Source organism: Eriocheir sinensis, chromosome 27 (genome assembly GCF_024679095.1).
Source record: "Eriocheir sinensis breed Jianghai 21 chromosome 27, ASM2467909v1, whole genome shotgun sequence".
Lineage (NCBI taxonomy): Eukaryota > Metazoa > Arthropoda > Malacostraca > Decapoda > Varunidae > Eriocheir > Eriocheir sinensis.
This window is the reverse complement of record NC_066535.1, coordinates 9,797,944-9,918,404: the sequence shown is the minus strand read 5'-3', so window position 1 is coordinate 9,918,404 and position 120,461 is coordinate 9,797,944. Positions and strand designations below refer to the sequence as shown.

The 120,461-nt window shown below is 39.5% G+C and overlaps 9 protein-coding genes and 2 long non-coding RNA genes across 26 annotated transcripts; 7 read left to right on the top strand and 4 right to left on the bottom strand.

The window, feature by feature from the left end:
• The first annotated feature begins 13,721 nt into the window (after positions 1 to 13,721).
• On the top strand, positions 13,722 to 16,660 carry LOC127004111 (hexosaminidase D-like). Its single transcript, XM_050871480.1, has one exon. It carries the CDS (start codon positions 14,510 to 14,512, stop codon positions 16,238 to 16,240), a length of 1,731 nt encoding a protein of 576 aa, XP_050727437.1. The 5' UTR covers positions 13,722 to 14,509; the 3' UTR covers positions 16,241 to 16,660.
• Positions 16,661 to 17,089: 429 nt separating this feature from the next.
• On the bottom strand, positions 17,090 to 18,410 carry LOC127004113 (uncharacterized). Of its 2 annotated transcripts, none has more exons than XR_007757630.1 (3): positions 18,254 to 18,410; positions 17,837 to 18,092; positions 17,090 to 17,775 (listed from the first exon to the last, which is right to left on the bottom strand). It is a non-coding gene; the product is annotated as an uncharacterized LOC127004113 (long non-coding RNA). The 2 variants fall into 2 exon arrangements; XR_007757631.1 differs by lacking the exon at positions 18,254 to 18,410 and having other exon boundaries at positions 17,837 to 17,964; positions 18,029 to 18,193.
• A 3,441-nt stretch (positions 18,411 to 21,851) lies between these two features.
• Positions 21,852 to 35,778, bottom strand: LOC127004112 (microtubule-associated protein RP/EB family member 1-like). 4 transcript variants are annotated; one of them, XM_050871483.1, is made up of 9 exons: positions 35,645 to 35,778; positions 30,224 to 30,392; positions 29,939 to 30,045; positions 29,782 to 29,841; positions 29,459 to 29,618; positions 29,087 to 29,184; positions 28,767 to 28,922; positions 26,710 to 26,766; positions 21,852 to 24,536 (listed from the first exon to the last, which is right to left on the bottom strand). In XM_050871483.1, exons 2-9 carry the CDS (start codon positions 30,381 to 30,383, stop codon positions 24,468 to 24,470), a joined length of 867 nt encoding a protein of 288 aa, XP_050727440.1. In that variant the 5' UTR covers positions 30,384 to 30,392; positions 35,645 to 35,778; the 3' UTR covers positions 21,852 to 24,467. The 4 variants fall into 4 exon arrangements, with proteins under 4 accessions (XP_050727440.1, XP_050727441.1, XP_050727442.1 ...); XM_050871484.1 differs by lacking the exon at positions 35,645 to 35,778 and adding an exon at positions 35,009 to 35,171; XM_050871485.1 differs by lacking the exon at positions 26,710 to 26,766.
• A 635-nt stretch (positions 35,779 to 36,413) lies between these two features.
• Positions 36,414 to 41,169, top strand: LOC127004110 (proteasome subunit beta type-2-like). Its single transcript, XM_050871479.1, has 5 exons — positions 36,414 to 36,558; positions 38,424 to 38,498; positions 38,645 to 38,838; positions 39,502 to 39,667; positions 40,833 to 41,169. Exons 1-5 carry the CDS (start codon positions 36,537 to 36,539, stop codon positions 40,988 to 40,990), a joined length of 615 nt encoding a protein of 204 aa, XP_050727436.1. The 5' UTR covers positions 36,414 to 36,536; the 3' UTR covers positions 40,991 to 41,169.
• Positions 41,170 to 41,673: 504 nt separating this feature from the next.
• Positions 41,674 to 47,707, top strand: LOC127004107 (biogenesis of lysosome-related organelles complex 1 subunit 1-like). Its single transcript, XM_050871475.1, has 5 exons — positions 41,674 to 41,818; positions 42,391 to 42,497; positions 44,532 to 44,604; positions 45,345 to 45,562; positions 45,847 to 47,707. The coding sequence occupies exons 2-5, from the start codon at positions 42,437 to 42,439 to the stop codon at positions 45,885 to 45,887; spliced, it is 393 nt and encodes a 130-aa protein (XP_050727432.1). The 5' UTR covers positions 41,674 to 41,818; positions 42,391 to 42,436; the 3' UTR covers positions 45,888 to 47,707.
• On the bottom strand, positions 47,399 to 61,731 carry LOC127004104 (major facilitator superfamily domain-containing protein 1-like). Of its 2 annotated transcripts, none has more exons than XM_050871462.1 (11): positions 61,240 to 61,731; positions 60,635 to 60,734; positions 59,577 to 59,727; positions 59,291 to 59,416; positions 58,501 to 58,706; positions 57,557 to 57,767; positions 56,530 to 56,743; positions 55,767 to 55,864; positions 54,618 to 54,730; positions 53,290 to 53,447; positions 47,399 to 50,747 (listed from the first exon to the last, which is right to left on the bottom strand). In XM_050871462.1, exons 1-10 carry the CDS (start codon positions 61,348 to 61,350, stop codon positions 53,302 to 53,304), a joined length of 1,476 nt encoding a protein of 491 aa, XP_050727419.1. In that variant the 5' UTR covers positions 61,351 to 61,731; the 3' UTR covers positions 47,399 to 50,747; positions 53,290 to 53,301. The 2 variants fall into 2 exon arrangements, with proteins under 2 accessions (XP_050727419.1, XP_050727421.1); XM_050871464.1 differs by lacking the exon at positions 53,290 to 53,447 and adding an exon at positions 52,785 to 52,887 and having other exon boundaries at positions 61,240 to 61,729.
• A 215-nt stretch (positions 61,732 to 61,946) lies between these two features.
• LOC127004108 (glutaredoxin-2, mitochondrial-like) lies at positions 61,947 to 66,117 on the top strand. Of its 3 annotated transcripts, none has more exons than XM_050871476.1 (4): positions 61,947 to 62,161; positions 64,043 to 64,197; positions 64,495 to 64,599; positions 65,284 to 66,117. In XM_050871476.1, exons 1-4 carry the CDS (start codon positions 62,146 to 62,148, stop codon positions 65,395 to 65,397), a joined length of 390 nt encoding a protein of 129 aa, XP_050727433.1. In that variant the 5' UTR covers positions 61,947 to 62,145; the 3' UTR covers positions 65,398 to 66,117. The 3 variants fall into 3 exon arrangements, with proteins under 3 accessions (XP_050727433.1, XP_050727434.1, XP_050727435.1); XM_050871477.1 differs by having other exon boundaries at positions 61,948 to 62,118; XM_050871478.1 differs by lacking the exon at positions 61,947 to 62,161 and adding an exon at positions 62,546 to 62,802.
• Positions 66,118 to 67,087: 970 nt separating this feature from the next.
• On the top strand, positions 67,088 to 77,524 carry LOC127004106 (chromatin complexes subunit BAP18-like). Its single transcript, XM_050871474.1, has 4 exons — positions 67,088 to 67,252; positions 70,387 to 70,481; positions 73,119 to 73,220; positions 76,588 to 77,524. The coding sequence occupies exons 1-4, from the start codon at positions 67,235 to 67,237 to the stop codon at positions 76,838 to 76,840; spliced, it is 468 nt and encodes a 155-aa protein (XP_050727431.1). The 5' UTR covers positions 67,088 to 67,234; the 3' UTR covers positions 76,841 to 77,524.
• On the bottom strand, positions 77,169 to 88,246 carry LOC127004103 (uncharacterized). 2 transcript variants are annotated; one of them, XM_050871460.1, is made up of 2 exons: positions 87,171 to 88,246; positions 77,169 to 86,975 (listed from the first exon to the last, which is right to left on the bottom strand). In XM_050871460.1, exons 1-2 carry the CDS (start codon positions 88,099 to 88,101, stop codon positions 86,305 to 86,307), a joined length of 1,602 nt encoding a protein of 533 aa, XP_050727417.1. In that variant the 5' UTR covers positions 88,102 to 88,246; the 3' UTR covers positions 77,169 to 86,304. The 2 variants fall into 2 exon arrangements, with proteins under 2 accessions (XP_050727417.1, XP_050727418.1); XM_050871461.1 differs by having other exon boundaries at positions 77,169 to 86,972.
• A 53-nt stretch (positions 88,247 to 88,299) lies between these two features.
• Positions 88,300 to 113,766, top strand: LOC127004105 (L-2-hydroxyglutarate dehydrogenase, mitochondrial-like). Of its 8 annotated transcripts, XM_050871472.1 has the most exons (11): positions 88,419 to 88,453; positions 96,182 to 96,304; positions 97,090 to 97,305; positions 100,045 to 100,169; positions 100,987 to 101,112; positions 102,032 to 102,189; positions 102,434 to 102,616; positions 104,522 to 104,683; positions 107,109 to 107,218; positions 110,813 to 110,939; positions 111,942 to 113,766. In XM_050871472.1, the coding sequence occupies exons 3-11, from the start codon at positions 97,187 to 97,189 to the stop codon at positions 112,191 to 112,193; spliced, it is 1,362 nt and encodes a 453-aa protein (XP_050727429.1). In that variant the 5' UTR covers positions 88,419 to 88,453; positions 96,182 to 96,304; positions 97,090 to 97,186; the 3' UTR covers positions 112,194 to 113,766. The 8 variants fall into 8 exon arrangements, with proteins under 8 accessions (XP_050727423.1, XP_050727424.1, XP_050727426.1 ...); XM_050871465.1 differs by lacking the exon at positions 88,419 to 88,453 and having other exon boundaries at positions 96,259 to 96,287; XM_050871471.1 differs by lacking the exons at positions 88,419 to 88,453; positions 96,182 to 96,304; positions 97,090 to 97,305 and adding an exon at positions 97,361 to 97,508.
• Positions 102,623 to 103,345, top strand: LOC127004109 (uncharacterized). Its single transcript, XR_007757629.1, has 2 exons — positions 102,623 to 103,196; positions 103,238 to 103,345. It is a non-coding gene; the product is annotated as an uncharacterized LOC127004109 (long non-coding RNA).
• Positions 113,767 to 120,461: the final 6,695 nt, after the last annotated feature.

Genomic DNA, 120,461 nt, shown 5'->3' with positions numbered 1-120,461 from the left:
CTCTCCCTACACACAACCCCGCCCACTACACAACCTCCCTTCCCCCCAACATAACCCCCATACATAACCTCCCTCCCCTCTCCTCACCTTCCCCCTCCCTTAAACAAACCCCACACAAGCCTTCTCCTCTTACCCTAACCCTCCCCTCCCTCATCCGACACTCCACGACACACCATCTTTCCTTCTCACTAACATTTCCTTTTTCCGTAAGTAAATATGAGGTGAATTGAAAGACGGTGTTCGGTTCCCGCAGACTTTAATCCCCATGCGTCCGCTTCCATTATACACATTGCCACCACCACCATCACCACCCCTGTTACCATTGCATCTATATGGGCCTCACTGCAGCCCCGAGGAGGAGAGAAACATGCAGGAGGCGAGGGTGAACGTGTAATGCGAGGAGGTGATGAAGGGGGCGACGGGGCGAGGGAAAGGATAAGTCAGTGATAGCTGATATGAAGACGAACACACACACACACACACACACACACACACGCACACACAGACAAAGGTAAATAGTTAGATAAAAAGGAAAAAACTAAGAGGAAAGGAGAAGAAAGACAAAAAGCAAGATATAAAACGAAAAACACTAATTAAAAAAAATCCTGCCGTACAAACAAGGACTCACAGCTAAAAACACATACACACACACACACACACACACACACACACACACAAAACACGAACCCTTAACCATTTCGTCCCTCCAACAATTAAAACCATATCAGCAAAAAAAAAAAAAAAATAATCCGCCCTTAACATTACTCCTCCCAACACCTTGCTCTCCTAGGCACCAAGTCATTGAAAGACGGTGTTCGGTTCCCGCAGACTTTAACCCCATCCAAGCCAACTTCCTCCCACCCCTCTCCAAGCCCATACGTCCGCTCCACCACACACACCACCACCACTCCTGTTACCATTGCATCTGTGTGTGTGTGTGTGTGTGTGTGTGTGTGTGTGTGTGGAAAGGTGATTAATTAAAGAGGGGAAATGATCGCAAAGAGGTAGAAGGCAACAGGTGTTTGAAGTACCTGAGGGTAGTGGAAAGGTGATACGCGACTGGTGATTAGCATGCAGATTGACGCGCGCATGATGAGATTAATAGCACAAAGTGGCGCGCGAGTAAGTCATGCAAAGTGATAGCGTATGGGTTACACTGCATGGGGAGTGTTAAACCCGTATTCTTAAACATCTCGGCGCCCAAGCACACACATTTGACAAGGTGTTCGTAGTTGTGGGCATTTCCAGGAATAGTTTTATGACCCTGGTGGTAGTTTGATCATTCTCTTGTGCCATGAACCTAAAGAAACACTTATATGAATGCGATTGATCTCCTTTTATGCCTTTGAAAATAGCTGAAGTTTGATCATTCTCTTGTGTTATGAACCTAAAGAAACACTTATATGAATGCGATTGATCTCCTTTTATGCCTTTGAAAATAGCTGATGTGAGAGGCGGAAGTGTCTGAAAATACCGAACTATATAAGGAGCAGGTCGTTAGTTAAGGGACGTCCCGCAGAAGTGATCCTCCCGCCGAGTTAGCGCCGCCCAGGATCAGCCCAGCTATGTATACCCCGTTCACGTTAACTTGACGAATAAGCTCCTCCCCCTTCCCCAGTAAGCACATGTCACTGGCTGATCCACACGCAAGCCACTCCCCTTCCACAAATCAGGCTACATGTGATTGGTGGATGCTGGGAACGGTTAGCTCTTATTGGTGGATGCGGGGGTGGGTTGGGCGGGAATCATTTGCCAGGTTAGCGCCTCAACAACATATACAACGGACTTTTCAATGTTTTCATCGCAGAGGAGAGGACGCGTGCGGCTTTTCCGTGGTGTGTGGTGGGCGTCGGGGCGGGGCGGGGCATGCGGGCCTAGGCGGAGTGGTCGGAGTTGCAGGGTCGCGGCCACAGGTGTCCCCCCTTGTCCCTCCCTTCCCCCCCTCCCTATCCTTTGTTCCAGGTGTTAAAACGACCTCGGGCACAGCTTCTGGTCACCTGTTACTTGCTGTGTGTGTGTGTGTGTGTGTGTGTGTGTGTGTGTAAAACTTCGAACCATTCATCAGTCACCCATTCATTAACCCATTCTTCCACTCATCCACCAATCAGCCAGTACATTCATCCACTCACTGACATGTTCAACCATCTAGTTATCGATCAATTCACCCGTCTACTCACCCATCGCTATCTATCCCTCAATGGGTCTACCCTTGTATTCATCCATTCATCCATCCAATTACAAATAAATCTACCAACGTATCCACCTACCTATTCAACTATCCACTCATCCACAGTCACCCATCTATCCACCATTGTTGCCAGTCACTCCGCTGAAGTCTACGGGAACAGACAGCCAAGACCAAGCGTTTAGGAAGAGACAAAATCGCATACAAGTTGATATCAAATAGTTGGCTCAAGTATAGTATTATTATTATTATTATTATTATTATTATTATTATTATTATTATTATTAGTAGTAGTAGTAGTTAGTAGTAGTAGTAGTAGTAGAAGGAAGAGGAGGAGGTTGAGAAAGACACAGAGGAGGACGAGAACTATAGAGAGGAAGAAGATGAAGATAAGACAAGAAAAATGATAAAAGAGATTAAAAAAAGGAGGAGGTAGAGGGGAATGAGGAGGACAAAGAGAAGGACGAGGACTATAAAGAGGAAGAAAACTCATAACAAAGATTAAAAAAAGGAGGAGGAAGAGGAAAATGAGGAGGACAAAGAGAAAACCGATAACTATAAAGAAGAAGAGGAGAAGAAAAAGAAGAAAAGTGATAACAAACATAGATTAAAACCAGCCATTGAAACGCACGTTAGACCGGATGCAAGTGACCCAACAAACGACACAAAAGAACATAACAATAAAAAAAAAACTTCCCATCATGCGAGTGAAAGACGATGATAATAAGGATAATAACGAAGACGATAATGATACTAATTGTTACAGAACGGGCGACATTAGAGGCAGAAGAAAGAGTGCTAATGAAATTGGACTCACGTAGGGAAGGGAACAGAAGGAAAGGCGGGGAAGGGAAAATGGATGGAAGGGAGAGAGACAGACAGAGAGAGGAGAGGAGAGAAAGAGGAAGATGAGATGAGAGGGGAAAGAAGACGAAATTACTGATGATCCGGGATAAATAACAAAGTGATGAGAAGCATGAAGGTAAATTGAAAAGGAGGGAGGCGAGGAAGCGCAGTGAAAGGACCAATTATGCAAAATATAATGGAACCTGAGAAGAGAGAGAGAGAGAGAGAGAGAGAGAGAGAGAGAGAGAGAGAGAGAGAGAGAGAGAGAGAGAGAGAGAGAGAGAGAGAGAGAGAGAGAGAGAGAGAGAGAGAGAGAGAGAGAGAGAGAGAGAGAGAGAGAGAGAGAGAGAGAGAGAGAGAGAGAGAGAGAGAGAGAGAGAGAGAGAGAGAGAGAGAGAGAGAGAGAGAGAGAGAGAGAGAGAGACGGCCATAACGAATAAACGGCCCGATTAGTTGATTAGTTTCCTCTTGAACAACAACAACAACAACAACAACATCAACACAACAACAACAGCAACAACAACAAAAACAGCAACAAGAACAACAACAATAGCAACAGGAAGAACAGCAACGAGAACAACAGCAACAACAACAGCAACAACAACAACAAGAACAACAACAGCAAGAACAAGAACAACAACAACAACAACAGCAACAAGAACAACAACAACAGCAAAAAAAAAAAGGCATGGGGTGTGACTGACCTGCACCTGCTAAACAGGGTAGCATTTTAAACTACCTGAGTTCACTTGTTCTTCTGTTTTTATTTACGTGTATGTTCGTTTGTTTTTACCTGCTTCTTACCTGTGTTTTCTACCTGCTTGTGTCTACCTGTCTTCTAATTAGCTTCTCTATACCTGGCTTTTACACCTGTACTGTCTTTAAATTACCTGAGTTCACCTGTTCTATTCTTTTATTTGTTACGAAATTGATATCTCTTTTGGCCACTCATCCTTACTTGCTTTTATAGGAGCAGTGATTAGCGGGATTTTTTTTTCTCTTATTTATTTTTGCCCTCGAGCTGGTTCCTGTACTGTAAAAAAAAAGTTCGGTAAATTATGTATATACGGTTCTCTACCAAATCACTGTTCCTTTCTACTTTCTTCTGATATGTTCGGGAAATTATGTATATACGGATCTCTACCAAATCAGTGTTCCTTTCTACTTCTTCTGATGTGTTCGGGAAATTATGTATATACGGATCTATACCAAATCAGTGTTCCTTTCTACTTCTTCTGATGTGTTCGGGAAATTATGTATATACGGATCTATACCAAATCAGTGTTCCTTTCTACTTTCTTTCGATATGTTCGGTAATCTATGCATGATCTACCTGAGTCTACCAAATAATAATCAGTCAACCATATACAAATAGCATCAGTCAATCAATCATTTACGAATAGCGTTGTCAATTAAACATACACCAATAACGTTCTATCTATCAGTCATATACAAATAGCGTTTATGATCAGTGTTCAAAAAGTGGAAATAACTCATTCAGCGTCGTTACAATCCAGTGCGGAAGACAAAACAATCACACTTACATTTTTTTTTTAATTTTTGCTCTAAACCATACTTCTCACAGCCTCGGTAATCTTATCCAACTTAGGGACACTAGAACTTGATATTAAGCAATACTGACACCCGCATCGTCTTTCTGGGGAAACTCTGTGGTGAAATTGTCTACATGTCACATAATTATAATTCCCGACACAACCTTGGACGATGAGATGAAATAGTTCGACAATCCCAGAATGATCCTCGTCGCTCTTGCACTAAAATAAGACAATCCTCATAGCTTCATAGTTATTGCAGACAACATAAGTAGGCATCGATAACGTGCATCACTGTTCTTAAAGTTTGTCTTAAGGGGATATTACATTGGGCATATTTTCCGTGGATCTTCAGTCAAACCACGATTTCCGCTAACGTGGTTCTCAATTGTTTCTTGTTATTGCTGCTGATGAAGATGATGAGTAATACCGTCGTCCTTCAGTGAAATCTACCGTAGCTTTGGAAGATCGTGGACACCTCAGAAAACCACGCAAATCTGAGAACCACGCCAGCGGAAATCGTGGTTTGACTGAAGATCCACGGAAAATTTGCCCAGTGTAATAGCCCTTTTATATTCCTGGAACATGTGGAACTAGAGAAGGGACCCCTGAAAGCCGCTCATGCTATAGAAAACGAGTCCACAACTCCTACTTTTCAGGGAGCACTGCACTGAAGCTCTCCGGCAGGCAGACAAGCGGGGCTCCGAGTGTCTCCTGCACAACGGGAGCCAAAGTCTTCCCAGTGGTGCCTCAGCTGATGTGTGTGTGTGTGTGTGTGTGTGTGTGTGTTGGGGGGGGGGGGGGTGGAGGTGTGTATGAGAGAGAGATTCAGACCTATATTCTTAAAGGCTTTCGGCTCACAACAAATATATCTTGAGGCCACAAGCGAGATTAGTCAGGACCTCAAAAGTTTTTTTTTTTTTTCACGTTCATGGTGCAGAAGCATTGTCAAACTATCACTAGGCTCATACAACCACCCATGCAAATACCCACAATACCGCTACGTTAAAGCCTTATCAAATGCGGGTGTGCAAGCCCCGAGATGTTAATTTAAGAATGTGGGTTTGAAGCCCATGCATGATACGTAGTAGTGCATGAAGCCATCCACAAGCCCAGACCTCATATTTTCAGTCTCTTTACGTAGACGCCACGGATAGAGTATATTCATATTCTGTATTCGTATTCGGGTATATTCGAATACCGTATTTGGATGTATTCGTATTTGAATAATTATTGATAAATATCAAAGTATTCTCATTTGTATTCGAAAAGAAGGGAAAAGTATCCGTATTCTGCGAATAATCTGACGAATACTTCCAAATTTATCATCAGAAATAACAGCCGTTAATTGTTCCTTACAACTACAGCCTCCTGGATGGACGTGTAATGGTCCTGTATAGTTCAGGTTCATGAGCTCATTTTACTGTTGCATAACTTTAGAACAGTGCTATACCCAGTTTCGTCGATAAGGTATTTTTCAATGGAAAGTACTCATGAATGTATTCATGAATGCTTCCAAGAAATATTCGTATTTGTATTCGAATTATAACCATTCCAGTGTATTCGAATTCGTATTCGTTGGAATTTGAAGTATTTGTATTCTTATTCGAATACACAACTCTTGTATTCACTCCATCCCTAAACTTAACCTAACCTAACAAAACCCCGAACAATTACCATCCGTCTTGACTCAGAAAAATCATCTATTCTTCCTTACTAAATGAGACTTTCTATATAATATAATGAGTGCTTCCTTTGTTAATTAATGTTATAATTTGCCGCCTATCATGTGTTTAAAAATTCTCTAAACTTAACCTAACCTAACAAAACCGTTACGTTACAAAACAGTTAATATACGTCTTTACTCAGAAAAAAATCATATATGCTTCCTCAGAAATGAAACTTTTTATCCAACAAGGGAAAGTCTTTCTTGGTTAATTTATGCTATAAGTTTCTGGCTATCTTGTGTTTGAAGATACCCTAAACTTAACCTAACCTAATAATACCCCGACAAGTTTACATATATACGTCTTGACTAAAAAAATCATATGTGCTTCCTTAGTAATGAGACTTTCTATATAACAAAGTGACCTCTTTGTTGATTTATACCGTAAGTCGCTGGCTGTCGTGTGCTTGAATAGACCCTTAATCTTACCTAGCTATAACCCAAACAGTCACTATATATATGCACTCAGTAAATTCACAAATGCTTTCTTACTAAACAGACTTATTATCTGACACAGTGAGCCCTTCCTTTGTTAATTTGTGCCATAAGTTCCTGCCTATCATGTGTTTGAAAATTTCCTAAACTTAACCTAACCTAACCTAACAAAACCTCAAATAGTTACTATAGGTCTTGACTCAGAAAATTCATATATGCTTCCTTACTAATGAGACTTTCTAAACAACAAAGTGAGGTCATTCCTTGTTGATTTATGCCATAAGTTGCTGGCTATCATGTGTTTGAAAATTTCCTAAACTTAACCTAACCTAACAAAACCCCAAACAGTTACTATAGGTCTTTACTCAGAAAATTCATATATGCTTCCTTACTAATGAGACTTTCTAAGCAACAAAGTGAGGTCATTCCTTGTTGATTTATGCCATAAGTTGCTGGCTATCATGTGTTTGAAAATTTCCTAAACTTAACCTAACCTAACAAAACCTCAAATAGTTACTATAGGTCTTGACTCAGAAAATTCATATATGCTTCCTTACTAATGAGTTTCTAAACAACAAAGTGAGGTCATTCCTTGTTGATTTATGCCATAAGTTGCTGGCTATCATGTGTTTGAAAATTTCCTAAACTTAACCTAACCTAACCGAACAAAACCCCAAACAGTTACTATAGGTCTTGACTCAGAAAATTCATATATGCTCCCTTACTAATGAGACTTTCTAAACAACAAAGTGAGGTCATTCCTTGTTGATTTATGCCATAAGTTGCTGGCTATCATGTGTTTGAAAATTTCCTAAACTTAACCTAACCTAACAACAAAGTGAGGTCATTCCTTTTAATTTATGCTATAGGTTTCTGGATATCATGTGTTTGAAAATTCCCTAAACTTAACCTAACCTAACAAAACCCCAAACAGTTACTATAGGTCTTGACTCAGAAAATTCATATATGCTTCCTTACTAATGAGACTTTCTAAACAACAAAGTGAGGTCATTCCTTGTTGATTTATGCCATAAGTTGCTGGCTATCATGTGTTTGAAAATTTCCTAAACTTAACCTAACCTAACCTAACCTAACAAAACCCCAAACAGTTACTATAGGTCTTGACTCAGAAAATTCATATATGCTTCCTTACTAATGAGACTTTCTAAACAACAAAGTGAGGTCATTCCTTGTTGATTTATGCCATAAGTTGCTGGCTATCATGTGTTTGAAAATTTCCTAAACTTAACCTAACCTAACCTAACCTAACAAAACCCCCAACAGTTACTATAGGTCTTGACTCGGAAAATTCATATATGCTTCCTTACTAATGAGACTTTCTAAACAACAAAGTGAGGTCATTCCTTGTTGATTTATGCCATAAGTTGCTGACTATCATGTGTTTGAAGCTACCCTGAACTTAACCTAACCTAACAAAAACACAAACAGTTAATATGTCTTTACTCCGAAAAATCATATATGCTTCCTTACGAATGAGACTTATTATCTGACTGAGTGAGGTCGTTCTTTGTTGATTCTTGCCATAATCTGTCGCCTATCATGTGTTTGAAAACGCCCTAAACTTAACCTAACCTAACAAAATTCGGAACAATTACCATACGTCAATCAGAAAAATCATATATGCTTACTTACTCATGAGACTTTCAATATAACAAAGTGATATATTTCTTTGTTGATTTATGCTACAAGTTGTTGGCTGTCATGTGTTTGAAGATGCCCTAAACTTAATCTGACCTAACAAAACCACAAAAACTTACCATACGTCTTTACTCAGAAAAACTCATCTATGCTTCCTTACTAATCCAGACTTTCAATATGACAAAGTGAAGTCTTTCTTTGTTAATTTATGCTATAGGTTTCTGGATATCATGTGTTTGAAAATCCCCTAAACTTAACCAAACCTAACCTAACCTAACAAAACCCCGAACAGTTACCTTACGTCTTGACTCAGCATAATCATTTATTTTTCCTTACTAAATGAGACTTTCTACATAACATAATGAGTTCTTCCCTTGTTAATATATGCCATGATTTGCCGCCTATCATATGTTTGAAAATTCTCTTAACTTAACCTAGCTTAGACGCTAGGGTGTAGCTTCGAATCTAACCATGGGGTGTACAGGAGATACTTTCGTTGTAATTCACACTCAATATTACCCTCTTGGACGAGAACCTTTATCTTATCTATCCTAACCTAACCTTACCCAACCTAACGCTCGGCTGTAGCTTCGAATCTAACCATGGGGTGTTCAGGAAAATATTCTCGCTGTGCTAATCCCACTCAGTCTTACCCTCCTTGACGAATACCTAAATCTTACCTATCCTAACCTAACCTGTTCAAGAGTAGAGATTTGGGGTCGGGATTCTTTCAGACGCTTCCATCTCTCACATAAACTCTTTCCTAGGGCCAAAAAGGAGATCAATTGGGTCTTCATGAGTGTTTTATTTTTAGGTTCATGGTACAGAAGAAGGGTCAGAGTACTACCAGGAGCAGCGAGTAGCGGGCTTTTTTTATTATTGTTTCCTTTTTTTGTGCCCTTGAGCTGTCTCCTTTGTTGTAATTAAAAAAGGGCCGTTGAACTACCTCTGGATATGCCCCAAACTCCTATGAAAGCCTTGTTACAAATGTGAGCTTGGGGGCCGAGAGTACGCAGCCGGATCCTCCCTTCCCCCCTTCCCGTTACCGCTTCCATCCGTTCCGTATAGTCAGTCCGTCCGTCCGTCCGTCCCACCCTCTTTTGTCATCCCATGCACACAGCTCTTCCCTTTCTAACACATACACATCCCACCTCACCGCCTCACCTTGCACACTTTTATTATTATCACCATTACAAGAGATGCAACAGGTAGAGTGGGAGGAGTGCGGACACGATAAGCTGCCTGTTCAGTGGACCCAAAACTTTACCTGAGACGCCGAGAAAGAGAAAATGAAAGTGCAAGCGATGAGAGAGAGAGAGGGCTAAGGAGGACAAGAGGAGAATATAGATTATCGAAATGAATGGACAGAAGGGTAGAACAGTAAACATCTTAAAATGCATAACAAAGAGAGGACGAGAGGAGAATATAGAAGATTATCGCAATGAAGGGACAGAAGGGTAGGGTAGTAAACATTAATACACACAACAGAGGGCGAAAGAGGACGAGAGGAGAATTTAGAAGATTATCGCAATGAAGGGACAGAAGGCTAGAACAGTAAACATCTTAAAATACACAACAAAGAGAGAGCGAAAGAGGACGAGAGGAGAATATAGAAGATTATCGCAATGAAGGGACAGAAGGGTAGGGTAGTAAACATATTAATATACACAACAAAGAGAGGGCGAAAGAGGACGAGAGGAGAATATAGAAGATTATCGCAATGAAGGGACAGAAGGGCAGGGTAGTAAACATCTTAAAATACACAACAAAGAGAGGGCGAAAGAGGACGAGAGGAGAATATAGAAGATTATTGAAATGAAGGGACAGAAGGGCAGGGTAGTAAACATCTTAAAATACACAACAAAGAGAGGGCGAAAGAGGACGAGAGGAGAATATAGATTATCGAAATGAAGGGACAGAAGGGTAGGCTATAGTAAACATCTTAAAATACACAACAAAGAGAGGGCGAAAGAGGACGAGAGGAGAATATAGATTATCGAAATGAATGGACAGAAGGGCAGGTTAGTAAACATCTTAAAATACACAACAAAGAGAGAGCGAAAGAGGACGAGAGGAGAATATAGAAGATTATTGAAATGAAGGGACAGAAGGGCAGGGTAGTAAACATCTTAAAATACACAACAAAGAGAGGGCGAAAGAGGACGAGAGGAGAATATAGATTATCGAAATGAAGGGACAGAAAGGTAGAATAGTAAACATCTTAAAATACACAGCAAAGAGAGAGCGAAAGAGGAGGAGAGGAGAATATAGAAGATTATTGAAATGAAGGGACAGAAGGGCAGGGTAGTAAACATCTTAAAATACACAACAAAGAGGAGAATATAGAAGATTATACAAATGGAGGAACAGAAGGGTATGCTCTTATCTTAAAATACACAACAAACAAACATAAAACACAAGGAAAATATATATAAAAACACCCTCACTATGAACCCTTTTGCCCTTTGAAAATACAAGTCCAAGTTCAAGTCCACCAGTTAATCCTCACTTCAGTTTTCCACTTCAGTTCCACTCACGCTACACCCCGTAAACACCACGCCCCGCCCCGCCCCGCACCGCCCCTGATTCTACGCCTGTCAATTGGTAACACTGTCCCGCCCACTATAGTTCCCCGTAAGGCTCTGACCTCTCACGTAAGCCCCGCCCGCCCCGCCCCGCCTCCGCACACCTGAGTTCACACCTGTTGCTCTATATAACTGCCCCGCCCACGATTAATTTAGTTCCCCCACAATGACTCCCCCCCTCCCCCCCTGCCCCACTCCGTCACCGTTCATTTCGCCCCTATATATTAATTTTCTGTAAAGGGAACTGGCATAACGGCAAAGCAATATAAGAAAACACAACAACGAAAAACGCCAATCCGAAAAAGGAAGACAGGTGGTACTGAGGGAAAAGAGGGTGGTACTGAGGGAAAAAAAGAAAAGGAAGGAAAAGAAGAAGAGAAGTACGGGATTAGAGAATGGATGGGGGATGGGGAAGGAAGATGGAGGAGGGAGGAGGGAGGAGGAATGCGAGAGGAAGAGAGGAAATTTGAGAAAGGTAAGGAAGGAAGATATGAAATGAACGAGGAAGAGGAGGGGATGATGGGGAGAGATGGAAGAACTGTCACAACTATCTACCACCCAAAACTAACCCCTCTTCTGGACTCGTTTTTTTTTTAACGTTCGGAGCAGCGTCTAACGTTTTTTTTTTTGTGTGTGTTGTTGCTGTTGATGTTGCTGTTGTTATTGTTGTTGTTATTGTTTATTCGCCCTTGAGCTGCCTCCCTTGCCGTAAAAAAAAAAAATAATAATAATAAATGTTCGCGACAGTCCTCCACCCGCCCTGCCGACACCCCTACATGTCACCCTCCCTGCCACGCTCCTCCCTCTAATACGGTCCAATAGGTAGTAAATGTAAGCCCAGTGGAAGGTTGTAATTACTGGTGGTGGTGTGGGGGGGGGTTGACGAAGGAGACGGAGGAGGAGAAGGAGGAGGAGGAGGAGGAAACATAGAAGAGCAAGCAACATGAAGTCTCCTGCAGGCTTTTAATGTAACAGTGGGTAATGATGATGATGATGATGATGAGGAGGAGGAGGAGGAGGATGTGGTAGTGAAATTAATGGTGACAAAGTGGTGATGTTGCTGTTGGTGGTAGTGGTGGTGGTGGTGATGGTGGTGATGATAGTGGCGGTTGTGATGATGGTGGTGGTGGTGCAGGTGATGGTTATGAAGTGAGTGGAGAAGACAACGAAGAAAAGAGGGAGAGAAAAAGAGAGAAACATGGAGAGAGGAGATAAAGGAAGGGGAGGAGAGAGGGGAGGAATGCGAGGGGAAGGAAGCCAAAGAGAGAGAGAGAGAGAGAGAGAGAGAGAGAGAGAGAGAGAGAGAGAGAGATTTCCTTCCTCTTGTTGTTATTGTTCTATTGTAGTTGTTGTTTACGGTGGTGGTAGTGGTGGTGGTGGTGGTGTGGTGGTGGTGGTGGTGCTTCAACGATGAGCTTCCTGTGGTATTATCTAAGAGAGAGAGAGAGAGAGAGAGAGAGAGAGAGAGAGAGAGAGAGAGAGAGAGAGAGAGAGAGAGAGAGAGAGAGAGAGAGAGAGAGAGAGAGAGAGAGGAGAAAAAAAGAGAGAAAGGGAAAAGAAAGAAGAGAATGGATGTGGAAGGAAAGAGGAATGTGGGTAGATGTGGAGGTGGAGGTAAAGAGAAGGAAAAGAGGAAGAGGAGGGGAAGAGGAAGAGAAAGCAGTGGGTGAGGAAACTAAAGAGGAAGAGGATGGGGAAGAGAAAAAGGAAGAGATAGAGGGCAGAGAAAGAAGAAGAGGGGAATGAACAGGAAGAGGAGTACGGGAATAGAAAAAGGAAGAGAAAAGTTAAAGGAAGAAGAGGGAGGAAGGAAGAGAAGGAATAGACGAAGAAGACGAAAAGGGAGAGAAAGAAGAGGGAGAGGAGAGGAAGGGGAAGATGAGGATGCAAGGGAGTGTGAGAGGAAGAGGAGGAAAAGAGGAAGAGGGAGAGGAAGAGGAGGGGAAGTGAGGGGGAAGGGAGAGGGAAGAGGCGATGACCCTTTCCTGCTGACAAAGAGAGAGAGAGAGAGAGAGAGAGAGAGAGAGAGAGAGAGAGATTTTCTAGCCATGACCTCTCTCTCTCTCTCTCTCTCTCTCTCACACACACACACACACGAGGAAGCCATATAGTCTCTCTCTCTCTCTCTCTCTCTCTCTCTCTCTCAGTGAATATAAACCCTCGTTACTTTCACACACACACAAACACACACAGAGAGAGAGAGAGAGAGAGAGAGAGAGAGAGAGAGAGAGAGAGAGAGAGAGAGAGAGAGAGAGAGAGAGAGAATCTGTACATCCACCCACAGTTCCCTTTAATTTCACACACTCCCACGCACTCTTCCCCCGTGACACTGTGACAAACTTTTTGCTCCCTTGCTGTTTTTAGTCCTGTTGTAGTCATGCTTCCTATCTGTGTTGCGAAAGAAACAGTCGGTAATAAAAATAATTTCATATGCAAAATAACGTTGTTCGACCTAAGGGAAAAAATAAAATGACAGTGTGTGTGTGTGTGTGTGTGTGTGTGTGTGTGTGTGTGTGTGTGTCAAATTATATATTGTCCCTCTCTTCTATGTACTACCACCACTACCACCACCACCCCGAGACCCTCCTGTCCCCACCACAACATCGCCACATAGCGCTTCCATGGTGCAGCGGTTAGCACGCCTAGCTATCAATCCGCGGACCTGAATTCGATCCCGCCTCGGTGCAATCAGCGCACAGTTTACCCAGCACAGCTCACCCTGTGCTGGTCCATATATGGGTACCTGAGGAAGGTAAACTGTCTTAATTTGGATGCCACACTGCCCCTGTGTCCCTGGGTTCTTACCGACCACAGGCTCAAGGCCCAATGAGGCGGATATGGCCACGTAAGCCATGCGCTGCTATAAGCCGCCAACTTGACCTTTACTGCTTACATCACCACCCTATCACCAAGTGCCACCAATACCAGCCTGTCATCACCATTACAACATCATCATTAGTTCATCACCCCTACATCTCCATGCACCTCCAGCATCCTGTCATCACAACCACTACCTCGTCACAAGGCCAACACCAGGCCAGCAGCACTCACGCCGCGGCACAGGAAGCCATTAGTTGTCAGTCATCGCTTCATCTGCAGCACGTCGAGGACGATTTACTGTGACGGGGTGTTGTTGCCGGGATGGTGAGGGGAGAGGCGGGGCCGCGGTGACTGATGGTGCTGGAGGAGACTGTAGTGTCGCCAGTCTGCCCAGTCGGTCGTTGAATCACACCGTAAGCTGACGCTTCACGCTGGGCAGCGGTGGTTGTGTGTGCGCGTGTGTCCACGGGTGTGCATGTCTGTGTGTGTGCGTGTGCGTGTGTGTTTATGTGTGTGTCCGTGCGTGCCAGTGCCACCGTGCAGCCCAGGGTCTTCCGCGACACTCCTCATGATAAGCAACTGCGGTGTGTCTTGTGCCCATTAATTAAATCGTTGTGTCTCGTGGTTCTGTGTGACGGACTCAGTGGCCCCGGAACCCCCTGGCGGTGCCTGAGGGTTGGTGGGGCGGCACGTGGCCGCGATGGCAATACTGAGGTGGCGCGGAACACGCATCCACCTGCTGGCGGTGGGGTTCACGTTAGCGGCCCTGCTGGTGTTCGGGTGGCGATGGGGACTACTGGGGGCGCTACCCCAGCCCCGTACCAGGGTGCCAGCCATGGTGGGGGCCGCGGGCAGCCCCCAAGCCCCGTGGGTGTCACACAGCTTGGCGCCACGGCAAACACATCAGGAGGAGGCGGTGCTGCATGGTGAGGTTGAAGAGGCGCTACCCGGTGAGCGGTTCTGGCACCTGGACCTTAAGGGCGGCGCGCCGCGCGTGGGCGTACTGGAGAGGCTGATGGGCATGGCGGCGAGGGCAGGGGCCACGGGCGTGCTGGTGGAGTGGGAGGACGCCTTTCCCTATACAGGCCACCTCGCCAACCTGTCCTCCCGCGCCGCCTACACGCCGGCGGAGGTGCGGCGCATTGCGGCGGCAGCGCACGATGCGGGGCTGAAAATGGTACCGTTGATGCAGAGCCTCGGCCACCTGGAGTACGCGCTGAAGCAGCCGCAGTGGGCGGCGCTGCGGGAGGCGGGCAGCGTGGCTGAGGCGTGCCCGTCACTGCCCGCTGCGGCGCGCCTCGTCACGGACGCCCTCGACCAGCTATTGACTGCCATACCCGCGCCCCTCGTGCACATCGGCGCCGACGAGGTGTTCACGCTAGGTCACTGTGCGCGCTGTCGCGCCCGCCGCATCACTCCACTCAACCTGTACCTGCACCACGTCCTGACTATCGCCAGGCACGTCAAGAGCCGTTGGGGAGCGCGCGTCCTAGTGTGGGACGACATGGTGCGTCGCGCTCCGCTGCAGGCGCTGCGCTCCCTGGCGGAGGTGGCCGAGCCCGTGGTGTGGGCGTACGGCCCTGACGTAGACCGGCTGGTGCCTCCCCATGTGCTGCGGACGTACGCCGCCGTGTTCCCCCGCGTATGGCTGGCGCCGGCCTTCAAAGGCGCATCGGGGCCGCGTGCCTTCATGCCCGACGCGGCGCGGCACGCCGCTAACACGCTGGCATGGATGACGACGGGTCGTCGCGTCCAGCGGCAGGCTGGCCTGGGCGTGGGGGGCCTGGTCATCACGGGCTGGTCGCGCTATGATCACTTCGCGGTGCTGTGCGAGCTGCTGCCACCTGCCACGCCGTCGCTGGTGCTCACGCTGCTCACCGCCGCCCACGGCAGCCTGACGCCAGCCGCGCTACGTGACGCCCACGCGCTGCTGGAGTGCCCACCGCACGTAACCCTGGAACCGGCGGTAGATCCCCACCTGTGGGCGGCGCGGGACTGTGCCTTTACCGGCGCCAATGCCGCCGCGATGCTGCACAGGTACGCGCGGCTGCGGGAGGAGGTGGAGGCGGTGAGGCACGAGTCGCAGGAGCACGGCGGCTGGCTTACGGCCTACAACCGGCGCCACAACTTTTCCTCGCCCGCCAGAGTGCGCCAGGCCACGGCCAGCCTCGGTTCCCTCAGCGCCAGCCTCCGCGGCCTGTACAAAGAGGCCCGAGCGGTCCTGCGGCAGTACCACGACCACCACACCACCGCGGAGTGGCTGGAGCAACACCTCGACCCCCTCAACACCACCCTCACCACGCTCAACGCCGCTGCCGCCACCCTCACCGCCATCAATACCTGGCCACGACGACCACTAGACTACCACCAACACCAACACGACGACTACAACGACTACACCAACGACGACGCCACGATTGCCACCCACTAGCAAGCACACTCACCACCATCACCCACCACCTGGCCACAACGATCACCACGACTCATCACCACCGAAGGAAGGGAACCAACAGTATTAAAATGACAATAAACAGTCTACAGTGACAAACAGCAGTATTAAAGTCACACAGCACAGTAGTGATAACCAACAGTATTACCCATCACAGTGCACGGCAGAACAGTATTGCCGTCACAGTGACAACCAATGGTGTTTTCATTACAGCGCGCGTTAAATTGGAACACCAAGCATTCAAGGTCACAGAGCACAGTATTGACAACTAGCAATATTATTATAGTGATGTGTACAATGTTGCTCCTTGAGACCTTCCCACGGACCCATACACACCAAAATATGTATTTTTCTTAAAGTAACGTGTTGTAATAAATTATTGTATATATTTTAAGTGTATGTATCCCTTGGGCATCGTTTTATGAATTGTGTTTACATAGTACATAAGCTATATGAGGAGAAGTTATTTTTCTTTTTTTTCGGGGGGGGGGGGGGGATCATGGAGCAGTTATTTGTGTGGGGTGGGGGAGGGAGGGGTCAACAAAGCATAATTTTTTTTCAAGTAAATCCCCGCATTCTTTTTTTTTTTTTCCTTCTCAGAGTTCAAGGTGAGGGAGAACGATACCGAGCAAAACGCTTCAACAAGTGGTGTGACGGCTCAGACAGCTGGGCTAGCGTCACACCTCGTCCTGGCACGCTGAGTTACACCACGCACCTAACAAGCCACACACTAACAAGTTATTCACGTCATATATGTATTATTTAGCATTGTGTATTCCTATTACTTTTATTCCTTGGTACAAACACAAACACCTATAAGTATTATCAAGCATTGTGTATTCCTCCTCCTTTTATTCCTTAGTATAAACACAAACACCTATATGTATCATCTAGCATTGTGTATTCCTCCTCCTTTTATTCCTTAGTACAAACACAAACACCTATATGTATTATCAAGCATTGTGTATTCTTCCTACTTTTATTCCTTAGTACAAACACAAACACCTATATGTATCATCTAGCATTGTGTATTCCTCCTCCTTTTATTCCTTAGTACAAACACAAACACCTATATGTATTATCAAGCATTGTGTATTCCTCCTCCTTTTATTCCTTAGTACAAACACAAACACCTATATGTATCATCTAGCATTGTGTATTCCTCCTCCTTTTATTCCTTAGTACAAACACAAACACCTATATGTATTATCAAGCATTGTGTATTCCTCCTACTTTTATTCCTTAGTACAAACACAAACACCTATATGTATTATCAAGCATTGTGTATTCTTCCTACTTTTATTCCTTAGTACAAACACAAACACCTATATGTATCATCTAGCATTGTGTATTCCTCCTTCTTTTATTCCTTAGTACAAACACAAACACCTATATGTATCATCTAGCATTGTGTATTCCTCCTCCTTTTATTCCTTAGTACAAACACAAACACCTATATGTATCATCTAGCATTGTGTATTCCTCCTCCTTTTATTCCTTAGTACAAACACAAACACCTATATGTATCATCTAGCATTGTGTATTCCTCCTTTTATTCCTTAGTACAAACACAAACACCTATATGTATCATCTAGCATTGTGTATTCCTCCTCCTTTTATTCCTTAGTACAAACACAAACACCTATATGTATCATCTAGCATTGTGTATTCCTCCTCCTTTTATTCCTTAGTACAAACACAAACACCTATATGTATCATCTAGCATTGTGTATTCTTCCTACTTTTATTCCTTAGTACAAACACAAACACCTATATGTATCATCTAGCATTGTGTATTCCTCCTCCTTTTATTCCTTAGTACAAACACAAACACCTATATGTATTATCAAGCATTGTGTATTCTTCCTACTTTTATTCCTTAGTACAAACACAAACACCTATATGTATCATCTAGCATTGTGTATTCCTCCTTCTTTTATTCCTTAGTACTGTTACACCACCCCCCCTACCACACACCAGTACAAACACAAACACCTATATGTATCATCTAGCATTGTGTATTCCTCCTCCTTTTATTCCTTAGTACAAACACAAACACCTATATGTATCATCTAGCATTGTGTATTCCTCCTCCTTTTATTCCTTAGTACAAACACAAACACCTATATGTATCATCTAGCATTGTGTATTCCTCCTTTTATTCCTTAGTACAAACACAAACACCTATATGTATCATCTAGCATTGTGTATTCCTCCTCCTTTTATTCCTTAGTACAAACACAAACACCTATATGTATCATCTAGCATTGTGTATTCCTCCTTCTTTTATTCCTAAGTACGGACACAACTTGAACACTTAAAGAGTCGCATTGCAAGACATATCGCCGCCCAAGAACACACATTTGACAAGGCTTTCGTAGGAGTTGTGAGCATTTCCAGGGGTAGTTTAGTGACCCTGGTGGTTGTGTGAGTCTACTTCTGTACCATGAACCTGAAGAAACACCCATTGGAACCCGACTGACCCCCTCTTTGACCTTTATAAATGGCTGATGTGAGAAGCGAGTGTGTCATAATACCAACCTTAAAGCCCTAAGAAAACTGCCTCGGGGTTAAAATAGCCAGTACCTTCCTTCACATCCGTTATTTTTTTTCTTCAATACTCGACGAGGCAGTAAAAAAAATGCGAACAGAAAAAAAGTTGCTTCCCAAGAATGGAAAAAATGACAGATCCAAATAGAAAAATCAGAAACAGTTTACGGAGGTGTCTTAATTCATACTCCCCAAGCAAGTGGTAAAGTCATAAGAGGGTGGAAATACTAACAAAAGAACGAAAGAAAAGGAATGAAAGACTGATAATGGCTAACTCTTGCATAGGGAATTTGAACAGCTCAGTGGAGGGGCAGCGGGGACACGGTAAGGATGGAGGCATGTATCAGCATTTCAGAAGAGCAGTCAGCATGAAAATATTGATAGAAGATAGAAAGATATGCAACATTAGTGGGATTAAGATGTGGAGAGCCAGTGGAAGGAGGGAAGGTGATGAGGCGAAAAGCAAGCGTTAATCAAAACCAACACTCACCAGTCACCCAAACGAGCTAGTCTTCTTGAAATCTTGATGTTCCCGTCGCCCACACACAATACGCACACTCACACGAGATTCACAAGCCTATTCCCGCCTTGCCAGAGTCAGAGTAAGAGTCTCTGAGCCGGAAAACGTAAAATAAAGCGGTAAATAGCGAAGCACTCACGTCTGACTGTCCCCATCACGCCGGTCGTTCTTCATACTCTTGCCAGGGAATGTTTACTTTACGGGCTATTTTGCAAGCTTTACCCGATTGTTTGTATATGAAAATGTTTATGTTGTTGATTGATAATGCATTTGTCTTACCTTCACCGTGTTAGAAAAGCGAATCGGTTATCTGAGTACGTTCATGACGTTGCGCAACTATGAACCAACGGTGCCAGATTGTCGTACTCAGCCTCCTACATTTCCCGATTTCCTACCCAAAAACTGTCTTCTCCACCCCGATAACTGGATTCATTTATAGTTATCGCTGAAATGGTAAATTATTGCTGCTGTTTTGCAATAGTTGTGTCAAAAATCGGTAAATACGATGCTCTGAGTACGATAATCTGGCAACGTTGCTATGAACAGTCATGGCTCTTCACTAAAGTTTTATTATGGCGCCCACGTTTCCCTGGCGGCCCGTGGAGACTCGAGGACAGTCGCCGTGAGGGAGGGCAAGTTGGAGTACAGGAACAGGACAGAGGCCGGATTCATCAAACCTCTTACGAGACCTGTTGTTCTTAAGTCTTCTGGTAACTCCATTATCAAGGAACGCTATTGATCTTAAGGCGACTCCAATGGCAATGAAAGATGTGTCGACCAGGCCAGTACTTCATTCACCGTCATCGGAGCAGCCTAAACAAAAAGATCATTCGTAGAGGACAGATTTACTTAAAGACTTATACCAACGACCGGTCTTGTAGTGGCTTGGTGAATCCGGCCCTAGGTCTATAATAATACAAGTCAGTCGTCACTCGATCGGAGGGTATGCTATTCTTGTAACATAATCAAGTATGGTAGAAAAGGAAGATTGTAGAAAAAAAGCCGATTAAACCTGAACACTACGAACAACATAGGCAACTGTATCAATGTATGTATTCAAAAATGTATAAAAGTCATCTACCACATACCATTACATAAATAAAAGCTACCAAGCCAGCCAATATAGTTGTTCATCCCGAGTCGTAAGGTAATGAAGGAAGATGTAGGTTAATTTCAGTGTCTGTGTAGGGCGAAGAGTCTGTAGAGGTTAGCATCACGTACTGAGGGCAACACGGAAATCAAATAATGAGGGTCGATGTTCTCAGGATGCTTTCGCCTCGTACAACTATTTCCAAAGGCCGAAAAGGGATATGATGGGGTTCTAATGAGTGTTTTTTTAGGCTCTTGGTATGGACGAAGGGCCAAATTGCCACCAGGGTCAGAAGACTACCCTTAGAAATGCCCAAAACTCTTACAAAAGCCTTGTCAAATACGTGTCCTTGGGCGCCAAAATGTTGAAGAATCTGATCCGAGGAGTTCCGCCCCTGAACAGCACCCAACAAACATATTTCCCTTAGATTTAACTTTTCTTTGCAAATAAAACAGCATATAATCAATGAATGTAATGTATAATGTACTGCCATACATCAAGGAAATACTTGCAGATCTAATCAAACAGATCTAGGAATTAAGCTAGATTTAAAACTATTATCACCATGAAAGGTTATTACTTTCATCATAAGTTACAAAGTCTGTAACCCTGACACACCTCAGATTTAGGGAATCAAGGATAAATGAAACAGTGGAATATAGATAATTAGAATAATAAGGCCGGGGTAAATGCGAATAAAGTAACAAAAAATCAAAGGGGCATTCAGTTTGATTTTGATTATTATAAGAGAGCAATACAGACTGAGGGTTAATCATATATCATTTCAGTACCGCTACAGTAAAAAGCAATCACTTTTGACGTTAAATTTCTTGACATTCTCTGCATTGCTGATGTCATGAGAAGAGCTCCAGGACCAACTCATGGGAAAACACCTGGTAGTGGACAGGGCTGCTCTTCAATAAATCATTCAATTGAAGTTTGCTGTTGTGCCTTTGGCTGTAGCAACAGGCTGAGGAAGGGTTACAAAGTGATCAAATTTCCTGCATACCAAGGACTGTGGAAATCAGTGAAAGAAAAGCTACAAAGATTGACACAAACCTTCACCTCAGGTTCATTAGAGGTCCAACCCAAGATGATGATGAGGGAAACTATCTCCCACATGGCAATATTATTTATTGTGACCTGTCCTGCAAGGCTCAGTGTTGAGTGTCACGGTCTATGAATACAGTATGTAGTGACTTGTTCCTCTCTATACTTTTCTATCATTTGAAGTAGACAGAATATTCCATCCATTAATCCTCTTCCTGTAATGAATCTTGACTATTCTTTCTCTAAATCAACTTCCTCTTGGCCACCCATTTATTTTTCCTAATATATTCATTGATCATCATTAATTTTCTACATTAAATCCTATCCCTAGTGACCTCCTTGCTCTTCTCTCACAGTCCCTTTATGTTAAGTAATATAAAACAAACTTTTCAGTTTTATTGTTATAAATCAACTTCTCTTATGAACTGCTTATACTGCACAGGAAATTGAACCAGTGAGGTGTCACATAGACTGTTTCCATCTCTGCATAACAATGGGTATTAGATCTGGTCGCAAACAAACTAGTAACACATACTAGAACACAATATCGACCACCGGAGTTCTGAGGAGTCAAATACTGTCTAGGAAATAGATTTAAAGCTATAGATAGATAAGACAGCAATATGCTTATCTTTATAATATTTTAAATACAGTATGAAACACTAATGTACCTTATTAAAAGTAAACAAATATTGATGTTTAAGTAGAGATACTTTGATGTTCCATTAACTTATCAATATCAAACATAAATAAGTACATGAAAATAATATACTTTAATCTGACAGTTTACTGCAGCAACAACATTTTGATACCTGGCTTCCTAACTTATAATGCAATACCACATATTTTGTCAAACCATAAACAGCAACAGTTGAGGCCTAATGCTGCACACACAGAGAAGCCAAGAGTCCTGCCACAACTTCAGCAGTTTCTCACATGCATGAGACTCAAGATGAGAAACAGCTAGTAATATCAAGCTTGGTAAAAATATCTTAGAAACAATATAATATTTTCAATTTAATTTCATAAGGGTAAAAAATTAATTGGTAAGAACTGAGACCTATGCAGCCACAAGCCTGTCTGCTCATTGTTAATTTGTTAAAGCCTATTACATACCATCATTACCACTTCTGATTTTTTGAAGTCATGAGGCAAAGTTGCAGGAAATCTGTCTGTCATGTCATGGGCAATGAGCTCTGGAATGCATAGTGGATGAAAGTGCGTATAGTACAGACAGCTAAACCAACACCTTGTTACGCAACATTGAAGAAATGTACAATAAGAAATCCAGTCATTAGAAAAAATATACACAGTAATGTGATCTATATCTACAGGACTCATGACATTTTCTATTCTAAAACTGGTGTCAGGAGAAAACCAAACCAACTGCCACAACACTGGGACTGTGGTAATTTAAGGCAAAATATCCCAGATTCCAGCTCACACCTCATTATCTTATAATGTATAGATTTGCTCCTGAGGTTCAAAACAATCCCTCTATTGATTGAGTATGCAAATAAGGAGTAAGGGTTGAGTTTCATTTGAGAATAACTTTACTTCTGGTGGGCAATGGGTCCCCTGTTCTGTGCCCTTAGCAGTTACTCTCCAATACTGCATATAACAGCTTACCTGTTCACAGTTTTTGCCATTTTAAATTTGGTCTTTGTGATGTGTTGAGTAAATAAGGTGAACTTATTCATTTCTCATGGTATTCCATCATCACTAACTTGGGTCAAGAGACGTCCCACAATGCATTACATAATCCTTTTCTCCTGAGAAATTACTGCCCTAATAAAGACTGAACCTTCTTTTATTTCATCACTAATGGAGAACAAGAGCACACTTCCATCCCCTTAATAGTATGATAATGTGTGACCGATTGCATCGTGAAACAACTGATGGGTTCACATCACTGCAAGCCTCATGCCTCCAGGACTAGATTAGAACCCAGCCACCCACAAACTCGAGGCTGTTAGAGAACCATAAACCAACCTGATCATAATATCCGGCCTTTCCCTCTTTGGCAGTGAAAATTGCTCACTGAAAGTACACTTTTTATGTACATTTTTCACCAATGTGTTAATAAAAAAAAGGCTTTAAAATATATTCAGAGGTTATATTATATTGCAAGATTCTTTGACTTTCAGAGGGTAGTATAACAAGCAAGTGATATAGAAATCATCAATAATCATGGTAAAACTTTCTTCACATTCAGTGAAAAAGTACCGAGAAAAAATACTCATAATGAACAAAAAAGTTAGATATAGTATACAACATTAAAATCGAACCTACATTATCCTGCACAAGATCATCCTCTTCATCATTATTAAGGTGGGTTCTGTAACAAGAGTGTCCTATTAAAGCATAAATGGATTAAGAGCATTGTGACAGAACCACATGCAGGCAAAGGGAATGCTTCAGGGAGTGGTGAGTGACTAATACAGGCTATGCACTTAACATTCAATCAGCCATACAGATAAAGCATTCACACCTGAAGCTGGAGATAGTTGTACAACACTTTATACATGGACTTCACCTTACATGAATCAGTTACCAAATATAATTTCGTTAAGACCTTTACATACTCCAAACATTATCACTTCCACTGCATTTGATATGCCACTATCAAGAAAAATACATATTATGTCCAGCATGTTTTTATATTACGGCTTCCTCCATGGTATCAACATGGTTAGGAACACAGTTATATGTTGTACAATTTTTTCCTGAAATAAAACTTCATAACTGTTTACTTATTGTCAATAGAAGTGCATTTCCTCAGCCTCTTATCTTGATGCATTATTTAAAGCACTATTACTTTATAATAAAGTATAATACAAATGAATAGCATGATTGTGAACTTGAGAATAACTGTATAAATCACCCTGTAACAAGGTTACCTCTGTCCCCAAAGAGCGTTACACCTGATATTATCAGAGCCAAGCGTGAAGGACCACCAGCAGGAGTGTGTGTTTGTGAGGGTGCAGTGGAGGCTGTGCCTAATACTCCTCCTCTTCCTCAGGGGGCGGGGGCACATCCTCCGCGTCCTCAGGGGCAGCAAAGCCATCCTGCAAAACAATAGAAGTAAACTTAACCATAGCATGAGAAAGTGGCACTCAAAAGGCATTTTACTACTACCCGTGCTGGAGACCTGCATGATCACACACTGGTGCAAATCACTCTACTTACTGACCCCTGCAGCAGGTGCCACCCTCACAAGTTTGGCTTTACAGAAACCTTAATCTGAGGTTAATTTCAACCTACATTCACACAAATGGTGACACAGCAAGAAATCTATATACTTGTCATATTCTACTAAAATTACTTAAAGCAGTTAGAAGGTTGTTAGTATCTTTCACAGATCAGCTTCTTTAAAAGGAAATTCACTTTGAGGAAAATGCTTCTTGACTGTGTGTGTGTGTGTGTGCACACTTGTATAATGATAATTGTATACAGAAGAAATAGGCAAAAAAAAATTATCACCATGATAAACACAAAGTCTATGTAGTGTAAAAGTCAAAGGTCAACTTTTTCCTAATTATCAGTTTCTTTAGATACTGTAAACTGCACATACTTCTAAAACAATTGTTGTAACTCAGCTTAGTCTCCATACACATTCATACTTCACATGTTGCGAGTGTTGCTGGTCTGCTGCAGACTCAAATAATGGAAGCAGTCAAGCAGGGTGAAGCAGCTTTAAGGCTAACGATAGGCAGGGCTATCATGAGGAGAGATTACTTCCTGAGTATCTACAATGAGAATTCTCCTTGTTGAAGGACAGACTGTACTTAACATAGTGACCCTCAATAGCTACTAGTATTTGCCAAAGTAAATTTTTGACACATTGTTAATATTTTTCACTTTCCTAGTCATGTCTTCCACTGCAGTGTACTACATCTCCCCCACACAAGTATTGTTCCCAAAAAAGGTTATCACAACAGACCACCTCCCTTCCATCTCTCCCACAATGTCTCAAAATAACATACATCCAAGAGTGATGCTGCAGAGAAGATAACATACTCCTCACAGTTTGTCTTCAGCCAGGTATTCAGGCCTTGTATGAAATCAGTCTTAAGACATGCCATGTTTTGTCCAAAATTTCATGTAACCCACCCAAACATCCCTCCCAGTGTAGGCTACATGTACTGATAAGGAAAATTTATACAATCTTTACTGGTATTCTTGACAGTTCTCTGATGAATAATGCAACAATGCAGTATTGGGGAGATGATGATGTATGTGGTGCACTAAATAACAGGAAAAAGAAGGTAGAAGTGGAGAGAGAGTAGATAACATTTCTACATAGTAAACCACCACCATATTTTCATGTCATATACAACTCTGACAGGAGGTACAGAGACATTCCAATACATAATATCTTCTATGTTAATATAAAGAAGTTTCAAAATGCACTAGATGAAATCCTTGTTACTACTACATGAGGTACCAGTTTTCAATTAACTTATGCCTAAATCAGAGGGTAAAGATCTTTAGTGAGTGGGTTATTTACAGTGGAATAATTAAGAATTTAAATATTAATAATGATCCATATCCATTTTGAGAGGGTTTAAATAATAAGACATTCTGTGTGTGTGTGTGTGTGTGTGTGTGTGTGTGTGTGTGTGTGTGTGTGAGAGAGAGAGAGAGAGAGAGAGAGAGAGAGAGAGAGAGAGAGAGAGAGAGAGAGAGAGAGAGAGAGAGAGAGAGAGAGAGAGAGAGAGAGAGAGAGAGAGAGAGAGAGAGAGAATCTGTATAATACTTTTTGAAGTAGTGTTAGATAAAACACAGTTACCGAAGTAGTCTTACATTATATTATTTTCTGGTGTCTTGAAATGAGTAGTAACCACAATCTCCTTTGGCTAGTAAGTAATTTGTTAAGCAAAATCACAAAAGGCAAAGATATTAAATAGGTAACAATTAACTTTAACACACTATGGGAAAAATGAGAAGGCAGTTTAAAGGGGAGCATAGGCTGATAGCCTCCATACCACAAGAAAATTGCAATATTAATACTAATTAAGTCTACTCTATGTTTAAAATGAAATGGAAGGAAAAGTCAGAATCCCTTTAGAAGGCAATTAGGAAGCAGTTAGGAGCACGGATTTCATTGGTTATTAATTACAGCAAAACTTGAAAGCATGTGGTAAAGTTCTGGACAGGAATATGCATGATATGAAAAACATATTTGTAGATGACTGGCAAGACCATCCAATATATTCTGCAAATGCAAGTTTAACATGCCTGTGATCGGTCTGGAAGGTTCTCAGTAAAGGCGTCTGGATTCTCAGCAGAACTATCCTGAGGGAAGAATTTTTGGGACATTCATTGTGATTCTTTCACTGTGGAGGGAACATCCCTGCTCCTACACCCTCTGCCCTTCTTGAGGGGTAAACACTTTGCTGTCTAAGGTCAGTAAACATTCTAAGCACTTGGTCTTTACATAAACACTCAAGTCACATTTCATTAAGATTGGGTCTATGAAAGCCTAGTCCAAAAATTAATAAAGTAATTCTAATGAAAATATAAAGTTTACAGTACCGTAACAAGTCAGCATCAATTCTTCTACTGCACTGGCAAATGTCACACTCTACAATGTAACTTACGTTCTTGCCTAATACTTCCTAAACTAAAACTGCCTCGACCTTAATAGATAAAGAGGAAGGCTCATGTGGCTGAATGAAAGAAAAATGCTGCATTTGCACAATAATAAACCAAGATGTATGTAATCAATTTGAAATTTAAGACAATGACAATCTTCATAATTATGACAATGTTTATGTACACAAAGACTGGAACAAAGTTAATCAGGGAGTCAAAGAAGTGTGCAAGAAAAAGCATCAATTCTGCACTTTTTTCAATGATGAATCCACTGTCAGAATCTTGACCTCTTACTGGTTAGTACGCCTCATTCACCTTCCGTGGCAATGCTATGATCATCACTAAACTTACAAGGCCTGTAGCAAATGAAATTAAATTTGAAATAACAACTTATGCTGGAAATAAATGCTAGTGAGCCTACAGGACAATGAAAGGTGTGACCAATGATCACCTTCCTATCTGAAAAACTAACTAAATAAGTAAAGTAATAGTAAATAAATAATAATAATAATAATAATAATAGTGCAAGGATGATTGTTCCACTGTCCAGGTGTGGGTGAATGGCAGCAATGTTAATGACAGGTACAAGCTGCAGCTGGTAGTAAATTTCCTTTTAATGGAGCTCCCTTTTTAAGGTACGAGAGAATGGCTAAGAATTGTGCAAATGCAGAAATTGACTATGTTGTGTGAAGTAGGGTTATTCTTAGTTACTAAAGACATAATAAAAATTCTAATTTGCAGCAGACTGTAACCTCTATTAACTAAAAGCATTCCAAAACTTTAACGGAAAACTAAACAGAGTAAAGAGCAATTCCCAAACTTCTAGGCTGCATAAGTACAAGCCTCACCAAGCCAAAGATGTGTGTAGAGGAGCCTATTTGTAGAGCTGGTGTGTGCTGCATGGTCAAGAATCATCTTCCAAAGTGAAATCCCCTTCAAAAACTGTATAGGACTGATGACTAATAATTCAACTCATCAAATCAGTTAATTTGGCTTATGACAAACTATGAAATGCCTCTTTCCAACGTGGGGAACATGAAATGCTTATTGGCAGGGAAACATTGTGCTGACTCATTATTTCACATGATGTAGCTGAAAATAGAGGATTGGCACTTTCTCCATTTATTCTATCATGTTGAATAAAAAGAAGCAAATGGGAATTCATGGAAAAGGGCATTGTTTAATTTAATTTAATAATCTAATAATGAGCTTTATGTATGGTTTATCTCATAACTTTAAAATTACTTGCTTGTTATCAGCATTTCTAAATCTGCTGATAAGATTAAGCTTAGAAGAGATTTAAACTGCCAAACCTTCTCGTACATCACTGTCTGTCTTTACCTATTTCATCTAATGTGTTTATTCACCAGTGCCCTTTTCATCATCTATCAATATGACACTTTGAATTTTGACTCAACTGCCTTCAAGAAGTTTATTTATATTTATCAATGTCTATCAGTCTTTCACCTTTTCTATGATTTAAAATGTTAACAGTCATACAAAATCTCCCAAGGTGTTGATTTATTTTGAAACTATAAATGACTCAAATCAATCAATCACTCAATCAATTAATCAATCAATCTCTCTCTTTCTAAATTTTGTTACTTGATGCTTTAGTATGCCACATCCTTGTCAGGATGTACATGGCACAGGAAACCATCAAACAGCAGGATGCTGTGGACTAACAAATAAGGACTTACCTCTGTGGCATACAAGATGTCCAACACCTTTGCTTTTGCTACAAAGTCGTCATTCTCACCCTCATCCTGACACAAAACTTCAATTTCTCTTAGCTTGCCGAAGTAAAAATCTCTCTCCTTTTCTAATCCAGTTACTGTGAGTCTCAAGTCCATGAGCTGGAAAGATGAGTGTTTTCTGAGTGCAGTGAAGCTTTATACACAAAAGGTTTTTATGATAACAAACAGTCACTGTATATAAATCTTACATTCTCCCTTGCCCTGCTACTTAAGGCAATATAGAGCAGAGATATGTACACTTGGTTCCTACACTAAAGACATACCTGATTAGAGAGCTCTTCAACCTGTGCATTGCTACCGGCAGGTGACCGGTTGTTAACAACAGGCCGGGAGGCAATGCGGGTGGGGGTCTGCCGAGCGCCTGCCATGGAGAGATTCACTTTCATTCAAAACTTATTCTAAAAACAATTATAAGCCAAAAAATTTTTTTTTTTAACTTAGCTAAATTTGCAGAGAATATAAATCACTAGAGTAAGAGAGGCAGACATGGGTGGTCAAAGGATATAGTGGAAAGGATAGGAAAATAGGAAACTATAAAACTTAGCAGTGAAAGCCAGAGATGAAAAGAGGAGCATGAATAGGTAGGATGTGGAGGAATTTAGTGGCTGGGAGACCCCATGGCCATCAGCACTCACCCACAGCTGGAGCAGGGCGGCTCATTGCAGGCCGCATGCTGGTGGGAGGGGCTGGTTTTCGCATGCCTCCTCCCTTGCCTCCCATTGACTCCCCTAGTCGTGCTCCGAGGGCATCGTATTCTTGCCCTCCATAGTTGGCATCAAAGAATTTCTTGAACCACTGTTTGAAAACATAAATAAATAAAATAAATAATAATAATAAATTACAAGTAGTCACAATAACAGATGATTTGTACTCCAATATTTTCTATTAATACAATTTCTAAGCTCACCGATTTTATCAAAATTTCATAAAAAAAGTAGGCAGCAGACATTCACTTCACCTGCAGAAACTCAAAATTGTCCTGGAATTTTCCTTTTATCAACTTATCAACAGGAACAATCTGAAATAAGGAAGGAAAGAACCTATCAGTTACTTGTTCAGCCATTATAATTCCAATATTATACACAAGTGGTGCACACTGAGCAATGCCAACTTACCTTGTCAACTTGCAGTCTCTTGAAAGCATACTGCAAGATCTTGAAGTTATTGATGTATTCATGCTCAAGGTTTGTGTTGAATTTTACCTTTTTCAGCATGACAGTGCCTGCCAATAAAGTACATAATTAGTGTCTTTTACACATCTATGCGGCTAGTGCATAAAAGAGATTTTTATTTCTCATATGATCATTGTGAAGTGGAAAAGAGATCCTCTAACAGATAGAGAATAACTACTAATGACTAGAGTTTAATACTTCTCAACCTTTCTCATCCCACTTCCTCACCTGGGAAGAGCATGTCAATGAACTGACAGTAGGCCGCCCCTGTACACAACTCCTCCACCTTGACAAAGTTTGACTGTAGGCAATCGTTGACCCAGTTGAGCATGTCATGGCGACTCAGGTTCTCGGTCGTCGCACTCGTGGAAAATACGTTCACGGCCATCGTTATTTTCTGTCAAGGACAATTTTAGATAAGTATATGAAACAGTGCTTGGATTAAGATGCCACGAGCATGATAAAAGTTATATAATTCCTTTACAGAACACACACACAAATATACACTCAACTTTCAAACCTCTATTGCGACCACCAGGTGATCGACTAAAGAGATGGTGAGAAGGGCCTGACAGATAATTTGATCCACTACAATCTGAGCCACTTTGGGAAGTAGGGCTCGACTATACCAAGGGTGTGGAGTCGGAGTTAAAATTTTCCGACCCCGACTCCAGCCCCCATGCCCTTCCCCCTCTATTGCATTTTTATTATTATTTTTTTTATTTAGAGGTCCTTTATCTTACATGTATTTACATCCAAATTATGTGTACTCTATATAGACAACATCTAGATAATGTAAAAGAAAAAAACTTCACAACTACATTATACGATAAATGATTACGTTAAGCAGTCGGAGTCGGGGGTATTTTTACCGACTCCGACTCAGCTGGACTATACCATGTGGATGTACATCTCCCTCAGTTTTGACGTTCCTGTCCGATGTCTATACTATGTGGGGTGCACGTCACTTCCTCACTTTTGGAATGCCTGTCAAATGTCTCTTCAATCTCTGGACACTGCCCTCCAGTCCTCCATCCTTCTGCTACTGATTAATGTTAGTGTAATGTTAATATTCCTTCACTTCAGCATTAGAAATTAAACTCTTTACTAATACATTTTTTGATGCTTTATGTAGCTTAGTTGCACTTTCTCTCACATACTACTAGTTGTTGTATGATGATGGTGTGGTAAAAAATACTGAAGAGTTGTGTTTTTTTTTTTTTTTCAACAAAGAAGGCAGCTCAAGGGCACACAAAAAAAGGAAACAATAATAAAAAAAAAAGCCCGCTACTCGCTGCTCCTAAAAAAAGAATCATAAGAGGTGGCCGAAAGAGAGGTCAATTTCAGGAGAGGTGTCCTGACACCCTTCTCTTGAAAGAATTCAAGTTGTAGGCAGGAGGAAATACAGATGAAGGAAGATTGTTCCAGAGTTTACCAGCGTGAGGGATGAAAGAGTGAAGATGCTGGTTAACTCTTGCATAAGGGGTTTGGACAATATAGGGATGAGCATGAGTAGAAAGTAGTGTGCAGCAGGGCCGCGGGAGGGGGGGGAGGCAAGCAGTTAGCAAGTTCAGAAGAGCAGTCAGCGTGGAGATATCGATAGAAGATAGAAAGAGAGGCAAAATCGCGATGGAATTTAAGAGGTAGAAGACTATCAGTAGGAGGAGGAGAGCTGATGAGACAAAGAGCCTTAGACTCCACTCTGTCCAGAAGAGCTGTGTGAGTGGAGCCTCCCCACACGTGAGATGCATACTCCATACAAGGGCGGACAAGGTCCCTGTATATGGATAGCAACTGCGCGGGGGAGAAGAACTGGCGGAGACGATACAGAACGCCCAACCTCGAGGAAGCTGATTTAGCGAGAGAGATGTGGTTTATAAATGAGATGAGATGAGAGAAGAGATGAGGTTTATAAATGGATGAAGGGCTATAATAAGGGAGACATTCATAAGGTTTTGTTGGTAAGAGAACCGGGTAGGACACGAAGTAATGGGTTTAAACTGGATAAATTCAGATTCAACTGGGACATAGGCAAAAATTGGTTTACTAACAGGGTGGTGGATGAGTGGAATAGGCTTAGCAGTTATGTGGTGAGTGCCAATACAATCGTCACATTCAAAAACAGACTAGATAAATTCATGGACAGCGATATTAGGTGGGGTTAGATACACAGGAGCTTAGGGTCAAAGGAGCTGTCTCGTACAGGCCTACCGACCTCTTGTAGACTCCTGCGCTCTTATGTTCTTACGTGAAGTTTCCAGTTGAGATTTTGAGTTAAGGATAGACCGATGATGTTTAGTGTTGAAGATGGTGATAGCTGAATGTTGTCGAAGAATAGGGGATAGGTGTTTGGAAGACTGTGTCGAGTTGATAGGTGGAGAAATTGAGTTTTTGAGGCATTGAAGGACACAAGGTTTCTTCTGCCCCAATCGGAAATGATAGCAAGGTCTGAGGTTAAGCGTTCTGCAGCCTCCAGTCTGGAGTCATGTACTTCCTGTTGAGAGGGCCTTCTATCGAAAGAAGTTGAATAATGCAGAGTGGAGTCGTCGGCGTGTGAGTGGACATGACAGTTTGTTATGGAAAGAAGATCATTGATGAATAACAGGAAGAGAGTGGGTGATAGGACAGAGCCCTGTGGAACACCACTGTTGATAGGTTTAGGGGAAGAACAGTGACCGTCTACCACCGCAGAGATAGAACGGCCGGAAAGGAAACCGGAGATAAAGGAACAGAGAGAGGGATAGAATCCGAAAGAGGGCAGTTTAGAAAGCAAAGACTTGTGCCAGACTCTATCGAAGGCTTTCGATATGTCTAGTGCAACGGAGAAAGTTTCACCGAAATGGCTAAGAGAGGATGACCAAGAATCAGTTAAGAGAGCAAGAAGATCGCCAGTAGAACGCCCCTTGCGGAACCCATACTGGCAATCAGATAGAAGGTTAGAAGTGGAAAGGTGCTTTTGAATCTTCTGGTTAAGGATTGATTCAAAAGCTTTAGATAGACAAGAAAGTAAAGCTATAGGGCGGTAGTTTGAGGGATTGGAACGGTCACCCTTCTTAGGCACAGGCTGTACAAAGGCATACTTCCAGCAGGAAGGAAAGGTAGATGTTGATAGGCAGAGACGAAAGAGTTTGACCAGGCAGGGTGTCAGCACGGAAGCACAATTTTTAAGGACAATAGGAGGCACCCCATCAGGTCCATAAGCCTTCTGAGAGTTGAGGCCAGAGAGGGCATAGAAAACATCATTTGGAAGAATCTTAATAACAGGCATAAAGGAGTCAGAGGGGGTATGAGTAGGAGGAATATGCCCAGAATCGTACAGGGTGGAGTTCTTACAGAAAGTTTGAGCAAAGAGTTCAGCCTTAGAGATAGATGAGACGGTAGTGCTGCCGTCAAAGAGGAAGAAGTGAAATTAGAGGAAATATTTTTGGCTAGGTGCCGGAAGTCACGGGAAGAATTAGGAAAAGCAAGGTGTTGACATTTTCTGCTTATGAAAGAGGTTTTGGTAAGTCGGAGAATAGAGTAAACATAACAAATGGTATTTTCCTTTAATTAGAATTTTTTTTACCAAATATATGGTAATTCTCTATCCATATTCCTTGTACTTACATACTACAACACTTAATGGTATACCTCCAGAGAGTTTTTAAAGACAAACTGATCCCTCTGGCTCATAAATGGCTGCTCAACCTTGTTAATTATGGATGGTTTGTCAACAAAACTAATGTCTGTGTGATTCGCAGTAAATTTGCGATTACCACTCCCAGCTACTACCCGATAGTACATTATTTTATAAAAAAAAATTATAATTTTATAATTTTTGATACTCTCGCCCACACGCCCCTTTTATATGTTTGTCTGGCATGCTTTAGGCAGGATGCAATATGCTAACACTCACAGATCATGCAAATCTCATGCAGATCTCTTGAAATGGATATAAAACAGGCATTAAAGCCTATATTTGAAGATTTTAACATATACAGGTACACTTTTAGAACATTTTTTCAAGGTGGTCAACTTAGACCCATGGTTTTGGACAACTTTTTCCCCAAACTTTGGATCCCTGCTGTATGTTAATTATGAAAGATACTTCATTTTGGAAAGTCTTCAAAAATAGATTTTATCAAATACAATTTTCTGTAGTGGCATGTGGCATGATATAAAATTTGTATTTTTTGGTCAGTTTTTTATGCACTTTTACTCATCATATATATTTGAACCTCATGTGTAAAATTTGAACTCTGAACCTTTGACATATTTTTTTTTTCTCATTTTTCAATGTATTTTGAAAATGTTTTGCTTTATACTTAACACTTCAATTTTTTCATAATAACACTGTAAATAATTATTAAAAGCTCCCACCAACAACAAAAAAGTTTTGGTCAACTTTCCACCACCAGTCAAATTAACCCCAGATGACGGTAGTGACCCACCTGGCACGGAAAGTCTCCCAAACTGTCTCAGCGAGGGGGTTACCTCTTTGGCTGACTGGGTAGATAAGTGGCTTTCTATATTGCTTGTTGTGGGTTCAAGCCTTGGCGTCGGTAAAACCCTCTCCGGGTCAGGATTAATTTCTCGTGTATTTCGTGACACACAGAGGTCGTGTGGTTGTCTGGGAATGTGGAGTTGGACAATACAGTGATAGGTTACTATTTTGTGGAGGTACATTTCTATTATAGTAGCAATAGGTTACCAACAGTTAGTTCATGGTGGAGCTTTTGTGGCTGGTTTCTGGTGATACCAACTATCCCAATGTCAAAAATGCATTATGTCTAAGAGAGAAATTAATAGAAAGTGTCTCTGAAATGGACTGTTCCGCAATGATAAATATAGTGAAGCTAAATCAGATAGAAGACGCAGACCCAGAACACAAGACCACAATATAAAGACCACATCAGGAAGTGCTGATTCAAAGGCAAGACTTCCACAATCTACCTGAACCTGATAATCCCCACGGTCTCAGCTGATCACTTGACTCATGACTTCCGGAAGGTTTGGGGTTAGTAGGATACATACATGACAGCAGGAGAGCAGTTGGTCAAGTAGGAAACGAGATATCGGCGCCTTAGCACTGCCAATCTTTACCCTTGACTCATTTCCGTGTGAGCAGCAAAGGCGGCGATACCTCACCGCCCACACAGCCTTGAGGAGGGCGGTGCAGGGCGGGGGAAAAACTGCAAGGCCGCATCCGCTATCCCGACCCCTCCCTGTCCCGACCTTTCCACTAACACTAATTCTAGACTAATAATAATTCCCCAGGGCGCCCTCCACCGACACCTGCCACGCCTCAAAACCCTGCACGCGGTTGGGGGGGGAAAAGAACTCGGCAATAAAAGAGAAGTATAGCGAAAAATGCAATAGCGGAAACAAGCATACAGGCAGGAAAGAGAAATGCCAAGTCGAATGTAAGATAAAATGATGATAACAAAGGAAAAGAAAACAGAAAGGCAAAGGCAGGGGAAGCAAAGGAGTCAACAGAAAAAGAAGAAAAAGAAGAAGGCGAGCAGTGACAGCTTCGAGGGAGCCACACTGCCGGTAATACTTTCGCCGCTCCCGGTCTTCTCCAGGCACTCAAAGGAGGGATTCTTACCACCAACGGAGAACCACAATGAAATGTTACTAAGGCACCGTTTAAATCGCGTGTGGACTTACAATCTTGGGGTGAGGGGATGAATAACGCCTTGGAGGGGTCGCTGCACCGCCCTGGCTGCGGGAATGACAGAGGACAACAACGGTGCGCACTCCCTACCAACGTTGCCAGATTGTCGTACTCAGCCTCATGTTTACCGATTTCCGACCCCAAAACTGCCTCCTCGACCCCAGTAACTGCCTTCATATATAATTATCGTTAAAATGGTTAGTTATTGCTGTTTCTTGGCAATTGTTATGGGTCAGAAACCGGTATATAGGAGGCGCTGAGTACGATAATCTGGTAACGTTTCTCTCGACCACCCGACCAACGTTGTCAGATTCTCGTACTCTGCCGCCTATGTTTGCCTATTTCACACCCAAGATCTGCCTCCTCGACACGAACAACTACCTTCATACATAGTTATCGTTAAAATGGTTAATTATTGGTGTTTTTTGGCAATATTTATGGCTCAGAAACCTTTAAATATGAGACTCTGAGTACGACAATCTTGTCTTTGATTTTATTTTTCATTGGAGAATATGTTGCAGAAAATATAGCTGTCTTCATATCCGTTTACCGCTTACCATGTATTATTCCTCCTGGGCATCATTAGCCATGTTTCGGTTCGCGCTCTTTTCTGGCAGGTTTGCAAAAAAAAATATTACATCTTGAATTTCATTGATATTTTACAGTATATTGATTTATTGATTATATATGAATTAGAACACATAATCAAGTAAAACACTATATAATTAACAATTTTTGACACATATAAAGGGTTTGTGACAAAATATTTGGTCGCCGTATGAACGTGAGGTTGTTTACGTTCCTGCAAGTCACCGGAGCCGCCGCCGCCGCACCGCAGACAAGTTCCTCCCCTGCCCGAAGTGCTCGCCGCTGTACCTCGCCACGATGGAGCTGGAGTGTCTCATTGGTAGGCCCATGCCATTATCGCCTCTAGCTGTTCCTAAGTCACGTAGGGAATATTTGGTCGCCGCAGCTTTGAACACGCCGCACGGGTGCATCCCTTGGCCCAGGGAGGAAGGAGCTGGTGTTCTGTCTTTATTAAAGGCTTCAGCAAACTATGCCAACATGTTTTTGTTGAGTTTTGTGCCTTAAATTATGCAAGGGCACCAACCGATGTGCCATGGTGATTATCCAGAATTACCTGCAATTTTGTGGAAGTTGACACTTCTTAAGGATTTCATTGTACTCACCCTCACACTTGATAAAGGACGTCTTTTTACCCCAGTAATAAACACTGAGGTACAGTCAGCAATCAGGGACCAGTGGGGTAAAAAGATGCTTCATATTCCATGGGGTAAAATTGGGTTAAAATACACCTCACACCCAGTGTGGTATTTGTGGTACTTTGTTTACGCTGGAGTTTTTTGTTGTTGTGGTAACATTGGGCCAAAAAGATGAAACTGTTGTATTTATCTGATGAGTTTTTTTCTATTTTTTTCAGAAATGACTAGTTTTGTGGAGTGAGCATGGGGAGGGGAAAAAATTCAAGTACCTATTGATTTCTTATTCAGATTAATTAAAAACACGATCAAAACTTACGTACCACAAATAAAGTTTCATCCGCCATTGTGAAACGGATGAACTTACAGATATTAACGAAGTAGAGTGGTGTTAAATAGTTAAACCCACACCCTGTCATGAAATGCATAGCCACCATATCTGTCACTAATCATTCACTTCTAAGAGAGCAACAGGTTAAGGTGTGGGTGCAGTAGGGTGACCTGCTCCACCATCTTTCTTCCTGGGACCAGAGCTTCTAATTGGGTCCTTCACTGAGCTGGACCTGCCATCTGGTGGCCCTGCTGGAGCCTCTGTCAGAGCCAAGCCTGCGGCCAGCTGCGGTCCAGTGATGCTTATTTGACATTTTTCTGCACCAAACTAGCAAAATATCAGTTGTAATGGTCACTATCATGTTTACACCAAAAAATCTGAGTGCTGTACATTATTCATGTCATTGTAATGAACACTGTTCGCAAAATAAGAGCATTCATCAATATATTCTACAACTCCACAACGTGGTTAATAGGAATGCATCAGTGCAGCCTCTTGGGTAAATATTTCCGTCATGCAAGAAAAAAGAAGTCAAACAAGTTTGGCATGATTTCATGCTCTCAAAATCTTATAGTAGTTGTGGAAGGTAATGTTGAAAATTTTGCCACTCAACATTCCTCCGGCTGGCACACCGTTGCCTCAACACAATGCATTCCTCTGTCCCTCCAATCAGAGCACAAGAGGTTGTTTACACTGCTGCTAAATATATCGTACGCTGCCGGCAGCAAGTCTTATACTTATTTCATATTTCTAATTTAAATCATAATATATTCATCTGAAGCATCTTATAGTATTACATTCACCATATGGAACTTCAAAGGAACAACATAGAGCATGTGACGATTGCTTATGTGGGAAAAAATATATTTAAATTTCCTATTTCTTGCATTTCCCCGTTTCTTAAGTATTACCAGTAAGTCAAGTGTCTCTACCGTAGCTATGAGAAAAATATGTGATTTCTAAATAATAGCAATAAAATAGGAAGAAAAATTATTGGGAGGTACGCCGCATGCATATTTATTTTGGTAGGTCTACTAGGGCCACCAGATGACAGGTAGAGCTCAGTGAAGGACCCAATTACAAGCCTTGGTGTTTGACTTGGCAGCTTTTTTTTAGCATTAGTAAAACATTTGTGGAATCCTTTCGTTACCACTTTATCTTTCAGGGGAGAGCTTAAATATTTTTGTAACTACTGGTTTACAGGTTAATTTATTTTTCCAGGTATGAGGTTCAATGATTTTGTGCTGATGGCAACAGACATGAGCCATCTTCAGAGGATCATGGTGCAAAAATCAGGTGAGGTTATCATCTGCAGTATTATGTGAATAGTAGTTTGGGTTTGCATCACTTGACATAAGTTTGTGCAATAGGTGATTCATATACAAAAGGCTCTGCTGGTACAGTAATCTGTCTTCACTAATGATGATTATTTTCTGGGTAAGATGATGACAAGATGCATCAGCTATCAAGCCATTTGGTGATGGCAGTGGCTGGAGAGGCAGGAGACACCACCCAATTTGCAGAATACATAGCCAAGAACATTCAGTTATACAAGATGCGCAATGGCTATGAGTTGTCTCCCTCTGCTGCCGTACACTTCACACGCCACACTCTCGCCACCCACCTTCGCTCAAGGGTCAGTGTCCTTATCAGTTTGATATGTTGTAGGTTTGTAATTTAATCTCTTTAACCTTCAATCATGTTGGTCCTGTAAGTAGAAAATAGTTATACAATCTGATCAGTAATATCTTTCATGTAATAAGGATACTAAATAGTGTAAGACCAAACATATTTGAATAATTAAATAATTATTGTCTTTGCAGGTTACTATTAGTTTTTTTTATGGTGAAATAGTGAATCAACATTATTTATAAACTGCTGGAAATATTATTAAACCCTAATTGGTTTCAAGAAATTGCTCTGAATCCCTTTACTTCCTTTCCTCATAGTTTACAATCTTGCAGTCAACAACCTCTGTTACTATAAATAATTTCTTAAGAAATACTTTCTTCAGTAGACCTGTAACATAGTAATTTCTCTTTCATTCATAGCTATGTTATCCAGTATGTCTTAGAACTATCTCTAAGAGATATAGATAGATATGTAGAGTGAATGAGTATTAGAGATAGAAAGGTTGCAGACGAGGAATTGAGTGTGCTGAGAGGGCCTGCTGTTCCATGGAAATTTGGAGAAACTTAAGCCATGACAACTCACTTGGGGAAGTCTCAGTGAGTGGACAGGTGTTACAGATATAGAATGAAGTAGATATAATAATGATAAGTGCCTTTATCATTTTCAGGAACCCTACACAGTAAACCTGTTGATGGGAGGATTCGATCCCAAAACGAGCAAAGCAGAATTGTTCTACATGGACTTCCTGGGTTCCTCAGTTCCAGTCAATTTCTATGGGTTTGGGTATGGCGGCATGTTCACTCTGTCCATCACTGACAGGGAGTACAGACCTGGTAAGTATGTGTGCACAGTGAAACTTCCATTACTCAAGCCAAATACCTGTTGTATATAAATAAGATGAAGGCTGGACATTACACCATATCTTTCCCTACCTCCACATCAGAGTCTTCTATGCCTGCCAAATCCACACTTGTTTTTTACCTATTGATGTTCAGTGGAAGTTATCTCTTCTGTCAGTTCCCACAGTTTTACCAAACTAACTCTGAGCCCCTCTTACCCTAAGATACTCCGTAATCTATCTTGAGCTCTGATTCTCCATTCCTTCATTGGAACAGCATAAGCCTCCATTTTCTCTCACACTGGTTCTCCCTCACTCTACATTCAATCCCATACCTGCCAACTCTCTCTAATGCTCATCCACTCTATTCATTCATCGTACTAGTGGTCCCTGTTATTGTATACTTTAGGGAACCACTGCCCTTATAGGCTCATTCTCTCAGATGCATTTGACTCACAACAAATACTTCTCAAGTCCACAAAGGAGATTAGACAGGCTCTCATGAGTATTTTTTCACATTCATGGTGCAGATGCCTTGTCAACCTATCACTGGGCTCCTAATACTACCCATGGAAATAGCCACAATCTCTTCAAGTCTTATAGAATGTGGGTGTGTAAGCCCCAACATGATTGAGAATATGGGCCATAGTCTCATAAACTCTTCAAAAAGTCATCATCATTCATTCGTATATCATGTCCATACCATCTTAGAGTACCACACCTCACCCATTTAACCACTCCATAAAGCACTTTTTTGCTGTTACATGGGTATCAAATCTCTCATACACATCCTCATTATATACTTTCTTTATCCCACATTGACACCACTTAAGTAGATAATTTCCACCACACCTGTTCACTATTGCTTTGCTACAATACATACCTTTGTCTCTATTTTTTATATCCTATTTTACCCCCATGCTGGCACTGCTTCCTTTCATAACTAGAGCGCATCTTTTACCTGTCTGCCCTTCCCTGTTCTCTCCCTTATATCTTCCTCTGTTCTCCCATACTTACTTAGAACCACTCTTCTTGCATCATTTCCCAAACCAGATTTTACACTCAGTCATTTACCTGACCTTATCTAATTCTGCCCTAACTCTGTATGGCATCTTGAAACGTTTTATTTGTTATTTGCAAGGTAACGTTTTATTTTTCAGACATGACGGAAACAGAGGCTTATGACCTCATGAAGAAATGTGTATCGGAGGTGAAGCGGAGGTTTATCGTGAACCTTCCCAAGTTCCGGGTGCGCCTGATCAACAAGGATGGGCTGAAGGATCTGCCGGTCATTGTTGCCGAAGGAGAGGCAGCATAGGGAACCACTGACACACAACAGTACTATGTTTTCTTTTGGTAACCATCCAGTAATATTCTAATGACATACTAGAAGTCTTTAATGTTTAGGAATACCCATTGTGTGACTCATTACGTAATAAACATTTTGAATAATGAGTTGGTGTTTGTGTTTGCAAGAATAAACAAATTTCCAGTGAAGTATTAGAAATTAATACCCTCACAGTCATGGTTCTCAATTAGATAATAAGGAGCATACTCAGAAAATAAATTTATGATAGCCATACAAGGAACTGTTGTAAAAGGTTATTTCATCTTTGCTCAATTGATAAACATGGATGGATGTACAGAAGACCCTTGATTTAACACTTGTACAAGAAAAAAATGTGTTGTGTGTTAAATTGAGGTGTTATTCCACTGGTATTTATTATTCAGGACTGGAGAGAAATACTTGCTACTAAATATGCATTTAGCAGCATAAGGAAGTAAGAAAAATTAGCAAAACTTATAATATGGACAAGATGACATGAAGACAAAAGGATACCATTCGAGATGATAAAGGTATGTAGCCTATCTGAAGTCAGTGGACACGATCTAAGTCCGTTTTGGTAACCCCTGTAATAATAATTACCCATATTGATGAAAACTGAAGTAAGGAGAAACCCTATAACAATGATAACTAATATTGACGAAAAGAACGAAATGACATCCCGTTAAAAAGTCTCAAACACAAGTATGGACCCCGCCTGTCAAAGGGTGGTCTGAGTGTCATAGCTTCACTTATTAAAGCCTAAGAAGTAGTATAAAGCGTCAAAGGTCTAAAGAAGAGGAATACAGACAATCAACGAGGGTGAGTAGTGCTAAGAACATGCGTTGAGAAAGTAGAGCAGGGCCGTGTGATTTGCCTGGCAGGATATTAGCTAGAGGAGAGGAAGGATGATCGCTAGGTGGGAGGGAGGGTGAATCATGGAGGAGAAAGAGAGAAAAAAAAGGAAGAGATCGCGTGACAGAATAGGGGGAACTAAATGAGATAAGAGGGTGAGGTTGAAAGGAGTGAGATAGTAGAGACGAGGGAAGAGAGAGAGAGAGAGAGAGAGAGATCGCGGAACAGAAGAGGGGGAATTAAATGAGATAAAAGGATGAGGTTAATAGGAGTGAGATAGTAGAGACGAGGGAAGGAAGAAATGGAAGAGAGAGAGAGAGAGAGTTTGGTGTGGATGAGTGTTGCAGGGACATGTAAATCATTTCAAGAGCCTGGGTTACTACATAGTGGGGTTAGGTTACTACACAAGTTATGTTACTAAGTGGTTATGTTTGGTTAAAAATCAAGAAATGCTCATTCCAATCTATATGCTTTTTACTTATTATTTCCTGTACTCTGACAGAAGCCAAACCCATTTCATATTTAAGGATATCTTGCAGGTTGTTGGTATTTTGGTCAGCTGCTGATACTTGCTACAACTGCAACATGCTGTCGTCCATGGTTAAGGAACATCAAGGTCGACAGCAAGCTCGTAAAGAGGAACAAGGTAAGATCTAATACTGCTGGTGATGGCTTAAATGTAACGTTCTCCATGCGTTCAGGTGCTACACAAGGAAATCATAGAATGGAAGGAAATCATAGAATGGAAGGAAATCATAGAATGGAGAGCTGAAATGAGATAAGATTATTGGTGACATGTACAGCCATCCTTCGCCATACAGTTGGGTTACATTCCTGAAAAATCTATTTAAAATAATTTGTGTACTAATAGCATTATAGTATGGTTTAATGAGGATACATTCCAGGGTTGTCCGATTCAAATCATGATGATTTAAATCAGTGATTTAAATCAAGATTTAAATCAAATGATTTTTTTTTTTTTTAAATCATTGACTTAAATCAATATTTACTTCTGCCCAAACCAACATGGAATGTAAAGAAAAAATATAAAAACAAACACATACTATCACCTGCTTTATATATTCCTGAGGAATAGAACACTAAAAGCTTCCTTTTACAATACAACAAAAATTTCCACATTCCATTAAAAATGAAATCAAAGAGTTTTACTTGTAATGAACTGTACTTATTTCTGAGGAGTAGAATATTAAAGCACTTCCTTTTACAATACAGTATAACAAAAAATTCCACATGCTATTAAAAAAAGGAAATCAAAGAGGTTTACTTATCATGAACTGTACTTATTTCCTGAAGTAATGAATTTAAAAAAGAAAATTATTATGGCCTGTATTTAAAACAAAAGCACATTGAATTTATACTGTAAAAGCAGTCTTTGAAAAATAATGATACACTTCTTTGAAAGTAGTTCATAAAAATTCTTTGAAATCGAAATTAAAAATCTTTAAAAAATAAGGATTTTATTTCTTATGACAATAAATTTGGTTCTTTTCAGTCTTGCTACTATTCCTTGTAACTCCAGTTTACACTGTTTGCATATAGCTCTCCATGCTTTCCCAGACTTTGAAGGAATTCTGTTAAAATGTTCCCACACTGGATCACTCTTCCTACCAGACACATTAATCCTTGTGGTCAGTGACATCTCTACGCTCTTGCAGTTAGCTCAGGAATGAGTGGCTGGCCTGTAACACCTAAACAGTCAAACTACTACACAGTGGCACAAGTCCGGCGATGTCCTAACATGATGTAAGAGAAACAGAACAGAGCCTGAGAGAGATGATACAATCTTGTGGCTACTGGGCTGCTTGACAGGTTCAAACACATTGTAACCAAGTGAGAGATGATGCAACCTGCTGTAAAAACACTCAAAAATGTGTTTTAAACTAATGTATCGAATATATATATATATATATATATATATATATATATATATATATATATATATATATATATATATATATATATATATATATATATATATATATATATATATATATCTTTCTAAATATTTTTTATGCTGATTAATAAAAAAAAAATTAAAAATCTGATTTAAATATATATATTTTTTTTTATTAAAATAAAAAAAATCACCAACCCTGATACATTCCTAGGTACTTAATAATAATGAATGAACAATAACAACAACAAAAAAACATACCCTAATAAATGAACACAAACACACTATGACTAGTGGAAAACAGGAAAACATACGGACACATTCAACTAAAAACAGAGACTGAGCAGAGCAAAGATCGGAAACACTCTCCCGTGTGGGGAGTAGTGGTCATGTGATTGTATACCACCACTTGGGAGCAAAGTGAGCACATGATTGCATCACCACTCAGACAGATCATATAATTGATGGCAAGGGATCATTTATAAATATTTATTAGAAAAAGTCATAGGAGAATGTACCCAGACTGCTTCCGGAATGAGTGTAAGCCACTCTTGAGGAGGTATATAAGGGGGATGTGCATGGGATCTGCAAGCCTATCAAAGACCCTCCCGTGTCCTATCTTTCCACTTCTTTGTCTCCCTTAACACCAGGGATCACAGTTGGCATTTTAAAGCAACTATCCTGAAGCTATACTTTGTGTCACCAATACATACTTTTCAGTTTGTGAAAGGGTTTATTGTATTATTGTTGAATTTCTCTCTTCAGAGCGACGCCGAAAAGAAGCCATACAGGCGAGCAGCAACTTGACTCATGCTTTGGTAGACCACCTTAATGTTGGGTAAGAATTGTTTTGTTGTTGTTATTGTTGTTGTTGTTGGTGGTGGTGGTGGTAAGGGTAGTGCTGCAGCTGCTGCTGATGTTTTTATCATCTCTTATTATTCATTTACTCCTCTGAAAGATACCTGTAATAAAGTCATAATGAAGACCTTTGCTCTTGGGGTGTTTGATTTGAGCAGATTTATCTATATACATCTGATGCCTCAGCTCCCCTCATGGGAACTTCCTCAAAGGAGATGACCACATTAAAAGTCTTTGATTTCCTTTTCTGTTTTCTGTTTATTTTGTTACTCCCTATCCTCTCTTTCAATCACTTGCTTGCCAACTCCCTCGCTTTCTAATACTCATCCACTCCATTCACCCATTTTACTGATACCCTTTTCTTCAATCTTGTTCTCATACATTCTCTTCGCAAACATATTCTCATTCATTCCTATCTCATATCAGAACAGTCTTTGAGTATCACACTTAACTCATTCAAACTCTCATACACAGCCTCATTTCTGTCTCTTCATCTTGACACACCACATGCTCCTCCTCTATCTCTTCTATATCTGTTATAATGAGTAGTTGTAGTGTTGTCAGAGACTGTGCTGCAAAAATGCTTGGTTTCAAGGATTTATGTGTTGGACTTCTAATACTTAATATAACATATTGTACTAACAAGAAGCCATAGTTAAATCTTTAATGTGAATCCACAGAGGCATTTTTAATGTAACTTGTCTTAACTCCCATCTTCAGAGTGGCACAGGCCTACCTCAACCAGCGCCGCCTGGACAGTGAGGCCATCCAGTTGGAGCAAAATGCAACCAACTTCCAACGGCAAACCTCCCAGTGGCTGAGTCTGGTGTCATCATTCACAGACTCCATGAAGGAAGTGGGCCATGTGCAGAACTGGGCCACCACCATTGAGGCTGACATGCGTACCATCTCCACAGCTCTTGAGTATGCCTACAAAGGTAAGGTTAGGGAAGCTTTACACAGGGGAGATACATACACACCCATTTGTACACTATATGAAAATAACAAAAAAAAGTGCTAGAAATGTTTTCCTAGCTCTGTATTCATTCTTTTTTAATTTTACAATCAAAATTGTCACATGCCTTATATTTTACTTTGTCTTAGCATGAAAAAAGTCTTATAATGATTCTTCAGTGATTGAGATTGATTTAATGGTTTATATCTGAATCATTCACCTGTCACCTACACACATTTGTTTTTTACACCTGTGTTCTCTTTCCAGTGGAGCAGCAGAGTGGCAGTGGTGGAGGACCAGCCACTTGAGGACATTTTCCGATGAAAACACCTGCACCAGGTGGCTTCAGGTATTATTTCTTTAAGGAATGTGTGGCTGTGGTTGTCCAGTGCTTGTATTAGTGCCATCAGTTTAGATTTGTTTCATCTGGAACATATTTGTTATCCTAGTCATTTCGAAAGATTTATTATGATAAGAGTTTTCAGGTTAAAAATAAAATTTTTCTCTTAAATAAACAACAGTATCTACATTTCAAAGTACATCTCCCTTCAAGTCAAAGTAATTGATATGGAGATACTCAGGAATGAAGTCTTTACTGTTTGGATGTAGGATCTGCTCAGCCATTGCCACACCTTAATTCCCATATAATTGTTTGATTATTAACATATAACTCTGTATTCCCAGCAGATTTATACAAATTTATATGGAACTTTGAGGAATATTACTCTGGATACAGATGTAGCTGGAAGTATTTAGACTTTTACCATTTGTGATAAACTCTTGTTTGCCTAACTCTTAGCCTATTGATTTCAAAGAGGCTTGGCTGTTTGATCCTGATCCCAAACCTTCAACACTCACCTTCCAGAGAGTGTGGAAGTGAGCCCATATTTTCATACATTTTGGGGCTCATACTCCCACATTAGGTAAGGATTTCATAGAGGTTGAGGGTATTTCCATTGGTAGTTTTTATGAGCATTTTGATAGTTTGACAAGGCTTCTGCACCATGAATGTGAAAAATACTCATGAGAACTTGACTAACCTCCTTTGTTGCCTTTAGAAATATTTGTTGTAAGAACCAAAAGGATCTGAGAATATGGTTTTGGTAATACTGAACCTTTCTCACCTATCTACCTCTACATCTCATGGCCTAGGAGTAGGGAGCAGGTGAAAGAAGGGAGAGGGGGGGGGTCATGCTCCTTCTTTCTTTCTTTTCAGTATATTTAACGTTTGTGGATTTTTCTTAGTTTCTTTTCATTATCATTATTACTGTTTGTCTTTTTCCTATACATTATCATAATCAGTCATTACTAGTCCATTGTAGGACAAAGGCTTTTCCTGATGTCCTCCACCTCTCTGTCTGATGTTAGTGTACTCCATCCTGCCTCAGTAAATGCTTTAGTTTCATCTCTCTGCCTGGTCTACCTGCCCTGAATGTTCTTAAAAGTTAAAATATTCACCTAAGGATGCTGTCATGTGTATTTAATGACTATACTATGTCAAATTTGTTTTAGATATTTTGGTAATGGACAGACAATCAAACAGGCAAACAGATAGACGACAACAAAAACATTGTCACTCTCCTTGCTATGCAGAGGTGGGCAATAACGACAGTCACTAAGGATAGAAACTGGCTAAATGATGTAGGGTAACCACATGGAAAACCCGCCTGTGTATTACTTCCCGCAGGTTGATTTGCACCTTTTCCAATAAGATACGATAAAACTGGCCAACATGGTGGGGGGATACATATTCTTTGGAGTATGCAATTTCATTACAATTACATTTTTCTTAACCCAAGGAATAATTATACACCCAGAGTAATGCATAAAATATTTATTATTTAAAATATACATGTGGATGCTATGTCAAGAACCAGAAATAGAGTGCACACTTCTAATCTTGATGTCCCCTCAAAATAACGAACTAGTCCCTGGATCACACAGTTGTACCTACAGTTACTCAATTTTCTTGTATGCACAGCCACTGTAAAAACAAGAATGATTCATTATTCTGATTTCTATTGTTGTTCTGATGTGATATCATCAGATCAGAAAAGGCTTTACACAGTATGTTGATTATTTAAGTAAATGCTGTGTTTTCTCTATTCTGGCTTCCAAAATATTACATTGCCAAACACCACATCAACAGTTAAAAATGTCATTTATATCTCCATTACAATGCAATTAATGCACTGGCTTGAGTGTTACTGCAATTGTCTAATGCAGTGAAAATCTGATCACAGAAAATACTACTTTGTAATACTCTTTGTCTAAGAGGTTGGTACAAGAGACCACTTATGATTTAAATCACATATGGAAATAAATGTAAGAGGCTGTGAAAGTGTGTTTATGAAATATTTGCATGAATTGCCCTATGAATGTGTCTATAGCCATTCCTAGGGAGTGGGTGACTGATGTGAAATAATTGTCAGGTCATCTATGTATAAAAATAGCTAAGGAGCATTCTCTGCATAATGTTATTTAGACTGGTAGGATAGAAAATAAGCATTCCCCGAGTGGTATCTCAATTGACAGCTTGGAATGAACTTTCTTGGAATTATATAGTGTCAGTGGATAGGAAAGAACATTTTCTGCATTATGGTGTGTCTGTTAGCTGATGTTGTCTCCAAAAATATAGTATGTACTTCAAAGCTGCATGTAATGTGCTCATTAATGCAGTAGTTTTACCATTAAAAAAATAAAGGAAGAATAAACAAAAGAATTTAATAACCTCCCAATGACATACCACTATCTAATTCTAGGTAGCAGCTAGACATGACAAATTTAACAACCAACTTGCATTACAGATCATCATCATTTTTTTTTTTTTAGCTAACTACTACCTTGCTTCCAAACCTGTTTAACTGAATTTTCATCAGTTTAAGGGACCAACTGTTTTTTCTCATTACTTTCTTCTAACCCTTGTTGCTGGTAAACCTCTGAGAGGGTTGGCTATTTCTTCTCTTTCCTTGCTCATATAAACTGTCATCTTGTATCCCTCCATTCTCCCCAGATGAATGTTAAATCAGAACATCACAGTGAAATATATTCTTTCACCATTTCCACACATGCCAAGCTATCCAAAACACATTTTTACTCCCAATCTTCCTTCAGGGCATTTTATATAACGGCTTCATAAATGTTTAACCCCTTCACTCCGGCAACGCTGATGTCGGCGTCACCGTTAGTCCTCTTCTAAACCTCTTAAGAGGAAATGGAAGGGGATTAAGAGGAATTTAGAGGAGGATTGAGAGGTTTAGAAGAGGATTAATCCTCTTCCATTTCCTCTTGACCATACTGTGACGCTGACGTCTGCGTCACGGATGGAAAGGGTTAAAAGTCCAGAATATTAGAGATAAAATGCAAAATATTCACAACAGAGATACACCATACATGAATGACCATCAAACAAAATATCTAACTTGCTCCAGTTTAATACATACCATATTTTCTGGCATATAAGACGACCTCAAGATTTCTATTCAAAATGTGCTCAAGATGACCCCCAAACCTGGATTCACTGAGAGGTTGCAGCACCAGTAACCCTTGCCCTTTATCACTTCCCACTGACCTATGTATTGATATTATTAACACTGCTAAACAGCATGGCCTTTGGTTAAGAATTACCTTCAAACAGCTTTTTCAGTGGGTTTCACTGGCAGTAGTTGCTTTGTCACCACTGATTGCCTTTGTCTCAAAAATATTTATATACTTTCCTAAATTATCACATATTACTTTATTTCTCTAGATTTATTATCATACTGTATGTACAATGTCTGTATATATCTGAGGGTCATTTGCTTTCTTATGCCCTCATGGCATTTTTATGAAAATTTGCAAAGAAAATTAGTTATGCTTGATGCTGATGTCAGTGAAGTGAATGGTTAAGGTGTCTGGCAGTGTTCTACACCCCGAGGATCCTAATAACCGCAGGTAGTGGTTAGGATTTTATATCCAGCATTTAAGATGACCCCTATTTTTTTTAGGTTTGAGTCACCATATATGCCAAAAAATACAGTAAATGATAGTTTTACTGGAAATTCAAGTATAATAATAGTAAAATATAAAGTACATATAAGGTCCTTCAATTCAGCACACAACAGTCTGTAGTACATGGTCTCTAAGATCAATGGCCAATTTGTCCCAACATTGTTAAGGAGAACACATCACCTAACTTTTGGCCAATGGTCAAAGCTTCTAGAATTTACAAATGTGCTTCACTTAGATAAAAATGAGGACACTGCATGCAGGCATGTGCATCAGCTTAATCCAAAATGGTTGATGCAATTTTTTTGATACCTTACTATTTTTTCTTTGCCACATTAGTTATAATTATAGTGCCCAAAGAAATAACTAGTTTAAAATGTTTACAATGATAATAATAGTGAAGTAAGCTAACTTACCAATGATTCCAGTAGTAAAATGATACCCTAAGAAGTTTTTGAAGGCACTATCTAACTGGGTTGCTCCTGCTGGATTGTAGGACCCCAAGCGTATAACAATTTGATAAAGAAAGTAAAATGTTTAATACTAAAACAATAGGAATTTCACAAAAATGAACATGGAAAATATGAATAATACATCAGATTTCTATAAAACACAACCTAATGTCTGAACTGCTCTCCTGAACACTAGCTTTGAGGACACCATTCCTACCGGAGAGAAATGTTTTGACATACCAACAAAAGTATGCCATGATGTCTACTAAATAAATAGTAAAGCTGAAACTTGAAATAAATGAAGGGACAGATGGTACATATTATCTTCATTATTGTTACAAAGTTTATTTCCATGTAAGTATTAATCTTGAGTATTGTATACTACGTTTGAAAATACGTTCACTATTACTAAGTTATCACATTCAATAATATTCAAGATAAAGGATGTACTTCTGGGTATTATTTAAGTCATGTATCACCTGAGTTAGATAGGTCATGGGGGAGACTTTACAGAATTGGTAGTCCAAAGTAAGAAAACAGTTATATGCTAAACTCATACCTCTTTGTTCAGTTGACAGAGCAAAGCTGTGATAAGCACGCACACACAGATGCACACACACAGTTACCCATGCATGCAGACACGCACACACGCACAGAGATGATGTAAAAAGTTCATAAACATTATTTTATCTTCTTTCTTCAGGCAGGAACTAGGAGCTGAGCAGTTGCCTGTAATATATGCAGAATATTAGAATAACAAGAATTTTCATGGGCAATTAGTTAAGTTTTGATGTAGTATAAGGACATGTTTCTCTAGAAAATTAAAGTGAAAATTTAAGATGTAGGAAAAAAAAAAAATTGCAATTTTCTCAGTAAATTCCTTGATGTTAAAATCTACATTTTAAGGAAAAAAGTATAAATTATTCCTATAAACATAATGATACATCTTTTCACTCTATAATTAATTGTTAAATAGAAAGTTTATATAGTTAATAAGTGTTAATGGAAGAACAGTGAGAAATACAAGCAGATCACATAATAATATTACAAATTACATTGCCCAAAGCCCACAGCAAAATGAGACAAGGTATCTACTACTGCTACTTGACACTCACTCTTCCAAAAGGGAACTTTGGTTCTGATGATAAACAAACACAGTAGCTTGGTGTGTGAGGTGCAGGATCACATTGAAATTTTAATGGCATTGGACATGTATCAGAAGTGTTACTACAATATCAAATTTCTGTTTTAATGACTCTGATACATATCTAGCAATGTTTGATATTTCAATGAGATCATGTGCTTTACATATGATGTGTCTGTTTATCACTGGAGATTTTTTTTTTTTTTTTGTGTGTGTGTGTGTGTGTATTTACCTATTTGTATTTACCTATTTGTAGTCTACCAGGCCTGAGCTAAACTCTAATAGTCACGTCTCCATATATACATTTATCCAGCCTTTCCCTCATTTGTTGGACACTGTTCGCCTCCACCACCTCTTCCCCCAAGCTGTTCCATGTGTTAACACTTCGATGTGGAAACTATACTTTTTTAAGTCACTCAAACAGGTTCCTTTATTAAGTTTCTTCCTATGTCCTCTCAGCCCCTGCGTTCTCGCAGTTAAGAAGAGATCATCTCTATCCACCTCATCAAACTTATTTACCAACTTATACAGCATGATCAGATCTCCTCTCTCCCTTCTTTGTTCCAGTGTCATCAAGTCCATCTCCTTCAATCTGTCTTCATACATCATATTTGAGAGTTCTGGGACCATTTTAGTTGCAATTCTCTGTATCCTTGTGTGTGTGTGTGTGTGTGTGTGTGTGTGTCACTCTGATCACATGCTGGATTTGCTTCATATTTATGGATCTTTGGGTACAGTTTAGGACCTCACATCACACAGGGTTCTGACTAATTGCTGGGTGGACAGGGGGCCTGGGCGAAAGAAGCTTATTTGACTCCACTCCACTAGGGAATTGAACTCAGGACCTCTCAATTGTGAGGTGATTGTGCTAACCACTAAAGAGTTTCATGGAATGTGTTTGTATGCAAGTGTGCTGCTCCTGAGCATGCTGAGGACTAAGCTCTGCCTACCTCTGACCACGTCACCGTTGGGTGGAAACCGTGATTGGTTAAACTTTCCTTGGGTCCAATAGCCTATAACCATTAGTGTGACTTGTGAAACTGTGTGTGTTAGAAATACTAACAAAGTATCACATCAAAATGTCGTACAAAAAAGTGTATTGGGTTTGAAAATGATGAAACATAGTGAAAACCAGCAGTGCATAGTTATAAACAGCTCCCCTCTAGTAATGTGTCTAGAGGAAATAAACATTATGAAGGCAGAATGATTAGGCTACTGTCACACATGCTACCCACACCCAAGGGAAGTCATCGGTCAGTAAAGACAGGCCTGTGATTATTATTGTAATTATCTATCTTTGTTATATTATGATGTTTTAACACTTATAAAAAAAAAAAAATAATAAAAAAAAAAATTAATAATAATAATAATAATACCAGCATGTATCTGAGTTATACATTTTGCTGGGGCTGTAAAGGTTAAGAGTAGCTATTTCAGTATAAAAAAATAAAAAAAAATATTTAGTATATATATGTTTTACCAATGCAAAGCTTAAGTAGATTAATTTTTACTATGAAATTTGTGAATGTTATGGTCTGCTTGTAATGAAAACAGTCCATTACAGACACATGGCTAGTGTTCTACGACCAACTTAATCTAGATATATAAAAAAGTTCACTTACTCTCTATCTTCCTCATATTTCTCTCTCTTGCTGACTGGCATATTTAGGTAGCCTCCTCTGGCTGAGTCTGACAGCCATACTATCACAGTTGATATCAAGGCAACTAAAGTAAAAAAAAAATATATACAAGTTCAGTAAGAAGCATCGAGGGAGGCATTTCAAAAGTACACACTTTGCATGGGACTCTGCTTCACAAAACCCAAGAAACATTACAACATTATTACTGCCACAGAACAGCTTCCCACAATTATGAACTATGCTGAAACAGAAAATGTATGGACCATTCAACAAAGCATATGTATCCCAAGGCTTGCTGAAACGAAAATTATAATAACCTGTAAATAATTAAAATGTCTGTTAGCATGACTTATTTTCTCAGTAGTACAATTAAAGCTTGATGACCCCAACATGTGCTCTGTGTGGTGAGGTGTTCTTTTAGCCATGTAAAAATACTGCAGCTACTCCCGGAACACATACACACATTAATACGCATTAGGACAAGTACCAGATTATGTTTTCAAAGCTTCTCATCAAAGGCTTCATTTGACTTTCCATCTGCTGGCTGCTGAGGGAAGTCTCGGAGTCTAGCACGAGCTGACTTAAGAAGATACCCATCACCACTACTGTCCACGACACCTATGACTGCTGTTGCAGCTAAAGCAACTATGTACGAAAAAAGAAAAAAAAAGAAAAAAGAAAAAAAAAAGAAAAAGAATACATTAAGGTAAAAGAAAATATGAATTACATACATGGGTGACATAAATTTAGAAAAGAGGAATACATACTACAAAGAAAGCAGATTTTGTATTACTTGAGATAAGTAAATAAGAATTTTTGTAGATCTGTGTTAAATATTTGAAGAAAAAAGTTCAAGAAGACAGTAATGAAGTGGTTAAACCTTCATTGGGTCAGTGTGAGTATTTTAGAATCCTTGTGAAAATGTCTGTCTATCTATCTATATCTCTGACGCCCTGTTCCCTCACGGGAACTTCCCTCCAGGGGGTGGCCGAGGCAGAAGTGTCTTCATCTCTCCCTATTCTGGCACTCCGCTTCTTGAAAATGTCACAGAATGGAACGAAACTGCAAGTAAGTGATGAATGTACAGTATTCATAAATCCTGTTGAACGGAGCCTTGCACAGTGAGACAAATGGGACAGTGAAGAGGTGGTCACGAGGAATGCTTGAACATGCTCACAAAAATAATTTCAAAAATAATTTAATTCATTAAAAATGAGATGGCAGTAGAGGCATGGCAAAGCTAAGTGGTGCTTCATTGGTAAAATTCCAAAAGCACTACTATTAATAGGCCCTTATACATACTAAGTTGCACCAGTTCATCATGGCCCCAATAAATCATTGTAGCAAGCAAGACTGTTTACCATATTTTAGTGCTGTTCCATGAACAGGCCATACTGACTACAGTTAAAAATTTAAATAAATTAAATAAAAAGAGGGGGCACCAAAGGCACCTGGATCCAACACGGGGTCTGACGTCACATGCCAGGGTGGGAGTCTAGGAAATTAAGTTTACACTGCCACTTGCCTGTCAAAAGAACATGTTGTGACCCTGATTTCTATGGGAAGTTTTTATATTTAACATTTTGGGACATCACATCGATGAAATCCATGGTATTGAAAACTGTGTCAGTGGGTGATCGACTATAACTACATTTCCTAAATACTTTGCATTACTGAAACCCAACGGGCCATGTATTTATTAGTTTATAAATAGCCTTCTTATCAGAATGTTTTGTGAAAAGTCTAAAATGTTTCAAACATAAATTATATCTCTAAAATATATTACAAATAAAAGAAAGGTTTAAGGAAACTTACTGCAGAGCCAGATAATGTAGAACATCTCCAACATCATGTAGCCACTCTTGTCAACAATCAGTCCTGCGAGGATGCTTACGACAGCCAGCCCTAAGTTCTGAACACTCTGCATTCTGTAATTCAGCAGACTTTAGCTTCTAGCACTTTGTTTGAGCATGTCAGCACTGCAAAGGATGCCAGTCCCATAAGTCACCACTCCAGTTAAGTCAGTAAGACCTCAACCCCCCCCCCCCCCCCCACACACACACACTAGTATATATAAATGATAAGCCGGAGAAAGTAAATAGTTACATGAGCTTGTTTGCAGACGATGCGAAATTGCTGAGACACATAAGAAAAAGTAAAGACTGAAATTCTGCAAGATGACCTAAATAAGATCTGGGATTGGAGTAAGAAATGGGAGATGGAGTTTAATGTGAAGAAATGTCTAAGTAATGGAAATGGGAAAGAGAGCCATGTAAATAGGACATTCGGAGATACATATAGAATGGTAAGAAATATATGAACAGCATTCCACTACATGGATAAAGATATGATGAAAAAGATGATTACCACTATGATCAGACCAAAGATGGAATATGTGGAAACTGTGGTCTCCACACAAGAAGAAACATGTAAAAAAAATAGAAAGAATACAAAAGAAGGCAACGAAGATGGTTCCAGAACTGGAGAGACTGTCATATGATGAAAAGTCAAAGGAAATGAACTTGCCAACATTAGGACAATGAAGAAAAAGGTGAGACTTAATACTAATTTATAAATTATAGAATAAAATGGAAGAAGTAGATAAAGAGGAGCTGCTACTAAGAGAAGGAAGAAACACCAGCATCACACGAGGACACAGTAAAAAATTGAGAAAAGGAAGATGCTTGAGAGACATAAAAAATATAGCTTCCCGCAAAGAAACATAGAGGTTTGGAACAGACTAAGTGAGCATGTAGAATCGGCGAAGAGTGTGCACAACTTTAAGGAAAAACTGGACTAGTAGTATAGATATGGAGACGGGACCACACGAGCGTAAGCCCAGGCCCTATAAAATTACAACTAGGTAAACACACACACACACACACACACACACACACAAGAATTTAAATATATATAATGATATAAAGCAGGAACAATTTTAAAAAGTTGAAGATTGCAACTTACATGCCATAAGCTGTGCCAAGCTGATGCTCAGGAATGATAAGGGAAACCATGGGCCACAGTGCACTGGCCAGCAAGGAATATGCTAAGCCTAAAACACTCTAGAACAAAGAAAACAAACCAATATAAGTTAAGGGAAAGAAATTGTCAAAAGTACAATGTGCAGACACACACACACACATACACACACACAAACTGAATGGTATACAACCTTTCAGGAGTTACAGGGTTCAGTTCATAAATATGTGATAAGCAGATTTGCACTGGGAGAAGTAAAACAAGGTCATGGGATAGTAGTGGAAATATTGTTGATGGAGCTTGGCAACTGAAAAAAGATAAAAGTAAGAAGTATTTGGTGTTTATTATAGCAGTATCTATTCCTTTGAAAGCATAAAGGACTGTGAATTAGGGGGAGGATTGTGAGCTAGAAATTGATATAGCCTGGAAAGGGGGATTACATTGATGGGGATAGAACCCATAACCAGTCAGATGGAAGCCAACACTCTGCCCAGTTGGCCAAAGAGGCACCCCATGGCTGTTATGGAGTGACAATATTCAATAAAGTCATGTGTGAGGACACTTACACCTCAAGGGTTCATGGTTTCAAGCTTGTGATAAATACTCAAAATAGTAATCACACTTGTACTGCTGGAGAGGCCATGCCACTACCATTACATATAAAGGGTGGTGTGGCGTGGTGGAAGTACTTCAACTCTGATTGTGTAAGTGTAAGTAATGTAAGTAAGAGAGGCAGCCAGAATCTTACCATGGGTATAAAGGGATTCCAAAAGGTAAAAGTGAGCACAACATGGCATCCCAAGGTGACCACGACTGCCATGAACACCCACATCACATTTCGTCCAGTTCGGTCCACTAGGTTGCCCAGGATTGGTGAGGCAATGGCGGAGATGATATACACCACACCGCTCACTGAATTTGCAGAGTTGTCATCCAGATCATACTTACGCATGAAGAAAACCCTGTAAATTGTTTAAAGTAGTATTAAATTTCTTTACCTAAAATCCTAGACCAAACAAAACAGTACTTGCAAGTGCTAAGCAATGCATCATTCATATATTTAATCTTGTGTATGAATAAATGTCAGAAACTTCCCTAGATGTTTTTCTATCATCAAGTTTGGGGACAAGTGCATGAAATTGGTGTATGTCTCAATTCACTTGGGAATCATTCCTGCACATATCTCTCCTTTCCCTACTTCCTTTCCACTCACCAAGCCCTTTTTTATTTGTCAAGAACTTCCAGGAAAATGCCAATGATGATTAATATAAGCAACATAGCCAGGAATAAATCTATAAATACTTTTAGAATTTATAGACTTGATGAGGGTGGAGAAGATAAAGAGGTAGCATATGGCAAATCAGCTAAAGCTGTAATGGAAGCAGCACTAAAAGTAGAAGGACCAGTGAACAGTGGCAGAAAATTAACAAAGGACACAAAAGATCTCATTAAGAAGTGTAAAGATATGAAAGTAAGAAATTTCTTTCCCATGAAATTGTAATTACTAAACTGCAGCTCTATAGATCACAATACAGTTTTGAGATTGAATTTAATACAATTATGAGATTGAATTGAGGCCATAATTTATTTGTTAATGTTCAAGCCACATGACTTGCTACTTTAATATAAAAGCTGTTTAGCATTATTCAGTTACCAGAGTCTGTATCACTGTCATGACGTTCTCCATGCAATAAGGCTAAGAACTTTAGGATCATACCCTGCATATAACTTCTTAACAGCTACATGAGCAGTTTAAACAAAAGCTTAATACTTACTTTGCTAGACCAATGAAGGGGAAGATGGCAACATAATAAGCAACACAAATGACAGATATCAGCCAAAATGACACTGGGAACGTCAAAACATCTGAAAATTTGACTTTTTCTCCAGACAACGCAGCGCTGAGGTGGAGGGCTTTGGATCGCTTCTTGTCCAGCACACCCAAAATCAGGGCACAGATGAGGGAGAACACACAAGTGATGCCAGCTAGAAGGGAAGAAACATTATGAATGCTTGCAAATTATTAATTAGTATTATATTAGAAAGTAGTGGTTTGTGCATTACATCATGTAACAATAGGATTCCATGAGTGTGCACAACTTTTGCACCATGCTGGCCACTCCACTCCACATCTGCTAAACATCATCTAATGTAGGCTCATGGCCTTTCCAGGGTCTGAGGCTTATTAGTGTTGTTTTAAATTCACTAAAGAATGGCTTCCTAGGGCTTTCCAATCCCATTATCATAGCTCTGTTAGCATTACCCAGAGAACAAAAAAGATATGGAGTTGGATTTGACCCTGGTCACTCCCTAAACAAATAAAGGGCTAGGGAACCCCTCCCACTGTTAGGATGCATAGGTCCTTTACACCCATCATAAGCAGCCTATTTCCAAAATCCCCAATGCAATAGGATAAAAGGAGCTTGCCACTTGATCAGTCCCCCAAGCAAAACTAGGTCAGGATCATGACAGGAGTCTCAATCCTGGCCCCTTCACTTGACCTGCTTTTGATGGGAGGGTTGTGTTACTGGGAGGGAAGCCCACATCCTCAACAATCCAGATCAGGGATTGGGCTGACTGCTAGCTAGACAGAATCCTTGGAAGGATAATCCCTCCAGTCTCCCTACTTGTTTTACAACTACTGATATTTTTACAGTGACAGTTTATATTATATGAATGTTGCTACAATTTATTATAACAAGACTGCCAAAATACATACCGAATAATAACGAATATCCGAGTGCTCTGTAACCATCTGAAAATGTTTGCACCCAGTTATATAGCGGCACCATGGACCAAAAGTTGACTGTTGATCCCACTCTTGCCATACTTAGCTGGAGGCCAAACACTGTGTTAAGTTCCTTTCCTTTGAACCAGCTGACTGCATAGGTGTTTTGAGCAACAGCTAGTGATTCTCCTCCAATCCTGAGGAGTAAAAATATTGTTACTTTTGCAGTACTCACATCAGCCTATCTACCTTCTTACAGCTTAATCGCCCTATTCCCCCCATGAACTCCTTCAGGAGGTGGCCATGGGAAAGAGGTATATACACAGTTTTTTTAAGTTTATATACTCCCTCTCTGTAGCATTAACATTCCCCTTCTTGTCTCATTCTTTTATAAAAATTCCTTTTCATCTCCACAGAATCTTGATATTACACTTCTACTGCATTTACCTCTGCACAACTTGTACTCAACTTCTCCAATTTCCACATCCATAATAGTCTCCTTAACATATTACAAACTTCCTCCAACATTTCATTAATTCTCCTATCATTTTATTCCCTTTCGTCCTCCTCCTGACTCCTCTTCCTAACCATCTCCTATCATCATCCTGACCACCTCTTATCTCTCTTGCACCTGTCTCACTCTCCTACCAAACTAGCATATGGCACTAACTTTGATCCTTACAAAAACAGCATAGTAGTCAAGAGCCCAGGAAAGTTCTGCTCACCTCTGATATCCTCCATTCTTTTACCTACGGCTTATAATTTATCAAACATTACTCACCCAAAAATAAATCTTCCAAGCTGCATTGCCCAGAACTGGTTGAAAAGTGCACCTAAAGCATACACAACCTGTCCACCAGTGACGATCGTAGAGAAGATTATTGTTCCCCATCTGATACCAAAGACTCTGCAGGAAAAAGGAGGGTTACATGTGCAGTGCTGTTAAAGTATAATCATTCACTCAAACCATAAGAAGCACTTGGCCATTATATTATTTGTGACCCAATAACATAGCATTTCTGCTTGCTAAATACGAGACAAACTGACTTCTCTTTACAGTAACACACCTGTCAATGAGAAATCCCCCGATGAAGCAGAGTACAACATTTGGCCAGGAGTAGAGGGAGTACAGGCTGGCAAACTGGACTGTGTCAACATCCATGTCTTCCTTTATGTGATCTTGCAAGGAGCCGGGAGTGTCATAGCAGAAGTACGAGCCTGAAATGGTATAAAGCAATGCAAAACTGTATAGTGATGATTCTGAAATAGAATACAGAAATTGAGATAACAGCTCTGCCTGGTGCCTGCAGCTCCAATAAAATGCAGAGTTTCTGTACAGTTGCAATAATTAAGAATATTATTCCAGTGTAATACTAATTGCAATTGCTGTCCTGATCCACTGAATGGTGATTCATCCCTTAACATGATATGCATCGCTGTCACTCATTTAATCTAAGTCTTACCCACATGCTACACTGGGTCCGACATGCAGCCTCCATCAAAGACTGGCCCTCTCCAACTCCAAATCATAGCCTTAACTGACCAAAAGCCACTCACATGCTACCTATCAATCACAATTGTGACAGAATAAAATATGCACCAGCAATGTTATGAATTAAGCAGGCAAGATCAGTCATCAATATAAAAAAATAACCGTCACTTTTTTGCAGGTTTGTAAATGATTAAATTAAAAGAAAGATTTCAGACTCATAATATGGAAAATTCGGTAAATCTTAGGAATAGCGGATCCTAGCGGGTGCGCGTTTAGGGCACGGTGTGGTGGTAATTACAACATTTCTAGCATGTACAACAGGGTTTTGACAAGCTGACAGGCGTGTTTATGTCACAAGGGGCGTATTTTTCCGCGCCGGCTCTCCCCTTTCTTCACCCCGGAGCCCACAGTCTCATCGCCCATCGACTTGGAAGAAATCGTGAGGCCAGCGTGGAAAAATACACCCCTTGTGACATAAACACGCCTGTCCACTTGTCAAAATCCCGTCGTACGTGCTAAAAATGTTGTAATTACCACCACACCGTGCCCTAAATGGAGCCGCTATTCCTAAGATTTACCAAAAATTTTCATATAATTTAATGATCATTATTATAAAAATGACAGAAAACTTACCAAAGCCCAGGAAGCACATGAAGAACAAACCAATGAATCTGAATGGACCCCAGGCGGGGTTACAGCAATTCCCACAGCCAGACACCACATTTTCCGCGCCCTGAAGAGAGAAAAATGCTTTTGTTTTAAATTCTTATAGGGTCACCATAGAGCAAACATATGTCATTGTTACATGCACTACTGCTTTTCTATTATCATATATTATTCTATCAACCTTTTAATATTCCCAGAAAACAATAAGAAAGAGTGTAGTTGAGATCAAAGCAAGAAGGAAAATAGCCAAGAAATATGTTCCCTAAATAATATTCCCCCCAAGACACGAAGGGAAAAATCAAATCATCACACACACACATACACACACCTCAGCCTCATTGCAGAAAGTGAGTGAAGAGATAAAAACAAATGTAAAAATAGCCACGAAATACGCTTCCAAATAAATAATATTCCCCTAGGCACAAAGATAAAGCTGAATCATCGCGCACACCTTAGATACATTCTACAAAGCGTGTGCAGAGATCAAAACACGTGTAAAAATAGCCATGAAATGTGTCCCTTAAATAATATCACCCCCAGACACGAAGATAAAGTCGAGTCACCACACTTACCTCAGACTCATGGTTATCTGGCGTGTCCTCGGGAGCTGCACTGATCACACCACCAGTAGGCATGGGCTCACTACCGTCTTCCCCGTCACTATGCATCGAGCCTTCCACCATCTTCGTCAATTATTCAGCGGCAGGCCAATGAAGAAGCTGTTAGAGTACCTTCACCCACGCGCGCAACAGCTGATACTGACAGACACCTCCCCCGCTGGCTGTCATGTGATAGTGATTCTGATTAAAGTTCTTATTTTCTTGTGATTTTGACCTCGAAACTGCTGATTAGGACTGGTGATACGGATGCTTTTATCTCGGTATTATCTGTTTTCAATATTGCGGCGTTATTCTGCAAATTCATCTACGGTACATGCAATAGCTACTCATTCGATCCTTTTTTTTATTTGCTTCCCCTCTTTCTTTCTTTGTCTTTTCCCTTTATTTTTAATCCCTTACTTTTTTCTTTATTTCCACTTCTTTGCTTTTTTTTTTTTTACACAATGTATGAAGGTCTTTTGTACTTCCAAGCTTTGTAAAGCACTACCTACTGTATATGATGTTTCGACTCATTTTTGGCTATTTCATCAATTTTTTCAATAACATTTATTTAATTTAACCTTAACATATCAATTATTTATGCTAACTTCAAATGGTAGTTTTCCTTTTTTTTTCTTCATATAATATGTATAATGATTTGGCAACACTGCAGTGAATTGTTTGCTTCTCTTGTTCGGGATCACATTATAGTTTACTCACCTGCAGGTTATAGTCGGTCTCATCGCATAGTCGAGTATCCAAGTGTGAAGAATTAAAGAGGACTTAAGAAGCGATACAAAGCGGAACAGATCAAAAGAGGAAGAAGGAGACCACCCTCATTTCACCAAGACAGTAAGGGGAGGCGGGTGTGTGTGAATCATGGGCAAAAACAATGGTTAGACTTGATCTATACTGGTTAGATTTGAAGATGCGAAGATGATTACCTAATTATCTGGATCTGGATGATAATGCGCAGAGCACCTATCAGGTGCATATGAAATGCCTGAATTTACTCTTTTCTCCACTCCCACACGACCATCGCGTGTAACGAAACACACGAGAAATTAATCCAGACAAGGAAAGGTTTGCCGGCGCCGGGGATCGAACCCGCGACCAGCGTAACGGGAGAGCCACTCCTTTACCAGTCGGCCAAAGAGGTACCCCACTGGCTAAGTGGGTTATGGGAGGCTCGCCCATCAGGCAAGTCGTGTCACAACACATAACACGCACGTTATAATCATAGAGTCATAGGAATCGGTGCTTACCTATTTCAAGCTTACCTATTTCAATTGCATGGGAGGTTAAGACTTACATTTTGTATGGCTCCCATCTTTCAATCATCTTGAGTTTGGATTTTCACAAATTTTTTTCATTTAATTAGGCTGATACTATTATTACCAATTTTTCCTTTTCTTTCTCCTTCTCTTTTCTTTATGGTTAATTAATTGGCAGACGTTTAGTTTGAGTGTGTCCATGAACAATCATCTAGTCTGGATTTAAAAGAACTGATTGACGGAGCATTTACAACATCCTCAGGTAAGGAATTCCAGTCGTTAACGAATCTGGTGCTGAAAGAGTTTGCTCTCATCAAGGTTCTCCAATGTTGTCTTTTCCTGAGTTTGCATGTGTTGGATCTGGTGCTTGCTTCACTGTATTCAAAGAAGACGTCTTTATCAATATTTTCAATCCCGTTTAGAATTTTATATGTTTCAATTAAATCTCCTCTGTGCCTTCTCTTTTTCAGTGTGGTCAGCCCTAATCTTTCACACCTTACTTCATACTCCATGTCTCTGTTCCGGTACTAGTTTTGTCATCCTCCTTTGCACCTTCTCCAGGTCTAAGATGTCTTTTCTGTAGTATGGGGACCAGCACTGAACTGCATATTCCAAGTGGGGCCTAACGAGTGAACAGTACAGTGACTTGCACATCTCAACATCCAGGGAAAAGTTTCTCTGTATGAGGCCAACCATCCTGTTTCCCTTAGCTGCCACCTGGGCCACATGTTGTGCAGGTTTCAGATCTGATGTTATTGAAATTTGAAAAACTGATTAAGTACATTGTAGGAATTACTAACATTCTCCACCTCTGATGATAGTGTTTCCCATCCTGCTCTGGAAAATAATCCTATCTCTCCACCTGGTCCTCTGCCTTCCCTAACAATTTCAATTTCTGGGTTTCCCCTTCTTTACCTTTGTTGTCCATTTGATTAGCATTAGTTAAGGTTAATTTTAGAAACTTAGTGGAGCAGTAAGGTAAAAGTGGGTGTGTACGCTAGAGGTGCACATGGCTGCAGTGCTCATCTCTGATCCGTTGGCCCTTTTAGCCTGTGTTAGGTAACAACTAATTACCCCGGGACATGGGTCAGTGTGAAATCCGGGGTTGCCACAGTTTACCTTCTCAAGGTTTCTCAGGTACCCATTTAATGACGAGCCTGAAAGGGAGGATGAACACCTAGGTAAGCTGCATGTTGACTGCCATTGCTGGGATTCTAACCTGGGCCCACGGAGTGGTAGCCAGGCACGCTGACCACTTGACCACGGAGGCTTCCACTAAATTTAATTCCACTAACATTACATAGGACTTAAATTTCCTTTCTATTCTTTAATAAAATTTTAAAGTTTGATAAATTGTACAATTTATCCTCTTCTATTTTTTTTTTTCTCCATTTAGCTTTTGCAAGAAGTGATATCCATGATGATATAGATGATGATATACTTATACAGTTTTATTGAAAATTTACTTTGAGATGTTGAGTAGACTTTCCTTTACCTTACAGGTGTGCTTATGACAATGGGTGGATCTCCAAGCTGTCAGGTGGCTGCAGTGGACATGAGAGGCCCAGAAGCCGTGATGGTGAAAGAGAAAATTCATGATAACTGTGTGATGATTTTCTCAAAAACTTACTGTCCTTATTGCAAGATGGCCAAGAAGGTAATTTTGTGCAGTACTATATTTACTACACATGGAACTTTTACTGGATCATATAATTTACTTCTTTTATATCTAAGATTCCTTTATTCATCCACATGAACTCTATGGCTCTTTGCCTACCACATCTCTTGGGTGCTAAATTAATATAGTTAGTTATATTTCATTTAATAAGCTTTTGTTGAGGTTGGGGTTGCAGCAGTTGATAACCCTGGTTGTTGGATTGCCACAGACTGCCAATGGTGATGAGGTTGGTTCACATTCATATTAATAGTAATAAGTTTAATGAATTTTCTCCAGGCTTTCAAGGATCTTGGTGTGCCTTATGAAGTGTATGAAATAGATAAAGAAAAAAGTGGCATGGCAGTGCAAGACGTGTTGGACAACATGACTGGCACCAGAACAGTGAGTATGGTGTTAATTTTCTGTTCATATAAGACTCAAGTCATTCTGCATAAGTTTCCATGTTCTGTTTTGAAGAGTGGAAGGAAAAGGGTGAAGAGAGGTGTGGGGATTATGAGACTTGTGTTCAAGATGCTTGGGATATTTTTTATTTGATTGAAAATCACCCACACCTTAGCCTAAATATATATATGTGAAATATACCTTTTAAATATATCTTAAATGGAGTTGGAATATGTTTTTATATGTGTATTTTGTGTTAGACTGTGCATGGGAAATTACATAGGACCCATGTTATAATGTTCTCCTTGTGTAATAGTTAACTAGGTTTTATTGAAATATTATTATAAATGGGGTTCACCTGAATTTAAGTTATGTATTGAATTATAACAAGAACTTACAAACATTCCAGAATAGACTCAGTTATACAGAGAGCTTTTGTATGTACCAGGTATTAGAAGTAATTCCAAGATATATGATTTAGGTTCCCTGATGTATTCAGTTGTGCTCATGTGAATATGATTGTTATTTTTTTTAATAAGGTAATAAAGTTCAAAGGAAAATTCCATACTATAATGACATTTTTTAAGCTGTTAGAAAGCAGTTCATCAGGATAGAGGAAGGTCTAGTTTTAGAAGAATGAAGGGGAGGGATGACATTGGTCTAATTCTTATGTCATCTTGTCAGGTCCCTCGAGTGTTTGTTGGCGGCACTTGTATCGGCGGAGGGACAGAGACAAAGCAGCTCTATAAAGAGGGAAAACTACTGGACATGGTGAAGTTGTGTCAAGCAGCATCATAGCTTTGTCAGACAAAATATATGAAAGCAGAACATATGTACTTAGATTTCTTATGCACAATTATCCTGGCAAAGGTGTACCTTTCTCTTTACTATACATATTTACAAAATAGTTCCTATTTTATGCAAGTTCTAATGAATCTCAAATTCACACATACTCTGTATTGATAAATGTATTTATTATAAGAAGTTCACAGAAATTCTTATGAATATGATTTCTCATGTCACACATACATAGACTGTAGTGTAAAATTTTTCTATGAAAATAATTCTTCATTGCCATATTTTTGAGAAAATTAATGGCCAAGAAAATATTGAAATTTCAATTCTTGTCCAAATGAAATTCTCTAACATAAGTTTGTTGGATTAAGAAAACAGTATTATTTTACCATGCATAACAGCCATCCATCCATCTTATTTTATATAGTAAAACTGCATTCAGAGTAATCACCTAGAAAACAGTTGTCCTTGTTGTGTCTGAGTTGTGTTACTAATTGATGTACACGTAAAAAATGTAAGCTTATTTATAGACAAGTGAAGTTTTCCCTAATAATGTCTCATAATGTTATTCATGGCCAGTCAGTAAGAACAATGGTAAATAATTGGCAATGTCAAATTTAGTTTGGAATGTGGCATAGTTTTCCTAACTGTGATGAGGTTACACTTTTATTTGTATAAATGTACATTTTTTTTCTTACTTAAGTAAAGTTCATTACATATTTATTGCTGTATGTCTTTACTTATATTTCACATTTGCTTTCTTCTTCTTCTTCTTCTTCTTCTTCTTCTTCTTCTTCTTCTTCTGAGAGAGAGAGAGAGAGAGAGAGAGAGAGAGAGAGAGAGAGAGAGAGAGAGAGAGAGAGAGAGAGAGAGAGAGAGAGAATTTATATAGCTATTCAGACTGTATACACTATGGTCCAGACTCGGCGGTCTGTCCGTAAACCATAGTGAAATTACACCAAACCTAATGACCTCTAGGATTTTGAAGTTCTGTCTTAGCGAATGTAAAGATATAGGAAATAGCTGTCGAGCTATATACGTATTACCTGCGCGCACGACTCAAGAGAGCGGGGGAAGTAGCCCAAAGTGTTCCGCGGCAGTCCAACCCGCGGCCTACCCTTGCTAAAACCCAATATGAGTGTTCACGCTCTTACCCGCGATGTCCATTGGGGTAGCTTGAATGATTGATTGATGGTTTCTGTAAAGGTACACAACAAAGGAGAAGGGAGGAAGATGCCATCCCGACCTGCAAGCAATACTAAAAGAGAGGTGGCTATATATAAACCCAATGGGGGCGCTCCGTCCCCCTCGACCCCACAACAAATGAAGCCTCAAAACAGTTGAAAACACTCATATAAACTAATTAACAAACGGGATATCAGCTCTGCCATGAAATGAATCGTAACCCCCACCCCAAAAATATTGATTGATTGATTGATAGTTTATTGTTGCAAGTAAAACAACAAAGGAGAAGGGAGGAGAGCATGCCATCCCAACCCCCAGGCAGTACAGAGTGTGATGATACAACTAAGGATACATGTGTAAATAGCACCAGGAAACTAAAAAGATACAATGGTAGGGGACAAATATCAACAAAGAAAATTAGAAGCTGCAGAAATATAAATACCCAAAGCGATATATATCAAAAGAAGAAGATAAATAAGATGTTTGAAGAAGAAGAGGTATAAAGTAGTAGTAGTAGAAGAATACACGGAAAAAAGAAAATGAAGCGAGACGTACGGTAAGAAGAAGCAGCAACAGAAGAAGAAGAGGAATCACGCCTTGGTTGGCAACAGTGAACACCACAACAAACGCGGCAGAGGACGAGTCGCCGAGCATCATGAATTCCGCTAGCAAAGTAAGTGTTCGGGGTGTCCTTACTGTCTGTGTGTGGCTCCTAGCTGTAGATAGGCTTCATCTTCAGCCCTGCAATCAAATAACGGTTCTCTAATATTTGTCTACAGGAATCAGCCAGCGCAACAGCTTTGGAAAATATACCGACGCAGTTTTTATTTCTTAATGTATTTTGGCGAACCTCCACCACCCTCCATTGAATTTTTTAGAGAACAGGTGGTATATTTATCCAGCTGCTGAAAAGAACTTTAAGGTACTGGCTTTACAGTGAATTACAGTTTACCGTTGATATTAAAAGGGTGCTAAGTGTATCCCAGAAAATGGTAAAATTCTAGTGTTTGACCATACTCCCCCCTCCCCCCCAAACAAGCCTGGGGACCTGGTGGGAATGCGGGGTTTCGGGTGGGGGACACGAAATCCGTCGCAATCGCGTATTCTTTTAGTGTGTGTGTGGGGGGGGGGGGATAAAAATGCCCTAGATCTAGGGAAATTCCCTAAATTTAGGGATTTTTCCTCACACCACTAGTAAAATAAGCATTTGCGACGAATTTAGTGTTTCCCATATGGAAACCACGCACTCACTGGATCCTCAAGGTTGTTTTGGGAGAGAAGCGTAGTGAACCCACCAAACGATGCTCACCTCACCATCTGGTGTGGCGCCGGAGGCCATCTGTGCTCACATAAACCACCTACACCTCACTCATGCCCTCTCTAGTAAGTTGTCACCTCATCGCAAGGTTTCTGTCCTCCAAGTAGAATCCGTGGCACCAAACAGTGTATCTTCATTGTTTATCACTAACACAAGTAAAACCACCGCCTAGCCGTGATCTGTCCAACGTCACGCCTTAAACAGTACTGCGGGTTCTACAGGAAATGCAGGCTCTCGAACCTCCTGCCCGAGCTATTCGAACACGTGAATCCATACTGACCGCATTTTGAATCTGCTTCACGGGTTCGTATTCCCAGTATACAAGGTGATTGTGGATATTGACTCCGCGCCTCCAGAATACGATAATACACCTCCATATAACATAGTTAAAAAAACAAAGTACTTAAAAGTAAAGAAGCCGAATTAATCCCCTTCCCTCAACGATCTTGGGGGACCCACGTGAACTCGGGGTATTTGGGTGGGGGAGCATTTTTAAACTACTCCAACCGAACTTTACGACCTGCTAACGGGGGGGCTTTGCCCCCCTCAACCCCCCTGCTAACCAAGGGGGGGCTGCGCCCCCCTCTGGACCCCCCCTCTTAAAGTACCCCAACCGAACAGCTATGTAACTGAGGGACACTGAACACAAGTAACCTGCTTTCGTACATGCTACGTACCAGTAAGTAAATACATAGTCGTATATGACGGTTGCAAGATTCCTATGACGTAAATTACTTACCATTTAGATGCTTCATTATGATCTTATTGCTATAATGGGGGACTTCGCCCCCCTCGAACCCCCCTTTGGTATGGAGAGTGAGTGAAATTGCGTGGTTTCCGTACGTTGTAAAAAACCCCGGAATGTATGAAATATCCCTACATCTAAGTAATTGTAAGGAATTTCCCTACATCTAGGGTATTTTTCAACCCCCCCATAACTCCAAAACTACCTATGCATTTGCGACGCATTTCATGTTTACCACCGCATTCCCCGAAGTCTCAATGGCCCCCTAGCCAATTTTGGTTGCGAGGGGTGAGTATGGGCAAACACTAGAATAATACCCAGAAAATTATAGCCCAGTCAGCTTGACAAGTGTCTTAATGGCAAGGCAAGGCAGGCAGTTCATATATACCTCTGTATGTTCTGATTCCTGTACTCCATAAAGAAGCAGAGCATCTTAACATTGAAGTTCACCTGGTAAAGGATGGCAAACTTGCCAGGTACCAGAGATGGACTTACCACACGCAACAGTGTTAAATATTTTCAGTATGGCAGAAATACGTAGAGCACTAGATAACAACGAACAATTGCTCAGGGCATGCATACACATGACAGGACCTAAAGCTTGAAAAGTGGGAAGTTGACTTTGTATTTCATTCTACTCAAGTATTTTGATATTTTTAATTGACGTATTGATGTGCTTGCAAGAATAGCAAGTAAAATCTTGTGTTTTGTTTTCTTTCCCCTTGTAATTTTAGTACTATATTAAATACCTCTTATAATGGAAAAATGTCATGTAGTTCATCACAGACATAATTGTATTGACATGCATTCAAGAATAGCAAGTAAAATTTTGCCTTTTATGTTTTCTTTCCCCTTGTAATTTTAGAAATAATCTCATAATGGAAAAATATCACACATTTCAATACATACATAAATTTTGTTTGAAACTGGTGGGTAGTCCTCAGTGACCTGTTACCTATCCTCAAACTAGACAATTTTTACCCATTTCAGTGTAGATCTAGTCATTCTGAATCTTTTGCTCACCATATTTATATTTTGCAAATTGATAATGGGTTTATACTGGATAAATTTAGATCAACAAGGACATAAGCAAGAAATGGTTTACCAACAGAGTGGTGGATGAGTGGAACAGGCTTGGCAGTCATGTTGTGAGTGCCAATAAGATTGTTACATTAAAAAAAAAGATTAGATAAATTCATGGCTAGTGATGTTAGGTGGGGTTAGGTTCACAGGAGCTGCCTTGTATAGGCCTACTGATCTCTTGCAGGCACATTTTGGCAGCGGGCTACAGGTCAGGCTGTATTAGCTTAGGTTAGATTTAGTAGTTAGGTCAGATTAGGCTAGGTTAGGCTATATTTGATTAGATTAGTTCATTTTGATTATTTTCTATGAATACACATGTTATACACTGCATGCTGCACTGTTGTGTTATCACTGGTGAATATGGGCAGCTGCAGCAGAGTCTGCCTTTCTCATTGTCTTGTGAAGGGTGGAGTGCTTATTTTTCCTCATTTCTATGTATTGTAAGGGTGAAACTTTTATTTCTGGCAAGTTCTGATATATTTGCAATAAATTTGCATTATTTTTTTATTTTCCCCATAAGGAAAAATAAGGATGTTTAAAGAGCAGAAGATCTGTTTTCCAGAAATGACTAGTTTTCAATAAGGGAGTGTGGGAAACAAAAATTGATTATAAAATAGTTTTTTTCTGATGATATTTATTTGATATTTAATTTTTTTTAAAGGTTGGTGAGATCTTCTTAGCTGCAGGCACAGCTTTCAATAAACTTGCCGAACTCACCATGCAGCTTCACCCAACAGCTGAACAGTCTCCTGCAGGGTAAGGATGTATTTGTTTTCTCATGCTGGAAATGAATTATTCACATGTACAAATATGCATACACAGACACACACACTATGGTGCTCCACAGTGCACAGGTTAGTGCATTCAACTCATAGCAAAGAGGTCCCAGGTTCGATTCCTGGGTGATGTGGAGACAGATGGGCAGCCTCCTTTCATATATGCTCCTGTCCACTCAATAATAAATGGATAGTGGGTATTAGTTAGTGGTTAATGTGTGGGTATGGCGTCCAGGAGGACGTGAATTCAAGTCCCACCTGCTGCCACAAACTGGGATTTTTCAATCACCACTGAGTGGCCTAAGATGACCCATATGTAGTCCCGAAGACCACCTATCAACCCAGACTCTAAGTTCTCTTTCTAAAAGAGAGGATCAAAGGTGAGCTCTGGGGGGCAGCATGAGCCAAGCAAGATGGCACAATTGTAAACACTTGTCTGTGCCATATCAGGCTAGGGCCGACCATGAGACCCCACCAAGAAAGCCTACTAGCACCATAGGCAGAACGTATAAAAGGAGAAAAAAAATTTGGAGATTGTCTTCCACCTTGTGTGTATGTGTGTGTGTGTGTGGGGGGGGGGTGCATGTGTCTGATATAGTGCTCCATAGTGCAGTGGTTAGCACATTCGGCTCACAGCCAAGAGATCCCGGGTTTGATTTCTTGGCAAAGTAGAGATGGATGGGCAGTCTTCTTGCACCAGTGCTCTTGTCCACCAAGCAGCGAATGAGTTCCAGGTATCAGTCTGGGGTTGTGTCCCGTCTCTTAGGGTGGTGGTGTGGCACCACCAAAAGGCGAATAACCTAAAGGTCTCAGACTTCTCCTCTATCTCCCACTCTGTCCTTCATAAACAAACTGTCCTTTCCACTTGTATACTGATGGTTCTACTCTGCATTACTCAACATCTTTTGACAGAATACCCTTCCAACAAGAATTACACAATCCTAGGCTGAAGGCTGCAGAAAGCTTGACCTCAGACCTTATTGTCATTTCTGATTAGGGCAGAAGGAACTTGATGTCCTTCAATGCCTCAAAAACTCAATTTTTCCACCTGTCAACTCGACACAATCTTCCAAACAACTGTCCCCTATTCTTCAATAACATTCAGCTGTCACTTTCTTCTACACTAAACACTTGTTCTATCCTTTACTCAATATCTCAACTGGAAGCCTCATATCCTCTCTTACTAAATCAGTTTCCTCAAGGTTGGGCGTTCTGTATCATCTCCACCAGCTTTTTTCCCCCTCATAGATGTTGTCCATATACAAGGGCCTTGTCTGTTCTCGTTTGAAGTATTCATCTTATGTTTAGGGGGCTCCACACACACAGCCCTTTTGAACAGAGTAAGAGTCAAAGTTTTTTCATCTCATCAACTCCCCTCCTCTTAATGACAGTCTTCTACCTCTGAAATTTCATTGCAGTGTTGCTTCTTCATCTTCTATCGATATTTTCATGCTGACTGCTCGTCTGAACCTACTAACTGCATGCCTCCACCCCTCCTGCTACCCCGCTGCACTAGACTTTCTGCTCTAGCTCATCTACATACTGTCCAAATCCCTAATTAAGAGTTAAGCAGCATCTTCATTGTTTCATCCCTTTCATTGGTAAACTCTGGAACAGCCTTCCTTTGTCTGTATTTCCTCCTGCCTATGACCTGACCTCTTTTAAGAGGAGAGTATCAAGACACCTCTCCCCCCCAAAAATCGACCTCTCTTTTGGCTGCTCTACTTCTTTATAGGAGCAGTGCTTAGTGGGCTTTTTTGTTTACATTTATTTTTCCCTTAAGCTGCTTCCTTTACAGTAAAAAAAAATATATTTGTTAGGTTCATCTTCCATAGAACTGCAAACTAATATGGCTTTGGCGGAAGTGTAAACACTGCCTGGGTAGTATAATGTCTGTGATATCAAGTATACACAAGTCTTTAGTTGTGATGAAACAGGCTAGTTCTGAGAGAAGATGCCAACTGTATATATATCAGCAGAAAATCTACCAGTCAGTCTTGAAGAGCTTCCCCATGGTGTGCAGACTGGTGATAGTCCCGGTACAGGTTAAACTAGTATCCACTGATAGCACATGACTGAAGGTTAGCGAGACAATGTTATTCTGTGACTCACCGACATCAGCTTCTTGTGTGTATTTGGCAACACTGCATGCTGGAATTTCAAATGTTCTTTACAATAATATTTTGGATTTTTGAATTTTTTTTTACCCCTGGTTGGTCTAAGCAGTGGATGTCAAGCTGTGGAAAAGTTGGGTCGACTGCACTTAGAAATGCCCTGTGTCAGCTCAAAAAAGTAATTAATTTATGGAAACAAAATAAGTAAAAAGATGAGTAAAAAAGTGAGATAGGTATTTCAAGGGGTCAAAGGTGAGAGGTTTTTGAAGGCATTACTTAAGATATTTTTATTGTAGTTTTATTATTCATATTGTTTTTATTTTGCAATATATTTATTTAGTTTTCTGGTGAGAAATTATTCATTTTGATTTTTCTGGTTTTGCTCTGATAATAAGTAGAGTACAAATGCTCTTTTAACTGTATTGTACATGAAAGTCATATATTTCCTATTTTCAAAGATTTCATGTAAATTTGGTGCTCAATAGGATGTTTATTTTCCGCAGCACCAAATGGACTGATGAAGAAATAGAAATGCTTCGCTCTTCTGTGAAGAGATTTGGTGATGATCTAAATATTATCAGTCAGAGGATAAAGTCTCGCACTGTGTAAGTGAAATTGAGTAATAGACTTCATAAGAGTGGTCCTAGGTTACTACAATCCATTCACTTATGATGCTGGATCTCCCCCAGCAGCTGCTCTATTCCTAGCCAGGTAAGTAAGAATGCTGCTGATTGGCTCTTGGCTGATGGGGCATCTGATGTCTCTGTCACCCAAGACACTCACGTAGGGTCATAAAATATTCATACAATAAATCCCCATATATTGGATATTGGATAAATTCTTTCAGGGCTCCAGACACTTATCTGTAAATTGGACCAAAATCTGGGATATATGGTGCATGTTTGGAGAAGGCCGGGATGAATGTTGTAAATCAGACAGATCTGGTTTATAGCCAGGAATTTGGCACAAGTTTAGGCGGTGGCTGAGTGGTTAGCATGCTGGTCCTGCATTCACTGCGTGCTGGACGACGCGGGTTCGAATCCTCACGCTACCACCTGGGATTTTTCGGTCACCACCGAGTGGCCTAAGACTACCCACATGCCGTCCTGAAGACCGCCCATCACCCTGGACTCTTGAAGAAACCGTCCAAGTGAATCAAGAATGAGTTCCAGGGGGCAGCATGAGCCAAGAATAAATGGCACCACTATCAAAAATTGCCTGCGCCATTCAGGGCTTGGGCCGACTGCCAGGCCCGTGAACAAAGCCTACTGGCGCTATAGGCGAACACACAAAAAAAAAAATAAAAAAATAAAAAAATAAAACAAAGGCTGTTTCTCTCTCATGTCCCTCCTGAACCCTCATTGTTGCAGGGCAAGAGGAATGCAGCCACTCATTGGTTTCATTTATTTGTCAGTCATAGAGACACAGGGAATAAAGGTAAAGCTGGGGGCATACCCTGGAGAACTGTGAGATACCTTCAAATGTGATACCTCGAGTTGCCAAGGAGTGCATTGGAGAACGCCTGAGATCTAGGAGTGGATTTGCCACGGTAGAAACCCTGAAGAATATTGAGGAGAGTCGCACTGCCAGGCTTGCTGGGCATTGGGACCAATATAGGGCATTGTCACGTAGGACTGAAGCTCTCTGAGGAGAGACAAGAAGAGGTATGTCAGGGGTCTCACTGAGGAAGTCGAGGGCTATTTAAATGTGAATAACCTCCGACCTGCTTACCAGTCCCTGAAGAAGCTCCGCTCCGAGTCTCCCTCTCAGGTGAGTGCTCTTGAGGCACTGCACAAGGAGGCTAAGCCTCTGGGACTTGAGGTCTCTTGGATCAAAACCAAGGTACAGGTGTCTGAAGGCTTGCTAGATGAAGCAGTACAGTCTGTCCATGGTAGTGTCTGTCTTTGGTAGTGTAGTTCAGAACGATGGTGGGTCGCACCAGGAAGTCTTACGCTGGATTGGCCTGGCCCTCGGTGTTATGGACTTGCACAGCATGAGTATGTGACGTTGTCAATACCTGTGTAGAAGGACAAAGATCCAGATCTTAAAATCCCTTGTGCTCCATGTCTTTCTCTATGGCTGTGAGACATGAACATTAAATAAGGACTTGGAGAGGTGGATTGATGCCTTTGGTAATAAGTGTCTACACAGAATCATGGGATGTTGCGGTAATGACTGTAAAATTGGCAACTACTCTGTGAGACTGATTTGACATATGAACCATCTAGAGTTAGAAGGGTGAGCATGCCAATGGCCAGAATTGCAGTCTTGCCTGTCTGTTTCTTGACTGGTCATATATTACATACTTGCATAGTACGTCAACGCCAACTCGGCTATACGAGCATGTGGCATGCTTCCCAGAAGCCAACCCTGCTCGTCGGGTTGTCTCTGTAAGAGGCAATCCTGAAAGGAGGCCAAGGGGACTCCCACAGAGTTCGTGGCTTGAGCAAGTCGATAGATCCTGCCAGGAGGTACGTACAAGAAATAACGTTTTATTCTTAAACTGACTCCATAATTGCTGCAAATATCAATAATCAGTAAACAGTGGTATGGATATTTTATGTTGGTTTCTGAATTATACTCACTGTACTTACCTAACACAAGTGTGTTGGGTGACGGAGACGTCTGACACTCTGTCCGCCAACAGCCAATCAGCAGTGTCTTCACTTACTCGGCTAGGAGTCAGGGATTCAGCTTAGTGAATGGACTATACCTTTCATTGGCTGGGTAAATACATCTATGATAAATTTGGATATGGAAGTTGAATTTTTATAGTCATACCCAGATTTTTTTATTTATTTATTTATTTATTTATTTATTTTTTGGTAAAAATTCAAAGTAATTTCATTTGAGGTAATACAGTAAAGTCTCCTTTTGATGATTAATTGGTGCTGTAAAAAAGTTGCCAAAATGTGTCAACATTACAATTTAAAGGGTCTAATTGGTTCTGAGCCAAACCCATGCTTTCTTGTTCATGGTTATTGAAAAAAATCTAAATTAAGTTTTTATTATCATTCTTTATATGAAAATAATAGTAAATGATGCCGTTTTTAAAGAAAAATTCTTAATAAAGTAAATCATGCCATTTGCAGAGAACAATTTTTAATGAAGATTTATCAAAATAAGTCACTTTTTACACTGTACATACTGCCATGGCTGCCGTGGCGCTGCTGGAAGGCGGAGAAACTTCTATTTCTTCATATAGTTCCTCTGCCATACTTTTCACTATTTCTTGTAGGTCCTTCCAGTCATTCACCACTTCACCAGCTCTAATGTTTATTCATTATCTGGTGTGTACAGTCAAACTCTTGGAACATCAAAGACCAAAATTTGGCTTGAGGAATCATAGGTTTTTACTATTCCCACTTGTATGTGATAACTTACCTTTTGATACTCCATAGTGTGGTATGTGTTTGACATATGATAGTGAAAAAGCATACATTTTTGGAGTATAAAATCAAATTGTTGCAGTGTGAAAGATCAAAATTTCCCTTGTTGAAACAAAAAGAAGTCTGGCCATACATGTAGCTAGGGGTGTGATAAGGCAGAGGAGTGGCAGGTCTAAGGAGTTGGTTAAATGGTTTTAGTAGAAAATTTTAGCTCCCCCCTCCTGACCCTAAAGTTAAATTTTCATAAATATTGGACCTGTATCTTGTACCTGACCCATGAAGGACTTGTATTGTTTGTTAGCTTTAATTGTCTCTGTGATCAAACTCCTGTCTCTCAGTTTTGAAAATACATACATGTTTATGCAACATTTTTAACAGTTTCATTTTGAATAATACAAACAATGTAGCATTTGTCCTTTATCAAGTGTACCCTCGTTCAAATGTAGAAACATGACTTAGTCAACTCTTCAGAAGAGATTTCAGTATACTAGTGATATTTTACCATACTTCTTTTATCTTTGGTAAATTAGATTGTCCTGAAATTATTTTTTTGTGTTACAGTGTTACTTTACTTGTCTTTCAGCACTCAGATACGATCAGCACTGAAAAAGAAGGCCTTTGAAGATGCTGGCATTTCCCCCCAGACTGCCGTTGCATTACAAGCTCAGCAAAATACCACAGCTCAGACTGGAGCCAGCGGTGGAGGAGGGAGTATGTTGGGGGGACGGGATGTGACCCTCAACATGCTTAATGCCTCAGAATCTGAAGTGGATGTGGAAGGGATGGGTGGCGTTGGCATGGATTTTGAGGGTGCAAATGAAGTTGTCACTTCTTAAAAAAGAATGACTGGTATTACATCCTTCAAGTACAATTTCTCTTGCTTGTCAAAACTAGATTTTATATGAAGTGCTTTAAATCAGGAACATTGTGTTTTCTACCACAAGCATTTTAAGTACGGTAGTTGTTTAATTCTTAGTTATTAAAGATTTTGATTGGTGATGTATTTGTATATTTACAACAAAGTAAGGATAACTTCTTGACAAAGTTATACTGAATCTGTAGTGTGTGTGTGTATTTACCTACTTGTGATAAACAGGAAGTTAGTGTAGCTCTTTTCCCATTTATCACAATTTTATTATTTTTATTATCATCGTTGTTACACACACACACACACACACACACACACACACACACACACACACATGAGAGAGAGAGAGAGAGAGAGAGAGAGAGAGAGAGAGAGAGAGAGAGAGAGAGAGAGAGAGAGAGAGAGAGAGAGTTTTGTTAAGATAAGCAAGATGTACTGTAATAAAATTTATTTCAGAAATATTTCCTATGTACAGAGTTCCCTGCCAAGACAAACACCTCCTCTGAAGCATTGGTTTGGCAGTACAGCCGCTGAATGCCCCGTCATAGTGTGAGGGAGACACATCTTAAACCCATGATTCTTAGAATCTCCAATACATGTTTACATAATTGTAACACAGAAATTTGTACATCAAAAATATGAAACCATTATTTTTTGTTGTTTCTCTGATTTGCATCAATTTATTAACAATCCTAATATACTGTAAGGAGCTACAAAATTAGTTTAACAACCAATGAAAAGGAATTTCAGTTATTTGAACAAATTTACCTTTGGCTCTTATTTGTTAGTATATTATGCATAATACAGGATACTTGAGTATTGAAATAATTTCATACATTCTGCTTACCACTGACCATGTTATCCACATTTGACAGAATATTATTCAGTCACCATAATCAGAACACATGTGCCATGCCTTCCTTCGCCTTGAAATTCTATTTTTTTAATAAACTACTTGTTCATGCAATCTGAGATGAAGCATCATCAACATAAAGTAAACCTATTTTCAGTACTATAGTCACTAAAATAAAAGAGTGAGATTTCCATATTTAAAGTAAATTTAGTTATTTATGTTAACACAGTGTCAACAAGTTCAGTTTTTGCCTATTATAAGTAGTATATCACCAATCTAAACAGCATCTTCCTTGAATGCTGAGAAACTTTATTCCTTATGTTATTGCATTTCTACATAAATGACAGACACCCATTATAAAAATGCATAACATTTCCTGCAGTTAATACAAAGTGTACAGAATGCACAATTGTACAATATATTTGTAGAAAAAAATATAACCGTTTAGAAAACTTTTTTCCAGACATGTATCAAACGAGACAAGAGGCAAGAATCAACTTGGGTCTGATTGGCTGAATAGTGCATGCCTGAAAATTTGAATGGGCTGTATGAAGTAAATTTAAACAATCATTTCATAAAAATACTATTTTTTTTACAGTAAAGGAAGTAGCTCAAAAAAAAAAAAAAAGGGGGGGGGGGGGGAAGCTCACTAATCACTGCTCCTATAAAAGAAGGTATAGATGAGTAGCCAAAAGGGAGGTCAATTGCAGTTGAAGAGGTGTTTTGATACTCTCCTCGTGAAAGAGGTCGTCGCAGGCAGGAGGAAATATAGACGAAGGAAGGCTGTTCCAGACTTTACTAGTGAAAGGGATGAAAGAATGAAGATGCTGGTTAACTCTTGCATAAGGGTTTAGACAGCATAAGGAGTAGCTAGAGTAGAAAGGCAAGTGCAGCAGGGCTGCAGGAGGGGAGGAGGCATGCAGTTAGGAAATTCAAAAGAGCAGTCATCATGAAAATATCAACAGAAGATAGAAAGATGCAACATTGTGGCGGAATTTAAACAATAGAAGACTGTCTGTAAGAGTATATTAATATGAATATATTGTAATTTAGCCATTTGACATAGGATAGTTACAAATTGATGCATTAAGGAATTAAGTAGCATTGATGATGAAGTTGATGACATGCAGATTCAAGACAGATTGAAAAAATATTGAAATTACATTTATTTTCACTATTCTCCCCATATTATTCATTCAGAAAATTCATACAAAGTTCACCAAATTATTTACTATAGACTGTATACAGTAATACACATGATACTGCATCTACAGTATTTTATTTAAAGTACAGTCAGCATTGGCTCATAGCTTACTCCCTCATGTCATGCTTTGTTCAGTTATCAAAATATTCAAATGCAGTATTGTGTATCTGTATACAGTACTATGGAAAATTATTTGTGTGAATTATGTAATATTTTGCTGGCTAAAGAATCCCATTTAAATTTATTTAATAAAACTCATTCAAAAGTTCAAACATCCTCCTTTCAGCGAATCAGCCGCAAGTAGATCCCTGTTGCTGGAGAGCGAGCGACTTAGTGCAAACTTGCCTTGTTCTAAAAAATATCATAGCGTGTATATTTTCTCACCTGGAGCCTGTAGCATAACCTGACATTTATTGTGAATTACTGAAATCCCTTGGTGCAGATACTAGGTTTGGCAATAAACATATGCCTAGGGGTGTGCCTGCAACCCTTGATGGAGTATGCCATGAATGTGATGACAGTGTAGTAATGGATGCCACTTGTGAATGAAATGTCTATTTGCAAATAACACTTGTTCTTTCACTAGTCGTCATGTGATATGTGCATATTTCAGAATCAAGGAAATGCAAGATGTATTTTATATTGCAAAGTAGTAAAAGAAAAAATATATATGCATGGATTACTTGAGGCCTCTGAGATGTATAGGTAGACAAAACCATGATGGTGCTGCTTCTGAAGTATTTTAAACACCATGGAAGCAATGTATTAATATCCTGAGGTAACTTTTCATAATATTATTTTTTTAATTTTTTTACAACAAAATTTACTTATTACTTATATTACTGGTTTCACAGAGGAAATCAAATGGAGTAGATTACCTTTATAGCATAGACTTTTAAATCCTTGAGAAATTGATGCAGACAATAATTGGGCTTAGAGCTATTTAGTTCAAGACAGTAATCATAACATGACCATCTATCCTACTTTCAGTTTTATGTCTAACCAAGAAGTTAGACTTGTGCTCACAATTCTAAGAAACAAATAAAAGGAGAGAAAGAAATCTCCATCTGACTATAGTGCCATAATTATGGCCTCTGATGCCTGGCAGCCTCTACCCCCCCAAAAAATAACTTACTCTTCTGCAAAAGGCCCGGCCCAGGGGCTACAGCATATAATTTATGAGCATGAATATGAAACCTCTCAAATTATTAAAAAAGGGTAGTTATATACTGACTTGGTTGTACATAAGGTCATCTAACCAACCAGCTATTGGTGTACCTAAAGGATTAGACACTACACTCACATTCTCAGATTTTTGGGCTTAATCTCCAAGGCATGTGGTAACCAAAATCATTCCCCTTCTTTTAGTCAAAACTCTCAGTCATTCCCCTTCTTTTAGTCAAAACTCTCAGTCATTCCCCTTCTTTTAGTCAAAACTCTCAGTTTCTCAAAATAGAATTTTACAGTTGACACATTAAGGTATACCATCAAGACTCACCAACCTATTAATACTTTTTGCTGTAAACCTCTTTGTAAGACTGAATAGTTATAAAGAACATTGCTGGATGGATTTTGGAAGGGAGCACAGCAAACTTAATTTGGCATAAAGTTATGTCAGTGGATATACAAACATGATGACATGGTTTGAAAATATTGAGAAAAATTATAGGCACCTGTTAGTATTAAAACTCTGCCATCAAATTATTCTATCAAAGATATGAATTGATAAAATCAAGTAAAATAGTCGTCCATCAATATCATAATGGAAAAAATAACATTTAACATTTAAAAAGTGAACAGAAACACAGGACTTTTCCATCAAACACTGTCTAGCACCATCTCAAGAGAAACTGTAATAATAAGTGAATAGTGTTATTTTCTGGATTGTAATTTATTTCTCATTTGGTATCACACTGTTATCCCTTCAATGTATATATGAATAAATGTCAGCCTCATGCATATCTTCACAATGGAAATGACAACCATTGCTGCAGACTCAATTAGTAATACAAGGCAGGTGGAAACAGTGGCCCTTTAGTTTTAGCTATATTCCTTTAACTTTTGCCAAAAGTTTGTGTATGCAACATACCACAAACGCATAACATACAACTACAGTATACTTGTATGTAGCCCACTGGAGGTGTGATTCATGGTTACTGTATGCAAGCCAACAAGGAAGTAGGTAAGGTAACAGTAACAGCTGGTGCAGTGGTGTTTGCTAAACAGCATACCAAAATTAAATATTTTAAATGGCATTACATGAAGGCTTTGTGTAACTTAATTAAATGGAAACTGACCAACATTAATACCTACAAAGGTTTAACAGGCAAAGTCCTTACCAAGGTATGGCAGTATTTTCAAATGCCTTTCAATGATCTAAAACTTCATATTCTCTATGGCTCAAATAGAATATCCCAACATGAGAGCAAGTAAATTACATTCAGAAGTGGTCCACAAGAACTTTGTAAGGTAAAATATAATATGGATATGTAGTTTGTACATGCTGTTCACTTGCCAAGGCATTACAAAGTGGTTTGTAAAATATGCTATTGTGTTGCACTCATGTAAATTCCATAAGTATGTGGATAAATGTGCCAAAATTATTTTTTAAAGTTAAAAATAGATTATATTCTTTCCACTGTTTTTAGGATGTTCATATCATTGCCTCTTTAGGCTTTATTTGAATTTGTGAAGAAAAAAAGTTTTAGGTGCTCCAATAAGTATACAAGAATATTTTTATTAATCTGTTATATTGAACAGAGTGGTCATAGTAAAAAAATAATAATAATATTAAAAAAAAATTCAAGAAAATTTCAATTGCATGATATTTCATGACATTTAAAATACTTCATGGAATACCTAGAGTAAATGGACCTTTTTAAATGCTACATAGTTTGAAAATTGAGAGCAAGGGAAAATGAAGATTAATTGATCACTTAACTAATCAGTTCTGACTTATTTCTTTCCCAGTGTTATAAGAAAGCATTACCTCTCCTACAAGGAGGCTATAATAAATGAAGAACAAAGTTATATCCACAGAGACATGAGCTGAGTACCATCACAAACCAATATATATATATATATATATATATATATATATATATATATATATATATATATATATATATATATATATATATATATATATATATATCAAGGGAAATTATACGATGGGCATTGAGAAGGCAAAGAATACCAGAAAGATTGGTTGAATCGGTGATGGGACTATATGAAGGTACAAAATCGAGAATGAAAACAGTGGTGGGAACACCAGATGAGTTCAAAATGGACAGTATTGGCTATACAGGCAGCGCCACATGTGGCAACTCAACTCCAAGCTGAATTTTCCATAGAGTTAAAGTTATAGACTTGAGTGCGGTTGAGGCTGTGTCAGGGATACACGGCCATGATGCCGCCGTCGCCCCAAGCCGATGATTGCACACACTTCACTAGTCCTACCTGATTTCAGTTTTTCTCCATGTCAAATAGTAGAGTCAGGAAATCGGGTAGGAGTAAAGTGTGTGCAGTTGTTGGCTTAGAGCGGTGGCGGCACCAATGCCTTGTATGCTGGAGGCAGCCTCAGATGCACTCTAGTACATAACTTGAATTCTATAGAAAGTACTGCTTTGACAGTTCACCGACTGGCCACATGTAGCGCTGCCTGTATAGCCAATACGGTCCATTGGAGTGGGGGTTCACCAGGGATCTGCCCTTAGCCTGCTCTTGTTTATAACAGTAATGGAGGAGGCAACAAAGGAAGCAAGAGGAGAGGCACCATGGGAGCCGTTGTATGCAGATGACTTGGTAGTAAATGCAGAGACAGCAGAAGTGAAAGAAAAGTTTAATAAATGGAAGGAAGGAATGGAGGAGAGAGGTTTGAAAATTAATATGGAAAAAACAAAGTACATGGTGACTGGAAGAGAAGCAAGAGAAAATATCCATGTGGATGCTTTGGGAAGGGAGTAGGTGTAAATTCAGTCTTGTGCACATGTTGCAGGCAGTGGTGCCACCATAGATACTCAGGCCTCAGAAATGTAAGAGAAGTGCAGAATTTTATATGCCCAGCTTGTGTCAGGAGACAGCAAGAACAAGAAACTGAGAGGGATGAACTAGAGGTGAATGGAGGAAAGCTGGATGAGGTAGAACATTTCTGTTATTTGGGAGACGTTCTGGACTGTGAGAATGAGAGTGGCGGCAGCATGGTTAAAGTGGAGGGAGGTGGCTAGTCTACTTGTGAATTGTAGCATCCCTATAAAGAGCAGAGCAGGGGTGTACCAAGCATGTATTATATTAGTGATGTTGTATGGAGCAGAAACATGGGCTCTAACTAGAAAATTGATGGAGGTATTGAGAGCAAGTGATCGCAGAATGCTGAGGTATATGTCGGGGATCAGGTGGCAAAACAGGGTGTCCAGTGCAGATGTAGCTAACAGATGTGGAGTAGAGGACCTGGAAACAGTGCTTAGAAGGGAAAGACTCTGATAGCTTGGACATGTAAAGAGAGCAGGGGAGGATACAGTGCTGGGAGTTTTGGAGAGATTGGAGGTACAAGGAAGGAAACCAGTTGGTAGACCTAGGAAAATGTGGAGAAGGTGTATACAGGAAGACTTGGCATTGAAGGGATTGGATGAGCATCGGGCAGAAGACAGAGTAGAATGGAAGAGAGCCATAAAGCGTCCAACCGCTCAGAAAGAGTGAAAACGGACGTTAAACGAAATGACATATATATATATATATATATATATATATATATATATATATATATATATATATATATATATATATATATATATATAGATATATATATATATATATATATATATATATATATATATATATATATATATATATATATATATATATATATATATATGGGGAGGAGAACTACTTAATTTTGTGAATTATTAAATTTTGCAAACATAGGTGGAAGCAGTCTGGGTCAGGTTTCGTCAAAGTTCAGCATCTGTACAGTAGCAAAGATAGATAATGGCATCACCTGAAAAAGAGTTGTGGCCGCTTTTTTTTTTTTTTTGGCAAATTTGGACTGGGTTAGTATTGCAATACGAGCAAGGGCACTGAGAGGATATAATACATAACTGCGAGTTCCAGTTCAACTGACTTGAGGCAGTGCAGGGGTACACACACACTTTTATCTTCATTTGCCCATACCCTCGCCTTTGCTTGCCTTCCGCAGAGGACAGTACATGTAAAATATAAAAAGTAATTAAATATATAAATATGTAAATGAATTAATAAATAAATATATCCATACATTATATAAAGATAACAACTGACTACCTTCTGTTTAATATAAAAAAAATTGAAACATTGCTCATGGTTTTTACTATTATGTTGCTTTAGGTAGCTACTGATATATATTGTCAACATGTGAACTCAAGTTTTCTATTTGATACTGCAAAGAAAGCCTGTGGTGAATTTTTAATTACTTGAAATATTATAGGTTATGTCCCAAAACTCATCTGGGCTACAATCAAATCCAGGATTGACTGGTAGAGCATGGGTTACTTTACGTACATCAGCATAATATATTCCTGAGACATGAGAATTAAAAATAACATCTGTATTCCACTGCATGTTGTGAAAGGTGATTTAAAGGGATGTAATTGCTGTGACAAGAAGTTGATGTCAGGGCCTGGGCACCCACTACTTTATATATTTTGTCTAGACACTCGTTAAAATGGCCTTTTCTTGACTTTCCACTCTGCCTCTATAGGAAATAAGGTCACTGATTAGTGAAATATAGCCTGATACTAGTGGGACTTGATACCTCTTGCAAATACTGCATAATCTGCACTTGCAACCACTACATAATCTATATTTTAGTCAATAGTTTTAATCTGTTACAGTTACTACAATTTGCAGGGCTCCACAAAACGTTTTTTTTCAAATTTAACTAGGTAACAAATATAATATGGACACAACTTAATGGTAATTGAAGTGTAATTAAAGAAAGACATGAACAAAGGAACCAACTTTGAAGCTAGCAGGCCAGAGATCGAGTCTGTTGCCAATAGTAGGATTTACTGGGTAATTATTATCAAGAGCATAAATTATAGATCTTCATAAAAAACTCACATACAAGCTTGCACAAAATACAAAGGTAACAAAATTTGTGTGCATGGTGGTGTATTTCTCTACATTGCATTAAGCACAACCAAGTCACGCATAACCTAGCTTAGTGCATTTGTAAACCACCAATTTTGTACCAACCATAGTATGAGAGAGAGAGAGAGAGAGAGAGAGATATATTAGAAGCTACTTATGAAAAGATCATTCAACTGATGGTACATGACAGAGGGGTGTGAGGGTCATGACATGTACATTTTCCATATCAATTTTTGAGAATCATCGTAGTGTCAATTAACACAAGGGCTCCTTACATCCTAAATAGAGACTGCCATGAAAACATTTTCAAAGGATCTGGACTGTTAAAACATCTTGCATTCATCAGAAACCTCGAGTAATTTTTGTTTGCTGTTAACATATTGTATGTAGGCTAAGCACATAAATATGCAGTTGACTACACATTTCTGTAAGATATCAAAACAAAATACTGAACTATATTAATATACAGGATTGCACTTACTACCCTGAGTCTTATGTAATTAGCCAGAAAAATGTGATTTGATTTTGGCAACAATTACATCTCAAAACAATCAGTAGGCAAAAGATATTGAATTGAAAGGCAGAATGACTTTATTCCAAGACATCATTATCAAAGTTTAGTGATCACAATAAATAGTGAAATAAAAGAATAGATAATTATTCTTACAGACACCTGATATCTACAAGTCAGAAATGGATATCGTTTATGAAACCTGAGATGCTTGATAACTGGCTGCAGACCTACATGTTTAGTAGTAGTATAAAGGCTATCATCAATTGCACCAAAAATAGGCAACACTATTATATATGTATACAATATGCAGCTCTGTTAGTTGATGGTTTACTCCATAAGAATATCAACTTTTCTTTAAACTGGTTGAAATAAAAGAAGCAGCAAAGCTCTTCACCGGGAAAACTTCATGAACACATAATTCATACTAATTAGCAAAGGAATTAATGAAAGCTCTAGTTTAAGTGTAAGCCAATGTAATTTTTGTTTTTAGCCAAAGGAATGTTAATGAAAAATACTGACAGTAAAAGAGTAAAATAGAATAAAAATGCAATTGGAATACTTCACATTAATGATGCTCACCTAAGTATGCATCATAATTTCTGCAGAGTATATTAGTAAATTCTTAAATGCCTCAATAAAATTCTTAAAACACTTGCAAAAATAGTTTATCCTCTTTTGGCTAATACTCACAAGTTTCAAAAGTTTCAAGTAACTTTCTCGAGAGTTCTACCTATGCTATATGTCCACATCCACATCACTGTTATCAGGTTCACTGTTGGAAGTTGATAAGTCATCTTTGATCAGAAGTTGAGCTGGCACAGAGGTGAGGGCTAGGCTGACAGGTTTCACTGCCAGGCCAGCCACAGGATTGACACCTAGTCCTTGGGACAGTGGATTTTGAACCATCCCACTACCTAGACTGATCAACTGATGAACACCACTGGCAACAGCCTGTACATTGCTCACACCGTGCACAGCCTGCACAGCATGCATGGCTTGCACTGCCCGAATTGTCTGAGGTATAGTTGTGTTTGCAATCACGGCAGATGACACGGGAGGTGGGGGGGCGATGGTGCCGGTGCAGGTGGTGACAATACTGTTGGGCATGGAGGAAGCAGTGGATCGCCCGTGAACTGGCTGCACCTGATGAATCTGGATGTTGGCCAGCTGAGGGATCACTGGCCGAACCTTCTTCCCCCCAGGCCGGTGTGGGTTGCGACAACCTCTACACCGGCACTCAATGCACGCCTTGGCTTCCACATAACACGGGCACCTCTGTCCACAGCAAGTCAATTTTCCGGGGGTTGGTGTCGCGTTTCCACACCGACAACCTTTGCGTTTCGGCTTAGGTTTAGGTTTGGGTTTGGGTTTTTTAATCAGTTCTTGGTTTCCAGTAGGAACAACTTCTGGGTCAAGAGAAACAGGCTTGTTTGAATTGTCAATTTCTGGAGGCTTTCTTTTGATGGTTATTTTTGTACTATCGCCATCAGTATACATTACAGAATATATGGAGGACCCATTGTTAACTGAAGAATTGTGTTGAGGAAGAGATATTTCTTGAACAACGTGCTTAACTAAATTTGTACTTGGAAATATTGTACCTGGAGGGAAGCTTGATCCAGATACTCCACTGTGGGTGGTGGTGACGGTGGTGGTTGTGGCGGCAACAGTTTGTAGAGGGAAGTGGTGGGGTGGCTGAACAGGAGGTGGCAGGGAAGGAACCGCCGCCGCTGCCGCCGCCTTCACCGTGCTCAGCAACGACGATGACTGGGACTGACTGGAGGCTGAGGCCGCAACAGATGAGACAGGATGCGAGGAAGTCTGCGGCACAGCCAGATTCTGCACTGACGTAGTTATCAGTGGCACTGGATGTAGCAGGGAGGCTTGCGTCGGTGGCAGCCGTGGTGGCGGTGGAGGAGGCGGCGGCGGCGGAGGAGGCGGTGGGGGCGGCGGGGGCGGAGGTGGCGGCGGTGGAGGGGGCGCTTGGGTCGGAGGGGACTGCGAGTTACTGACAGTTGTGATAGACACGCACAAACCACTCGACTGAGGTACGTGAATTTTATCTTTATTGTCACTGTCATGTTCGCAATGCATATTATTCGCTTCATCGCAACGGTTACTGTTGTCAATGGCTTCGTTTATCATGTCAACCAGACTGATGCCTCCATTGCTGTAGATGGAGCACAGCTTACAGTAGATCGGCGTGAACTTTATATACTCACACAGCTTCCTGTAACACTGCACCACAAGGTTCACCTGGCCATTGTCAACGTACAGGGTGTAGTCTTTGCACCAGCTACAGGCGGGCTTGAGGCGCTTTTTCCCGCCCAGACACTTCCTGCAGACATGGTGCTGGCAGGTGGTTTCCGTAGGGGTGTGGGCCTCACATAACAATTTCCCGCAGACGGTGCAGGAGAGGGACTGGCGGAGGAAAGGCAACAACTTGTATAATTCCGTCCAGGTCTCTCGCCTCTCCGGATCGGCCGTCATGACCAGCCGGCAAGTGGTCACATAGAGGCTCGTGGCGTTCATGTTTCATCCACCATCACATCCACCATCGTCCAGTAACTCAACCACCAAATTCAAAGCATCTCTATTTAGCCTCAGCCTTGTAAACAAAACAAAGGTGGGCAGCGGCTCCTATAGGTGGCCCGGGGAGGATCCTAAACAGAAGAAGATCGAGTTTGGGGCGCCCAGGGGAGTCGAACTGGGGTCTGAAGGGGTAGCGGGGTGCCTCGGGGGGTTCATCAGCGCCAGGAGTGAGGCCGAGGCGTCTATAGCAGTCCCAAGCCTCAGTAACTTGGGGGAGGGCGAGGTGGAAGCATCTGTTGTAATAGCCTCCCGTGTGACCATGCCTCCCCCTGGGCCCACTGACAGAAGACGAGTGAGGCACCACAGATTTACTTGCCAGTCCACGGTGTTCTTGTGCCCCTGTCCTTTATTGGTGGTGGAGTTCTTGTTTGATTTTATATACCGCGAAACCTTCCCTTGGTCATTCACTGTCTAGCTAAAGCATCACCAGCCTAATGTAATTTGTATGTTGCCCGAGGTTACTGACTTGATTTATATGCATGTATGGTGTCCTTCCAGCCTTGTCTTTTATTTTATTCTTATCAGATTTATCACAATGCCATCTGTGTTCACTCCACTCCACCACCTAACCTCAGCTACAACATAACCAAAGGCCTAACATAATTTTAACATCAGTTGCCTACTCTGGGATAAGTTTTTTTTCAGAGATGACACTAACCTATTTACTGGGAAGGTATTCCTCCTGACAGTCAAACCTTTCCTATTATCTTATTAAGTTCTCACACCATTGAAACTTTGAGTTTGTGTGGGGGGATATTTTCTTTTGAGGGGCATGTATTTGCTAGAGTGAGAGTAAGGTATGCATTTTTGTTATCAGATATATAGTAGGCCTCATTTAAACTATTATTATCCCTCACACATTCCATTGTCAATTTCATATTTATTTTTCATGAAGCTAACATAATGAATCCTTCTCATGCCCAAGCCACCACAGTGCACTACTTCATCAATTCATCACCATTTGCTGTTGGTTAGGTATGCCATGGCCATACAGACTTCAATGACCTTTTCATCCTGTCTTGTCAGCCTACCAAGTCTTATCAGGTGGCTCATCTCCAATACTCATGTCTTTACTTTTTGTGCCACATACCATGCCCCTGTTTAAAAGGCATGAATTAAGAAGGGGTGGTGGTAGAATTTAACCGTTCCTGAGGCCTTTCTTTAACTCTAGGCATATGTGTGCCTCAGAGTTAAAAAGTGCAGACAAGACAAAAATTTGCATTCTATAAGAGTTTTTTTTTTCTTCTTTTTTTTTTAGCCCACAGCACTATTAGGCACATTTATGGGTCCCAATGGATGGCCCTAGCTCATTAGTGGCATGTTCTAGTCTTAATTATGGTGGCTGTCATGATATATGACTTGCTTAGCCCATGCCCATGCCAAAATCAATGAAGTTTAGGGTTGACTGATGATCACGACAGCATGTGAGTAATCTTCTGCCACTCGGCGATGGTTGAAAAGTGTTTGCGTCTTGCGATGTGTCTTGAACCCAGGTCCTCAGGATCACCACATCCGTGTGCTGATCACTCAGCCGACACATCCCTGGATTATATTTCATACCATACCAGGTATATAGAATTATGGTTTATTTCTTTGTGGAAAATAGAAGAAGAGACAATGTGAAAATGTAACAGAGGGCCTAAGCTGTCAGATGTTAATGGTTCGAACTTCCACACTGAAAACTTGGGACATCTGTCAAGTCATGTGAGCACACTGTTGCCTATTTATTTGTTTTATTGGTTATGGTATGGAAAGTTCAGTTCATTGCTAGATTCAAATAATTTTCATAACCACATGTATCCATGTACCCCTAAGCAAAAAAACAGGAAATATGTTATAGTTTTGCAACTTTCATAATGTCATATTTTTATAATGTGCATACCTACTAGATGAGAAGATATTCATATACAGTATAACTATCTTGAATAATGTGAAGTTGTATGATGCACTAATCATCTTTTTATATATTTTCAGATACTTTAAAATTTTGAAATAACTAAGACGTGAAATACATTCAAGAAACAGAAAGGAAAAATGGCTGAACTAGACAAGCAATACATAAAGGACTTGATTGCCAAAGGAAACAGGTTTGAGGCTATGAATATATTTATTCAGAGCAAATTTGGAAAACCTGACAATTCAGAAAATGTACAAATTAAACGGGAAGTTGCCAATGAACCTGTTGTCAAAGATAAAAAGAGTAAAGGGGTAAGCCAAGGGTATGATGGAAAGGACAACAGTGAGAGTGAGAGTGAGGGCAGTGAAGGAGGAAGTGACAGTGAAAGCAGTGGCAGCAGTCATGGCAGCTCAACAGTGCCACGTAGTGAAGCTTTAGTGCCAGAAGTGGAGCTGAAGGAAGATGAAAATTTGGATGTTGACATAGAGACAGTAGATCCCTTGTCGGAAGTGCTGCCTAGGCCCCACATCCTGGAACAAGCGGGGCCAGCACACCCGACACACCAGCATCACAACATGCAAGGTGGGAGGCCAGTGGTATCATATTAATCTTTTGCAAAGAGAGGAAATTGTTTTCTTGAAAAATAATGTTTTAGACTGAAGTAAAGAGTTCAAATATAAAGGATTTTTTTTGTGTGATTGTTAGAAATGGACATGGATAAATGGTTACCAGTAGGTTACATAGCTGATAGTTGGCAAGAGTAGATATTTAACAAAATAAAGAAATATCAAAGTCTAGCTATCAATACTGTAGGTTTGGGGGGATTATGAAAGTGGCCAGAAGGATGCCAAGTTGTATATACACCCATAGAGGAATAAATGAGTTTATAAATGGAAATGTGGCAAGGGGAGATAGAAAGAATGAAGAAGCAGTTGAATGTGAACAGATGAAGATTCTTTGAAAAGGAATCTTCTAATATGAAGGCGTTTAAAGATCAGAGCAGAACAATTAGTAGTACTTTGGCACTACTGTAAAAGTTGGTTTGAAATCAGTATATAAGGTGCCTTGGTATTAGCAGGTTGACATGGTACAGAATATATGTGAGGACCAGTATATCCATTATGAAGTATAACAATTAATTATTATAAAGTGATTGTGTTGCTTAACTAGTTAGCAAACTAGTTTTAGCAAGATATGAGGTATTGGGTAGTCTTGGAAGGGGAGAAGCTAGAAGAGGTGAAGGAACTTATGAGTAGGAAAATTTGTAGACTTGTGTTATATATATATATATATATATATATATATATATATATATATATATATATATATATATATATATATATATATATATATATATATATATATATATATATTCCTTTCTATATCTTTCAGGGTATACTACCATGGGAGGAATGCCCCATTATGGAGGTCAGACGGGAGGACCATATGGCCCGTATTGTGTCCAGATCCCACAGTACGGGCCAAGAGCAGATGGAACTCAGACTAGTCCTGTCTGGCTGGATCCTAATTCCCAACAGCATCAGCACCAACAGCAAATCCAACACCAACATATTCTCCATCCACAGCAGCAGCAACACACTCAGCACCTCCATCACCTTCACCAGCATCATCACCCACCTCAAAATCCAACAGATGAAGATGTAAGCTAAATGTCAGACACAGAATTAAGAAAACCAAGTGATTCTCTGTATTAAAAGTCCAAAATGGATCTTAAGTGAGAAGGATTGCATTCCAGTGAGAAGAAAGATCAAGTTGCAGCTGATATGTGTTTTACAATGTTGCCTACATAATCCTATCCTTCAAAACTCACTCGTAAACACTACCTATACGAAACACATTAGAGCTTGTTACTTACCCTGAATGTTTCAGTTTTAACTTCTTCATTGCCTCCTCTATCTCACCTCTCTCCACCCTCCCCTGTGGACCTGGCCACCCTACATTGATCTTCATTCCTACACTAGTCACTTTTGCTTTCCCTCCCACACTCTCATTCATTACAGTTTCAAAGTGCTGCTTCCATACCTCCCTTATCTTCTCATTCCCTCTCACAAGCACCCCATCTTTTCTCTTCGTGTTCAAATGTCATTTTTTCTCCTCCCATTTCTCTTTTAACTTCTTTCCAGAAAAGTTTTTTGTTCTGGTATTTTGCTGAAATTTTCCTACCCAAATCCTCATCCACTCTCTTTTTACTTTCCCTAACCAATCTCTTTTCCTTGTACACTTACAAATTGTTCCCTATATAAATAACATTTTTATCCTCATCATACAGAATACAAATAACCAAAGACCATATTTAGCAAAGGAACGAGATGAGATAGTACCTATAAGAGGAAACCATAAATATGAAAGTGGTCACTGCAGCCTTATTGGAATGCTTCATACTCATGTTGCAAAACATTACCAAAAATATTTTAAAAGAGCATTGCTCCAGGTAACAGCACTTAAATAAGTATATATACTTGGGTCCTTACCCCTGACTTGTTTATCAGTTGTTTTTTTGTTACTAACCAGGTGCTATTTCAGATACTTTAGGAGCCTGTGTAACTTGCTTATGTGTGTGTGTGAATAATTAATTGTCTTAGCCCTGGGTGCCTAACTGAAGTGCATTTGTCTTATTTTCAGGTGCCGAGAATTCAACGTGAGAAGGAAACTGTTCCTAATGATTTGCACAAAAAAACTCATCAGAAATACTTCAGAGACCAAGGCCGTCCATATGTCTCACGCGCAACAGGCAAGGAGATCCGAGGCAGAGCAATGGGTCCACCTTGTAACTGTAAAAAAAAGTGCTGGTCTAAAATTGAAATTGGAGCTAAAGAAATTTTTTCAGCATTCTGGGATATGGGTAATTTTGATGAGCAAAATGTGTACTTATATGGAAATATCTCAATCAAACCTGTGAGTCGGCATTATGTGAAAGGATCAAATCGAAGAACATATACATTCACATACTGGTGTAAAGTTCGTGGAAAACATGTTGAGGTGTGCAAGGAAATGTTTATGGGTGTTCATGGACTACAAAATAGCCGAGGCAGGATTGGTAACCTAATGAAGCAAATGAAAGCAGGTAATTTGCTTCCAAAGCCTGACCAGCGAGGGAAGCACAATAACCGGCCAAACAAGTACTCGGAACAGTCACTCCAAGCAGCTCGACGACACATAGAGATGTACATCAATCGGAACATGACATTAAAGAAAATGTTCAGAGACTTTTATATACCGTGGTGTGATGAACATAAGATTATACCGGTTAGTGAAGACAAGTACAGAAGAATCTATTCAGAAGAATACAAAGTTTCATAACACTGTGAAGAAACTTAAGTAACTTGTACAATGGGTTCCCAGAGTTATTGAGGGAAGTGGACCACTGTGTAATAGATATCATTCCCATCATCAAAATAAACAAGTTTTTATATTTCATTTTCTTTGAATTCATTAGTCTTATTTTCAGTCACCATACATTTCACTTAATTGATAAGGTGAATAATTTAACTTTTTATTAATCAGATGCAGATTTGTACTGAATACAAATTTCATCAGATAGTAGACAGCAATAATGCAGCAGATAAAGTGATTATTGTGATATAATTATTTACGGTTACTTTTAATTTTATTAATTCATATATAATTATAAAAGATCTATACTATACTGTTGCCCTGTTCCTTATGGGAACCCCACTTGATGGAATGGTCATGACTTAAATCTCTAGTTCTTTCTGTTTGTATACTCTATACGAGAGTATACATTTGTACTTACCACCTTTCCATTTTTTTTCCATGTATTCCTTACTCATGTGCATTCATCGAATCATTTATCCAACTGCCACCTGTACCTTTTTATTTAATTCCCAAACACCCTATTTACAAATTTATAATTCTGCATTATCTATACTCTATACGAGAGTATACATTTGTACTTACCACCTTTCCACTTTTTTTCCATGTATTCCTTACTCATCTGCATTCATCTAATCATTTATCCTCCTGCCACCTGTACCTTTTTATTTAATTCCCAAACACCCTATTTACAAATTTATAATTCTGTGTTATCATAACTCGTAAATCTGTCTAATATAACCCAAGCTAACTAATCCTTCTCACACTTTCTCCTCTAGTCCTCATGAAGCTTCCCACTTGCCTGCCCATTCTCCTCTACCTGCTCCTTTTCTTTGGAAATCTGCTTATGCTTTAATTTCTGTAAAATGTTTTAAAAGAAAAATGTTAATTTAGATGACAAAATTTCTAAAGTTTTATGACAATGCAAAAGAGAAGTTTTACATGTGAACATTATTCTGAGCCAGATATACTTTTTGTATTGCCATTGAATGAGGTGAAATTAGCCTACTAGAAATTACACTAGTCTGGCAATTGAAAAGGTATCAGAAAATTGTTGTAATCATCAGAGATATTATATTTTTTCAATTATATAAGAAAATATTGGGCATTTATTTATATCCTGTTTTTTTCCCTTCATATGTGTTTCTTGTGTGAATTTGTTTTAGCAGTCATGCCATACTAACAAAGGCCTCATATTATTTCAATAAAATTTGTTTTAGAAAATAGATGCATGTCAGCCATCAATTTTCAAGTCATCCTACTGTTAGCATCTGTAATTTCACTGTTAAACTTCTGCATATGTGGTCATCTTAAGAGTAATGTTGGTTATGGGGAAAATCTAGAAAGTACTATAAGAATTATTTTTAATGATAAATATAATTTTTTAACGATGGGGCTGCTGGCAGATAACTTTACACGTTCACGTGTATAACTTCTTAAGTATTTATTATTGATTTTGTGCCTCTTTTAGCCTGCAAATTTACTACTGCATCACTAGTGAATAAGTATTGGGAGCAATAATATGGTAGTGTTGAATGAATCTGCGTTGGTTGTTTAAAAGTAAAAACGAAAAAGTTAAGAGAAGAGGAAGAATATTACAAGTCCTACTATAGTTAAAAGAAAAAAAGGAAAGTACCCAATTCACTGGTTCCTAGTACACCTCCATACACCATTATCACAGACTTCATTTACTTTCTTGTATTGTCTGGACTACGTGCAAATCAGCAAGTCAAATTTCCGCCATCTCTTCTGCAAGGAGACAAACGTGCCTGCTTCCAACTTGTGACCGCACACCTTTCCCACCCCTTTATTCCGGCCGGTTCCTTGTTCCTCCCTTTTGTTTGTTTCTCAAGTCCTACTCTCCCCCAGAACCCCTTTCATAACTTTACACTACTCCAGTTCTTATATATGACTATTACACTTTTTCCTACGCTTTTCTAGGAGGTTTGAGTGTTAGTGAAAGACATAACAACACGAGTGCTTTGCAAGACAGGAATCGAGATATGGGCGCGTTGATAACCAGTCTTAACTATTTTATCACTTCTGGAGTGCTTATTTAGTTTTGATCCTTGCACTCTTTCCTACGTACGGTTTCCCGGGAGGTTTGAGGTTATAAAAGACATGACAATAGGAGAGTACTTTGAGAGGTAGGAAGCGAGGTACGGGCGCGTTAATAACCACTTTTAACTTTTATACCTTCTCCCTTTAGCAATTCTCATTTAGTTTTAATCCTTGCACTCTTTCCTGTGGTTTATCGGAAAGTTTTGAGGGTTAGTAGAAGGCATGACGAAAGGAGAGTACTTTGTGAGGTAGGAAGCGAGATATATGGGCGCGTTAACAAACAATTATAATCTCAACCATTATTTTTATACCTTCTCCTTTCTGTAGTTCTTATATAGTTTTGATCTTTTCACACCCTCCTACGGTTTCCCAGGGGGTATGAAGGCTAGTAAATGAGAAGACAATAGAAGAGTAGCCTACTTATAGTAAGGTAGGAAACGAGGTTTGGGCGCATTAATAACACATGCAGTCCTAGACATTTTATCCCTTTTGCAGTTATTATTTGGTTTTGATCTTTGCACTCCTTCCTGCGGTTTAATGGAGGGTTTAAAGGTTAGTGGAAGATATGTATGAAAATAAAAATGTAGCTATTTCGTAATGTATAGGAATTAAGTATAAGTTAGATGTGAATGCGTCAGTAACCAATTTTAATCGTTGTGTCTTTTCTCCACCCCATCATGTGGCATCATTTCTTTTTCTTTTTCATAGTTCTGCTTGGCGCTGCTCCCCATCAAGGACACGCACAGTCAGGACACGTGCATTGGTCCGTGGTTCCTCCCCTCGCCGAGCCATTAAGAAGAATGACAGGCGCGCGGTACGACACGTTGGCCGGTAACACCTGCGAGCCAGTGCGAGGTCGTAAGAATATTCCCTGTCACGACCTCCACAAATAATATATGACATTTTGAAAGTGTGAAGTCATGCCCCGCAGATTGCATGTGCGCACACTATTGTCAAGAGGACGATGGATATAAGATCAATAGTCATGAAACTTCTCAGAGCTTACGAATATACAAATACACTATATTCTTGTGATATATTTGAGAAGATTTGTATAGGTTGAGTGCACGCGCGTGGCCTTGGTGATCATCTCCACCTCATTAGCATCTGAGCAAGTGTGACACCCGCGGTTGCTAGGTAGGTATAGGTACAGTTTATTCTCCCTTGTTGTTTACCTGCAACAATAAACTATCAATCAATCTTCGGGTTTACCCATGGACCCAGAAATAAGCCAGATATATCCAGGTAGCCGGAAAAGGAGAACGAAGAACAGGGTGAGCTGCGTGCCGACTGCCTAGACTAGTTCCATATATAATCCCTGACTATGATCGAACCGGGCTCATGGATCTATATAGCTAGGCGTGCTAACCGCTACACCACAGAGGAAAGGAAGGAGTCTAGAGAATTATACTTTAGAATCCTCGGAGGAGAGGGTGGGAATTGTTTACATGGGACAGGAGAGGCATGGGAATATATAAAAGGAACATTAATTTACTGGCACATAAGATTTTTCATTCCTTCGTTTATAAGTAAGAGCTGTTCATAGGTCTGAGAGAGTTCTGTAAGCCCTGTCTTTTATTGTTCAATTATAAGTTGCCTATTTTCTCTATCTTCAGGCAATATAAATTCTACGTAACCCATGATCTGGCAACTGCTGTGACCGCGAGAGGCCCCCCAAAAGGCAGCCCCACCGCGTACGTCTGGCAGATCGTCATGACACTCGCGCTGCTGCAGAGGGTACCCGCGGCGCTCCGTGGGTGTGTCGCTCACTTGCATAAGCCTCCTGTGGGCACGGCAGCCTCCCTGTGCCGAGGATACTCCACCGACAATGAGTGAGTGTTCCATTATCCGCTTAGTGCACGGCCAGACCCTTGTGAGAGCCGGAGGTGAATGCTTGAAGGCGCTTGAAGGTCACGTACTCATTTGGCACTGGTTACCTTCTGCGTGGTGGACCCAAGGGTGACATGGCTTCATCTCGGTGACAAAAGTGACTGATTGCAATATACATATATATACACAACAAGTCAGTTGTGAGGTAAGTCCCATAAGTTGTTAGCCTTCAGTGTCGCGCCGTGTTACGCAAGCATCGAGTGGTTAGCTAGTATGTAGGCTAATTGGGATAACACTCAAGGCGAGGTTGAACTGGTGAAAGCATCGTATTTTTCCTTTTAAGCTTGAGACCTTTAGGGAGTGTCCAGTATGCAATTTCGTATACCAGGGTCTTCTCACTCTGATAATAATCTCTCTTGATAATCTTAAGTTAATTGCAGGTTGGATGATGAAACCATTTGAGGGCAATTTCATGAGGTAATTGGGGTCATTGATCGAGTAAAGACTGGAGAACACTTGTCCAGTAGCTATGCAAGGGCTGTCAGGGGCTGGTTGGGCTTTATAGTGATTGTGACTCATACATGTGATAGTGTGCACATAAATAGCTATAAGCAAGGATAACAATTAGATATATGTTAATTTTACTTCCAGTGAGGTCCTTTATTAACCTTAACCTTCAGCACCTAGATGAATGGACTTGTCATATTTCAGTTTGGAGTAAAAAGATAAGAGCTGTCACACCCTTGGAGTATATCCTTAGTGTACCTGTAATTACATAATTCATCTGTTTAATTGACTAAAGCAATCAGATCATCATTTCATTAATGGGAACATGCTGAAGGCAAAGGGTCTTCTTATTTTTTATATTTTTTAGGCTGATCACCTCCCACAGTCAAGGGCAAGGCTGGATTTAGAAAGTGATTTGAGGATTTTGGTAAACATGTTATTGTGTGTTGAAACTATGGTACTGGGTGATGGATGGACTGGTGGATAGGGGAGTGCTGGAGGGTATGCATGTAAGGTCTGAAAATTCATGTCATTATTATGTATCAGTTTTGATCAGTTGTGTTCATTTGAATGTCATCAAAATTCCCTAGCATCAGATGATATTTATTTATGTTAAACTAGCTTCCATGCAGAGGTCATATGGACATATGAGGAATTGGGCTTGCTGGAGAAATGGAAGCTAGTTTAACATAAATGGACGTCATCTGATGCTAGGGACGAATATGACATTAAAATAAACATAACTGATCAACATTGATACATGATAACGACTGACATATTTTGTGGCCCTACTGATAGACTGGTAGATAGGGGAAATTAGTGAGTAGACTAGGAAAGAGTGAGAGGGTTGGTTATTGGACTGGTAATTAGTGGGAGGGTGAGTTAAGGGACTGGTGGATTGGGCTCGTTTTGGACAGTGTTGACCAGTTACGGGCTACTTATGAATCATGCCAAAATGCATCCTAGATCAATTAATACTGTGAGGATTTTATCCCCCATAACCTTTCTCCATCCATAAATATGTCCCTGGTATAGAGTTATGTGAGCTCCCTACATTTTTTGTCTTTGCCAGTTTTCACAAGCAGCAAGCTCTACTAATTTTTTGGGGTAATCTGTACAATTATACATCCTGACTTTCTTAAAAATGGCTCCTGCACTGCATGTGATTATTACTGTATGATAGTAACTATTTCTTTGGTAATAGTAGTCAATCACAAGAGCCACCAACAGAAAATCTAGGGACAGTGATGTACTGCATCAGTGTCAGAAACAAAGTCAGTGACCCTGGAATTACCCTTAAGTGCCCTACAATAACTTTGGTTCACAACTCTGTCAAATACCCAATCCCTACAAATGTTTGACAAATACCCAATCCCTACAAATGTTTGAAAATGATGAGGCAAGCAAGACACAGCCCTGTTTTATTCCTGTGTTCACAGGAAAGAAGGTGGATATAACCCTCCCCATTAATTTCATATCACTCTTAGTTCAGAGTACAGGCCAGTCATTGTATTTTACAGCTTGATCTTTGAAGTTTTATTTTTTATTTTTTTATTTTTTTTAGCTCCATCATATCCTCATTAGTGAAAAAAATAAGTTCAATCATCCAGCCTCGTGCTTGTACTTGAAACATATCATGGTACAGATCAATGTGATAAGTTATTACTATCTGATAAGATAAAAGAGAATAAGAAAGAAGTACTTAATGCTATCATACAATGACATTACATCAGAAATTGCAAGAAATGTTCAAGAGTTCTTTCCCTAAAAGTAGCTTTAGATAAGTATTAATTGTGTACTATTTTCAGTACATTTTTTCTCTGTAAAAAGTAGAAAATAATTGTTATATATCAGGAGAAAAATTTTTTTTTTTTTTATTTATTTATTATTTTTTTTACGTCGCGGCCTATAGCGCCGGTAGGCTTTTTCCCGGTGGGGCCTGATGATACAACAGGCTAAAACAATCACCCAAGCAGAGAACTTTGCATACTACTCATTGTTTTCATTGAACCCAATTTTGAATTACCACTTAAAAAGGACTAAGGTTGTGAGTCTTTGGGTGGTTGATATATTTTTGTTTGTTTCTATTTACCCACAAAAGGTGTTTTGCTCTTGTGTTTTGGAAAAATAGTAACCTCAAATGAAGCAGCTGTAAAGTTTAAAGTACTGTTTGGTTGAAGTTGATGGCTGATATGAGAGGTCCACCCAGGATCATTTTCCTGCTCAATTTTCAGAAGTGAGCCAAAGTATGACTTCGTGGTGGTGGGTGGCGGCATTGTGGGGATGGCAACAGCCCGTGAGTTGGCCCTGCAGCATCCCCACCTGAAGCTTAGTGTCGTGGAGAAAGAAAACCAGTTAGGTAATGTCATACTGAGTTAGTGATGTTGGTGTCCATTCAGTGAGTCTTATTTTCATGACTTTTTAGTTTCCTCTTCATTTCAAGCTGTTATTATTCCTTCATAATGTGATGAACAGACTCAGTACTTTTAAGCAAAGTATATTGTTTAAGCCTAATACAGTGAAGCATTTAAAAGATTGACTGAATATTTAGCACAGATGTTTGCTCAGTCCATCACTCAGTCTTACTCATAGTAATTATGTTTAGCAGTTGGCAATTAGAACTCACTAGCATTTTCAGAAATAGGTATTAAAGAAGTCCATTTGATGTGTGATGTTTGGCTAAATTTTGATGAAGTGAAAAATTGGCTTTTTTTAATTCAAAAAAGTATGTTACAACCTCAGTATCTTGAAAGTGATAAGGTTGTCCTTTGAGGAGAGTGCCATAAAAAAAAAAGAACATTGACAATATGGAGGAAGTTTACTGAGGTTGTAAAGACAAAATACAGGTTGAAGAAAATGTAAATTTAAGGGAGATTCTAGAACAACAGAGGAAGGAAAACTAGGATAAAGTGAAGGAAGTGGCAGTGAGAGACACAGGAGATAAAAGTGTGTGATGATTACAGGGCTGATAGAAAAGCAAATGCTGATAAGAATGGGAAGGCAAAAAGAAGAACCATAGACACGTGGGTAAGGCAGGCCGACATGGGGGGGGATATTTACATAGATTTACATAGAAAATCAGAACTCTACTCTACTCTACTCTTGGTAATATCAAGTTAAAGGAAGTGTCATTCGAGCTTGTTTTTAAAGATATTTAATGAATAATATTCTTGCAGCATTCCACCAGAGTGGACACAACAGTGGAGTAATTCATGCTGGAATTTACTACAAGCCGGGATCCCTGAAAGCTAAGCTCTGCGTTGAAGGACTTCATCTTTCATACAAATACTTTGAGGAAGAAGGTTTGTCTGTTTAGTAGTTTTGGCAACTATATAATTATGTCTGATACAATATTTTTGCTGGGAAATCAGTAAGGAGAAATTAAAAAGTCCCCATCAATTATTTTTTCTTCATTGTCAGTGCTTGCCTCTCGCACAACTTATTTGCTTCACCAACATTTTGATAGGGATGAGATTGGGCAGAGCCTTGGGTGTGGATGAAATAACTGCAAAAATACTGCTCCTACAGAAAGAACAGAGGAAAGTATTCTGAAAAGACTTTTCAAATTTAGTTTCTGGTGTCTCGGTATACTCCCTTCTTAGATATTTATTATTTAAGTTGCAGAAAGGCAGTAATGCTGTAGAAGGCAGCTTGCTCTCAAATTTATCAGTGAAAGGGATGAAAGAATGAAGAATTCTTGCATTCACAAGTTGAACAGCTTAGGGATGAGCTTGAGTAGAAGGGCTAGCAGTGAAGACTGGTCACTAGCGGGGTTGAGACTGCATTTAAGAAGTTATGAACAACAATTAGCATGAAAAGTAACCACTAGCGGGGTTGAGACTGCATTTAAGAAGTTATGAACAACAATTAGCATGAAAAGTAACCAAGGTAGCAAAGGAAACAACACTGCAGCAAACTTTGGAGAAAATTGATTCTGCAGGTGGCTGATGGCTGTTGTTTAGAAGAGGTGTTGCGAGTGAAGCCCTCCCCACTCATGGGATACACACACCTTACATTATTGATTAAAGCCAAAAGAAGCTTTGAATAAAGTTAAAGAAATAGTTAGCCTGCCTGCATGTGGTACCAATAGTAGGTCTTTTGTCATGATCACCGTGATGGAGTAGTCAGGGAAAAGGCATCAAGGATGATGTTTCACTTGCTTTCTCACTCATTTTATTTTTAATGATATGGCTGTGACTGATTTTTTTCTATACTTTGCAGGGATTCCATACAAAAAATGTGGGAAGCTTATTGTAGCAGTTGATGACAGCGAAATTGGAAGGTTGCACGACCTGTTTGAACGAGCCAAACAAAATAATTGTCCGGATGTTGAGCTCATTGAAGGATATGACATACAAAAGTATGAACCATACTGTCATGTAAGTTTTCACATCATTATAAATGTTAAAGGGTATATGATTGATTTTAGGGAAACTCTGGTAAATAAAATAATGAAGCTAATCAAAATACCATTATTTTTTTCTGTAATTGATTTGTTTCACAGCTTTTACTTTCTGTATTACATAATGGTATTTTGTCTGTAGAGTATTGTAGACGTTTAATTGACTGATACTTTTGTTAGGAACTGCTCATGTAAAATAACTCAATGCTTTTTTCTTCCAGGGAGTGAAAGCTATCTGGTCTCCACATACAGGCATTGTTGACTGGGCTCTAGTAACGGAACACTATGGGAAAAATTTTCGTGACCTAGGTGGCAACATCTATCTTGACTTTGAGGTTAAAGATTTCAGTTTGGTGGAGGATGACAGTGAGAGTCATCCAGTTCGAGTTGTCAGTGATGGAAAGGTAAGAGTGCCTTTTACAAGTTAATATGCCACAATGATTGCATGGACTGTTGAATATGTTAGGCTGTTGGGGTTAGTTTCATAATAGGGAATGTAAAAGTTGACATATCTATTTTACTTAGGTGGAATGTACTTGATTTTATTGTTTGTGTTATACCCACGCAAAGTTACGTTTAGCTAGTCTTATTATACATGAATTGAGCTTATTTTGTATGGTTTTCTCCATATCTACTGCTGTCAAACTTCAGTCTTAAAGTTGTGGCTGTGGCCCACACCATCTCCACTTCCAGGGCATTCCAAGCATCAATACTTTTGTATGGGAAACTCTGCCTTTTGTCAAGTCCTTCCTATCAACATTTTCTAAACTATTTACGGACTTCCAACCTAGTCTGTTCCAATTCATCCAATCTCTCCATTAAGATAGTTACGTTAGACTAGACACAACTTAAGTTGCAGCTTTTTTAATCCTTTCATAACCTTAAGGATATCCTCAAGCATATATGATACAGCAAGGAAAGGAGAGAAGTTTAGTAGACTGTAGACATACAGAGGAAAAAGTGATTGGACAGTTAAGTGACATGGTAGTTACAGGAACATTTTCAGAATTATGATTGTCAGGAAGTTTAGTATTTTGATCATGATTTTTTCAAAAAGTTTGATGCCAAAATTTGGTCTTTGCTACCTCCTGCCCCCTTTTGATGAACTCCTATGTTGATTGAAACTATATAAATTAGTTGCATCAGCCATAAAAAAAAATAAATAAATAAATAAAAAAATATAAAAAAATTGAAAACAGAAAAATAAGAGGGTTATGATTTAATTTTTATTGAAATAATTTATTACCATTTTCATTTGTGAAATCCTCTGAAAAAGAAAGCTTTGAAGTTAAAACAGCAATACATGAAAGAGAATTTGACAAGTGATTTTGGCAAAACTATTAGAGGGTAAGCCTAATCCTTTCCTTTATTTTTGTAATGTAAAAGCCTATCATGATGTGAAGGGGAATACACACTTGTTCATTGTCTCAAGAGCTCAGGACTTAATGTAGCTACCATCACTGGTTTTACATTGAACATAAATCAGAAATATCAGTAATGAAAGATGCAGCAGTCATACTAAGTTTTGTAATCAGTAAGCTATCAGAAGCATAACTTTGTGAGGATTTTGAACTGCTGTAGTAGATCTCAACTTTAAACTTTTCAAATTCAAATGCATGTTCTCTATTTTAATAGCACTAAACATTTGTACAAAGGGAAGTGCTCAAGAGTGAATCAAATGGTTTTGTAGTATCTCTGGACACAACTTAGGTAAGTGGTAATTTCTGCTGTCAGTATAGTCCAGGATGAAATAATGCCCAGTACCTTCACTGTGCAGTGGAGTTCTGTGAAGTTGCCTGTTTATCATTCTTTGTAGTATATTTAAATCAGACAAACAAACTGCTTATATAAAATACCACAGCGTATATATAAAAGCAAACATGATTAATATTTTTGCTAACGACAGTATTCAATTTGCCTGATTGAAGTCGACAAAGAATGATGACAAGGTAACTTGAAAAAACTTGTGCTCACTGTACAGTGCAGCTACCCCACACAGTGTTCAGTGTGTAGGCCATCTGGTCTGTTGTATTCTTCTTAGCCTATATCATCATCTTTGTTTATTGTTGCTTTAATTAGGTATATTACTTACTGATTTTTCAATTTTATAATATTCTGTATATACTGACTTACCAAACATTAGGTGACAATTGAAGCTTGCTTTATTAAAAGAAGAAAGAAGTCTGAGGAGGTCATAGAATGCTAAACAAGCAAATCATTCTCTTTTTAAGTTTGCCTAATAGCAGAGTTCACTAGACACCAATAATAAGGTGTTGCCACAATTTCTTACATATAATTTTGTACTACAGTCTGTGCGTTGCAAGTATGTTCTAACGTGTGGAGGTCTGCAGTCTGACAAGCTGGCCAAGTTGTCTGGCTGTAGTGAAGATCCTAGAATTGTACCTTTCAGAGGGGAATACCTTCTCCTGAAACAAGATAAAGCTCATTTAGTACGTGGAAATATTTATCCGGTAAGTGACATTGCACCTAAGGCATGTTTGAATGTTTCCAATTCTAGTTTGCCCCTGCTATGGCACAAACAGTTTGGATATACAGGTGAAGCATTTTGTATCTAGAGATATGAATTCTGAGATCTTTGTGCTGAAACACCAGCCACATTTTATTAAAACTAGGATGAAGTAGTGACTGATAACTTGTCTGCATTGCACAAAATTTTCAACAGTATTGCATTGAATTCCTCTCCACCCTCACTGAATCTTCACTTCTGTTATTCAGTGAAGAACTTGCTTGGCTGATATTAGCATATACCACACTTTCTGGTATATAAGGTGAGCAACGTATAAGACAACCCCCAAAGTTTCCATTGAAAATACACCTGTCCCCCCAGCTCCCTGTGAATAGAAAATTTCTATGGATGTTGGGCACACCCCTGAAAAAAGGCACTAGATCTTCAAATAACAGCAATTTTACACAAATTCTACCTAATAAAGCATCTCCATCACCTGAAAGCAGCTAAAATATCATAATTAGCAGTATTCATCAGCTACATTTACTATAAACTATACTGTAATTTAGAGAAACTTATTACGAATTTATAATCTTTAAAATCTCCCTTAACTTTTGGGCACTCACCACAATATCTCTCTCTCTCTCTCTCACACACACACACACACACACACACGGCCTTTCAGCTATTTACTCCGTAATATCTGTGCGTATTGCCGGTGAATCAGTGGGATATTATCCATGATCTTACTTATGTCTGTGTCCTTCCCTTTTCTCTATTTTTCTCCACAAATCTATTTTTTTATCACAACTAATATAAGGAAATAAAATTCAGCAGGCACATGTCATCTACGAATAACACAAATTTCTCTGTATATTTATGCATACATCTCCAAATTATCAAATAATTTAAGTTTCTTTATGTGCGCCATTTAATTTTGCATATTTTTATATGTAATACATGATGATTATGTTAAGTTTATGGCTGAAAATTTGTTATAATCAGAAGCGACGTTTGAAATTTAACGAGAGCAGCAACCTTGGATGTGGGGCGGGGCACCGTTTTCGCCTGCCTGTAGCGAAGGGGTTAAATTCCGCTGCCATGTTGCCTTTCTTTCTATCTTCTATCGATATTTTCACACGAACTGCTCTTCTGAACTTGATAACTGCATGCCTCCCCCCCTCCCGCAGCCTCGCCGCACATGACTTTCTACTCAAGCTCATCCCTGTACTGTCCAAATCCCTTACACACGAGTTAACCAGCATTTTTACTCTTTCATCCCTCACGCTGGTAAACTCTGGAACAATCTTCCTTCATCTGTATTACCTCCTGCCTACGACTTGAACTCTTTCAAGAGGAGGGTATCAGGACACCTCTCCTTCCGAAAATGACCTATCTTTCGGCTTCTCCTGTCGACTCTTTTGTAGGAGCAGTGAGTAGCTTGCTTTCTTTTTTTTCATGTTTCCTTTTTTTGCCCATGAACTGTTTCCTCAATTGTCTCTTCACACACACACACACATGAAAGAGAGAGAGAACATACCTCTAACCCCACAATTTGAGTGGAAATTTGGAGCTTGTCTCATGCGCCATTCACCTTATACACTAGAAAATACATTATAGGCCGACAAATCTTAAATGGCGCCTCTGATGCAGGTAGCTCCCCATACATTGGTGTCACGTCTCCCAACTCACCTCCCAAACCGCGCCCCTCACACCCTTCCCTCTCTCTCTCTCTCTCTCTCGTACAAAAAAAAAGTTTTTTTATGAATGATTCTCTTTATTTCTCTATTTGTGAGTGAATACAAAGAAATTTGTACAACACTTGGCATTGTTGTCTCCGCGGCATTGTCATCTCAGGTCAGGGTCATGCTCCTCCCAACCCAACACGCCACAGTTGTGCTGCCTGCATTAATTATGGCATTTCTGCCATATTTAGGTGTGTGCCCTATCTGCCATACACTGTCTGCCATATGGCATAATTTTGACAAAATATGGGGACTGTACCTATGGAATGCCAGGACCCTCAAGGAAATTCCTACTTTATTTCACACACACACACACACAGAGAGAGAGAGAGAGAGAGAGAGAGAGAGAGAGAGAGAGAGAGAGAGAGAGAGAGAGAGAGAGAGAGAGAGAGAGAGAGAGAGAGATGTGGCAACAATGTATAGGGGGCTGTCTACGTTAGAAATGCCAGTTCAGATGTGTCGGACTATAGCATAAAAGCAATTTGGTACCTATTTTGTGATAATCAACATTCTACAGTATAATTACTGGAACTTGGGTCATTGAAGTTCTTCCACTGGGAAGATGATCTCAGGTAATCAGCATGTGCACTAGCCTCCTCTTTGTACACCAAAGAAATTGTCTTTTCATCCTTCAAAGCCCCTTCCTTGTTTTCATATGGTAAAACATTTTTTTTTAATTTTTAGGTGCCAGATCCTCGCTTCCCATTCTTGGGAGTACACTTTACCCCACGAATGAATGGAGACATCTGGCTGGGTCCCAATGCAATATTTGCCCTTAAAAGAGAAGGATATAGGTAAGTAATATTCTTAGAGCATTTGTGTTCCTATGTTAGGTTGGAGAGCGCTAACTTTTGATATTCATGCAATTGATATTTATTGCTATTGCAGGCAGTGGAAATGAGTTATTTGAGGAGTGCATGTGGCGTGAGTAGAATGGATGGAATGAGTAATGAAAGGGTGTATGAACATTTTGGAATGGGTCATGTGGGTGAAGGAAAGAAGTGTGGAGTGGTGGAAGTGAAGCAACAGACCATAAAGTGGTTTGGTCACATGGAGCGAACAGAGGAGAGTAAGATGACCAAGAGGGTGTATGTGAGTGAGACAGAGGGAGGAAATGTTAGAGGACGACCTCCAGTGAAATGGAGAGATACAGGAATACATTAGGGAGAGGGGGGAAAGATCAGTGGGAAACTTTGAGCAGGCAAGAAGGGAGTGCCTGTGGCGAGATGCAGAGAAAACATTGCTTAAAAACCTTGCTAACACTAACAATGTTGTTACTCAACAACCTTGCTCAACTCAGGTTGCAGAAACGAGGCAAAGCAACATTGTTAATACCTTGCTATGACGGGAAGGCAACTGATTGGCAGGGGCTTGCATTGATGTCATAGGAGTCAACAACCAATCACAGTGAGTTTTATATCGAGCTGCGCCAATCGCAAGGCTGCCTCTTCCCAGCTGTGTTTACATTGTCTTGCTCTTGGAGGAAGAATACAAGGAGAGGGCATGACGTCACAGAAGGACAAAAGACTGCTTCACTTGTGACGTCATGCCCTTTCCTTGTGTTCTTCCATCAAGCTCCTTCATGCTATCCAGCGGGCTATGTTACAAGAAATAAATTATACTACTTGGTTGGGTTAAACTGTTGTTCTTCCACACACATAAAATGGTAAATTTTCGGTCTTTCACCAGTCTCTATTTTCTGGTAGTTTTCAGCTTGTTTTGAATTTGACTACCTTAGGTGTTACACTCTCCCTCCCAGCCCCCACATTGTGCCCTGAGGCGCCTGCAAAAAACCACAAGTTTCAAAAATCGCTGTCAGTTGTAGCTGCGTGTGTGGAGGAAAAGCATGAACCCCTTTTCCTCCCCACTGTTGCCAGATTTACTGGTTTTTTAGCATGCCCATAACTATTGCCAAAAACACACCAATATTTAACCATTTTAACGATAACTACATATGAAGGCAGTTATTGGGGTCGAGGAGGCAGTTTTTGCATCGGAAAATGGCAAACACAGGAGGCTGAGTACGACAATCTGGCAATGTTGGGCCGCTGCCTCCCATGACTGCTGGAAGGCAAGAAATTAATTAATTAAACTGCCCCAACTCTTGTTATTTACTTGTGTTTGCGTATGACATACCAAAGTTTTATGTAGATATGCTTTCTTTACTCGAGTTGCTGTTTTTAGTTAAAAAAACGTGAAGGTATGAAACCTTGCTAGAATAACAACTGCAAACGGCAGTTATGATAACATGTTAGAATGTCACCGTTTAGCTCTCTGCATGCTGAAAACATTGCTATTGCGCATAATAATGTTGCTAATCGGTTAGCAAGGTTGCTAAGGCTCTCTGCATCTCGGCCCAGAATAGAGATGAGATAAATAATTGCAAATTAATGCAAGTTTAAAGAGAAAGAGAAGGAATGATATAGGATTGTTATCAAAACAAGGAGTATCCATGTGATAGCTTCTAATACTCTTGGAGAGGAAGTCCCATTGCATTTCTGAAAAAAAAAAAGAAAAAAAAAAAGGGGGGGGGGGGCATTACTTATAGTCTTGAATAATGTATCATGCAATTGTAAAATAACATTAATTACTAAAACTTTGTTACTTTTCATTGGACATGGAGTTCTAGGCATACTCATGTTGGATATATGGAGTGTTAAACTGGTACTGGAAATGCAGTCACAATACCACGAGAATATGAAGAGGAGGGATGGTGGTGATTCTGTATGCATGATATAAAACCAGAAATTGCACAGCAAAGAAAGTAATTGTATTATGAAATGTACACCACAGAGTGCAGTGGATCAAACCTAGGCCTTCTGAGTAGAATCAGAGCAGCAAACCAACTGAGCCACCTATAAGTTATGAAGGTCAACGAGCCAGGGGCCACTTCTGCCACAAACCAGATCTTTGAATGATTTACAACATCCATCCTGATGCTGTCTGGACAGAGATCATATAACCCAAATTTTGGTATGATTTAAATGTATCTGGAACCCTGAAAGTGTTCAATTTATCCAATATCTGAAATAGAGAGGTCCAATTTATAGAGGGTTTACTGTAATGCATTTTTCATTGCATTATTTTAGTTTCCCAAATGTATATAAACACTGCATTTGCCATCGTGGGTTGATCAACCTGTGGGCTTCAGGTGACGGCTATAGCCCCTTCTTGAGAGAGCTTTAGGGAGTGCTTATAGCTGTCCTCTGCTCAACCAAAAGTTACAAGTCTTCCCAACATTATATTTTTGCTATTTTGCAATCTAGACAATTACAGTTGCTTTCATTGTAGAGAGGATGGATTGGCATTGAGAAAACACTAAATGTTATTGTGTTTCTATTTGAAAGTACCATACAGGGCATTAATAAAAACACCTAGATTTCCCAAATTTATCAACATAGTCCACGCACTGGGTGTAGTGTTGCAGAGGTGGCCCCTGGCACGGTGACCTTTTAGCTCATTGGTAGCTCGGTTGGTTTGCTCCTGACTTCTGCTCAGAAGGCTCAAGTTCGATCCCTAGAACTCAATGTTGTACATTTTATGATATTTCACTGCATAACTGCAGTTTTTTTTAAATGGAATTGTATACCAGTCTATACAGTATATTTACTTCCTTTGCCATCATCCACTTCTAATTTTTTTATGTCAATCATGGATTATTCAGACATAGTAAAGAATGTAACAGTAACCAACAGGCTAAACTAGAATTCTATAACAATGAATTATTATATTTTATTCCACCTCATACCCATACCCCCTCCATAAATATCAAAAGCTCCCACCTAAGTTTTGAGAACAATCATTCTACATTAAAATTTCTTATATAATATCATTGAGGTGTTCTAGATTGGTTGTTTTTTTGAATAATGTTATTTAAACATCAAATTTAGTTACAGAAAAAAGTTATAGAGTAATTTCTAGAGTGATGTGGAGCAAGTCTGCATCAAGGATCTGGGACATTGAAACTATAAATATTTGAGAGGCACCTGAAATATGAACAGAATAAATTATTAGTGTGAATGGAAGGAAGGTTTAGCTGATGTCTAGTGAGTGTTATGAACGAGTTTTGAAGTTAAGTAGTGAACAACATATTAAACTTTAGAACCTGCAGGAAATGGTTGAGTCAGACAAGAGTGAATAGATTTAAGTAAGGTAAATGCAGTTTGGGTGAGAGGAATACTTTTGTAAAACAGAACAATTTAGGGATATTCAAGAGAAGTATCCTGAGAATGTAAGGTGATTTGAATTTATGGAATTGTTTTGAATTAATATTTTGGCAGGGCCAAAAAATAAGTTTAATAGACAAACATAACTCTAAGTAAAAATAACAGTAGCTACTTTTTTAAAAACTTTGCAAATCTTGTAACATTTAAAATCGATATTTTCAGGTGGACTGACATTGATCTTCGTGAGTTGTGGGAAGCCATCACTTATCGTGGCTTCCAGAAGCTGGCTCTGAAGTATATCACTTTTGGCATGAAAGAGATCACACGATCTGCTATTCCAAGACTACAGGTATGGTCATGGCACTCAATGAAAAATTGTCCCTTTTTTTACATAGGTATGGTCATGATACTCAATGAAAAATTGTTGCTTTTTTTTATTTACACCTGTAATATCAAGGTACTGAAAATGCCCAAGAGCTCCCAAATTGCTTTTTAGATCTGCACAAAAAAAGTAAAAAAAGACTGGGATGGCCCCCTTAACTAACTCTGATGTCAGATGTGCCTCCAAGTTGCTTCCATCTGCTATCAGTTTTGTGCATGAAAAGACCTGCCCTCCAAATAGCCACTAAAATACCTTTCTAATCCATGATACTCAGGTCCTTCTTTCTATGTTAACATAAGAACATAAGAACGCAGGAGTCTACAAGAGGCCGGTAGGCCTGTACGAGGCACCTCCTTTGACCCTAAGCTCCCGTGTATCTAACCCCACCTAACATCGCTGTCCATGAATTTATCTAGTCTATTTTTGAATGTGACAATTGTATTGGCACTCACCACATGACTGCTAAGCCTATTCCACTCATCCACCACCCTGTTAGTAAACCAATTTTTGCCTATGTTACACCCAGCATTTTTCCCTCCATTCCCGTGTGTGCTCTTTTTAGTTTTCTAAATATTTAATGAGGAACACAACCTAGCTGAACACTAAAGCAGTTGAGAACTACAAGTACAGGTATTTTTTCCTCATAATTCAAGTAGCTAAATAACAGTATTACTGAATCAGTAATACTGTTACTTGGCTGTTTAAATTATGGAAAATTTCTAGTACCCTTATTTGTAATGATTCTCCATAAAAGCTTTAGCAGTTTTTTTTTTTATCTAAATTTTTTTTTTAAATGTGTACATTCTTTTATCAGTTCTATTCATGTTATGACCAGCCCAAGTCATTCTAAATAGGGATTACAGCATCAGAAACATCATTTATCTTGCTGACTGTAGCAAGAAATTCTTTGCACATAAACAACTCCTCTATTAATGGACATTTTTCATTAATTTCACTGATCTTTTTCAGGTAGCAACTCTACAGAAGTATATTCCTGAAGTAACTGCCAAAGACATCACTCGTGGCCCAGCAGGAGTGCGTGCACAAGCCATGAATGTTGATGGTTCACTTGAAGATGATTTTGTCTTCCACAGAGAAACAAACTGTAAACTGGGTTCACGCATTCTTCATTGTCGAAATGCTCCTTCTCCAGGGGCAACATCTTCACTGTCTATTGCAAAGATGATTGCTGAGAAGTGTAAGGCAGAATTTACTTTATGAAGACATCAAGAATATAGTGGTGTCTTGTGATAAAATTTTACTAGATCATATGATTTCTCAAATAATTATTTTTTAAAACATGTTTGATGGTTTTAGGAAACATTGTAATGGTACAAAGGTTTTTATTGCTATTGTAAAATTAGTAAAATCAATAATCATACTTCATGATAAATCATTGTTTTCAGGGGCACATACCACATGGCAGTTACACGTAGGTTTTGCTTTTCCACAAACCTCAATTTCAGGGAATCCTCATGATTTAGACATGTTGTCTATTTGTTCCATCCATGACTGATTTCAGGTGTTGCTTTTCTCTTCATAGCTCACAACTCCATCTTACAGATATGAGGACGGACAAATTAATGTTTTGATTGGCAAGACACATGGCCATATACATGAGTTATCTACCACATTTAGAGCTACATACACTTCATTTATTTAAAAATGAAACAACGAGTAAATTTACCGTTTATGAGGTTTCAAGCCCTGCTCCACTGCAGTGCTCCGCAGGGCCGTCAACAATTACAATGTTAGCCTCATTACCGTCCAAGATAGTCTCCTTTATTTTTTTCCTTAGTCTCTCTCCTTTTTATGCACATTGCATATCATGATCTTTGGTTTCATCTTTCCAACACTCTTGGTACTAATTTGCTCAACAGATTCCAATTGTGAATCTTGAATCACTTATTTGAATGCCATTCAATGCCTGGGAGACTTCATCCTTCATATCTGTTGCCTTCTTTTCCTGGGTAGAAGCTTTCACAACTAGGAGATACTTCTTCACTTTCCTGTCTCTCTTTGCCACCTCAGCCCAACTAAGATTTGCTTGGTCTGCACAAAGCACATCAACAACTGATCCCAGCTCCTTGCATCTTATCAGCCCTTGATTCAACCTCATCTTTAACCAGATATTTCTTTAGATACCTAATTCTTGCTTGAATTCATCCAATTTCTCCACAATATTGGTAGCCAGAGATGCTTTATGGAGGCATGGGGTGCAAATCCAATTAAGTTTAGGTATATTATCCTGCTTAATTCCGGACTAATGAGCACACTTCACATGACACCACTTAGGACACAAACAGCATCCAATCCACTTCTTGCCAGTGAAATGACCGACCACGACCACTCACTCACTTGGTGCTCTTAATCAGTTTGACAAATAATCTAATTTTGATTTGGAGTTATAAAATGCATTCTGCTTTGTTTACTCATTTACCTTCACACCACTGGTCTTACTGGTGTGTTAAGGAATGGACTATAGGCAAAATTAATCTGAAAATTTTATAACCTGAGCAAAAAATTTGTCAGGTCTGAAGTTTTATATATCAGTTACTGGCTTCTTAATGAAATTTAACAAGCCTAAATTCATCAGAATGCAGCTCTGACCATACATGTATCATTAAATAATCATTTTCATACTTTTTAAGTTCTCTTACACTGTAAACTATGAAGTGTCCACATCTTTAGATTTTATGGAAGTTTTTACCAGACTTGGCAATCATAACTCTACCCGGCAGTCATTCAGTCCTGCTAAGCCACGAGATGGATGTAAATAAATTCTAGTCTGCGAGTCAGCCTTTCAATATCCAATGTGGTGCAGTGATTTCAGCAACCTATGTGACAGGTGACCAGTGGGGACTGGGCCCCCAACAGGTTGCAAGAACTTGCCTGTCTGCAGCCCTTCTACAGTGTAAGAGACAGACAAGCTGTGTCATGTGCCTGGTCACATACACATTCAAATAAGGATGTGTGCAGCTGGCCATCTCTGAGATCTTTAGGTATCAAACAGCAGATAATCTTCATGCCAGCCCTTTGGGGGCCCTTTGGGCCACCCTCTTTGCTTAATCACCTTAACACCCTTCCATATCTCGTCTCCTATCAAACCGACTGCTCTTAAGTTGCCATATTTATCTTTTAACCTTCAAACTCCTGGACAATCATAGGATAGAATGTAGCCTTAAGATCAGAATAGCTCCTCCACAGTCTTGTGTCTTCCTTTATCTCGCCACCTTTGCAACGCCCCATCATGCATCCATTTTCAACTCCAGTTGTTACTGGTCTCCCGTCTCGATTTCCTTTACAAAATCAAAAGAAGTGTGAGTATATCTCACTTCTCCCTAGTCCCGCATCATCCTTCCTCCATACATCCCCTTGTTTCTTCCTCTATATCACCATCTTTGCAACGCCCCGTCATATATCCATTTTCTGGATCTGGATGATAATGCGCGCATATGTGTTGGCTGTTGGGGGAACGGGGGAGCCAAGCGTGCAGGGGAGGGAAGTGAATCAAGTGTTAATGTTGATGTGTTGTGGTGACAAGTGATTGACTATTTATTTTCTGAATGAGTATTTTCACCTCTACTTGTTACTGGTTTCCCTTTTCTGTTTCCTTTATAAGATCAAAAGTGTGAATATATCTCACTTCTCTCTAGTCCCACATTATCCTTCTACATGTTCCTTTGTTTCTTCCTCTGTCTCACTCATTGCATCGCTCCATCATGTATCCATTTTCACCTCCACTTGTTGCTTGTCTTATTTTCGTTTTCCTTTACAAGATTAAAACAAGTGAGAAAATGGCTCTCTTCTCTCTAGTACCGTATCATCCCTCCAAATGTTCCTTTGTTTCTATATTTCTTCCTCTGTCTCACTCGTCGCATCGTCCCATCATGTACTTTTACCTTCACTTGTTGCTGTTTTTAATTTCTTTGCCCCGCCCACACTTTCATCTCATTATATTCGTATTTCTACTAATTGCCCAGTTTTCATATTCGTGCAAACCTATTCTCAAACTCTTAGCCCTTACGTGATTCATATTTACCTTAAAATATACGAGAAAATGGCGAAAATCAGAGGAAGAAGAACACCGCTTCACGTCCACCCGCCGCCACGTCTCGAACAGCTGTGGGGATGGGGAACTGTGGAGCACCGTTGCCAGATTATCGTACTCAAGAGTCGCGTATTTACCGGTTTCTGACCCATATCTGTTGCCAAGAAGCACCAATAATTAACCAAATAAACGATAACCATATATGAAGGGAGTTATCTGGGTGATGAAAGCAGTTTTGGGGTCGAAAATCGGCAAACGTAAGAGGCAGAGTACGATAATCTGCCAACGTTACTGGGCCGGGAGTGTGGAATGATCTGTGGCTTTTTAAAACTTTCTTTTTATTTACACTTTTTTATTCATTATTTGGTGATAAAAAGGTGTCATTTGATTGATTTTGTTCACATTGGATTTATTTTGAAGCGTATCTGTTTATAGAGTTCTTTCCACTACCGTATAGGCTACAGTACTTATTTCATTATTTTTTTTTCTGCTATGTTATTTTTCTTAAAATATCTTAATTCTTAAAAAAGATGAGTAGGTATTACATTATAGGCTGACCAACTTCATAACAGGCGCCCCGTTAACAAAAAAAAAAAAAGAATAAATAAATAAATAAATAAATAAAAATAATAAAAAAATAAAAAAAGCGCAAAATTCAAATTGATCCTGGTGCCTTTTTTTTTTTTTTTTTTTTTTTTTTGTGTGTGTGTGTGTGTGTGTGTGCTCTAGGTACAACACTTCTTCGAGCTCCTGACGATACCTACCCAGAGCACATAAAACACCATTGCATCAGCGCATCAATGTGAGTTTCGCCTGGGTCTTTTGGCAAATTGGCAGCAACACATGTGGCGCCTGTGAGGAGATGCCGTTCTTTGGGATGCAAATAGCTAGGGTACCTTGCTACTTTGGGACACACACACACACACACACAAAAAAAAAAAAAAAAAAAAAAAAAAAACTTTGCCATTAACTAGATTGGGCTCTTTTTTTGTAAATGCATAAGTAATTAAGTTTAATGTGATTAATGTTTCTCTCTCTCTCTCTCTCTCTCTCTCTCTCTCTCTCTCTCTCTCTAAGGTGGATAAGTTATTGATACTATATAGATGATCATCCCAGCACAAGGGACAATGGAATGAACCTATAAAGCTGACAAAGTTCAGTTATTCTACATAGCAGGCTATTTCTCCAAGTACAATTGGCATGATCATATATATACTGGAATAAGCTTCCAACAATAATAAGGACAGTTGTGGGCGTGCACTGTAACTGCCCGTGGTTTCAGTCCTCGTACTCATTTTCTTTGAGTTCTAAATTAATCAGTTTTATTAATTTTAGAGCAGTGTATGGTGGGCTTTTTTTGTTGCTATCTTTGTTTTTAGTCCTTTAGCTGCCTCCTTTAGCGTAAGAAAAAAAAAAAAAAAGTCAATCTAGCTCTGTCCATAGAGCTGAGTCATAATTCAGTTCTGTGGACTGGTGGCAGCCTACCATCACTGAATCTCATTAATCAGTCAGTTATTCATTACTCACCTTGTTATTTACTAGCTATACAATGAATCTCACAATAGACTGGCTTTTACATGAGCAGAAATAACCACAGAATTTTAAGCACTTCACTGGTATCAGCTAAGGCAGGATATTATCATAAATACCTGAGCACTTAAACTTAGTCCTGTAAACTCTGAATAATGGAAGAGAGGATGGGGAAGTAAGTGATGGGAAGGCAAGTGAGGGAGGGAGGCTGAGATGAATGAAGAATTAGGTGTGTGAGGGAGTACTGGAGGGGTGAGGGGAGGAGGGAGTTATGGCCTGAGAAACAGAGTGATCAAGGGTGAGCTATGGTCTTATCGAGGAAGTTCAGCCTGGGAGAGGGAGGCTGAAGGAGGGATGCAGGGAGACAGGGAAATGAGTTAAGCCCCGTTCACACTGTGCCGACTCTGGGCCACGACTACCCACGACTCAAGGGTACACGAGGTCTTGGGTGTTGATGTGAAAGGGTCAGGCATGTCTTGAAAGAAGTCTTGAGACTGTTGCCGAATGCTGCGCCGACGTCGTGACGGGAGTCTGGAGTCGTGAGGGTTAGCACATACGACATGCTGGCAACTAGTTGGCCGAATATCCCAGACAGTGGGCAAGACACCAACACCCCAATGAAACCTCCACCCCTTCTTGGAGCGTGGGAACCAACTTGTCAAATGGAAAAGTCGCTGGGTCGTCGTGGCCCAGAGTCGGCACAGTGTGAACGGGGCTTTAGGGAGGGAGGAAGATTGTACTGTATTGTATTCCCGCCTTTCTGAGACCTTAAGTTGGATCTCTTTTGGGGCCCCCCCACCTCTTTGTTTACATTTTTTTTCCTATGTATTCACCCCACAAGTTATATCCCTGTCCTAAGCAATTTAAAGTAAGTAACTTGCACTGTATAATCTCATATTCTCTTTGTGAAAATACAATAATGATACCTTGTGTGAAATTTTGAATTTACAAATAATTTTTTTTTTTCTTACACACATCCTAAGGCTTCCCAGTGATCAGAGGCCCTATGCATTGAGTGTAGTGAGCATGTAAAATGGACTGACACTGGTTGTGAGGTATTGATTGATGAGGGAGTGGGTTTGAGAAATGGAGAGGAGCAAGTGGAGTGAGGGAGCGTAGGAGAGGGAAGAGGGAACGAAGAAAGGAGAGAGAGAGGGGTGAATGAAGGGTTAATAAAGGAAGTAAGAGATGAAATGATAAATAAAAGTATGTACTGGTGTTTATAGGCTTGCTGGATGAAGCATTACAGTCTGTTCATGTGTGTGGTGCAGCTATTAATTTAGACTGAGAATTTCACATACCATGATAGTGTAATGCAGGGCAATGGTGAGTCACGTGAAGAAGTTTTCCAGCAGCTTGGCTCAGACTATGTTCACGGTGTTATGGACTCACTCGGATTAAGTGCGCCGTTGTCAATACCTGTACAGAAAGATATAGATTCTGACCTTCACCTTGCTTGTCTTACATTATGGCTATGAGACATGGATGCTAAATAATGCCTAAGGGGTGATTTGATGCTTTTGATAATGTGTCTTTGCAGAATCATGAGATATCACTAGAATGGCTCAGTCAGAAAATGATTACTCCATGAGATGGTATAAAGTCCTATTACCTGCAAAGTCCATGAATGTTAATTCGATCTGGCTATATATAGGCATGTGGCAGGCTGCCCAGAAGTTGACTCTGCTCACTGGGTTGTTTCTGTGAGACAATCCCAAGTGGAGGCCAAGGGGATGTCCACAATTCTTGCGGCTGGAGTGGGTTGAAGGATTCTCCTGAAAGGTGCTTTTCTATGTGAAAGGTGCCTGCATGAAGGCCTGCTTGGAACCCCCTTGCTTGGAACTGCTGGGGATGGTGTCGTAGGGTGGGTGAGGCAATGCTCCTCATGTTTATATGTATAAGCCGCTGGGCGAAATAAAGCTATTATTATTATAATTATTATTATCATTATTATTATTATATATGTCCCTGGTGATTAATTCCTCTACCAAATAATGTTGAAAAATTCACTGACCTGCCTAGTAGTAGACAGGGTGATCAATCGCGCAGGTAAAGATATCACTGATGAATATCTGACAGAAAGAGAGCGGGTGACAGAACAGAGGCAACTTGAACTGCAATGTGTATTTACCAGCTGAAATAGACAGATGATAAATAATTCATCCATATCTAACGACTTAGGGTAAAACAAACATTTGAAAGAAAACAAACAAACAAACAAAAATGATGGAATAAAAGTGTTCCTTTCTGTGAATACAAATTATTTATTGATTTAAAAAAAAGCGATACCACATACTGGAACATTAATAAAAATAATATAAGAACTTAACCTGCATCATAGTTTACTGTTCTAGAGCAAATAAGTCACCATTATGCTAGAAAAAAAACTATACCCAAACTCTTGTTAAATCAGCTCCTGTCAACTTATCACTCAACCAATTTATTTCCCTCCCAGATGCTAACTAGTTAACAAACTCTTAGCTATGGCTTTTTTTGTGGCTGTTAGACCAGACCATTGTTCCTGTTGGAATGAACCACCTTACTGAATGACAAAACTAGTGCCCCATGAAACCCCCTCCACCCTTGCATTGACAAGGATTCAACATATGCATCAATGACAGAGATTACAACTGTAATGTAAAAATTAATATTCAAACTTTTGGCAAAGTCTCACTAATATGTCAGCTTTAAAAGTAAAGATGTGCAATCTCTTCTCAGCCAAGTTTGGTAAGATGATTCTGTTAATGATTGAAAGTGATATTTTTGCATCAAATTATTTTTTCAATTCTACCATCTTTGGCTGATAAGTTATTCCAATACAGCTACATTTACTGTAAAGATGATTGATGGAATAAAACTTCTCCAAATACTGTCAGGCAATTTGGAAAGCAAACTGTATTAAATGTATTAAGTCTAGATGCGTATAGGTAAAAGTTATCACAGCCCCAACATAATGGAATTAAATGTGCATATACACCCATTCATCATATGGCAAGACTCAACAATACTTAAACAAGAGTAATAAAGGTTTATATTTGAGTAAAATGTTAATATTAAATAAATGTTACATAGGATGTATATAGGTAGAATGTCAAATTTGTTTGGAAGTATATACATAATTCAGCTTATGCATGGCTTTACTATGCATAGATAACTACTTTATGCATAACTAATCTATAAATATTTTTAAGCATACATTGCGTAATGTAGGTTTATGTATTTTTCTTAGGAACAGCCTATGAATATATCACATGTTGAAATTAGCACAAAAAATATTATAACATTGTTTTAAATAACATAAATACAAGTAACACCCATACAATATAACTTATATGCATCTACTTTGCAAAGTGAATACTGTAAAAAATTAAAATTGTACCCGATTTTTCCTACAAAGAGTTGCATGTCATTCAATGCCCACATAATGTCTTATCCTAAAGGTGTATGTGCCTCACACATGAAGTTTCTTAAGACAATATTCTAAGCATTCATATATGCTGATAGTAATAAAAAATCATCAACATCATCATCACTAACCCTACTTTCTGCAGAAGCAATGAAGGGGAGCAAAAGGAGGCAAGGAAAAGAGGAAATTCCATCATTAATCTGAGAAGGAAGACCCTTAATGAAAGGACCACAAGGACAATGACTGGTGATGATGATGATGAGGATTATAAGATTGTTATAATAATAATAATAATAATAATAATAATAATAATAATATCATTATATATATATATATATATATATATATATATATATATATATATATATATATATATATATATATATATATATATATATATATATATATATATATATATATATATATATATATATATATATATTTTTTTTTTTTTTATCATCAATGGTGATTATGATGAGAATAATAAAAATAATAATCACAA

What these genes read in the sequence shown, in the direction of transcription:
- LOC127004104 (XM_050871462.1), bottom strand. Translation starts at nt 61,350, where the DNA reads ATGGTGGAAGGCTCGATGCATAGTGACGGGGAAGACGGTAGTGAGCCC. An exon ending in CCCTTCATTGGTCTAGCAAA is followed by an intron (nt 56,744 to 57,556) that starts GTAAGTATTAAG and finishes AACAATTTACAG; the next exon opens with GGTTTTCTTCATGCGTAAGT. An exon ending in CTACATTATCTGGCTCTGCA is followed by an intron (nt 53,448 to 54,617) that starts GTAAGTTTCCTT and finishes TTTCGTACATAG; the next exon opens with TTGCTTTAGCTGCAACAGCA.
- LOC127004106 (XM_050871474.1), top strand. An exon ending in GCTGAACAGTCTCCTGCAGG is followed by an intron (nt 70,482 to 73,118) that starts GTAAGGATGTAT and finishes TATTTTCCGCAG; the next exon opens with CACCAAATGGACTGATGAAG. An exon ending in AGGATAAAGTCTCGCACTGT is followed by an intron (nt 73,221 to 76,587) that starts GTAAGTGAAATT and finishes CTTGTCTTTCAG; the next exon opens with CACTCAGATACGATCAGCAC.
- LOC127004108 (XM_050871476.1), top strand. An exon ending in ATTGCAAGATGGCCAAGAAG is followed by an intron (nt 64,198 to 64,494) that starts GTAATTTTGTGC and finishes AATTTTCTCCAG; the next exon opens with GCTTTCAAGGATCTTGGTGT. An exon ending in ACATGACTGGCACCAGAACA is followed by an intron (nt 64,600 to 65,283) that starts GTGAGTATGGTG and finishes TCATCTTGTCAG; the next exon opens with GTCCCTCGAGTGTTTGTTGG.
- LOC127004110 (XM_050871479.1), top strand. Translation starts at nt 36,537, where the DNA reads ATGGAGCTGGAGTGTCTCATTG. An exon ending in GATCATGGTGCAAAAATCAG is followed by an intron (nt 38,499 to 38,644) that starts GTGAGGTTATCA and finishes TTTCTGGGTAAG; the next exon opens with ATGATGACAAGATGCATCAG. An exon ending in CCACCCACCTTCGCTCAAGG is followed by an intron (nt 38,839 to 39,501) that starts GTCAGTGTCCTT and finishes TATCATTTTCAG; the next exon opens with GAACCCTACACAGTAAACCT.
- LOC127004107 (XM_050871475.1), top strand. Translation starts at nt 42,437, where the DNA reads ATGCTGTCGTCCATGGTTAAGGAACATCAAGGTCGACAGCAAGCTCGT. An exon ending in GTAGACCACCTTAATGTTGG is followed by an intron (nt 44,605 to 45,344) that starts GTAAGAATTGTT and finishes TCCCATCTTCAG; the next exon opens with AGTGGCACAGGCCTACCTCA. An exon ending in TCTTGAGTATGCCTACAAAG is followed by an intron (nt 45,563 to 45,846) that starts GTAAGGTTAGGG and finishes TTCTCTTTCCAG; the next exon opens with TGGAGCAGCAGAGTGGCAGT.
- LOC127004105 (XM_050871465.1), top strand. An exon ending in GGAGAAAGAAAACCAGTTAG is followed by an intron (nt 100,170 to 100,986) that starts GTAATGTCATAC and finishes ATATTCTTGCAG; the next exon opens with CATTCCACCAGAGTGGACAC. An exon ending in CAAATACTTTGAGGAAGAAG is followed by an intron (nt 101,113 to 102,031) that starts GTTTGTCTGTTT and finishes TATACTTTGCAG; the next exon opens with GGATTCCATACAAAAAATGT.
- LOC127004112 (XM_050871483.1), bottom strand. Translation starts at nt 30,383, where the DNA reads ATGGCCGTGAACGTATTTTCCACGAGTGCGACGACCGAGAACCTGAGT. An exon ending in CCGCCCTGCTCCAGCTGTGG is followed by an intron (nt 29,185 to 29,458) that starts GTGAGTGCTGAT and finishes TCTCCATGGCAG; the next exon opens with GCGCTCGGCAGACCCCCACC. An exon ending in ACCTTCCAGACCGATCACAG is followed by an intron (nt 24,537 to 26,709) that starts GCATGTTAAACT and finishes ATTGTTTTGCAG; the next exon opens with GATGGCTTTGCTGCCCCTGA.
- LOC127004111 (XM_050871480.1), top strand. Translation starts at nt 14,510, where the DNA reads ATGGCAATACTGAGGTGGCGCGGAACACGCATCCACCTGCTGGCGGTG.
- LOC127004103 (XM_050871460.1), bottom strand. Translation starts at nt 88,101, where the DNA reads ATGAACGCCACGAGCCTCTATGTGACCACTTGCCGGCTGGTCATGACG. An exon ending in TGGATCAAGCTTCCCTCCAG is followed by an intron (nt 86,976 to 87,170) that starts GTACAATATTTC and finishes CTCTTGACCCAG; the next exon opens with AAGTTGTTCCTACTGGAAAC.